Genomic DNA, 144,179 nt, shown 5'->3' with positions numbered 1-144,179 from the left:
CTGGCCATTCTCCTCTGACCTCTGACCTTAACAAGGCATTTGCGCCTACAGAATTGCAGCTCACGCGATATTTTCTCTTTTTCGAACCATTCTCTGTAAACCCTAGAGATGGTCGTGCATGAAAATCCCAGTAGATCAGCAGTTTCTGAAACACTCAGACAAGCCTGTCTGACACCAACAACCATGCCACATTCAAAGTCACTCAAATCATCTTTTTTTCCCCCATTTTGATGGTCAGTTTGAACTGCAGCAGATCATCTTGATCATGTCTAAATGCCTAAATGCATTGAGTTGCTGCCATGTGATTGGCTGATTAGAAATTTGCATTAACGAGCAGTGAGCCGGTGAGAGTATATTTAAAATGATGAAAAGCGGGATTTCGACTGTTGCCTGGGCTTTCCAAGGCTTTTACACCTTCTTTTCTTTATGCGTTCAATACTTTTCCCCTTTGTCCTATCAAATTATTACTCATAAATTAATTTATGAACTAATTAGTTTTGTTTTCTTTGTATCTACTGATTATTTTGTTGTTACTAACATCAGGTGAAAATTTCAAGTGAACTGTAGAAATTTTTTCTGAGAAAAATGGTGACGTGTTCAATACTTTTTTCTACCGGCTGTAAATACGATATTGTAAGTTTGTACCAACATTCATTCATTCATTCATTTTCTTTTTGGCTTAGTCCCTTTATTCATCAGGGGTTATGAATGAACCGCCAACTTATCCAGCATATGTCTTACACAGCTGATGCACTTTCAGCTGCAATGCAGTACTGGGAAACATCCATATACACTCATACACTACGTCCAATTTAGTTTATTCAATTCAACTGTACCGCATGTCTTCGGACTGTGAAGGAAACCGGAGCACCTGGAGGAAACCCAGGCAAACACTGGGAGAACATGCAATCTCCACACAGAAATGCCAACTGACCCAGCCGGGACTCGAACCAGCGACCTTCTTGTTGTGAGGCGACAGTGCTAACCACTTAGCCACTGTGTCACATTTGTACCAACCTTTTACTCTTTAATCAACATTTCCCTTTAAACAGATTATCTAAAGCCTGTGTTACTGTTTCCTTAAATAGGACTTAAAACGCTTTGATTTTCATATGTAGGTATGGAGATCAAAGCTGTGAGATATGCTGTGTATATCTAACAAGAGATAAGCCTATGTCACTAAGATGATTGAAAGTGTTGCTGGTTGCACGATTTTTTTTGCTAGAGATTGCTACTTACACATTTTGAGATGCAGACCTGAATGTCTTTTGCAAACAAGCTGAGTCTCTGGCGCATGAATACATCTTGTATTGCCTGCGAGCGTTCACTCTTTATTCCCATATTGATTTTTTTGCATCTCACATTGAGAGATGTGTGTCCATCAGCTAAGCCATTAGAACAATATTACTTCGAATCTCTGCAGTTTTGTGTTCTATGCTAATGAATAGCCATAATATGGAAAATTGTGTAAATTGCCTGTAAATATACATAAATTAGTGTTTTATGTTAAGTTATGCAGCTCTCTGAAAAGCGCAATAGAGGCAGTGAGATTTCTAATGAGTTTTGTGAAAGAATTAGTGATTTAGCGTATGATTGTGGAATCTAATAGCGAGATATATCAGGACACACACACACACAATGCTGTTATTAAAAACTACTGCCAGGCAATACTGAGTGTACTGTGTAAATCTGCATAAATAATATGTATATTATACAAATTAGCAGCACAGTGGCTCAGTGGTTAACACTGTCGCCTCACAGCAAGAAGGTCGCTAGTTCGAGTCCCGGCTGGATCAGTTGGCCTTTGTGCGTGTCTGTGTTTGAATGTGAAAGTGTATGGGTGTTTACCAGTACTGGGTTGTGATTGGAAGGGCATCCGCTGTGTAAAACATATGCTGGATTAGTTGGCGGTTCATTCCGCTGTGGCGACCTCTGAAATAGAGACTAAGCTGGAGGAAAATGAATGATACAAATTATATATAGTTTTGTTTCTATGCATGTGTATCTCAAACAAATTAATAAATATATAACACACACATATATTAAGTTAAAACAAACTTTTATTTTGGATGTAAATAATGAATGAATTAATTTTTGCCCAGCACTATTAACAAACACATTATGATTTAACACCAATTTATCAGTTTTTTCTTTGTTCACACATTATTGCATTATTGCTTCAACTTAAATGACAGAATCTTTTTTTTTTTTTGGCGTAATTCAGGGTTTTTTGCAAAGTGTTGACCTGCTATCCACAATTTAGGTTGTTTCAATTGAAATCATTATGAATACCCTGGATGTATTACCTATGGGCTTATCAGTAGGCCCACACAGAATCTGCGCACACAGAATTCTGCAGAATTCCACAGTTTCAGCCCATCATTGAGTCTTTATTTACTCATGTAAATGTGTGTATTTTATATTTATTCAGTTTTTAAATTAATTTCAGTAATATTATTGACTAATATAAAAATGTTCATTTGATTTATCTACAATACAGTTTGTGAAGTAATATTTTTTTCTTTCAGTAGATATATTATATGAGAGAGTTGCTTTGTTTACCAAATAAGTGGATCTAATTGGATTTGCATTGAAAACATTAAATAAAGGTAAAAAAATGTATTATTTTTTATTTCATATATACATTTTTTGTAATACTCCCAAAATTATTCCACATAAATCCACAAATATTTTTTACAAAATTCTCTGCAGGAATAGTAAAAATGTCTGCAGATTCTGTCTGGCCCTGGATATTAGCCATTCATTCATGAGCAGCTCATAGGATTCAGTTGATGTGTTTGTTGAAATTTAAACCATAGTTTAAATCCAAATCTTGAAAGCATAGATCCATCATGCATTTCATTACCTTTGAATCTCTGTGCAATTCCTGACCTGAGTATTATTGCTGATGCTCCATCCCTTGATGACCTCACTGAACCCGTCTTGTGTTTGCTACTTCCAGCACAATGATGCACCATGGCACAAACTCAAAAGTGCTCCATAATCACCAGATCTTAGTCCAAAAGAGCACCTTTGGGATGTGCTGGGAGATTCATATCATGGATCTGCAGCTGATAAATCTGCAGCTACTGCCTGATGCTATCATATCAGTGTGGTTGCCACGGGTCTTCTGGGTTCAGTCTGTATCGTTTTGTTTGTTTGTTTGTTTGGATGAGGCTGAGATCAAATCTCTGAGTGGAGCACTGGCTACTGTAAGACTTCTTGCATACAAACAATCTGTCTATCTAGCAGGTAAAATACTGTACATATTCAACACGGTACTATTATTCTCAGAAAACAGATTTCTAAAGATGCTGTAGACTCTTAATTTTTATTTCAGTTAGAACCAAAGTAACACATACTTACAAAAATAAAACAAAATTTTATTACTAATTACTTTGGAATAATCACTAATTACTTTCCCAGAGATGGGTTGCAGCGGGAAGGGCATCCGCTGCGTAAAAACGTGCTGGATAAATTGGCGGTTCATTCCGATGTGGCGACCCCTGATTGATGAAGATAAATCAAGCTGAAAATGAAGCTGAAAATAAAATAAATGAATGAATTACTAATTACTTTACCTATTACTTTATTAATTACTTATTTCTAATTACTTAAAAAAAATAGAAAATAACTACAGAGTTTATTAAAAAATTGCATTACACGTTTACTTGTGTTATCTTTGATTAATATTTACATTTGTTTGGTGATCTAAAACATTAAAGTGTGACAAATGCAAAAAAAAAGATATCAGTAAGGAGGCAAACACTTTTCACACCACTGTATGATGTTATGTAGCTATATATAATGTTCACTTGCGCCGTGGCTCTTCATTACTGTCTAACACACTAATGTATATGAGTGAAATGTAACAAATAGCCAGCATCTTTTGCTTATGGCGAGCAAACATCTCCCAGGGTGATAATGTTACCCCACAACTCGCACAGATGCGCCCTGTAGGTGCAGGTAAGCTTTTACTCTGCCTTGCGTTCTGCTGGTGATCTCATGCATGACAATACGATAATAACATAATATGCTGGGTTCCCTGGAAGGGAAATATGTTCACTCGCCAGTGTGTCTTTTAAATATCATAGCTGCAAGGATGTATCGCTGCCTCTAATGGGTCGGTTTCAGTGTTACGGTACACCAAGGACACGTTGCTTGAATTATGCACAGAGAGTCTTTTTGCCATTTCAGATGAGAACAGAGTTTTACATACACTATAAAAAATTCCTGGTTGCCTTAATTTTTTGAGCTGAATCAAATTAACTTTAACTTATATTATGTTAAACTGACTTAAAACAGCTTATAAAATTAAGTTAAAACAAGACTAACTTAGATTAATAAGTTACAATGGCCTAAAAACATATGCTGTCAGGACTAATTGATCTTTTTTTACAGTGTAGATTTTGCATCAGTAAAATCTGTTCACAGTCCTGCGCTGCAACTTTCTGAAGACTTATGTGTTGCTTGTGAAATACAGCTGACATTTCTAAATGCCATAGTCAGAATCGTCACACATAAATCCAACATAATCAAAGGCCACTTCTGTGTGAGGACTCATGATTTACATTTGCGCACTGGATTTTCTTGGTTTTCTGAGGATTATCTTCTGTGTTTGTCTTATGGCTGCTTGATCTAGCCTTGGATTATGTTATTAAAACCCGATACTGCTCAGTGTAGCACAAACTTGTGAAAAATCTAGTGTGAAATTTGGGCTTTTTTTTAACATGGAGTAGTAGTAATAACAATAATAATAATAATTCTGTACATTTATATAGCGCTTTTCTGGGCACTCAAAGTGCTTTACACATAGAGTGGAATCTCCTCATCCACCACCAGAGTGCAGCATCCACCTGGAGGACGCGACGGCAGCCATTTTGCAGCAGACCGCACACCACATACCAGCTGATTGGTGGAGAGGAGACAGAGTGATTAAGCCAATTATGATACGGGAGTGCTAGGAGGCCATGATGGACAGAGGCCAGTGGGCAGATTTGGCCAGGATGCTGGGGTTAAACCTCTACTCTTTTCCGAAGGACATCCTGGGATTTTTAATGACCCCAGCGAGTCAGTTTAACGTCTCATCCTGAGCAGTATAGAGTCTCCAACCCTATACTGGGGCATTAGGACCCACACAGACTGCAGGTTGGGTGCCCCCTGCTGGCCTCACTAACACCACTTCCGGCAGCAACCGAGCTTTCTCATGTGGTCTCCCATCCAGGTACTGATGGGAGACCACTAAAGCTATCCAGGTAGCTTTAGTGGGCGACCATGTGAGAGTTGCAGAGAGCTAGCTGCCGGCTAGTAGTAAGAGTAACCCGCAGTCCATTAGTGCTATAGCAGTCCACAGGTATATCTAGTTTTTTGTGTCCCTCTTTACATGCCAAAAGTTCTAACTGAACAAAAATCCTTATCTGCAGTGGGGCAGTTATTTCTGTTGATGTTTGGGTAACATTCAAATGCTCCAAGGGTGGTAAGATGGAGACAACTCTGCACCCTGTGAAAGCTCAGACTCTGCCAGTGCCTGAAGCGCTGTTGAGCAATCGCAGTGAATGCATTTGCCTGCACAAGCAGACTTGCTGAGGCAAAGCCTGACAGGGAAACCGATACTGTGATAGAGGAGCATGCTCTACAGTTGAATAATAGACTGGGTTAAAGGTTTCATAAAACACTTTCAGTAAAAAATGGGAAATATTTGCTGTAATGTGTTTTAACATTCCATATAACCTGACCACAATTGTACAATTTCTCATTCGTCAGTCTTTATAGTAGCTTTGCCATTTGCTGCTTAACAAAGCATAACCATAGCAGCTGTTATTCAGTGTAGAAACTCTGTAAGAGAGTCAAACCTCGAGTAGTTATCTTATCCTTCATTCATCCTTTGTCATACGCTCAAAAAAGGTAAAAGGATTGGTTTGAATCACTTTGGGTTCTCCATTAAACATTTAAGTGGACAATCCAGAACAGGCAACCTTTTTCCATTGCTCCAAGGTCCAGTTCAGATGCTTCCATTACCATCAGAAAACAGGGGTCATAACAGGCACTCTCATAAATCAAAAATTTTGTGCAACCTATAGTAAACCTTGTTGGTTTGGATCTGACAAGATGGCCATCTTTGACCTCATGCACTGATGAGCCTTTGGCAGCTAAAACCCTATTGTCGATGTGTGGTTCATTCTTGCTTGGGCCACTATTGGTAATTTCTTATCACTGTTTACCAGGAGAAAACTACAATTTTCACTGTTTCAGAGACTCATTGACTCAGTTGACTTGCAATGAAGTTGCTTAGATCTTTGTTCCTGTCCTTCTGCATATCTGATGTGTCTGGAATAGGTTTTTTTGAATGGGCAAGAATATTATGACTAATAATCCTACATGACTATGAAAGTAGATTGTTTTTTTAGTGGAAGACCATTTCCACAATAAGAAAGAGAAAAAAAAAATATAGATATAAATATATAAACCCAGGCCCGTTTACACGAATACATTTTAGTTTTAAAACACATACATTTTGCTATGGTTACGTAGCATGACCGATTTGAAAACGCTGAATAGGAAGTTTTCATTTAAAGGGATCAGGGATCAGTGTACTTTATAGCGTCATTCACATCACCCTGCTATGTTGTTTCACTATATTAACAATATAATAAAAACATGATATAAGGAACTGCTTATTTTCATTTTAATATTAGCAACTTAACAGACACCAAACAATGTTGAGGTGTCATGTAGCTACAGATTTATATCTGTCATCTTCACTGTATGCATTTATAACAGAACAGAGCCTAAAACATAACTTCCTCCTTTCATTTTCATTGAAAAATATGAAACATACGCTGTTTCTTTTGCTGAATGTCAGTTTTATTAATCAATAATAGACATTATAAAAGTACAACGTACAAAAAGTTTATATAATACAATACAATACAAAGGCAAGCAAGCAGTCAATGTGCAGAATCAGTGTATGTGGTTACATAAATTATTATATTAACTTATCTTCGCGCTCAAAACACATTACCTGAGAACAAGTAATAGATTAAAAAGATCGAAGAGTCGTTAGAGAGACAAGATGAATGAAATATCACGTTTAACAACTATAGTGAGATGAGATCCAGCTGTATATCCTTGATGAACTGTCTGACCTGTGCTGCTCTCACCTGGGTAGATGTGCTCAAAGCACCCGCTGACTGCCTGGAGCTCAGACATGTGCATACGCAGCTGCAGCACATGCCAGTGTGTGTTTGTGGTCATGTGATGTGTATTTTCAGTGGTATAGTGTGGACTGAGAGCTGTTCACGAACACTAGGTAAAACGCCAGTGTAGACATGGATCGATTTCGTTCTAAAATCTGTTTTAAAACTAAAACATATTATTGTAATCCAGGCCCCATTGTTTAGCATTTTCAACTTACAATTTTGACTACTTTTCCCAGAATTGTGAGATATAAATTAACAATACTTGGGAAAAAATAAAGTTTTCTCACAGTTCAGACTTCATAACTTGCAATTTTATGCCTATATAAACTCTTTGGGAAAAAAAAATATTTTGAGATACCTAGTTATGAGAAAAAGTGAAAAGAATCAATTACTTGTGCAAATTTTTTTTTATTGTGGATTGATTGCGCAAGGATATTTTTGAAAAGATGTTCATCTGTACACACGACTTTTCAAAAACAAAAAAAATACATGTTCACGTTTTCGAGTTATGTCATTACTGTGTAAATGTTCCTTTAGTTTGGGTTTAAGGTATGAGAACAATTTGAAATGCTTTGCAAATTTACTTTTGGTCAGTAGAATGCCAAAAGAAGTGCTATCTTTTTCTATCTTAAAGTGTAAAAATATGGATAGTAGATCATTCATGTGTTTCCACAATTGCAGGACTTCACATAGTACACTGTAAAAAATAAAAAGTTGAGTTAACTTAAAAATTTAAAGCAACCGGCTGCAAAGAAATGTTGAGTTTATTAAGCTTCAGTTGTTGAAGTTGTGCCAAATTATTTTTTAGGTTGACTGAAAAGGCTGGTTTAAGTCAAGTATAATTTACAGAATAATTTGGCACAACTTCAACCCCTGAAGCTTAATAAACTCAACATTTTTTTGCAGCCGGTTGCTTTAAATTTTTAAGTTAACTCAACTTTTCATTTATTACAGTGAATGTAGTAAATGTACAATACATCATAATAACAGATTCTTCTTGTGAAGAAAAAATGGCATGCTTTTAAATGAGTAATCTTTATATGGAATTCTGTACAATGAGATATTTTTTGCAATCATTGTGCATAAATGAGTACACACCAATGAACATATTAGAAGAAAATAAAAAATAATATTTTTATTTACAGGAATAATCAAATAATACATTTTTTTAGTTAGTTTATTTATATAGCACTTTTTTTTACAACACAACATTGCCCAAAGTGCTGAACAAAATCAATACTAATAAAATAACAAGTCCTACAGCACATACATAACAATTAAAACAAACCTCACAAAGTTTTAAAAAACAGATACAGTTAGAGCGTGTCTAATGTGGGGTAGAAGCTTGTTCCAGTATTTTGGGATGATGACAGCAAAAGCCTGATCGCCCACTTTGCTTACACTAAGACCTTGGTACAGAAAGAATAAACTGATCAGATGACCTTAGTGACCTATCAGGATTATGTACATCTACAATATTTTATAGATTTCTGTTGGTAATTTTCTTTTGCAACGCCTCAATTGAATTTATATGTTTTATTATTATTATTATGTTAAATTATATTATTATGTTATTGATATTACTATGTTAAACATGGCATAAATGCTTTATAAACTGTCCGTGTTCACTTATAATGTATTTATTTATGCTGGGCACTGTATTCAGAATATTTCCACCAAACTGTCATGAGCATCTTGCAAGGATCCAGCTTTCTCCTCCCTATAGATAATGCTGAATATTTACGTCGTGACCTTAGACCTGTGTGTATGTGTGTGTGAATGCGCTGGATGAGTGGGAGTGTAGTTCATGGCCGCTGCTTTCACCAAATGATACCTGTAACACTCTCCATGCTCCTTTATCTGTTTGTGTTACACAAAGTACTCTTTCTTTTAGCTTCCGTTGGTGTGAACATCTTGATTTCTTCATCAAAAAGGTCTTTGTTCCAAATGAGAACAACACAGCCTTATCTGAACGTTTTTTTTCTCACTCGGAATATCTGCAGCTGAACTGTGTTGTCAAAACAAGCAGAGCTCAAATCCTCAACAAAGCCTTCGTATTAGCACGTATTCCCTATGCAGGGACATACAGCGCTTTCATCAGGCTTAAAAGCAGGAGCGTTGCCATATTTTATGCATTAAGAATGGCTGAAGATGAACGCAGACTTTAAATGTCATAAAAAAAAAAGAAATAAGATATGGAGATCATCAGTCATTCAATTCAATGCTGACGGATACTAAGAAAGACAGAGGCTTATAGGTAGATAATCGCTATAATAAATTGCAAAACATGCATAAACCTCCACAACAGGATGCCATCATACATTTACAATGGACATTTGTGAAATCAAGTAAATGCTTGCGCTGGCTAAACCGGTTTTCAACGTAGCCAAGTAATCTAGTGCATTGCTGTTTATATTACAGTATGTTGAACATATCACTTTTTACCATACCTCAGCAGATCTCTCAAATACTTCGTTCTGATTCTCCTTGCTGTATTTTATGTTTCTTGTGGCACTCTGAAGTCATGTTTTAATTGTTAAAAATCTTTTGTTAGTTGATATCTATTTATTTAATAAGCAAACAGAGTGATCAAAAGAGCGCAGTAATGTACAGTATAGTAAGACTGTAATTTTTGATAAAATTAACCTTTATCGGGTGACAGAAAAGATCCTTCTGCTTCAAATGTTTGTGATCATTCTCTGCAGATTTTTTAATATATAACTACAGTAGGTGCATCATATTTACAGCATAATTTACAGTAGGTGGCATTTTATTTTGATGGTCTTCTTTATACGCTGTTGACTGTAAATATAGGTTTACAACTACATGTCAATAGTATTAATAGACTGTCTGCTTAATATAAGTACAACATTCATTCATTCTTTTCGGCTTAGTCCCTTTATTAATCAGGAGTCGCCAAAGCGGAATGAACCACCAACTTAGCCAGCATATATTTTACACAGCGGATGCCCTTCCAGCCGCAACCCAACACTGGGAAAAACCCATACACTCTTGCATTCACACATGTACACTATGGCCAATTTAGCTTATTCAATTCACCTGTACCGCATGTCTTTGGACTGTAGGGGAAACCGGAGCACCTGGAAGAAAACCTACGCAAACACTGGGAGAACATGATTGAACCAGCAACCTTCTTGCTGTGAGGCATTCGTGCTACCCACTGCGCCCCCGTGATGCCCCAAGTACAACATGTTTTACCTAAAAATTATATTCATTATATTTAACAGCTGCCAGTTGACATGCAGTTTGAAAGGTTATCATATTCAAAACAAACTAAAGAGGACAGTCAATGTAAAGTATAAACAAATAATTATATATATTTAGTTTTTCATTAACAAATTAGCGCAAAATATGACTTCTGAAGGCAGCACAGTCTTCTTAAAAGTATGTTGACTATTAAGAAGCTATTTGAGCTCAGTCTCCGATTCATCCTAAAAGGATTTAGGAAGTTCTTTGATTTCAGCCTTTATTTCTTTCAATCAGCCAAATTCAAAATAAATATTTAAACATCTTTATAAAATATTATTCATTTATCTTCATAGCTTCGTTCAACTCTTGAACAGATTTTGTGCCTTTCTCTGTTTTAGTTCTCTAAAATGACTTCCTGTAAGACAGCAAACCAGTGTACTGCTATTGTTTTTATCAGATTAGTTTGAATGTTATATTTTTAACTAATTTTAACGTTTATTTTTTTAGAAATGTATTTTTTTTGTCATATTTATATATTTTTATTAATATGTCTATGTAGTTTTGATTAATTCTTAATGTTTATTGTAGTTTTAGATTCATTTATTTTAGTTTAAACATAAATGTTTTAATATGGGTTTTGACATAAGTTTTTAATATATGCGACATATATAGAATTGGCCGTTTTCCTTTATTATGTACAGTACATATAATACAGGAAATAGCCAATTTTATATATGTCCTTTTTGACAAAGGGCAGCTTGCAGAATCTCTCCCAGTTCAGTGCTGGATTCGGCTGTGGATTGTGAACTACAACTTGTAAGTATTTTTACTATCTATGACATGCATAGTGTCTAGCGTTAACAAGGATGTAAACAATGGGAAATGCTGTTTGGCACCGTTAACAATTTAGCTACAAATTCATATTTATCAGTCAAAGTGCTGAAACACTCACAATCGTCTCCAGAGCTGCAGCGTCTCTCTATGCGGACACTTTCTCTGCATTCTACATCACAAATAACAAACTTGCAAAAGATATGTGAATGTTTCTTACATGCTTATAACCCGAATATATATAAAAGACACTTGTCAGATTTTATTTTAGAGAAGAGGCATGAAGTTCAGCTGTGTCCTTTTCATTTTCTGTCTGATTCAAGCTCACACTGACTGACAGTATTTACACAGCAGGCACAGCGCGTGCTAGTAGAGACATAACTGGACGTAACGCTTCATGGTGATTTGAAGCCAATCCACAAATCAAAGCACATTATGTTAGCTGACCAATCAGAGCCTCTTGAGGGCAGGCTTTCGGAGGAACTAGGAAGCGTTTTTATGTTAGCTGAGTAGCTGTATATAATCAAGTGAAGTTTCATAAACTAATTTCGAGAGGAGCACGTGATATGATTGAGCACGTCTGGCCACTCATCTGTAATCAGTAATAATCCAATCAGAGTGATCCTAGTTTACTATAAATGGATCATTTTCTCCCTACTGTTTCTATCTTCATTTGGAAGAATCCCCCCTTCCACCCCATCTCCTCCTTTTCCTCCCTTTCTAAAGGGGGAGCTCTCGAGACCTACCTATCTCGGATCTCCTGATATGCTTATCGACTGGGCGGGAGCCCTGGGCTCAAATATCTCCGAGCTCAGGGTTCTCTCCCGGGACAGCATGCCAAACCTGCTTTATGCACCAAGCATATCTAAGTGGGAACTCTTGAAAGTAAGATATGTGAAAAAATGACATGATTTTTTTTTACAAATAAAGCATGAGCACACATTACTTTGCATCTTATAAACACAATCAAGCCTTAAAAATACACTCTGGACCACCCCTTTAACCTACATTACATGATATGTTTTGTCAGCAACTAGCTGAAAAGAAAAAAAAGCTTGATTTATAGTAAACAGAGATGCTTTAAATGACAATATATTAACTTGGAAGTTTCTGAAGAAATAAAAATATTGTCATTTACAGCATTTTTGCTTGCAGAAAATCACAACTGGTGAAAAAAAACAAATGTTTTCTTTTGTTATGATTGAAAAATCAAGGTTATTTCACCTAATGTCGATTAGGAAATCTGAACTTTAAGCATACATATATATATATATATATATATTTTTTTTTTTAATACATATATATATATATATATATATATATATATATATATATATATATATATATATATATATATATATATATATTACAACATTTTGTTTAAATTTTTATTTGTTTTTTTATTATATTTAAGTAACAACAATTATTTATCTCATGAATTTAGTTAAAAAATAAACTATAATGATGTGTACATAATAGAAGCTCCTCAGTTTACTATATAAGCGCATCCTAGAAAGGTCATAATATTATTCTCCATTCAAAAAACGTGTTCCACTTATATTAAAAATACAGGTATACGATAATGTTTAAGAGAGAGACGGAGGCTGAGATGAAGAAGAAGAAGAAGAAGAGAGATGTGTTGTATGTCAGGCTCTGCAGGTCTGCTGAGAGGTTGATTGTATTTCCTGGTCGTGCTGAGTTGGGCCTGGTTCTGTCCCTTCTCTCCCCAACCACGCACCATCTGCCACTCCTGCTCCATATCCAAACACAAATCCCTCCTCCACCCTCATGACGATGATGATGTGACACAAGCAAATCTTTTCCCTAGCACTCTTTGTTCCCTGTTGGCCTGCTGCTCTTTTTTTACAACAGAACATGGTGGACAAAAACACGCCGTGCAGAAATGCCTTGAGTTTAAAAAAATTGCTGGGTTTGATGTGATGAAGTGAGTTAGTAATAACCAGACTTGTTTTCATAAGACTATACAAACAGTCATTTACGAAGTGTTGCTTTGCTGCTTATGTTTCAGTGACCCTGCAATGAGCAGGATGATGCATGTGTTTGAACAGCTCACAAATATGACTGATAAAATGAATGAGGATTAAATGGGCATTTTCTCCCAGTGTTACGCTAATGGGAGATTTGCATGCTAGAATTCACACTCAAAACTAGTAATTACAGCCCACTCATAGTACGCAGACGGTGGAAACACGTGTCTCAGAGTCCTTTTTTCTGAGGCAGCTTTTGTTTCTGCCTCATTTAATTTTCTACATCACTGGAATAAAATTTGTCAATGTTATTTTATCTGTTGATATAACCAAAAGTGGTTACTTATAATGTTTACTTAAATATGAATCAATTCTCTTACATACACTCTTAAAAATATACACTTCTTGAATTTTTTTAGAGCAAAGAAATCGTTAACAATCTGAGGCCATGTCTACACTTACATTGGTATCTTTATAAACAGCATTTTCCCTGCTTTCGTTTTGTAAAAAAAAAATCACAACACAAACAAAACGCACTGTGATGCATGTTAAGGGCATGCTAAACCAACAGACGGCAATAATGACACTTTCATGCTAGGTTTACACCATATGGGAAATTAAGTATCTTCACAAGTAAATACTCATACATTGCGTACAAGTCAATGCAAACATGAAAGTGGAATACCGCCCAGCAGTCGATCAATTCGGAATAGGCGTTACGTTTGCCACAAACGTGCAAAATTTGTGTCTTCCACATTTGGTGTGAAGCCAGCCATGTTGGCTAATGAAAAGGAAAAAACTGCGCAATCTGACATCATGCAGTGAAAACTCTGGTTGTTTTGTCCATTGTACCTATAAAATTTGGAACAATCTACCCTGGCTGGAGTTTGCAGAAAGTTTTGGTTTCAGCCACCTGATATTCTGTTTTCTTGTGGACAAACAGCGAAATCGTGTAGAAAAAAGTGTATTTTGAAAATGCTAAGGCTGGGCGATAAAATCGGTATCGGTTTTTATTGACCGAACACCATTGTCAATAACAATAAAAAAAGTTTGGTATGAAGCTTTTGTATGAAGGCTATAGTTTTATTAAAATGTGGCTGCTGAGTGCACACCTTGGAAGGTATGCCAATAAGCTTAGGATGTCAGTTTGTCATTTTCATTGTAGGGGCGCGACTTGCATGACACGCAAATGGGAATGCGCCGCATATGGTGTGCAAGTGGCATATTTTCCAGGTACATCTAGTTGAAAAACTTCTGAAGTTTTCAGAATGCCGTGAGCGCACCGCGATTCATGCAAGTAGAACTAACCAATTTGCTTCACACTTTGTATGGAATATACACATTTCAGTAACGACAGACTAATTACCTGAGACAAACATAGCACATCCAAACACTGCAGCGCCTTTTACTTTTCTCCTAAAACTTGCATCGGAGCTGCAGCAATGGTTTATTCATTTGTCATCGTCTGAGGAAACAGTTGATGTTCGCTTAGTTATGAGAGACAGCAGTGGAGCATATTGAAAATGGTGAAGGAAACCACACGCTCGCGCTTGTATCTTCAGTTCAGAATAACAACACATGTTAAAATGAGTGCTGTATAGCAGCAGTGAAGAGATTGTAAATATAAAAGGATGAAAGGATGTCACCAGAGTGGCTTTTTGGTTTCTTTTCTTGTGCATCCCAGCCACTAGCTCCCCATATGAAAGGTTTTTTAGCATAGGGGTAATGTGGTTTTTTAGCATAGTGGGTAATGTAGTCATTCATCATTATAATTTGTAATGTTGAATAACATGCATTTGAATAATGATGGATAGATTCTTTATTTGAAAGCTCATATTTGATTATCATCATTTATTTTGTTTAGAGAGTTTGAGGTTTACTGCATCATTATTATTGACATCTTACAGATATTGATCTACCTTTACCATTGCACACAATTTGCAACATTCTATTTATCAAGTTTAAGAGTCTCTTTTATTATAAAAAGATGAGATATTTTGTTTAAATATTTTTGTTTTTGACTATTAAAACTATTTGTCTTAGTAATGTTGGTAAATTAAAATAAAGTGGCTAAATAAAAAAATTCTAATATTCCTAAATATATTGTTAAAATATACAATAATTATCAATACCAAATGATATAAAATATGATACTGTGATTATTTTTTGCAATATGGCCCAGCCTTAAAAAAATACCCATGTTCGTGTGACAGGGCCTAAAGAACGTTTTGTGCATTGGAAAGATTCTTCTGATGTTAAAGTTTCTTTATGGAATCATCAGTTTCTTTAAGGAACATTTAGATTTAATACCAAACACTATACTGTTAAAAATTTTGTTCGCCAACTCTCCACTGAAGACCTCCATGTTATTCACCAACACTCCTAAAAAAATAAAGGTTATTTGTTGTTTGTTCCATGCAGAACTTTTTTGGCACTAAAACCACTGGAACTATCCATGGAGAAAAGCAATCATAGCTTAGCTATCATGCTGTATCCTCATGAATGATTTCCTGTTTGCTTACTGATAACAGGCATGCTACCAGAGTGGTAACAGTCTGATACTTAATGGCACTTGTGTTCCTTACTCAATGTCAGCCAGTTTAACAGCAGACCTTTAAATTGCTTCTTTTTTAGTTCTGGATGGATACTCTGCAACTCTTACCCCTACCGTGGAACTAGATATTTGAGCAAGATGTAGAGCATGGTAAAGATTGACCAAGTCCATGAGGAGAAGACAATTTAAAGACCTTGCCTGTTGAACTGTTTGACCTCGAACTGTTTCTTCCTCAGGCAAAAAAAAAAAAAAAAAAAAAAAAGTATTGGCACCAAAATCCAGGTTTATTCCTGATGTAAAAAGGAATTCAAGGCCAGTGACCAAGGGGGATGTCAAATATTGATGTTTCATAGCACACAATGTTAGAGCATAACTTTACCCATGCAAAGAGCAGATCCAGGTAAAATGTCCCACTGCTGACTGACCTTGATGGTTGGGTAGTAAAAAAGTCTGCCCTTGGCTGCTTGGCCAAGTTTCAGATGCCAACTTCAGTTTACCCCATAAAGATTTCCAAATTAAAGAAAAACTGGTGTCAACCTTGCTCTGCTAGTTATTGATTGATATAGTCGGTGTTAAAAGAATTGGTTGTCACTTATTTTTGCATGAAGAGCAATTAATGGCCTTTTTGGGTCTATTTGTTCCATTATCTCTATATATCTCTACTATAACAAGCTGAAGTTGTCTCCAAAAAGCTCTCTCTTCAGCCATGTCACACTCTACCTGTGTACCCATTTTAACCAGTTCATAAACAGATGTTAAAGTTCCTCTCAGGATTTTGGCAATCCCTGGGTTAAAATTGCGCAAAGCTTGTATTTCCTTTTCAGTCATATTAGGTTTCAGTAAAGCTCTATACACATAAACTCCGCTCTGTTTTCATTCACAAATCCTTCTTCTGCCTCAACTTCACAATCATTAGAGAAGAATGACTGAAGGAAAATGGTCTTAAACTGATTGTGTATTTATTTCAGCTTTAAAAGCTACTCATTAATCTTTAGTAGTATGAATTAAAACTGATTGCAGTGATGCTCAGTGATCCCTCACTCATCAGCCACACAGCTAGGCATTCCTCACACTTTTAAAATAATCAGTAGCATCTTCCCCTCCTTCCCCTTCCAAAATGCTCATGTGGGAAATAATGAAAGTATATACACTGTAAAAATATCTGTAAATTAATGGTTTTCTGTATTTTGTTATTTATGTTTTTCTTCACTTAATTAGGCTTTTGAATTGCATTATAGGACCTTGATCTTTATTCCAACAACTTTTAACCTTGAAAGGTTTGAAAAAGTGACTTTCATGAAAAGTTTTGATAGATTAAAGTGATGTATTGTCTGGGTTGGTGTTGTACACTGCCAAAACCTGGTAATAAGTTGCCAGTTCATATTCTTTTACACTCTCAAAAATAAAAGCATGCAAGCTGTCACTGGGGTGGTACCTTACATTTGTACTTGAAGGGTCCAAATTGGTACCTTAAAAGTATAAATTAGTACCTAAAATTTCAAGAGGAACACATTTTGCACTTTTTAGGTACTAATATGTACCCTTGAGGTATTAATATAGACCTTTTAGGAACAAATTTGTACCTTTTGAAAAGGTACCATCCCAGTGACAGCTCACGTACCTTAATTTCTGAGAGTGTATTGTACAATCTTAGTTCTCTATGTATTATTTTTTAAACAATATCTTGTCTCAAACTACTAAAATGTCAATAAAGGTCACTTTGTTAAACTGCAGAGTTGAATTTTCAACACCAAAATTCAGCAGAGCAAAAATCAATATCCCATAACGCACTTCACAACCGTAATTAGACAGAAAACACGAAATATGGTGTCATATGCTGTCTGGGCATCTGATGCCATTGGGTCTATGTGTGTCACTGGTGCGTATGTAGGCACATGAGGTCGACCTAATCAAGGATATCAACTTGGTATCTATTATTTTCAAACAATCCATTAATGCTTTACAGAATTACACTCTCTTTCAACAATCTCTGTTGACTTCTCATCTCTTTCAATCCCTTGTTGACCCTGCATTTGTTTAAGTCATCGTTATTTCTATTGCACTATTACAACGTAAATTGTGTCTGAGCAGTTTTATATAAATGAAGAATAAGAAGAAAAGACATTGAATATAAATGTCACTGTTGAAAGACGATCCACTGAAGACCTCCATGTTATTTAACTTAATTGGCTGTGGGGTTGGATGGCTCTCTGCACATCAGAGTCTGTTTCTTTAGCATGCTTTTTACTTAGTCCTTCTATAGTGTATATTCTAACCTCCAAACGATCTCCTAAATGACCTTTGAGGCTACTAAAGACTTTCTTCATTATCTACTGGAGGAAGAAGAGGAAGAGCTAACTCTTCCTCATTATCAAGAGCTTCAAACTCCATAAGAATACGCTATTGTAATGGCTCATATAGATTGATGAAAGAGCCAGCAGTAAAGTCTGGATCAACGCTTGGTGCAAACCTCATACCGTATGAAGCCATTTTGCATTATCCAATGGTGGAAACAACAATCAGTACTAACTATGATACAGTACATTGTACAGTATACAGTATAGAAAGAAGGAAAGCAAACCCTCTGTTCCATATGTAAACTTCATCCAAAATATTAACCTATTACCCATTCAAAATGGTAATAAAACCCCAAAAGTCTGCACAAAATCTAAGGGCCTAATAAATCATATAAACACTGTTTATAAGCACAAACTTGTGAAAGATTCAACCACCAACTACACAGTATTTACCCACTTTTAACTAACAAAACACTAACATAAATAGAAAGTTAATACCATCTTCACAATCGCAATTGCCTTTTAAAAAGTTTAAAAGATAAAAAGCAATCACACACAAACACAAAAGAGGTAGCTCAGTTAATATCCATAGTAAGTGTCCATACACAAGTTTCAATCCGAAACCACTATGCTAGAGTAGGAATAATCAGTCCAAATGAGGGTTTAGAGTAAAACTGGCTTTGCACTTTTCAGTTCTCATTGTTGACTGTTGGTACAACCCATACATCCACAATGGAAAGCCCTTGATATAAACAAACAAGATTAATTGACAATCAGACCAAACTAAGCATTTCTTATACAGATGTGTCCAACCCAACAAACGACTTACTTTGAGCTTAAAAAAAGGGTGCTTAAAGCTGTGAAAAACACATCTGAAGCTACAATGTAAATGATTGAACCTAAAATAATTGTGTTGATTAAAATAATTAAAAAATACTCAAAAACTGTGTAGTTTCAGCTCATTTTAAGTAAACTGTTCAAACAAACAACAAACTTTTTTTTTTTTGATGAGTTTTCTGGCCATGCGCATGGCAATATAGCATCATTTTTGTGACACTCTACAAAAATAATTACTGTGAGGGCTATTGTAGGCATTAATAAAACAATTTACTTGCTAATTCAATAATAATAATAATAATAATAAAAGCTTGTGGCGATGCGGTGGCGCAGTAGGTTGTGCTGTCGCCTTACAGCAAGAAGGTCACTGGTTCGAGTCTCGGCTGGGTCAGTTGGTATTTCTGTGTGGAGTTTGCATGTTCTCCTCGTTTTCGCGTGGGTTATCTCGGTGCTTCGGTTTCCCCCACAAGTCCAATGACATGCGGTATAGGTGAATTGGTTAAGCTAAATTGGCCATAGTGTATGTGTGTGAATGAGTGTGTATGGGTGTTTCCCAGTGATGGGTTGCAACTGGAAGGGCATCTGCTGTGTAAAAAATATGCTGGATAAGTTGGCGGTTCATTCTGCTGTGGCGACCCCGGACTAATAAAGGGACTAAGCCGAAAAGAAAATGAATAAAAACTTGGATCCCAACTGTATCCCCTCTAATAACAACACTCCTACTGTAGCTTTGTTTACAGTCTCTCTCATTTAACAATAATAATTCACAATAATTTTGAATAATTGAACCTACTTTGGTGGTAATATCGCATCAAACAAAAAAAAAAAGGGTAACTTAATTTTTCTAATTACTTTTGTAAGAATAAATCCTAAAAATAGCGGTAAAATAATGTTCCGCTGTTGAACTAAATTATATTTTAGTATGAGTCTTCTGTAAATCATGGTAAAGGTGTATGGTAGAAATATATCAAAATAAACCTGACACATTTTAATTCATTAAGTTTTGCTTTGGCTTAGTCCCTTTATTCATAAAGGGTCACCACAGCGGAATGAACTGCCAACTTATCCAGCGTATGTTTTACACAGCGGATGCCCTTTCAGCTGCAACCCAATACTGGGAAACACCCATACACCGTCACATTCACACTCATACATTACGAACAATTTAGCTTACCCAATTCACCTACAGTTAAAGTCAGACTTATTAGCCCCCCTGAGCTATTAGCCCCCCTGCTTAATTTTTTTCCCCAAATTTCTGTTTAATGGAGATTTTTTCTAAACATGATAGTTTTAATAACTTATTTCTAATAACTGATGTATTTTATCTTTGCCATGATGACAGTACATGATAGTTTACTAGATATTTTTCAAGACACTTCTATACAGCTTAAAGTGACATTTAAAGGCTTAACTAGGTTAATTAGGTTAACTAGGCAGGTTAGGGGAATTATGCAAGTTATTTTATAACGATGGTTTGTTCTGTAGACGATCGAAAAAAACATAGCTTAAAGGGGCTAATAATGCAGGGCTCGAACCAACAACCTTCTTTCTGTGAGGCGACAGTGCTAACCACTGAGCCACCATGTCGCCACACATTGTAATATACAGAAAAATAAATAGTTAATTGAATAAATAAATATTTTGTTGCTCAAATCCCGTTTCATCTTTTGACCATCATACTGTATGCTCAAATCAAATTTAAAATGTACAACCGGAAGACAGGATGAATTCACAGTTGCTTTGACGCAAGTATGCATAAGTGCTAAAAATAATTTCACATTAATTAAGTTAAATGCAACTTGGCATATGTATGTGTTATGCACCAAACTGACCCATTGAACTTTAGTATCCAAAATGTTCAGCCTTCAAATTTTGACAGGTCCTCCAGAAACAACAATGTATACGCACAGACTAGTCTGAAAAATACCTTATTTTTTGAGCCAACTTCACTCCACTTTTTCATGTACCTGCAAGCTAAAGTCACACATATTTAACAATATAAAGAGTTTCATCTATTTCCTGACAAAAAAGGCCTGTTGAAAGAAAATTGCTCTCATCTCAGGAAAGAAGATGGAATGGCAGCACACTTTTGAATAGAAGGCCCTACAAGTGATTTACTGTACTTGTCTTGCCAAAACTTTAATGCCTGTAAAAACACATCTATGTCACAGCCGGGCTTGCGCGGACACTTGAAACAGCTGAGCGATCGAAACAGCAGATAAGCCGAAAGATACATTTTTATGATTGCAAGTGCAGATGCAGTTTATCATGCCTATTATATTTTTTCTAGTCAGTTCTTTGTGTTCTTACACAATGCAGTCCAAAGCCAAACATGAAATAAAACATTCAGACATGTCTGGAGCTGGGAATTCTAGTTCAGGTTGAATCCAGATACCTGATTTATTAAATAATACAGGAGGATTATAGTCCTACCCGTCATGTGAACACAATAACCTTGATTTTCTCTGATTTGATGTTTATTATCTTACAGAAACAGACAGAACTTGCGATTAGCATTGCAAACTGACATGAGTGAGCTTAAACTCATCTCTGTCCTGATCCTCTCCTGCTGCCGCTGCTGTGATTTCTCTGTGAATTGTTATGCAGGCCGCGAGCAGTGCTCCTCATTCCAATGATGCAGTTAATGCATCCATGACAGGTCCAAATGCTATAAACATTCATAGCAACTGTGCAGTTCATTGGCCAGCATTTCAATTAGAGGATATTGAAAGATGTCTAATCCGAATAAGCCAGATGATTGACATTTTGAGGTAAAGGGTTTGTAGGTATAAGACTTTACGTATTAATCACTTTTTATAGCCAATGTGTGAACAATAGCAGAATAAAAACGATTCTTACTTGCAGTTCTGACCTTATAAAATGCAACTGTAAGTTTATATCACAAAATCTTGAGTAAAAAAAATTTCAGGAACAGGCTTCCATTTTGAACAGGTTGTGATGAAACGTAAACATTGAGTCCTTTCTTGACTTTTGAGATTGTTTGTGAAACTATGTAGACTTTTTAGATTTTAATATGAAGGACATTTTTGCTAAAGCCTTTCCTAGAGGAAAAATGTACTGGATGCAGTTCCCTAAATGGCCACAATTGTCGCTAAAAACTAGGATTTCTGAATTCTATAATCAGAAAGAGATTCAGAAAGAGCTTTACTGCCAGGTATTTTTACACATTATGAGTAGTTTGTTTTAGTGACAGACGTTTTCTCAGTGTAACAGAATGACAGTGACAAAACAAAAACACAGATAATAAAGGAACTAAAAAAAGAGAGTAAAATATAGAATAAAATTTAGAGAATAGAGAATAAAAATTTACAAACTGACAAATATGTTAATATAAATACATCCATTGTAAATATATTACATCATTATTTTATCTATAATATAAACAATATTATGTTCTTAAAGAATAAATAAAAATACAGTTCAAATAAAATCTTAAAAAACCTGATTCTTTGTTTTTCTCACAGCAATTCGGAACTTTTTGATTGAGTGGCCAATTTGTTTACATTTGTACGATCTCATTCTTACAATTTAGCAAAATTAGCTTATCTCCAAATGACGGTTCGGTTTAGGGGTGGGGTTGGGTGCCATGCCTCTTTTTAAAAATTTAAAATTTTTGTATGACTGAATAAAATTCGTACGAATTAGCCACTAAACCAGGGCTGCCCAAATATTTTCTTATAAAGAGCCAAAAAGCAAACTTGATTGAGGGGTGTGGGTGAAAGTTAAGTATACCAAATCGTGTTACATTAAATTTGCCATAATTTCAAATGTATTTGCAAATTATTTAAAAATAACTTGAAAACAGTGCTTTAAAATATATTAAATAATGATGCAGTATCATTTTTAATGTTTTATAATGAACCTGTTGTAGTAAAAACGTAAACAATCCAATTTATAACACAATGGAGTTCAATGCTAAAATACACTAGTCGAGCTGCTCCTGCTTTTGCCTTGATTTGCTATCCAATGACTTGTCAAGTCACAGTATTTACATTTTAAAAGCCCGATTCATTTACAACATTTAAATGAAAGATTTCATTTTTGTTGGCTTTTTTGTAGTTCCTCAATTAAACAAAGAAACAAAAGGTTATATCCAATACGAAATGATGATCTTTGTCAAAAGCATTTGCCCCAACCAAATCGCCATAATTTTCCCACTTTTTTCAGATTGGATGTTAAGCCAAACCAAAGGTTACCATGAGCCAACTTTCTCTGGCAGCCCCTACTGTGGCCACCTCTGCACTAAACTGACAAAACGGAAAACAGTTACGCTTCCTTGTGAGATGAGGCTGGTTGAACTGATCTGAAACATAATTGAAGTAACTATAACAAAACAAGTATTCTGCTGAATTAAATGTGAATAATGTGTCAAACTTGTTTCACAATGATGAAACCTGATGTTTATTATTTCACATTCAACAATCTTATTTGAATATAAAGCACTATGGTAAATAAGGTTAATAATGTGACTGTTATGTCTTTGTAATTCCAGATCATCTTCTTTCTTCAATGGAACATATAAAAAAACAAAACAAAATTGTGACAGTGGAAATAAAGCTACTAAAGTGACAAAAGCAAAATAAATTTCTTTGTTTGGATGATATGTAATCATGAAAATCATCTGGATATGTAATGACACGAGGATAAATGATAACATATTTTAATATTTAAACAAATTGTTCCTTTAATCGGGAGAACAAATCAGTGACTTGATATTTGAAGGACGAATGTGTTTCATTCATGTTTTATTTTATGGCAGCTTTCATCAGGTGTTTTCAGGTAGCAAACTAATGATGGAGAATCTGTCAGTGCTTTATAAAACTGTTAATCTGTTTCATTCTTTCAGCTTATTGTGCTTGTAACCACACCATTCTTGTTCTGAAGCCACCATAATGAAATCCACATAACAATCAATATTTTCATCTAGTTTTTAAAACCATATGACTTAAAAAAACACACTCACCTTGAGAAAAATCAACTGACAAGGCTTTAGGCTTACACACCTGATCTGTGAAATCACCTGAAGTCTGAGATCATTCTGCCCCCAGCCTGACATGAAATATAGTTATGGGCAAATTCTTAATGCGAGTGCTTAACAAACATTGGTGACAGGCTTTGATCTGGGTATGTTTATTATAAATAAAACAGCACTTGGCAAAATCTTTAAAACTGCAGGATTTGTTTTGACACTATGGGAATATAATTACTCCTGGCCTGGAGGAAAGAGATCATTGTTGTGCAGCCTTTGCTCTTAAAAACCCTTTCCAAAAGAAAGCCCCTACAAGGTTTACTTAAAGAAACAGTCAACTTAAAATTACAAACTTGTCATCATGAAAAACTGAACCACTAGATAATAAAAAGAATAAAACCACTCTGTGTGACCTTATGACTTCTAAGAACTTGACATATTAAGCTTAAAGTATATTGCAATTATAACAATCTAAATCTAAACAATGCAACCTCCAGTGTAAATCTAGTGTGTCTCCTTAGGTCTCTCACTTGTTGGCCTTCATTACACTCACCCTCATAAACCTCACCTCCTCATGGGTCACTGCCCCAGCATACCCCGTCTGGTTTTACTCACCCTGTTCCAAGCAGGACTGAAACCAATGTTTCTGGCATGGTAGACAGGCATGAAATCAAGAATGCTAAAGACCACTAGAGTTCTTCTTGAGGCCTGTGGAGAAAGATTTACCCACACAGCTCATACTGTCTGACTTCTGATGCCTTCACCCTTCTTAACCTCACTCCCATTTGGGTCATGGCACCCTTTTAACCCCTATGGTTGTACTCACCCTGATATGAGCAGGATATAAATCAGCATTTCCAGCATGGAGGATGGGCATGCCAACAAGAATACTACAGACCACAACCAGTTTTTTAATCCGGGTCACGGCACCAATGCAACCCCTCCTGTTTTAATCACTCTGCTCCATGTGGTTTATGGGTTGTGCATGCTAACATGAATCTTTAAGGGGCCGTTCACATATTATGTCTTTTGTGCAAGTTTGTTAATTTCCAATGGAGATACACGGTGTGGGCGCGCATATTGACAGCAACGCACACACGTTGTGCAAGCGGTGGACATGCTTGCGTATTCCAGCCGCACCTAGTGGAAAACATCTCAACTTTTCAGAATGCCACAAGCGCACTCCAAGTCACCTGACAAGCTGTGACCGATTAGCTTCATACTTTGTTTCAAACATACACACTTCGGTAGACTAATTACTTCAGACAAACACAGGACATCCAAACATTGCAGTGCTTTTTAATTTTTGTCAGCTTGTCATCTTCTGAGAAAACGACTGATAGTCACTTAGCAATGTCAGACAACAAAGTAGCGCGAGCACAAAGCGCATTGAAAATGATGAAGGGAGTGACACGCTTGCTCTTTCCAGACGCTTTTAGATGAGATATGTGAACGGCCCCAAACACTGCAATCTTAAGCATCAGTCGCTAGTGTGCCTCCTAAGGGCGGGGGAGTTGGGTTACTTGGACAACAATTATTAGCTGGCCTCCATTACACTCACCCACTAAATCTCACTCCAATCTAGGTCATGGCACTGATGTAACTCCTAAAATTGTATTCACTATTCTTCTGAATGGGGTTTAAAATGGTTGTGCTGGCATGGTGGGTTGGCACACTAACAATGACACTAACATCTGCAGTCTCTAGTGTCTAGCTCATGGGCCTCAAACTCGATTCCTGGAGAGCTGCAGCTCTGCACAGTTTTGCTCCAACCCTAATCAAACACAGCTGATGCAACTAATCAAGGTGTTCAAGACTACTAGAGACTATCAAGCAGGTGTGAGTTGGAGGTGGTTGGAGCTAAACTATGCAGAGCTGTGGCCCTCCAGGAATTGAGTTTGAGATCGTTGGTCTAGCTTTTCTAGCAGGATGTTACACTCTTACCCCTAAACCTTCCAATAAAGACCACAACCTCAAACATCAGTCAGTAGTACGCTTCAGAGCAGGTGTCCTGCAGAGTTTAGCTACAACCCTAATCAGACACACCTGAAAAAGCTAATCAAGGTTTTACTAGGCATAATTGAAACTTCCCGGCAGGTGTGTTGTGGAAAGTTGGAGCTTAACTCTGCAGGACATCAGCCCTCCAGGACTGAGGCTGGTGACCCCTGTCTTATAGTGATGATACAGAGGGCAACTTTTAGAGCACAGGTGTCAAATCCAGTTCCTGGAGGGCTGCAGCTCTGCACAGTTTTATTCCAATCCTGCTTCAACACACTTGACTGTATCTTTTAAACAGGCCTGAGGGACTCACTTAGTTTGATCAGGTGTGTATAATTATGGTTAAAGTTAAACTGTGCAGAGCTGCGGCCCTCGAGGAACTGAGTTTGTCATCTGTGTTTCAGAGCAATGTTGCAATCAACGGGCAATCAGATAAGACATATGACAACAATTTAGCACAACGGATATTAGGCAACAACTATTCAGAGAGGAGCAAACCTGTTGCATATTCTAATTATTTGCAAACATTCCTCAAGTAGTTAACTAATATAATTAATGCACGACAAGGAAGCACAAATCAAACTGAATCTTTAGACTGACACACAAGTACTATATACAAGGAAGCTAAATCACTAAATTGGACAGCTGTTGTCATTGTAAGCATTAAATTACATAAAAATCAGTTTTGTGTTGACAGATGACCACTTTCCGAAAAAATAAGCTACACTGTAAAAAATCATGGTTTCCACACAATTCATTCAACATAGGCTCATTCTGAAAATGTAGCCCTATATACGTTTCTGGAGAGCATGAATTATGTAGCCAAAAGTGTGTATGGCTGCATTTCATCTTTAAAATGAACGCTACAGTTTGTCCAGTTTGTCCAGTAGCTCACCGCATACATCGGTGGACTTGAGATGCAGAGAGGTGTTGACAGCTGAACGATGAGGTTCGAGTCCGACACAGAACGGTTGCAGAAAGCAGGTAAGACAAAAACAAAATCCAAGAAATAAAATAAACAAGTAAATAACAGGGTGAGAATGTGGTAATATCAAATCAGGGGGCTTTTCTTTTTCTGGATTTTTTTGGGAAACAGGTTTAGGGAAGTGGATGGATGGGTCAATTGGTGCTTTTGACAACACTATTGGTTGGGTTTAGGGAAGAAGGAGAGTGGGGCAGTCGATCACTCAGTCAGTCAGTCTGTCAGTCAGTCAGTCAGTCGACAGTGGCTTCTGGTGAATTTACGTGAGAAGAGCAGGCACAAATGGCACTCGCGAGAGAAATTTGAGATCTGAAAAAGCATACACAGTGGCCTCTGGTGGATTCATGAAAACAAAAACTGCTAATAAACTTAACTTCTGGGACGTATTCATTCATGTTGTCCCAACGAAAATCGACTAAGTTAACTTAATATAACTTAAGTGGATTGAACATAAAACAATTAAGTTGTCACTAAAGAATTGTGTTGTTTGGCTTCTTTTAAATAGGTAGTTTGAACAAGCAGCAAAAGTAATTTTTTGAGTGTATGAGTCCATGTTTTTTTCTCACTCCACTGCCGCTGATCAACTGTCATTTCTGTGATTGTTTATGTGATTCGCTGCTAGAATTCTGATAAGAGGATCTCAGAAAACAACTGATCTAATGGCTTCAGATCCAGTTTTGTTGGCCATTTCCAATGTGAAAATAGCAAAGCAACAACACTCAGCAACATTGCCATGCAACATCGCTCTAAAAGTTGGCCTTTGAAACATCACCTTTACTAACCTGCCTCCATTATATACATAAAAAAGCTGAATAAATGTTCTTTAAACATGGACCACTAACTGATCTCAGCCAGTCTGGCATGAACACTTTCACAGAAGTCCTCAGTACTGCGTCCATGTAAACATCATTGACGAGTCTCCTGATGGGTCTGACAGCCATGTGTTCTGTGAGTTCAGGATAATGTTTACAGGGCGCAGACAGCTGTGAATTTCTGTCATTCATCTGCTCTTTTACTTTGACGGACAAACCACTTGGTCTGTTTGAAAACCAGTAACTGTGAACATAGTCACATTAGCCATATTTATTCAGAACACTGCAAATATATCAGTAGGTTATTCCTGGGTATTTGTTTGCTGTGTGCTGTGTACATATAAAAACAATTGGATTCAGTTTCTTTTTTTGTTATTTTCTCAACTTAAAATGACAAGTATAGCCATGAATACAAGTCATATACATGTTGTTTCCTTTACTCTTAAATTCTAATGCGGGTTTCATCTTTAAGAAAGTGTTTTCACTGAGAACAAAGTGATTTTTATCTGTTGCCAAGTTCTGATGCTTGTACAGAGCATAATAGTTGGTGTATTAAAGGGTAACAATGACCCATCTTATTATCTTGAGTATAAAACACATGACATTATTATGGTGGCTTGAGAAGTTTATACTACATAAGCTTATTATTCTTCTGTCTTCTTCTTAGACTCTTAAGAACGCATCTCCTCCTAGACTGTTCATACTACAAACTCCAAACACCAAACCTTCAAACTATACTGAATTAAGTTGCTATATCTTTTCCAACTGATCCCACTTACGGTTTTCCAAAAACTGACCCAGAAAATTAGGAAAAGTCTTATTGACTTAACATTGGACCAAACTTTGTGACCTCATAACTTACACCAGACTGTCATACAGACTTAAGGTTGGGCTCATTTAACTCAGACTACCACTTTGCCAATCACTGATGACCTTTGAACTTATTATCCACACCCTAGCAACCACTTACTAACAACTGCCCCATAGACTTCCATTATAAAAAACTGCCATTGACTTTACATTGGACATACTAACAACATACCAATCTATACTGGAGACATGCTAATTCAAACTATAAACATACTAGCAACATGCTAATTTATGCTAAATTCATGCTAACAACATGCTAGTTTATACTAGAAACACGCTAGCAACATGCTAATTCATCATAGAAGCATGCTAATTTATGTTAGCAACTGCCTAGCAATGACTCAGCACCTTTGCAACGACCCAGTAACACCTTAGCAACTACCTAACAACACCTTAGCAACCACCTAGCAATGCCATAGCAACCACATAGCAACATCTTAGCAACCAACTAACAACCACTCAGAACACCCTAGCAACACCTTAGCAACACTTTAACAACCACCTAGCAATGCCTTAGCAACTACTTAGAACACCCTAGCAAACACCAAGCTACACATTAGCAACCGCAAAGAACCCCCCTAGCAACACCTTAGCAACAACCCAGAACACCCCATAAACTGCCTAGCAACATCTTAGCAACCATATAAAACACCCTAGCAACGCCTTAGCAACTACTCAGAACACCCTAGCAACCACATAGCAACACCTTAACAACTACCTGGAACACCCTAGCAACCGCCTAGCAACACCTTAGCAACCGCCTAGCAACCACTCAGAACACCTTAGCAAACGCCTAGAAACCACTCAGAACACCCTAGCAACCATTCAGAACACCCTAGCAACCACTTAGCAACCACTCAGAACCCCCTATCAGCAGCCTAGCAAGAAACATGCCAATCCATACTAGAAACATGCTAACTTATTTAGTTATAACGGTTTCAAACTTCTTAAAAACTACTTCAATTATTTAAACTTTAAAACCAAAACAACTTTCAGACTAGGATTACTCAAGCACCCATAAAGTTTGTCTATGAACTTTTATTTTCTAGTTGTTGTCTGTGATCTTTTTCACTTCATAAAAATAAAACCCTCATGTAACTTCATATGCATATTAACATTCATAACAATATCAGTTGATGTTTTGCATCAAAATTCTGTATTCATTTCAGTTTAAATATGTAAATGTAAAATTCTAACTTAAAGTAGTCCTAAATGTCATTTTAAACTTCCCTAAACACTATTATTGCCACACCGTTCCACTAATTCTCCATTGTACTCCATTCACTATTGTGCCTATGGGTTTATTTGCATATTACTTTGGGACTTTACAATAACACGCAACTGAGAATTCATTTTTAAAGATTTTGTAGATCTATTTTTACTCATTCATACACCATATCTAGAAAGAAAAAATGGCCATGATTTAAATATTCGCAGCTTGAGTGCACACACCAACTTAATTAAATTTTACAGAGTTTTAGAAGGTGAAGTTGCACAAGAACATGCATAATTTCATTCCTTCACAATCTACAGTTACATGGAAATCCAAGGCAAATTAGGTTATGAGTCAGAGACGCTCAGAATGAGGTGGGTCAGTGAATTACAGGAAAGCGAAAGAGAAGATGCATGTAAAACAGCTGCAGCCTATCCCATCATGTCTGTCAAATAAAAATGAGTCTGCTAAAGTTTGCTGAACACTTCAGTCTGAGGCTGTGCCAAGAAATGCCTTGTATCTTTTAGTTTGTAGTTCTTTGGATTAGGAGGTTTGGTTTCCTTCCTTGCACTTTTTCTAAGAGTTGATTGATCCGTTATCAAGATTTAGGGTGAAATCATGTCAGTGCACAAGATAGTGAAAGACATAACGTTACTAATTACTCGTGAAAATGGTTGCAATCTTCTGAATGTCCGTAGACATTTTTTGTAAGTGTATTTTTATTTAGTTTAAATATCACTTGTTCATGTTTTGTTTTTTAGTTTGTTGATTTTGAAGGTGTGGTAAATGGGACAGCCATATACCAGAAGATAAGTGGTCAAACACTTTTTTGTTGTTGGAAGATTCTTGTTTTTGGAACAAATTTAGTTGATATAAATATTATCTTAATTTTGGGCGGCATGGTGGCTCAGTGATTAGCCGTATCACCTCACAGAAAGGTCACTAGTTTGAGGGCCTACTCACACCATGCTATCCGAACCGTGTCCAGGCCTGTTTCCCGGGTCGTTTGAGAAGTGTGAGTGCTCTGAATGTTGGCCGGCCAACTGAACAGCGCCTGAGCCCGGTTCACTTAAGCTCAATAAATATTATTAATAAATTCATATAAAACAGTCCCTTAAAAGTCATGTGTCGTCTTTAGTTTCGGGCTATGGTGCCTGAGCCCGAAACTGAAGAAGACACAAGACTTTTAAGGGACTGTTTTATATGAATTTATTAATCCTTCTTACCGTTTAATGAATGCAAACTTTCGTAGATTATTAAAGATGCAAACCCCTCACTGCACCACAGCTGCACCTTTAGCAAACCTCCTAATTCCTGCAGCACGAGGACTTTGATTGTTTATGAGCGTCAGAAGTGGCTGATCTGTTCAGTGAAATATTTAACTGCGTGTCACTGCATCTCAAATGACTAAAACGATATAACGATATAAAGAAATCTCCACTGTGCTGAGCGAGAGCGCTTCTTAAACTGAACAGCACATCATCGATGATGTAAGTGTGCTTAGGCCCAAATGCAATGAGTGCAATGTGAGTTCGGGCCATCAAGGGAGACTAGAGGGGCGACAAGCGTGCTTCAGCCCGGTTTAAGGCAACTGTACATAGTGTAAGTACGCCCTGAGTCCTGGCTGGGCCTGTTGGCATTTCTGTGTGGAGTTTGCATGTTGCCCCCATGTTCACATGCACTATAACAGGGCCGTAGCCAGCTGGGTGAAAGGGGTGGGGGTTTTTCTCAAAAAGTGGACCTTTTTGCAGTTATTTGCCTCATTATCTATTCAATTATGATGTTTAAATACTGCATTTTAGAGACATTTTGCTGGATTAACTTGTTGGATGGCCATCATAACCACATGTTTTGATGTACCAAAAACATTTCCTAAAGAAACAATACTTTTTTTTTTAAATACAAATATATAACATCATATATCAATAGAAACAAATAGGAATCTGTTAAAGTTTTAAATGAAAAACTAACCTATTGTCATTAACAAACTGGCCAGCACATTCGACCTTCCTCAGTCAGAATTAGGGATGAATTTGTCACTTCAAAACGTTAAGACACAGCTAAGCAACAGCCGACACAGGATTCTGCTTGGTCTTAAAGCCTTTTTCGATTTGTGTTATTGTCATAGGTATTTTTAACAATTTATTATGGAATAGCAGTTAATATAGGGAAAATGAGCTCATGTATGGGACAAATTATGGACTTTTGTCAGTGAGGGGTGGGTTTCGAACCACCCTGGCTACTGGCCTTTATAAGTAAATTGGACTAAATTGGCCATAGCGTGTGTGTGGCTGTGAGAGTGTATGAGTGTTTCCCAGTAATTGATTGTAACTGGATAGGCATCTGCTGCAATAAGCATATGCTGAAATAGTCGGTGGTTCATTCCGCAGTGGCGACTTCTGATAAATAAAGCACTAATCTGAAGGAAAATGAATGAGGAAAAGAAAATATCTTAATTTTGATGCATTTTTTGGTTCATTATTTTTGTAATAAACAAGAGTATTGAAAGAATGTGAGTTGAATGAAGCCGCTACCATGCGTCCATAGCCAAAACGTCCATATATGCAAAAAAGCATTGTGAAACAGATACACACAGCTTTCTCTCGTGCCCTCAGGGTTGCACATTTTTCACTTCATCCTCAAAATGCACTTCGGCAAATTCCACCTGCTGCAGTGGCCCAGTGCCCACCGTCTGTTGAGTCTTATTTGTGGGCCATGCCTGCTCCATGTGCTCATCCTCTCTCACTCCATGGCAGGTCTTGGCACCAAGACTGGCTTCTGTTTACATCATCTCTAGTGGGTAGCTGGACCAAAAAGTGCCGTTGTACAGCAACGTACAGTTCTGAAGCCATTTTTAGGTGTTTAGCATAACGTGACTATGGAGAACTTCAGTTGGAGAAACTGCTATGTAAATGCTGATCACTTTGTGTCTCAACATGATACGCATTACAGTATAGGTAGTCTGAGTGTGAATGAGATCTCTGTTTACATAACAGTCAAACAAAGACAGCATGCTTCAGGCTATTAGGGGTAGTGCTAACGCTAATGATAGGTAAATGCTTTAAGGTATGCGCAGGAACAACTTTAGGTTTAATAATTGTGATTTAATCAGCCACTAGTTTTCTTAAGTGCAATATTTTTGTTAAACTTCTATAAGTAGAGTTTGCTGTACTGTAGGTACATGCGATGAGAGTAATATGAAACATAATGAGGTGTGTGTTTACTTTGGATGGGACTGTTCTAACTTTGTGTAAAACTTAGCTGTGCCTCACCTAAAGCTCAAAATAAATAAGACAGACAGACACACACACACACACACACAGAGAAAGGGTAAAAAACCTCCTCCAATCTGTGTGCCCGGCTGATGGGTGTTGGGCTGAGTTTAAGTTTAGTGGGAGGGGAGGGTTTCTGAGGGAGGGGCTGTGTCATCAGGATTGGGGAGGAGAAGATCAACCTGATTCCTCAGGGAATAAGGTGTCTCAACAGTCTTGCAGCTCTATTCTCAGGAACATGGCAAATTAGCCAGAACCACCAACCGTAGGATTTTAGTTTTTTTGCAGTCAGTATGGATGAAAAGCAGTTGGTTTTATTTCCGCATTGGAATACTGTCATACCAAAGGTGTGAGGACTTTGGGAAAAGTTTTATGTGTAGCTGGAGTCGAGGACCTCAGGTGAGTTTCTGAGAGGTCAGACATGTGCTTTCAGTTTGCTTAATGTCATTGCTGTATTGCTGCATTTGGTGGGTTTTAGCATTGCATGTGTGAATATCCAAAAGCATGTTTGTTGGGCTTTGTGGGATTGTAAACATTCCTGTGGGTTATGCTAGTATATTTATACTTTTAAAGTTAGATAAAAGTATATTTTTAAAATAAATTAATTAAACAATTCCTGCTTTTAAATATTGTGGGGTTACACTTTATTTTGATGGTGCTCTTTTACTGTTGAGTTTGCAAATACATGCCAACTAGCAGCCATAAAATTAAGACTGTTTGCTTAATATCTGCGAACACTTTATTTTTATGATCTCTAACAGACATTTAAGTCTACTCACATTTATTTTCATTGCTCTTTATACAGTGCAGATTGTGTCAAAGCAGCTTTAAAGAGATAAACAGGCAAACAAAGTAGTCAGACCAAGTTATCAAGTTTTCATGAAACAAATTTAGTACTGTTCCACCGAAGTGTAGTTTTTCATTTAAAAGATCAGTAAAATTGACTTCAGTAATTTTCTAATTACTAATGTGTAACAACTGTAGGTCAGCTAGACAATATAACAAGACAATACTTTAACAATACTTTAACTAGTCACTATTTTGTAAATGTCAGTGTGTTTTGCTAACCCAAACTCTAACCAAACTTATATAATCTATTGATACTATAATGTGAGTTACAACAATACTTACAGTGAACAAGTTGTCTAAAAGTGATAAAAATATAGTTTATTTTATAATCGACAAGCCAATATTCTCTTATCATTAGTTCAACTCTTTGACTTGCCTGTAATATGAACAGGATCTAATCTTTTGAACATAATACAACTGGGCCCAAAGTAATCTGGGTCAAAATGAAATACATTCATACAGATAATATATTAAAAATGAATACATTTTGAGGTACCACACTCGATTAGAAGGTGGTGAAACATGAAGTACACACCAAAAGGTGGTCACCTTTAATGTCCGGGGCAAAGTAAACTAAGATTAGGCTATTTGTCTAAACTGCCCATTCTCTGAAGCCCTTCTAGCAATTTAGATAATTGCCTCCCTGTGGCACTAGGTGTGTACGTGGGGGAATTTATGTGAGGTCCTCATGTCCATAGACAGATAGGGGACCTTCTGAATGCTCCTAAAATGCTGTCAAGATTTATATATATTTTTTTTACAAATAATGCATATTAGAAAGAAAATATAGAATATAAGAAAGAATTTAAGCTTCTACTATGTGTACATATGCCCTCGTTAGTTCACTTAGCTACTGCATTTGTCTTCATTAGTAGGTACATGTTCGAAAAAGAAAAAAACTTGGAAGGAAGTCTTATTCAACGTCATCCGTAATGCCTCTGCACAACTGAACTAGCTGTTCTGTTGAAAATGACGCATCTGTGGGCATGTTGATGCTTGGCTCTGGCCACAACTTTTGCAAACAATAAACCAACAGCAAGAGCTAGTGTAATCCTATAGTAACTAATGTACCACAAAGTATGAAACACGTGCTGGAGAAAGTCATAATTACTCTTGTACAGATAGTTAAAAAGGAAATGAAAAATTGCAGTACAGCAGTAGATACAAAAGGTGCAGTTTATTGGCTTACTTGTGGTTTACAAGATTTGTTTTAAACACATTCTATAGAGTTTGCTTTGATGTGACTTCTTGAATAGTTTTTTGTGACTAGACTATGACAAACTACACTTTGACTTACAATTCGATTTACACAGTATTATTACAAGAGTGCTAGCATGCTAAACTGTTCACAGTATCTTTAAATGTCATTAAATCTAGCAAAACTGGCAAAGTAAGAACTGATAGTGAAATATGATCTGAGTGTGTGCTGCCTGGCTGAGCGTGTGGCGGCAGGTAGCTGTGAGAGTGTAGGCTGGAGGGCAGCACACGGCACATCCTACTGCTAACAGACTCACCCTGAGGGATTTCACAACTTTTACCTGATGGATTTCAAGAGATTTCAAAAGGGTTAAAAAGTTGTTGCTGCTAAAACGGACTTACGTGGAAACTCTTTCAAGTTTTAGGTCAACCTTGTATAGCACAGATTAATTCTCTGTTCGTGCCTCTTTGCGTGGTTAACTTGCATTCCAGGAAATATTGCTCTACACCCCCCACCCCTATACAAAGAGATTTATGGCGGTTAGAACTGTTATCACACATGTACATAAATATAAATAGACTGACAAAGAATTATACTTTAAATATGCTTAGACTTGTTCAGCTTTTGGACGTCTCTTTTTTAAATTACTGCCCCACGCTAGTGTAGTTAGTTAAATTAGATATAAAATTCCCTGTTTTTAAGTAAAGTTCATTCACTCATTCATTCATTTTCTTTTCGGCTTAGTCCCTTTATTAAACAGGAGTCGCCACAGCGGAATGAACCAAGTTAGTCAGCATTTGGTATTACGCAGCGGCTGCCCTTCCAGCCACAACCCAGCACTGGGAAACACCCATACACTCTTGCATTCACACAAATACACTACAGCCAATTTAGTTTTTTCAGCTCACCTGTCTTTAGACTGTGGGGCAACCGGGGCACCCGAAGGAAACCTACGGGGCTCGAACCAGCGACCTTCTTGCTGTGAGGCGACCGATACCCACTGTCCCATCGTGTCCCCCTATTTTAAGTAAAGTAAACTTTTAAAATATCCTGAAATATCCTAAAATATAAGCTGAACACAAAATAATATATTTTTTAAACATTTTAATCATTGATATCAAGTAGGACAAATAGTATTGAAATGAATCATTATATGTTTCCAACATCTTTCAAAATAACTAATTTGGGTTCAACAGAAAAATGAAACTCAAGCAGGTTTGTGAAGGGTCAGTAAATGATGACAGAATTGTCAGTTTTGGGTGAACTAACCCTGTAAGTGAATGCTATTATTTATAGTAGCATCTGAAATAAAAACTTAGTACATCAGAAACTACCCAGCAGACACAAAGTGTCAAAAGACGTCAATAGTAGGTTAGGTTGAGGTCACCAGTGCCTAAGGACAATGCTATTTTGACGTCCAATAACAACATCAAATGATGTTGATAATTGTTTGATTTTAGGTTGTGTTGGAAAGTGACCAAAATCCAACATCGGGTCAACGTCTTAAACCAATATCATATTAACGTCAAATACTGATATTTATTCGGAAGGTATGGCAACTAAAATCCAACGTTTGATAGACGTCATATTGGTAACGTCTACATAATGTCAAACTGTAACATCATTAGACGTTGGTATTTGGTTGATTTTACGTTTAGGAAAGTAACCAAAATGCATTGTCTGTATAACATTGGACATTGATGTCAGCCAGATGTGGGGTTCTGACATCAAAAAAACATTTGCGCATAACTGATAAGGATAAAGTTTTTATTCAATAAGAAAAGATGCGCATAAACTGTGATGGAAACACTTTTACAGAACAAATTCCAGTATGCGCATTAAAAAAACGTTGTATGATTTTGTTATAAGAGATCTTGTGTTGATAAAAATGTGTGTGAATGGACAAACCAGCAGGCTGAGCACATTTCTAAAAAGCCTTAACCATTTCAGTATTATTGTTATTATATTATTAATGACCTCCAGAATCAAGAGTGTCTGTCCTCCGCGGCTCATGCCTTTAAACGCCACCATGTGTTCACTGCGTGTCAGGATTGCTTTCTTAGGAGCAGGTCTTAGGAGCAGGTCATTTGTTAAATGAAGAAAAGATTCACGCAGCTTCTCCTATCGCATCAAATTCAGTTTTTAATGTTGATATTTGGTGCCAGTTAATCAGGAAGTGACGATTTTGTTTGCTTTGACTCATTGGATGGAAACGCTGCTTTATTCGCACATATTTTTTGTGCGATTAATCCAGTTTTGCGCATAAAGTTAATTAGCATTTTTGGATGGAAACATAGCTAACGTCAATCTAACATCATATTGACGTCCTGTGCCCGCTGGGTAGGTTGGGGTTTTAATTTTGAAGAAAGAATGTATTTTAAATTTACTAGTAGACCTATATGAAATATCTGGGTGGATAGTGATGTGGTATATTGCTAAAAAATATGTTGTAGCTTGAGAAAATATGGATTGAGAGATCAGTAACATACATACCACAAATATATGATTTTTCAACCTTTCTTGGATAGTTTGTCAAGGCCCATTTTCATATGCAAATTGTAAATTACTTTTAGTTAAAGATGACTGCATGACAAAATCATCTGAAAATGAAAAATGTCTCACCTGGTTTAAAAAGTTTTAGTTCTGTTCTCACGGTTAAACAATGTCAAGTTTCATGTCAAGGCATGTCAAAACAGGACAAAAATACCCGACTATGATCTTTTACTAGGTGAAACAGACAATAAGATGAGTGTGCGTGCGTGTGTGTGTGTGTGTGTGTGTGTGTGTGTGTGTGTGTTTTGTCCTTTCATGTTTCAGTATGTGGTTATATTACTCTGACATATCAGCTCATTATAGGACCATGTCTTGACACTGTGTGGTCTCTTTGTCAGACAATAAAGGAGTTTAAACATTTGTTTCACTCTCCTCAGGTCTGCGGGTCCATGTTGAGACAGTGAGAATGTCTTTCACAGACACAGCCATAATTCTCACTGTCATAGCAGTCCTAGGAACACTAACCAGATGTCATGGGAGCCTGGTTAAGGACAGCTCTTTGCTGAGGTTCACCCATCATTTGTATAATGCCAGCATTTATGAGAACTCTGCCCCCAAGACCTATGTGGAGAGCTCAGTCCGGATGGGCATAATACTCACTGATCCCTTCTGGAACATCAAGTACAAGATTGTCTCTGGTGATGAGGATGGCCTTTTCCAGACAGAGAAGGAAGATGTAGGAGATTTCTCCTTTCTGAGAATCATAACCCGAAGCAGTAACTCAGCTGTGCTCAACCGAGAGGTCAGAGACATTTACACCCTCACTGTTGAGGCTACAGAAAGCACTTTTGACAACCGAGCTAGAACAAAGGTATTGATCCAAGTGCTTGACACAAATGATCTGAAACCGCTCTTCTACCCTGCCTCTTATCATGTGGTAATTAAGGAGGACACACCAATCAAGTCCAGCCTGGTGAGAGTGAGTGCAACGGATGCTGATATTGGCAGCAATGCTGAATTTTATTACTCATTCACCACTAGATCACACCCGTTTGCTGTTGATCCTTTCACGGGGACTGTTACACTTGTCAAGAGACTTGACGCCAGTCAGAGAGATAGGTATGACCTGACAGTGCTAGCAGAGGACAGGAAAAAGAAAATCTCTGGTGTGCAGAAATTTGGAAATGTAGCAACGGTTGTTGTGAAGATCCAAAAGGTAGAAAAGAATTTTACCATTATTGCACCAATCACTGCAGAGAGTCTGCTAACGAATGATGACAAAATAAGTGTAAACATTAAGATGGAACCGAAAGAGAAGGAAAAAACGGCATCTTTAAGTATAGTTAAAGGAGATCCACTGAATTGCTTTCAGATAATTCCCTCAACTTTTTATGATGGTGGCTTTCAGCTGGTCTCAACGAAATGGATTGACTGGTCACAGAACCCATTTGGACTAAACATTTCCCTTCAGGCCAAAGACAGAAGCAACCCTCCTTTGCTAACTCCAATAAAAACTGTGCACATTCCACCTCCTCTTCAATCAAAACCCTTGAGGTTCGAACAAGAGCTCTACTACGTAACCCTCAGTGAATTTTCTCCACCAAAAACTCATGTAGTTAGAGTTTCTGTTGGGTTGAGTTTAAAAAACACGACATTCAGCATCAAAGAAAACCCAGATAGCTATAAATTCAAAATCAGTGCCAAAACTGGTGTAATTGTGACTTCTCAGTCTCTTGACTTTGAAAAACAAAATCATTATGAGTTTGATGTCACAGCAAATGACGGGGAAGCAGTTACTCGTGTCATTGTGGATATAACTGATGAAAATGATAATGCCCCTAGTTTCACTTTACCCTCATACCAGGCTTCTCTGCCTGAAAATGTGCGAATCGGAACAAGTATCTTATCTGTCTCTGCTATTGATGTGGACAAAGATAACAATGGTTTTGTGACCTACGCTATAGCAAACACAGGTCCTGTCCCTTTCAGCATAGACCCACTGACTGGTGTGATTTCTACCTCTCAGGAGTTTGATTATGAGCTCATGAAAAGATGGTACCATCTACGTATCTGGGCCTCTGATAGTGGCAACCCTTTTAACAGGGTGAGCGAATGCACTGTAACTATCACCATGACCAATGTCAACGACAATGTTCCAGTGTTTGAGCGGGTGGCATGCAATGCCTCCATACCCCGAGACTTTGCTGTGGGGGAAAGCATTGCAGAAATATCAGCACTTGATTTGGATGAGCTGCAGCAGATCGTATACAGGATAGAATCTGGAAACGATGATGGACTGTTTGCAATTGACCCCGTTTCTGGCACCATCAAACTGGCTAAGACCATTCCATCAAACTACAAAGACACTGAACATTCTTTGTATACACTTAAAATAACAGCAACTGATGGCACATATAGTGCAGACCCCAACACTGTGACTGTGAGCATCACAGACAATGGCGAAGGTGCCACCACACATTGCGAGGAGACCGGAATTACTAGGCAGTTGACAGAGAAGCTTATTGAGTCATTTAGGCCATCTCTCAACATCAAAGAAGAGGAGTCCATCTCAGATGTTCATATAATTAACCAGCACTCACCGAAATTTGTCATTGGCACACCAGGCTCAATTGACATTAGGGAAGACTTTGCTCTCAATAGATCTGTGTTGCAGTTTAATGCAACTGATAATGACTCTGGCTTTAACGGAAAGCTTGTCTATTCAATTTCAAGTGGAAATGAGGACGGATGCTTTACTATTGATGTGAATGCAGGGGATCTGACGGTTATTTGTGCTTTGGACAGAGAGCAGAAAGAGTTTTACATTCTCAACATAACAGTCTATGACTTGGGATATCCGCAAACCTCTACGTGGAAACTTCTTGCTGTTAATATTCTTGATGCAAACGATAATCCTCCATTATTTTCTCAGTCAAGATATGTTGTAACCATCCCAGAAAACACAGAGGTTGACAAAAGCATCTTCAAAGTCAATGCAGTCGACTTTGACTTGGATAACAATGGAGCATTTAAATATTCGCTGTTTACCTTCACAGATTTGTTTCAGATAGATGAAGTCACAGGGGTGGTGAAAGTAATCGGGCCATTAGATAGGGAGACCTTCAGGAGATATGACCTAACAATTGAGGCCAGAGATCAAGCCAAACCGGACCCACAGCTTTTCTCATTTACCGATGTGGTTGTTGTTCTGGAGGACATCAATGACAATCCTCCAAAGTTTGTACCCACAGTCTACAAGATCAAAGTTCCTGAGGACGTTCCTCCAGGCACAGTGCTGCTATGGGTCGAAAGTTTTGATTTAGATCTGGAGAGCGGAGGTCTCATAAGCTACAACCTGAAAAACAGCGAATCAGGAACCTTTTTTCTTGATACTTCCACAGGTTGTTTGACTTTGGAGCGGGAATTAGACTTTGAAAAGCGGCAGTTTTATAATTTAACAGTTCGAGCTGTGGACCATGGAAAGCCCCGCTCTTTATCATCTTCGTGTTTTATTGAGATTGAAGTATTAGATGTCAACGAAAACCTGAACCGGCCTCTCTTTAGTGAACCGGTGCATACAGCAGCCGTTATGGAGGATGCTAAAACAGGAACCTCAGTCCTAACACTAACTGCTGTAGATAACGACCTGGGACGAGATGGAGTTGTCAGATACTACATCCATGATGGCTCAGGGCTCGGCGTCTTCACGGTTGATGAAGAAACAGGTATGCGAGTGATTACATTATTTAAAATACACTTTGCACTCTTTACTTGACAGGAAAATACATCATGGATATTATTGACCTTCTCTTTTACAGTTGCCTTTAGCATATTGGGTCAAGACTGCATGTTTAGACATTTCCAGAAAGTTTTTCACTAACATATGTAAAGACAAAGTGATATATGGCTTTTTCTCGAAAGATTGTAAGAATTTGAAAAGCTATTACCTCAACACCACCTGCCACATTACATGCAGTACTCTTCCCTAAGTACATAATTATTGGGTTGAGTTTCACAGTTCTTGTGGAAACTGGTTTAGGAGGCGATTTCAGATTGATGCCTGTTAACATTACTTTTATATAAATACAAGGACTCATTTAATGGTTAATGTTTCGGCCCATTATATTGCTACTGTTATCACACAGTAATTCTGGAAAATTACATTTTACAGGTGTTATTCAGACTGCAGGCCTTCTGGATCGTGAGGTTGTGCCACACTATTGGCTGACTGTTTATGCAAAAGATCTGGGCACTATACCATTAGTATCCTGGACTGAGGTCTACATTGAAGTTTGGGATATTAATGACAATCCCCCTGAGCTGTCCCAGCCTGTCTACTTTGGCTCAGTGCAAGAGAATTTGCCAAAAGATAAATCTGTGCTGAAAGTATCTGCCACAGACATGGACAAGTCCTCTGAAGGGAAGCTTGCTTTCCAGATCCTTGATTCTCAGCGTGTATATTTCACCATCGATTCAAAAACAGGTAAGTTTTATACTTCAAACGGTCCACCAGAAAGTATGTGAATCATGAAACAGCACAAGCTGGTGATTCATGTCATACTATAACGCAATCTTTGATGGATTGATTGAACATGTCTAGGCACACATTTTTTTTTATAAAGCAGCCAAGGGCACAATGAATAGGCCCTCTAATTATTGTGAATACTGTGATCAGTGTGTCATTTTGTGTCATGGGTGAGGATAGTTGTTTAGCAGGCCCACAAAGCAACACAAACACCTCTGACCCTTTTTTTGTAGCTGCTGAACCTAGCCTTTGAACAGTAGCTATGAAAATTAGAACCGCATTAACCAGCGTTGCAAGCTTGCACATGTCTTAACCATGTCTCGTCTCTTTGTTGTTTCAAACTACCCCACCCTGAACTAATATACAAGGATTACAAAGACGTCAAAGCCTTGGTTTGCATTATATGAAGGATCTATCGCTGAAAAATGATGTTTTAGACGGGTCCAAAAAAATTAGATGTGCTTTCACTTAGATGTGTTTAAAATGATAAAGGATTTGATTGGATGCTTGAGGCAAAAATTAACTAGTGTGAACCCAGCTCTCTATTAATACTGTGTGCGAATACTGTATAGTCCACGAGGATCAAGGAGAATGCTAAATGATTATGAAAGTGTAATACAATCAATGCCGCATCTCAAGAGCCAAATCAGCTGCAGAGACAGCAACAAATCTCACTTCAATGCGGCATAACCTTCTTCCCTTAAGGCTAAAGGGACTAAAGTTCTCTGGAGTTTTTTTTTTGGCGCTCCATGTCAGGACAGGACAGCCTGAGATGACTAATCACAAGCATGAACACTGTGACTAAGCTAACAGCCTTAACAGCTTAGCACCACAAAACCATAGCATTTATGGGATATGATCAATTTTTTTTACAGTGAGTGAGTAGGTAAGACAAATAATTCTTGGGTGCGTAGGGAACAGAGTTTACAATATCAAAAGCCAATGTGCAAGGGGGATTAAGACATGAGAAAAGAGACAAAAAGGTAATATTTTGAATGCTTAAAGCACTAAAGACGTGTTTAAATCCACGCGTTTACCCATTGTCCCATGCACGATAGGGCAGTCTTTCTACAGGTGGCTATTAATGCCAAAACCATGTATTTAGGATCGCCTGCCTAAATGCAGGCCATCATAAAAGCCCAGCAGGGTTTGTTTTGAGTGCTACACAGGTTGATAGACACCGTGGATCCCTGCCAGCCCTCTTTTGCTGAAATGACACTTAAGTGTTTATTGCAGTGGCGGTAAACCGCTGTCACTTGTGCATTTTGTTCGCTCTGAGCCTAAAATCAGCTGTTGAGTCATAGAGCACACTTAACCAAGCCTCTAACACTCACTTGTAAAAAGGTGTCAGAGAACCTCTATACTAATTCACAACATTGCCGTTTACACGTCTTGACTGCAGTGGCTCTTAAGCCTTGGCTCATTTTCTGCCAGTTTCTTGGCAACTGGGAACTTTGGTCTTGTAGTACACATCAAATCCTCACTGATGCGGACTTGAATAATAACCGTTGTTCCCACGGATTGTATACCACAGGGTGACCTAGTATAAACAGTGGAACAAAACAAATAAAAGTTGAAAAACAAACTTGTGGGAAGAGAAAGTAAAATGAGCAGCCTGGGGTGAATGAACAGGTGTGTCATCCATCTGAGGCAGGTGGCATTGATCAGTCTGTCTGCTCTTCCTCTGTATGTTTGTTTAGGTGTGATCAGCACTCTCTCCTCTCTGGACCGGGAACAAAAAGCCGAGCATATCATTGAGGTTGGTTCATTTGCTCCCTTCTGTTTACTAGATCATGAACTCCAGTGTTGAGAGTGTGTTGTTACTTTATTTGTCCCGGTGTTTTGAAGTGTATTACACTTGTTTTTACTCTCTTTGATGTTGTACAAACAAAAAAAAAATGCATACCAGATGCAAAATATGGCCTAAATGTTGTATATACATTTTTTTCAAGCTAACCATGCAACAGTTTACAGTGGTTCATAATTACAAAAATCATGTATTGCAATTTAATATTGTAACAATAATTGTATTTTTAACATGTAGTTGATCAGTAAATTACATGTTTCTTGTAAAAAATTTTTTTACAATTTTTTCCAAATGATGTTTAACAGAGCAAAGAAATTTTCACAGTATGTCTGATAATATTTTTTCTTCTGGAGAAAGTCTTATTTGTTTTATTTTGGCTAGAAAAAAAGCGTTTTTAAAAAAAAAAAATCATTTTAAAGGTCAAAATTATTAGCCTCTTTAAGCTATTTTTTTTTCGAGAGTCTACAGAACAAACCATCGTTATACAGTAACTTGCCTAATTACCTTATCCTGCCTAGTTAACCTAATTAACCTAGTTAAGCCTTTAAGTGTCACTTTAAGCTGTATAGAAGTGTCCTGAAAAATATCTAGTCAAATATTATTTACTGTCATCATGGTAAAGATAAAATAAATCAGTTATTAGAGATGATTTATTAAAACTATTATGATTATAAATGTGTTGGATAAAATCTTCTAGGAAAAAATAAACATGGGGGCTAATAAATCTGACTTCAACTGTGTGTGTGTGTGTGTGTATGTATATATATATATATATATATATATATATATATATATATATATATATATATATATATATATATATATATATATATATATATAAATTACTAATAATTACTAAAATGTCAATAAAAGTCACTCTGTTAAACGGCAGAGTTGAATTTTTAACATTAAAAGTAGACAGAGCTGAGATCAAGGTCCCATAATACAATTCATGAGCATAAATTAATGAAAAAATATCCCTGAATCACTCTCTCACACATGCAGAAACTATTAATGCCCAGATGATATTTACAGTGAGGATTTGAGTCATGATTCATTTGACGATGGCATCATTTTTGTATGGAAAATGTGTTCATGAGGACACTTTAAAATTTGGGACACCATTCAAAATTGTTTTAAATTGGCAAACGTTTTAAATGTTTTGAAACATTTTTTCATTTAAAATATTTATAAAGTGCTCTTTAAATGTGTTGCCTATAAGCAAAATAAAGGGAAAGTAAAATGAATGTGGTGCGGTAATGGATACAGTGAATTCTGACACTATATTCCCTGAACTACAATATAAAGGCTTTGCCATTTGAAAATATAAATGTTTTTACCATTTAAAATTTTCATGGGTTTTTTTATTACACTTGAAGAACTAAAAGTACCTTTCATATTTGAAAGGAGCATTAAAACTTGATGAAACATTTTTCACATCTCATAATACATGCAGCAAATATTTAAAAGCTCTGCAAAAGAAATATTTTGGTGCACAAGATATTCATGATGCTTCCCTCACCTGCCGTTGTTTAGGTCATGGTATCAGATAAAGGGGAACCTCCGTTAAGCTCCACTGCCACCGTGGTCATTGAAGTCCTGGACGAGAATGATAACAGCCCTCTGTTCAGTCACAAGCTTTTCCAAATAAAACTCCCTGAACGGCAGAGCACGGCTGAGCCTCAGGACATTTACAGGATGGTGGCCCGTGATGATGATGTGGGGCCCAATGGCATGATCACGTACAGTCTAGAAGACAACAATGAAGGCCGGTTTGATATCCATCCAGACACTGGGGTGGTGACAGCTAGAGGACAGTTTGTTCGGGGGAACTACAGTATTCTGACGGTAAGCATACACATTAGGACTGTAAACTTTTAGAATGAGAGTGAATCAGAATATTGGATTTTGATTTAGACACTTAAGTCAGTTGGTAACACTTTACCATAAGATTGAATTTGTTAACATCACACCATAAAAAATACATAGTATGTTAATTACAGTTGTCTATAGTACATGATTTTCAAATTTACTCCACAGATTAACAGTATTTGGAAACAATCTATTGATAAGAATAATATAATCTGTAAAATGACAGAAAAAAGACTGGTAGCTCATTATTTTTTGCAGTGTAATTCACATGATTAAAAGGGAATGACATCCGACAGTTTGTTATTGTCTTAGAAATAGGTTTTACTGATTACATATTATATATATTATTTACATAATGCTTTCAGCGTATTATAACAACTTGTCACCCAGTGATAAGTACAGTGATTCTGCAAAATTAACTTTAAAGTGAGCGGTGTTCGTCTGACTGGTCCATTTGCGATAGCACTCTCCCAATGGATATTGGATAAGACAAAATGTCCAAGCATCCAGCCCCAAATATACAACTATCTCATTGAAGCTCCAAGTGTTTTTACAAGAGAGAAGTTAAAGGCCAATACATCTTTAGATGCCAACAATTTTGTTCGGTGTGGTCATGTGCAAGAAATAATGTTCCATGATTACCAGATTCAACACTATGTAGTGCTAAAAACCAAGGATCTGCTTAGCCAAAGATAAGGAAAAAAAAGACGGAGCTATACAAGGCCTGGGTAATCATCACAAACAACAACTGAACAACTGCATTCTGACAGCAATCTAGACCTACACCTGTGTGGCAGGGTATGTGAACTTATAGAGGTAAAGTTGGTTTTATATTCGCACATTCTGACTTTTTTCTTAATAATATAATTTCATAAAAGTATTATTTGCAAACTCTAAATAGCGAAATCATATTAACAGCCAATGACTATCAAAGTACAACATTGTTCACAGTCAAATAAACAGTGTTAATGTTGTTTTCAAGTCATACTTGCAGGTTATTTCAGACCGAATATTCAAAGTGCCGTTTTAAAGTGCACAGTTTAATAAACAATATGTAACTGTTTTTGCGAAATCATTGCTGCATTTAAAAAATCCAGCACTTTTAATTAGGTCGTCATTCAGCTCCCTTTTAACCAAAGACGTCTGCAGTTGGCATTAAAGCAGTGTGGTGTATGGTAAAAGTTAAGTTTTCTGTTTTTCGAATTTGGCATCCTACTGCACAACACGACATGTTTGCTATTCCAACTGGTCTCTTTTTGCAACCCAGAACCTGTGTGACGTCATGTGTGACATAGGTTGGTAATTCGTCTATATATTATACAATATATACCAGACAAAAATAATACGTCAAGAAAGAAACTTTGTTAAACTTTTTAACGTCAAAAGTCAAATGTCATAGAGTACCCAATTACAGTAGATGTCACATTTTTTATCTGCACAATCAAATTCAAAACCAGCCCAATCTGGCAACAGTGGTTGCTTCTGCGTGTTGTTGTGTTGCTCTGCAATAACACATCCGAAACGCTAGCTAGCAGTAGGTTTGCATGTTCCTCTGTGTGAAGTTTCTTCGCGGGTGTTTTTTTTTTTCTGAACGCTACAAGTGCCTCAAAACATGGCTCAAACTCGCTTATTCAGAGTAGGGAACCGGCGGACGTTCAACGACTTTGATAGTAAAGTAAATACAAAACAAAAGTTTCCATCAGGAGCTCATTCACGCGACTTGACACTTGTAAACAATCGCTCCATCAGGATTGCGGCTCTCAGCACCGCCCACGCTCGACACCACTACCAAGATGACCAATCTCAGGGCTTGCGCTACGCGTTGTTGCGTTACATTTTTTTTGAGAGTTGCGCGTCGGCGTCAGCTACGGCGAGGGCTATGCGAACGCGCTAAGGCTGCAGGTGCAGGAGCATACACGTGCGCTTGAAGCAGAAGTATATATCAGCTTTAATTGACTACCAATTAAATACTTACACTGTAAAAATTTAGGGCTCCACAACCACACAGTTCATGTAGGTTGTCCCAACAGAAAATGATTAAGTTAACTTATCAAATTTCAGTGGATTGAACAGAAAATAATGAAACTATCAATCAAAATCTGAGTTGGGTTGTTTAAGCTCATTTTACATAAGCAGTTTAAACAAACAAAATGTAAGCAAATTTTTTTTTAGCGTAGTATTATATTCACTAAGAAGAATTTATGAGTCGAATGGCCAGGATTTACTTTTGTTTATTTACTTATCCTATCATTTACTTGTACCTACACATCACTAAAAGCAAAAGCTGTATCTGTGTATTATGTAATGGATGTGAGCAGACTTTAATGAAGAATTAAAACTTGTATTTGTATTAACTATTGTAAACAAACAAACAAAAAAATGCATTGTTAAACTTAAGTAGCTATAAGCATTCATCAGCACTTTATTTGATTAGTATTATGTTACATGTACTTAGCATAGTAATTATGTACTTAGTAACAGTAAATTGTGCATACGTACATGCTATAATCCTAAACCAAACCCCAACACTGTAATAACTGCATGCTGCTAATTAATATTGCTCAGAGTAAAATTAATGTTTACTCATTGTTAACTCACAATCACCTTTTGACTTGCTTAAAATAGGGATAATACATAATGACAGAATGTGTAAACGCAATTTACGCCAACAAACACTGTATGATATATCCAATAAATGGAGTAATCAATGACAAAAAAAGTTAAAAAGTTCACAATGTTGTCCTGTTTTCTGTTTTATTTTCATAGATTCAAGCAACAGACCAAGGGAATCCTCCCAGAATGTCCAAGGCACGTCTGCATGTTGAATGGCTGCCTCAGCCTGAGCCCAGCTCGGACGTCCTGGCATTTGATGAGCCACCCTTCAACTATGTGGTGATGGAGACTGATCCTGTCACTGACATGGTGGGAATAATCCGTACAGAAATCCCCAAAAACCTACTTTTGTTCGACATTATCGGTAAGAGAGGCTCTTTTATTTACTATTGCTCTTTATAGTAAATTTGAAAGAATACATGCAATAAGTTTTATTGAGGTTAGTTGACCCCAAAATGATAAATAGGTCACGTTTATTCAGTGTTATGTTGTTCCAAAAGCATACAACATATGTTACATTTCAGTCTACCTTTTTTATTTTGTAATTTGAGAGATTGGTTGCATTTTTTGTTAGGTGGCCTTAACTAATATGTGCTAACACTGAAATTAACCATTTGTTAGAATGTACCTGTCTAAATACATGTTTTTACCCCGTACTTATGATTAATTAAATATCTGCTTTATTAAATATCTGCTAATTACACCTGTAATTAATTTCTGCAGTTACATTTGTAATTACACTGTTGACCATCCCTTGACCCGTCCTTAAACCTTCAAATACCACCAAACCTGTCCCTAACCCTACCCATATCCCACGTCAAGAGCAACAGAGGTGTTCTGCAGTACATTATGATCACATGCATTTATTTTTAATGCAAGTACATAGCAGTTAAACCAACCAAATATAAAGGGATTTGAACAGTTGAAGAGACATTGAATAGCTAAGTTCTAGCCTTCCGAAGAGATATGTTAGCTGTATAAAACTAATAAATTTATTCATTCATTCATTTTCTTTTCGGCTTAGTCCCTTTATCAATCTGGGGTCGCCACAGTGGAATGAACTGCCAACTTATGCAGCATATGTTTTATGCAGTGGATGCCTATCCAGCTGTAACCCATCACTGGGAAACACCCATACACTCTCATTCACACACATACACTATGGACAGTTTAGCCTTCCCAATTCACCTGTAGCGCATGTCTTTTGACTTGGGGGAAACCAAAGCACTTGAAGGACACCCACGCGAACACGGCGAGAATATGCAAACTCCACACAGAAATGCCAACTGGTCCAGCCGGGACTCAAACCAGTGACCTTCTTGCTGTGAGGCGATTGTGCTACCCACTGCGCCACTGTGACATCCCTAATATATATATATATATTTAATATAATTGAATTACCTTTCATCAAGGACGACACGACTCAGTGGTTAGCACTGTTAGCGCCTCACAGCAAGAAGGTCACTGGTTTGAGTGCTCTGGTTTCCCCCACAGTCCAAAGACATGCGCTATAGGTGAATTGGATAAGCTAAATTGGCCGTAGTGTATGTGTGTGAATGAGTAAGTGTGTATGGCTGTTTCCCAGTACTGGGTTGCAGCTGGAAGGGCATCTGCCGTGTAAAACATATGCTAGATAAGTTAGCGGTTCATTCCGCTGTGGCAACCCCTGATTAATAAAGGGACTAAGCCTAAGGAATATTTTTTTTCACATATGAACATTGATCGGTGAGCAATGTTTACAGCATTTACATTTGGATGGTCATTGAAGCTTGTCTTGTTGATGAGTGAGAACCAATGAGGTTCATTCTTGGGTGTCACGTGGCACCGAAAGAGCCAACGAGTTAGTATTAATGCATCATGCTAATGTTTAAAATTCACTGATCATTTATACATTATGTGAACAAAAGTCTACATTTAATCTGTTTGTCTCTTAAGAAAGTATACTATTAAGTGGCTTAATTCATATAGATTATTTTGGTTCTCTTTATTGAAAAATCCGAGTTTGAATTTATGAATTTGAGTATAATATCATTTGCTGGATTTGTGCTTGTCAGATGAATCTAAGAATACAAAAAACACAAGTAACATTATTATTTAGAGTTTTTTGTTTTTATCATTGCTTTGTCTCCTGCTTACACTCTTCTCTGCCAACTCTCTCAGTAAAAATCCTGGCTGATAAAATATGTTTTGATTATTTGACATTTTACTTCCTGGTTGTTCAGACACTAATATTTTCTTTATAAAAATCAGAAATTTTGGTTCAAACAAGGTGTGTACACATGGTACAGTAGAGTATGTAGGGGGGGGGGGGGGGGTGTTTCTGTTGTCACTTTGATGCTATAGCTTTCCTCTCTGTGATAAAATCAGTGCCAGGAGGCAGATCTTAGCAGTGACACATTTCTTCAGATGACAAGCCAGGGCACCAGAGGAGCTGCCATCAGTCTCTTTCTGTGTCCGTGCAAGCAGCACGCATTCGCCCGCAGTTAAAGGCTGAACCTGACCTTCACTCTGATCCCCACATTCTTACCTTCAGCCCTGCAGACTCACTGCGAGAGAAATGAGCTTCAGTGCAAATAAATCACAAGCATTTGTAGGGAGTGAAAGTGAATCACGTGGATGAGAGTTCACCTGTTGACTGCAGAGCTTGTGTTATCTCTGTGTGATTCTACCGAACATGATTTGTTAGATGCAAGCACATTATATTTTAATCAGAAGACTGTGGTCAGTCCGATGAAAAAGATTCTTTGATATGGGATTCTGTGTCATAAATTTCAGATAGGCTGCATGTTACTGGAATTTGTCATGCATAATTTATGTTAGGTCGTAAATGCATTTTAATGTCCTTCACTTGCTTTAATGTATTATTCCATATATACTTTTGGAGAGATTTCTATCTAATGAAGACTATCTTATTTCTAATGAAGACAGGCGACTAGAAATTATATGAAAAAAAATTCACTACTAAAAATTCAGAATTAAACTACACATATTTTTATTTGCCAAACTAACAAACAAACAAACAAACAAACAAATACACAAAAATTTTATAATCCATAAATTTGTCATGTTCACCAGCGATCGAGGACTGCAGAGATCGCTGGTGAACTACAATTCAGTCATGAACTACAAATCCCTTCATTCCACTACACATACACCAGGTCTCACTTCCACTGATCACTCACACAGCTGAATCCTGTCACTATTGATTATTTGGACTATTTATACACCCTGCACCCATTTGTGTTTGTGTGGTATGTTGCTCATGTGTTATGGTCCCTTAGCTTATCTTAGTTGTTTGTTTGTTTGTTTGTTTGTTTGTTTGTTTGTTTGTTTGTTTGTTTGTTTGTTTGTTTGTTTGTTTGTTTGTTTGTTTGTTTGTTTGTTAGTTAGTTGGTTATTGGTCTTTTGGTTATACCATTCTATTTCTGTTATCTGCATGATTATTTCTTTATTAAATGCACTTGGATTGTTCACTTGTTCATTGAAACATTAAATATATTACATAATCAGCAGAGCCAAAATAGGGAATAATATTCTTATATAATCATCATATAATATGCTTCATAATCCTCATGTAGTGTTCATTAGAAATTCAAATATTTCTTTAAATCATTTCTAAGTTGGTTTAGCTTTAACCATAACCCCAATTTTACATAATTAAAATACTTCTTTCAATGCAGCTACTTTTTCAGCACTTGTGAAGCCAATTATGTAGTCATTAAAAGATCTCCTGACTGTTTTTTTTTTTTCTCAGAATGCATCTCAAGGCCTACATCAAGGCCAGTACTTGTTGATCTTCGAAAAAGAAGATGATAAACTCGTTTGCTTTGTAAAGTTTGGACACAAACATAATGAAGAGTCACTTGAGAATATAGCTACATTAAAATGGGACCAGAAAGCCTTGAATAGGTGGAATTCTTAATAAACACCATCTGTTAAAACAGGCATGAATTTGCCCCCACTGAGTAAGACGTCTGGTCTTTTATAAGTGTGCCAAATGTTTTCCCTTAAACAATAGTGCTGATTTATGAACAGCATGGCAGGAGTGCCCTTGTAATGTGGTCTTGTTTTCTGTCATTATTGTACCTGGCTGGGCATCGCAAAAAAGACTCATGTGGGTGTTAGAAATGTGAAGTTTTCGATATAGTGGTGCATTTCATTAAGGCTTTTGTGTGTGTGTGCGTGTTGCTTGTCTACTTATTCTGCGGAAGGATTGTAGAGGATTGTACATGGAGTTCTGAATCTTACTGTCATAACACTTCACGTTACTCACTCAGCTCTGTATTAATGCATACGGGTTCACTGTCAAAGCTTCATCCTGAATTGTTGATGGTAAAATTTGGGAGGTGTGTTAGGTTATTCTTGCCCATTGGTTTTTGTTTTATATACATATTGCACAGCAAATGTTTCATTGAATCAAAAATAAAAAAATAAAAAACAATTTAATGTTTTAATCTTAGTAATATTATATTAAAATACTAATTAATATTGATCTAAGCAATCAGAAATGCACAATATGATTTAGATCATGTTTTTTAATCTTAATGAAGTGCTTCAGAATCTACGAGATTACATAAATTACTAATTAAAAGCACTTGTCTGTATACACCTATTTAATTTGAGGTCAAAACACGAAAAAAAAAACAGCAAAGCAAGCATTTTAATAAGCTATTATTGTTATAGATTATTGTAATTATGTAATTTTGAAATGCATGACTTAATATAATATAATATTAAATGACAAAAAAAAAACATGAATCATGTTTAATTGACCAGCTAACAAAATGACAAATGACTATGCGTCAAAATACCATGAACATAATTTTAATGCATGTCCATTAATGAGAACTATAGAGACTAACTACGCTACAACTAAATATATGAGCAATACCACATGAGTAGCAGTGTGATAAGGCTGTATATCAGCACTGGTAGGACTGCTACTCATGTGATATTGTGTTTTTTACAACAGTTCGAAAAAAAAGAAGAAAATCAAACATGGACAGTCTCAAAAAAAACTTTTGTACGAGGAACTACTTTCTTCCGCCACTCATTCACATCTGCAGCTGATGTCAGAACAGCAGAAACCGTTGCCAGTTCACAAACGTCACTTTAGAGCTAGTATTTGATTGAATCTCTAGCAAAATATCTGTGATTCAAAAACTGTCGATTTTGCTGACATTTTATGATTATAAGGCTGATCAGCGTGAAATGCCATCAGTCTGCAGAAATTTACCAGTATTTCTCTGATGCAATCGGGGTTTCACAATAATTAACCTGAAAAAGCCAAAGCAAAGCAAACACTGCCAGTTTCTGTGGTATACATACAGCACTGCAGCATACAAAAGAGAGAGATCAACTCAGAATTTCACTTACCTCATTTATAATCATTTGTTCTGCTGTAGTTTGAAATTTACACTGAGAAAATGCAGTTTTTTCACCTCTAAGGAGTTATTATGCACCATCTTGTGGCGGAACGTCAACTGTCACTTTTCTTGGTTTGCTCAGACAGGCTGATGGTTGCCGATACACTGCATCTGATGCTCAGAAATTATAAATATTTAAAAATAGGCACTATTCTTATAAAAAAGCCTCTTTAAAAATACATTATGTTGTCCGACAGCAGCAATATTTGTTAAACTGTAGAGTGTCCTCTGCTTGTCTAACCAACAGCTGATATTGTATTTTAGGTGGTGATGAAGAGCAGGACTTCTACATTGAAAAGAACACCGGCAGCATTGTGAAAGCTAGACGTCTGAATGCAGGCAGAAAATCTCATTACAACTTAACAGTCAGAGTCACAGATGGATTTCAGACCATAACCACTCAGGTATGAGCACACATGCCAAATCCGTCACACATTGATCACAGAGTCAATAAATTCATTGCAATGCACCTCTGCAACTTAATGCGAGATGAAAGATTTACCATTGTTACCAGGTCAGCATTTTAATATGTCCTACTTAAAGGCAATGAACAGCTGAAAGAGAAGTGGTTTGTCTTTTTTACTAGGCCTACATTCAAGTCGTGGATATAAATGAGCATCGGCCCATGTTCCTGAAGAGCCTCTATGAGGTTAGAGTGCCAGAGGACACATCCCCGTGGAAGGAGATCCTTCACATCAGTGCCAATGATGCAGATGCTAGTAGTGGACTCTTTTACAGCATCCACAACAGCCTCAATCCGGAAAGCCTCAAGTACTTTCACCTGGACCAAAGGAGTGGCGTGCTTGTCTTGAAAGAGGAGCTTGACTACGAGACCATCTCCACTCATACTCTGATTGTGATGGTAAAGTGACACTTGACTTGACTCAACTGGACTCTCATCCCAAGGTCTTATGTAAATTGTAACAACAGCCAGTGCAATCTGTTGTAATTGCATGCAAGTCACAAAATGTGATTCTTTGATTAATTGGGCGTGAAAATGCGTAGTCATTAGTCCTACTGGAATGTGATTATTTAACTTGACTCCCTCACATAATGGGATAGAAGGGGTCAGAGCACAAGACCATAAATCGACATTCCTGAAAAGTCCTGACCTCAATAACATTTCTAAAAGGGCAAAAGAAAACATTTGTGTTCAGATGTTATCTCATATACCACACAGGTTGACCCATGTACTTTATCTTTCCAGGTACGAGATGATAAGATCCCAATAAAAAAGAACTTTGCGAAGGTTGTCGTTCATGTGGAGGACTGTAATGACCACATTCCATCATTTCTGGATACTCATTATGAGGGCACCATAAGTAATCTAGCACTCACTGGCACTGAAGTGCTAAGAGTTAAAGCCTTGGATAAGGATACAGGGAGCAATGCAGATATTGTTTATTCGTTTCACTCTGGTAAGTCTTTTGCCTGGAGCACTGTTACCTTTGCATTTTAACTAATCTTTAGCGTATATGGAAAGCACAGATGTAAATGAAGAAAGGCTTGCCTTAAAACTTAATTTCAATGCGGCATTTGTAAATACTCTTGGGTGGCAATTAAAAAATGATAATCACATTTAATCCATTTTTGACATTTAACACAAAATTCTCTTTGAGTAAACAATCTCTCTTTTTTTGTCCAGGTGGGAATGTGGATGGTGCTTTTAAAATCGACCAAGGGACAGGAAGCATTCGTGTATCTGATGCATTAGACAGACTTCCGCAGGAGCAGTATCACCTCACCGTAAAAGCCACAGATCAGGGCTTTCCCCAGCGTAGTGCCCTTTGCCCTGTTACGATCACTATAAAGCTGTCTGAATTCACACCACCCAGGTTCTCCTCCAAAGAATACATCACTGAGATAAGTGAGGCCATGCCTCCTGGCTCGCCTGTGCTATCTGTCTCTGCCAGATGCCCATCCTCAGTGCTGTACAGAATCAATGAAGGCGACCCCAATGGGACATTCTACATCAACATCAACTCCGGACTGCTGTCAGTCCAAAATGCACTCGATTTTGAGCAGCACAGCACCTACCATCTGCAAATAAGTGCTACAAATACAGCAGGAGTCTCATCTGATGCTGTAGTGTATGTTTATGTGATAGATGCAAACGACAATGCTCCTGTTTTTCATCAGGATGTGTACTATGGGCAGATTAGTGAGTCTGCGCCTGTGAACAGCATGGTGACTGGGGAGAACAACACGCCTTTAGTTATCAAGGCATCAGATGCGGACAAAGACACAAATGCTCTTCTGGCCTATCAGATCCTTGAGCCTGCAGCTCATGAAGTGTTTAAAATAGATCCGAGCATGGGAACCATCTCCTTAAAGTCTTTGATTGACTTTGAGGCAACGCCTGAATTTTTCTTCAGTGTTCAGGTGTGGGATTCTGGTGAGCCATCGTTGAGTGCTTCCAAGCCTTGCAAAGTAATCATTCGTGTTTTGGACTTTAATGATTGTCCTCCCAAATTTGTTTTACCTGTATATGAAATTGCCCTCACTCTGCCAGTTTATAAAGACATGAAAGTAATCCAAGTGACAGCTAATGATGCCGATTCAGCAGTGACCTACATGATTTTGGAGAGCAGTACTAAAAATGCATTTAAAATAGTTCAGTCAACTGGAATAATTTTAGTGAATGATTCATCTGAATTACAGTCTCATAATGAGCTAAAGATCACTGCATTCGATGGGTTATATAAAGACACTACCCTAGTGAAACTGAATATCACCAATGCAACAAAATCTAGTCTGAAATTTGAGAACAGAGCACATGTAGCAACTGTTCTGGAGAACTCTACATCTGTGAAAATTTTAGCCGTCCTTAGAGCAACAGGTACTTACCTGAATGAGCCCTTGCAGTACACCGTCTTGAACCCACATGGGAAATTTGCAGTGATTCCATCATCTGGAGTCCTTCACACCACCGGTGTTCCGTTTGACCGCGAAGAGCAGGATGTGTATGATGTCGCTGTGGAGGTCCGAGACTTTAGGAGTCCACCACGTGTTGATGTCACTCATGTTAAAGTCTATATAGATGATGTAAACGACAATGTACCGGAAATATTAAATTTGCCCAAAACGCTGATGATATCGGATGAAACTGAACCAGGGGATGTACTCTTTCAAGTGCTAGCAACCGACAATGATTTTGGTGAGAATGGATCTATAATCTTTTCCCTAGAGGATGATTTTAGCCTCTTTAGAATCGACCTTTATCTTGGGGATGTATCACTACAAAGACCCTTAGACTTTGAGTCTATGAATAAATATGTTCTCACTGTACTGGTATCAGATGATGGTCAGCCGAGTCTGTCAGCCGTTGGGACAATATACATCCAAGTGCAAAATCGTTCTCATCCAATATTTCAAAGCATGTACTACCCGTTGAAATTACCTGAGAATATTACTCCTTTTACAACAATCCTGCATGTGCAGGCAAGAAATCCAGAAGGATACCGCCTTATCTACAATCTAGAGGAAGACAATGCCTCGAGGTTATTTAACATCGATTTCAAAACTGGGGTCTTAAGTGTCACTGATTTCCTAGACTTTGAGAGTGAAACAAAGCATATTTTGACTGTTCGTGCCACAGATTCCGTGACTGGTACATTTGCTGAAGCCAAAGTAGAGATTGACGTGGAAGATATAAACGACAATTCCCCAGTCTTCCAGAGTCTTTCTTATGTTGCAGATGTGTTTGAGGGCCTTCCAATAGGCACATCTGTTTTACAAGTCTCAGCTGTTGATAGAGATGCAGACAAGAATGCAGAGGCAACTTACCAACTGATTGACAAAGAGACAAATTTTTTCGAAATTGACCCTCTAAGCGGCATTTTGGTGACTACACAAGTATTGGACTATGAAAGTACACAGCAGTTTACTCTAAAAGTGAAAGCCACAGATAAAGGGGTACCACCACTGAGTGGTGAGGCTCACATTATTGTGAACGTCATAGATGTTAATGACAACCCTCCAGATTTTAGTGAGCCATCTTATCGGGCATCTCTTGATGAAATGGCCACTTGCGGAAACATTGTTATCAAAGTTCAAGCATCAGACCCCGATAGTAAGGATGACCTTCAATATAAGATCCTGTCAGGCAATGAAGGCCGATATTTCTCTATTAATGAATCATCTGGACTCATCTCATTCTCTAATGTGTGCAAGAGAAACTTGGATCCATTTTATAACCTCACAGTTGCAGTTTCAGACGGTGTGTTTCAGAAGACTGCCCCCGTTAACATTGACATGACAAACGGCAACAAATACAGCCCCTATTTTACCCAGAACATTTACGAGGCAGATCTGGCAGAGAATGCAGAAGTAGGAACTCGTGTGATCCGACTGGCCGCTATTGACCCAGACGATGGGCCATACGGTAGTGTCGACTACACCATCATTAACAAGCTTGCCGATGAGAAGTTTGCCATCAATGAAGATGGACAAATTGTGACTTCTCAACCTCTAGACAGAGAAAATCCATCACAGAGAGTAATTGCTATTAAGGTCATGGCTAAGGATGGAGGAGGAAGAGTGGGGTTTTGCACAGTGAAGATTATTCTAACAGATGAGAATGATAATGTTCCTCAGTTTAAAGCCTCTGAGTATGATATTTCCATTCAGTCCACAGTGAACAAAGGCTCACCAGTGATTCAAATAATGGCTTATGATGCAGATGAAGGTAAAAATGCTGATGTCACTTATACGGTAGAAGAAGCAGACGAGGTTACTGAAGATATTATCGAAGTCAACCCATTTACTGGAGTAGTCAGTGTCAAAGAGAGTCTGGTTGGTTTGGAGAATAAAATTTTCAACTTCAAAGTCAAGGCTCGAGATGGAGGCGTTCCTTTTTACAACTCCTCTGTGCCAGTGCAGGTCAAGGTGGTCCCACCGGAGATCACACTGCCCCGGTTTACAGAGCCATTGTACTCATTCTCAGCATCAGAGGACCTCCCTATAGGATATGAGATAGGCACGGTTAAAGCAGACGCTGACATGCCGCTGATCTACAGCTTGGTCAATGGGAACACTTTAGACAGTAACAAAGAACTTTCTTTTGCTATTGACAAAGATGGCGGCACAGTTGTTTTGCAGAACAATATTGACCATGAGAAAACCAAAATGTACAAGATTGATGTAATCGCTCAAGGAAATCACAATGGCACCAATGTAGCATCTCTTGTGTCGGTTCACATAGAGGTTCAAGATGTTAATGACAATAAGCCTATGTTTGAAGCTGACACCTATAAGGCCTTCCTGGCTGAGAATTTGCCCTCTGGTACTACAGTCATTCAAGTTACTGCAAATGATGCAGACACAAACATCAATGGAGAAGTTTCATATACACTTGAGCCAGAGTCAGATGACATTGGTGACATGTTTGCCATTGATTCGCAAACTGGCTGGATTACTACTCTAAAGGAGGCTGATTCAGAGATCAAACAGCTTCACAGATTTTTCGTGGTGGCCACTGATCATGGTGACACACTCAAACAGTCAGCTTCGGTCCTAGTTGAGGTGACTCTTACAGATGAAAATGACAACCCACCACAGTTTACAGAAGAGCTTTACCAAGGGTCCATCCTAGAGAACAGCAGGCCTGGAGAGAACATCGTCATTCTGACAACTGCTGATAAAGACGTGTCTGCAGAAAATAGACAGATTGTATGTTACATAACAGGTACGTACAAATATTGTACTTCAATTTATGCCCAATGGCCATTAATTAGGGGTGTCAAAATTAATTGTTTCTGCAGTGCACCACGATGCAGACACGGACAATTTGGTATCAGTTCAATAATAGATCCTAACCGGTTATTACGTACTGATGTCATTTATCTCAAATGCGCTATATTGGGGTAACTTACTATGGTGAGGGAGGCGAATGCGAGTGAGCTGCTGGGTGAGGTATATTCTCCTCTCCTCTCGGCTGTTACAGCGATACTTGTTGATCCAGACACAAATGCGTGTCTGCAGTGCAAGTTTTCTCCTCTGCGTCTATCATGGATCAGCTGTGATAGCCTCTGCTATTTATCAGTGTTTATCATCGGTGAACAGCACCAGATCGTTAGAGCCAATCATAGCCCTTTCTTTTGTGTGCGTGATGAATCATAGGGGTGTAAGAATTCACTCGACAAGGTTCAGAAAGCGAGTGGGATATTTACATTTGTTTATCTGCTATAAATACTCATGTTGTTCTGTGCATGTACTTGAGTTTTTAAAGTTCTGACTGTTTGTATTAAAGGACAATTTTTTTTACAAATAATATATGAATATAAATATATTTATACATTTTAATACAAGAATTGTTGTGCTGTGAAGTAAAATTTAAAAATTGTGTATGGAAAGCATCGTCAGTGCACTTTGAAGCACCGAGATATCGAATTGAAACGAATCGATGGCATGATAATTGTAACTAAACCGAACCGTGAGACCAGTGTAGGTTCACTCCTCTACCATTAATACAGTTTTATTGTTAAAGGTCCCGTGAGTGCTTTGATATATGCATTTTTATTCAATGATTGACATAATCTCAACTGAAACATGAAGAGAGGGCGGGACAACGTGTAGCACCTCCTCTTTTTAAAAAACAGTCAAAAGTGTTTTGTTTTTGTCACTACTCTGCAATTGTTGTGGGTGAGCTCAAGTGCATCAAATCAAATGAGAAGCGTCTTGAAGGGGGCGGGGCATGTCAGATTCAAGAGAGCATTTGATTGGTTATGATTTGATGAGAAACTGTAGTATGAGGTGACGTGAAAATAATGTTGATCCATTTAGTGACAAACTACACGCTTTACATATATATATCAGTTATATCTTCTAAATGCAAATTTTGTCACTGTTTTGTAGCACACTAGCTTATAGATATTCTAACATCTAACAATACTAACATCTAAAAAACTTTATTTTAATTTCATAGGACCTTTAAAGAAACTGACATATGATATTCTTCTGTGCAGTCTGGTTTTATAGTTCAGCTTTAAGATTTTATTTCTTCTTTGACTGTTGTATAAACAATTTTGCACTGGTTAAGTTGTGTATTTTGGTTTTAAACAAATACTTTTGGTGTTTCAATCTCTAAAGATGGGGACCCGCTGGGCCAGTTTTCAGTCACAGCTGCAGGAGAGGAGTGGACAGTGATTTCCAAAAGTCCCCTTGATAGAGAGGAGAAAGACAAATACACTCTAAAAATAATAGCCACAGATGGAAGGTTTCAAACCTCTGCCAATGTGGAGGTCCATGTTCTTGACCTCAATGACAACAGTCCTTTGTGTGAGCAAGTAAGTATGCACTTATTCACTAGGGGCCTCTGCACAGACATGAATGAAAACAAACAAACATACAAATAAATGTAAGAAAAACTAAATGAGGACATAGTATCAAGGACTGTTTGGGGAAAAAAAGAAAGAAATGCATTTTTAAAATTCATTTACTGAACATATTCGAATCATTCATGCTAGAACATGCTTGGAATTGTAAAAGTGTTTTGCTTGTTCAGAAAATACAACAGAAAGTTGATTTTAATGTTGATTGGTGGCAAACTATTAGATTAGTAAATTAGACCCACGCGGTAAATATTTATTTTGTAACTTTTACCCTTTTTCCACAGTTGCTGTACACTGAAGCAGTCATGGAGAATTCTCCATCAGGCATGTTCATCCTGAAGATCTCTGCTTCTGATCCGGACATTGGAACAAATGGTCAGGTGTCATTCACTCTTCATGGGCCTAATGCAGACAAGTTCCATCTTGACCCTAAAACAGGTAACTTTAAAACATTTCTAGTAGCCTTCCTTGTTTAAAACTTCAACAAAGAAGATAAGAGACAACTTTCTTTCTCAGAACTTCTGGAATTCCTGCTAAACAATGAGAGTGTGATTTATGATATGCAATGTGCTCTATTCCAGGGCATCCTATCTAAGTGTCACATCTTTTAAGACAGTTATATTGGGTTACAAGAAACATTATGCATGAAATGCTTTGGGCAAAGTTGGAAAAACAAAGGATTGTGTCCAGCTCAGTCGTTCAGAAGTTCCTGAAACAGCAACTTTCTTTGTTTTTGCAGCCATTTTGACGAAATTAAGCCACTACCTCTGAGACAACAATCCGTCGCACTCAGTTATCAAACAAATAACTAGTCAAGGCTCGTCTCAGATACCGTACATGTTACAACACACTGTCTAATCCTCCCCTGTTATTGTCATTTTTAATAATGCCTTGTATTTTTTTCCCTTCCTCTCTTTTAGGAGAGCTATTCACCCTCGCAGTGTTGGACCGGGAGCGAGAAACAGAGTATGACCTAGTTGTTAAAGTGACTGATGGAGGTGGCCGCTCCTGCCAGGCCGACGTCACACTTATGGTGCAAGATATGAATGACAACCCGCCACAGTTTTCCACAAGCCATTATGAAGTCACAGTGTTTGACAACACAACCATTAGGACGCCTATTGCTGTCATCTATGCCAAAGACCCAGACACAGGTATGGCAATGTTTCTCTTCACGAATGTCTGAGCTAAAGCCAAAAAAAAAAGGCAAAGGCTATTTATGGCTTATCCACTTAGAAAACACTGAAAGCCCCCCAGATTTTTTACTTGACCTGTAACATGAAGGTTGTAAATCTAAAGGTATGCAGCATTGAATGAGGGATTGAATCTGTGACAGAGAAACATGATTAGGGAGGGACAGACCACACCTGAAAATGTGTATGAACATGCAGTTGCCATTACAGGGATTCATGTGAATTTGAGCTACTTTGACCTTTATTTAATGTCTTCAACGAGTGATTTAGTGATATTGTTGTCTCAAAGCATATTGTGCAAATGTGCAAGGAACACAATGTTTTTTTTTAAATCTCATAATGTGAAAATTAAATGGTTTACAAGTCATTAGTGTATTTAAATATTCAAAAATTATTTTTTACGACTTAATATTGCTATCGAGGCTCAAGACTGTAACCACGTCTTGAAAACAGTGCCACAGCAAACCTTCTCTTTGGGTAAAAATCTACTCTCAGGATTTACGAAGCACTGATGGTGGGAGGAGAGTGTTTACAGTACATGACTATGATTACTAAGGTTTGCAATAGTCAGTGTACCAGTATTTGCCACATTTTCTAACACCCAAATAAACATGCCTATGTCCGCTTTTTGCACCTGTCTGTTAGTTATCATGATCAGCTCTGTGTCTTTGGACCTAATTTTCACTGGTTTATGCTTTGTGTTAGACATTTTGAAAATTAATTTCATTTAAGTCACACATTGTCAATAAATTACTTGCAGAATTTTTCATTTTAGGATTGCACTCTCATGCTAATGTGCCTTGTTTAATATTAAACCTGGTCCTTAAATTGATTTACTGTATTTAAATGCATTAAGAAAATTGAGAAAAAAAAGATTTCTATGGTGGCCGAGAGAGCTTAATGTACAGCAGTTAAAAAAAAAAACAAATGAAATTACAAAATACGCCAGCAAATTAAGAAAAGATCTTCATCCCTTTGACAGCACACATGCTGCAAATCCTCACAACGCAAACACATTTTTAAAAAACGTGCTGCATTATTCTCACAACACAAACAAATTAATAAAACGCACTGCCTTCTCACAACACTTTCAAATAGCACGGAACACAACAGAAATGTTTCAAAAGCACCCTAAAATGTGGGGTGTACATATTACAATGTTTACCTCACATTACAGTACACTATTTAGGTTATGGTTATTTAGGTTAATAAATAGTAAAGACACAGGAATCGTAATTATTCAAATAAACAAATAAAAAACTCACTTTTCAAAGATCACCTACTACTTCACTGAATAATAGTCACTGCACAGCAGTGTCTGTCACGTTTTTGGGTCCACTTGAAACATTCCCGTTGTGTTCTGATGTTTTTGCAAGTGTAGTGAGAAAATGCAGGGTGTTTTCGTCAAATGTCTGTGCTGTGACAAAATGCAGCCTGTTTCCATAAATTGTTTGTGTTGTGAGGAAAGGCATTGTATTTTATCAATTTGTTTGCGTTTTGTGAAAATGTAGCGTGTTTTCATAAATTGTTTGCATTGTGAAAAAAGGAAGTGCGTTTTATTAATTTGTTTGCGTTGTGAGAAAATGCAGCATGTTTTCATGAATTGTTTGCGCTGTGAAAAAATGCAGCATGTTTTCATAAATTGTTTGCGCTGTGAAAAAATGCAGCATGTTTTCATAAATTGTTTGCGCTGTGAAAAAATGCAGCATATTTTTATAAATTGTTTGTGTTGTGAAATAAATGCTGCATGTTTTCATAAATTGTGTTGTGAAATAAATGCAGCATGTTTTCATAAATTGTTTGCGCTGTGAGAAAATACAGCATGTTTTCATAAATTGTTTGCGCTGTGAAAAAATGCAGCATGTTTTCATAAATTGTTTGCGCTGTGAAAAAATGCAGCATGTTTTCATAAATTGTTTGTGCTGTGAAAAAATGCAGCATGTTTTCATAAATTGTTTGCGCTGTGAAAAAATGCAGCATGTTTTCATAAATTGTTTGCGCTGTGAGAAAATACAGCATGTTTTCATAAATTGTTTGCGCTGTGAAAAAATGCAGCATGTTTTCATAAATTGTTTGCGCTGTGAGAAAATACAGCATGTTTTCATAAATTGTTTGCGCTGTGAAAAAATGCAGCATGTTTTCATAAATTGTTTGCGCTGTGAGAAAATACAGCATGTTTTCATAAATTGTTTGCGCTGTGAAAAAATGCAGCATGTTGTCATAAATTGTTTGCGCTGTGAAAAAATGCAGCATGTTTTCATAAATTGTTTGTGCTGTGAAAAAATGCAGCATGTTTTCATAAATTGTTTGCGCTGTGAAAAAATGCTGTATGTTTTCATAAATTGTTTGCGTTGTTTGAAAATGCAGCATGTTTTCATAAATTGTTTGTGCTGTGAAAAAATGCAGCATGTTTTCATAAATTGTTTGCGTTGTTTGAAAATGCAGCATGTTTTCATAAATTGTTTGTGCTGTGAAAAAATGCAGCATGTTTTCATAAATTGTTTGCGTTGTGAAAAAATGCAGCATGTTTTCATAAATTGTTTGCGTTGTGAAAAAATGCAGCATGTTTTCATAAATTGTTTGCGTTGTTTGAAAATGCAGCATGTTTTCATAAATTGTTTGTGCTGTGAAAAAATGCAGCATGTTTTCATAAATTGTTTGCGTTGTGAAAAAATGCAGCATGTTTTCATAAATTGTTTGCGTTGTGAAAAAATGCAGCATGTTTTCATAAATTGTTTGCGCTGTGTAAAAATGCAGCATGTTTTCATAAATTGTTTGCGCTGTGAAAAAATGCAGCATGTTTTCATAAATTGTTTGCGTTGTTTGAAAATGCAGCATGTTTTCATAAATTGTTTGCGCTGTGAGAAAATACAGCATGTTTTCATAAATTGTTTGCGCTGTGAAAAAATGCAGCATGTTTTCATAAATTGTTTGCGCTGTGAGAAAATACAGCATGTTTTCATAAATTGTTTGCGCTGTGAAAAAATGCAGCATGTTTTCATAAATTGTTTGCGCTGTGAGAAAATACAGCATGTTTTCATAAATTGTTTGCGCTGTGAAAAAATGCAGCATGTTGTCATAAATTGTTTGCGCTGTGAAAAAATGCAGCATGTTTTCATAAATTGTTTGTGCTGTGAAAAAATGCAGCATGTTTTCATAAATTGTTTGCGCTGTGAAAAAATGCTGTATGTTTTCATAAATTGTTTGCGTTGTTTGAAAATGCAGCATGTTTTCATAAATTGTTTGTGCTGTGAAAAAATGCAGCATGTTTTCATAAATTGTTTGCGTTGTTTGAAAATGCAGCATGTTTTCATAAATTGTTTGTGCTGTGAAAAAATGCAGCATGTTTTCATAAATTGTTTGCGTTGTGAAAAAATGCAGCATGTTTTCATAAATTGTTTGCGTTGTGAAAAAATGCAGCATGTTTTCATAAATTGTTTGCGTTGTTTGAAAATGCAGCATGTTTTCATAAATTGTTTGTGCTGTGAAAAAATGCAGCATGTTTTCATAAATTGTTTGCGTTGTGAAAAAATGCAGCATGTTTTCATAAATTGTTTGCGTTGTGAAAAAATGCAGCATGTTTTCATAAATTGTTTGCGCTGTGTAAAAATGCAGCATGTTTTCATAAATTGTTTGCGCTGTGAAAAAATGCAGCATGTTTTCATAAATTGTTTGCGTTGTTTGAAAATGCAGCATGTTTTCATAAATTGTTTGCGTTGTTTGAAAATGCAGCATGTTTTCATAAATTGTTTGTGTTGTGAAAAAATGCTGCATGTTTTCATAAATTGTTTGCGTTGTTTGAAAATGCAAAGTGTTTTCATAAATTGTTTGCACTGTGAAAAAATGCAGCATGTTTTCATAAATTGTTTGTGTTGTGGGGAAAGGCAACGCGTTTTTTGATATGTATGCGTTGTGAGGATTTGCAGCATCTGTGCTGTCAAATGGATGAAGATCTTTTCTAAATTTGCTGGCATCTTTTTTGTCATTGCAGGTGTTTTCTTAAAGTGCACCATGTTAAGCTCTCTTGGTCACCGTAGATCTGTTTACAAATAAATCGACTTTATTTCTCACGATTTTACAATTTCTCAAATGAACCCTAAATAGGCAACAGCTTATGTCTTGCATACATTAAAACTGTGAGATATGAAATCTAAAATCTGAGGAAAAAGTAGGAATTGGGAGATGTATGCCTTTATATCCAATAACTTATAACCTGAAATTTCATCACATAAACACACAATTGGGAGAAGAAAAGTCAGAATTTTGAGATGTAGACTTGCAATTGTGTAAAGACCATTATAAGTTTAGGATAAACATCTTTTTTTTTTTAACTCTGGGACCAAGCTTCCATAAGTTGATGAAAGCACAAAATGGGATACTCTTTCTTGTCTTGTCATATTCAGTTGTGTCTGTTCAGTTTGTTATCTGTGAAGTTCCACCTTCTTTGATTTGATCGCAGTCATTTTGAGAATGTAATTGTTTAAACATTCTTTTAAAAAAGTTCTCATCCTATAGATGATTAGATTTTTTGAGACTCCAGATCGCATTTTAGACATCTGTTGATCTGCTGTTCTGTCATTCTTGCACTGAAATACTGAGAATATTGTCTTATATAACTTTTCCAGGTATAAACTCAGAGGTGCGGTACTCTCTTCAAGGTGCCGACAGCGGCTTCTTCTCTCTAGATGAAATCTCCGGCGTTCTGAGATTGGAGCGATCTCTAGCCGATGAGACCAAGTCCACTTATGAGATGAAAGTAAAAGCCACTGACCGAGGCCTCCCTCGCCATCTCTTCTCCTTTGCCGTGATTACAGTACATGTGGTGATTCTGAGTGATTACCAGCCATTGTTCCTTAGCTCCGAGTATTCAGTACAGATAGCAGAATCATCCCAGGTCGGCTCAGAGGTGATCAGTGTGTCTGCCCTCACCAAAGACCCCACTGAAAACGAGCCTGTGAGATACTCCATCATATCTGGCAACGAAGATGGCAGATTCATGATAAACCCTGTAACTGGTAAGAGTTGTTTTAAAATAAATCTATTTTAGTAGATGTGTGAATTGTTTAGCATTATGTATGGTGGGATTTACTGAAAGAGAGAACATTTTACATGTTTATATAGAGAAATGCTTTGATTTCAGAGTTAGATTTTTCAGGTGGTTTGTCACAGGAGGTACTACAAGTGTAATCAACAGGAAAATAAAAATAAAAAACAGGAAACTTTTATTAGAAAGCATTTTATAATATAATTTGATAGATCATTTGTTTTCTTTTTTTTATTTAAGTTTTTTGTTTTTTTCTGGTTCATGACAAAATAATACAAACACATATTACAAATGATCACTGGTAGTAGACCTACTAAATGTAAAGCCAGGATGTATAAAGTGGTTACTATAGACAAAAGTACAATATTATAAAGAAAACCTGGTAAATAATTTTAAATTGTGTTACAAGACATCGTCACATAAGACCATAAGGATTGTTTTCTTTTTTAATGACAGCTTAGTTAGTTTCAAATGGATTTCTGGAAATGTATAAAAATGTAAAAAAAAGGCTAACTTGTAAAAATATAAAAAGGATAACTTATTTTTATTTCCCCTAGTTGCCAAAGAAATTTTTTCAAACATTTCAAAAATAAAACTTCAAAGAAAATGAATGAATGACTGAATAAATGAATACATATACACTGTAAAAAATGCAGGGTTCCACACAATTCATTCATGTTGTCCCAACACAAATTGATTAAGTTAACTTAACACTTTTAACAAATTTATGTGGATTGAACATAAAAAAATTAAGTTGTCCCAATGAAATCTCAAGAATCGGGTTGTTTCAGCTCATTTTGAAAAAGTATTTTAAACGAGCAAAAAATATCTGTGAACAAACAAATAAGTGAAGCTTCACAAACTAATTTCAAGAGGAGCTTGTGATATGATTGATCGCGGCTGGTCTCTCATCTGTAATCATTAGTAAGCCAATCAGATTAATCCAAACTCACTAAAAGTAGCTGGTTTAAAACTACTGCCTTAACTTCGTTTTCCGAAAAGAAAAAAAAACCCATCCACCCCATCTTCCCCCTTTTCCTCTTTTACCATGGGTAGCTCTCGATAACTACCTGTTTTTTAACTCCGTTACATGCACATTGACCAGGCGGGAGCCCTGGGCTTAATTTTCTCCAAGCTCATTGTTCTCTCTCAGGACAGCATGCCAAACCTGCTATTATTATCAAGCAATATCGAAGCGTGAACTCTTGAAATACATAAACGTCAAAATCAAATAAAAGCTAACTAAAAAACGAAACGAATACATTATAAAACAAACTGGTAATAAAAACTAGTTACTCAGTGATAGTTCAATAACGCTTCTTGGCTTTTCTTTAAAAAAGTGTAAAATTATAATACCGTTTTAACATCTAACTTTTTTTCAGTATTTTTTAACTTGACAAACTATATATCACATAAATATGCCAAATATCATTTTGAAGTATGAACTCAAACAGTCGAGTGACAGTTCAAGAGTTCACACTTAGCTGATGATTCATCAAAAGCTTGTTTGGCATGCTGTCCCGGGAGAGAGCCCCGAGCTCAAGGGATCCTCAAGCCCGGGGCTTCCTCCCGTTTGCAGAGCGAGAGGGGAAACCTGAGCTTGGTGGATCTCAGAACTCCCCATCTGCAGTAGCTAAGAGAACACGTGAGGAAAAAAGGGGGCTAGACAAATGCTTGATTGTTATGAATGATGTATATATTTGGATGGTGGGAGGAAACCGGAGATCCCGGGGAAAACCCACGCGGACACGGGGAGAATATACAAACTCCTCACAGAAACACCTACCGACCTGGCAGAACCAGGGCTGGCAGTGTTCTTGCTGTGGGGCTAACAGTGCTAACCACTGGGCCTCCATGCCGCCCGATCTATAGTGAAGAAGGAGAATGGGGAGGAAGGGGGGTTTCTTCCAAACGAAGATAAAGTGGACTGAAAAACTGTGGTTATTTATAGTAGCTTATGGCTCATATGATTGGATGATACTGATTAGCTTAATACGAGACCGGCTGTGATAAATCATAAGCACGTGATCCTCTCGAAATTTGTTTATAAATAAACCTCACTTAAAAAAAAGTTCAGATACATTGTCTTATGTAAAACTTTAAAGTCGGTGTCACTAAAGATCATACGAGATGTGTAAAAAAAGTTTTATTTACATGAACATTCATATTTGCACTCTGCTATTGATCCTCCATGACTTATTCCTGTTGTGGGATGCTGGAATCTTCTTCAGCCTGAGTAAATGTTGAACTGAAGAACCTGCGCTGACATGTTTTGAATCCACACAGGCACTTGTCAGCTTGTTTATTCCCATCTGTTCATGCCTCTTACCTCCCTCTCCCTCTCTCTCTCTCTCTCTCTCTCTCTCTCTCTCTCTCTCTCTCTCTCTCTCTCTCACTCTCTCTCTCACTCTCTCTCTCTCTCTCTCTCTCTCACTCTTGTCATCTTATCGCGAATCCTCAGAGTCTTCATGCTGCAGGACTTCTGTGCAGGATTGAGCCAAACTCTTTATTAGTTGTCAAACAATGCACTACTGTGAGTTCTGGCTCCCTGCAGAAAGCAACTGGCTATTAAGAGGTTATTTCATTCAAGAAGTGCACTGTGTATGTAGTTTGTAACACGTTCATACACAATAATAGTACTACTTATAAATGATTATTATATTATTATTATTATATAGTTCTTACTTTTTAATTTTTTTAGAATGATTCATTTTAAGATGCACTTTATTGACAAAATGTGGTAAAAATGTAATAAAAATTTATGCTTTAGAAAGATTTTTTTCTCTTTAGTTGAAGTTTGCTTGTTTGACCACATATTATATAAATACCCCTGTATTTTAGTAGTAATACCGTAATATAATATAATATAATATAATATAATATAATATAATATAATATAATATAATATAATATAATATAATATAATATAATATAATATAATATAATATAATATAATATAATATAATACATCAATATAATATAATATACTATAATATAATATACTATAATATAATATAATATAATATAATATAATATAATATAATATAATATAATATAATATAATATAATATAATATAATATAATATAATATAATATAATATAATATATTATATTATATTATATTATATTATATTATATTATATTATATTATATTATATTATATTACATTATATTATATTATATTATATTATATTATATTATATTATATTATATTATATTATAGTATATTATATTATATTGATGTATTATATTATATTATATTATATTATATTATATTATATTATATTATATTATATTATATTATATTATATTATATTATATTATATTATATTACATTATATTATATTATATAAAAATCAAGCGCAATGAAATGCAATTGCAAGACTATTCTTTGTGTATGTCATGAAATAGTTGAGCAACTACAATGGTCTTTCATTATTATTATAATTTTATTTTTTGATTGTCAAAGTGAAACTCATCAATCGCGCATTAAACAGCTTGCAGTATATTACATTGACTTTTTCCCATTTCATGCAAGGTCAGACTGAATCATTTTAGGATTAAAATAAAAAAATGTAATTCACTGTTGGCTGTTGTTCCTAATTAAATGTAATGAGAACCAGTAACACTGATGGATTCATGAGTAATATGATTTTCATGACGCAGCTATGTTTTACAAAAATAAAAAAGATGAATATTAGACAGTCTACTTTGGTGAAAAAAAAAACGTAATTTAATTAACAGCAGAAACACTCTTGACGTTTCAAAGGAACGCTTAAATCAAGGAGGGTTTAATGAAATGTCACAAAATACAAGTGTATGAACAGTTGACTAACGGTTAGTATATACTGTAAGATCATCTAAAAGTTTATAAAAAAAAGTTACCTCACAAATATTCAAATAGACTGAAAATAAGAATATTGCTGCATACAGTAGCTTAACTTGATGGATGAACTGCATGTTTGCACATGTTCATTAAATTTGATAGGTTAATTTTTCACAAGTGACTCATTTTGCAGGTTACTGTAGGCTAATTAACTTCATTACTTTCTCCCACCATATAAACCCTTGTCGAGGTAGATGGCATGTTCAATTTTGTGAATGACTATAAGGCTGTGAGGGGTAAAAGTACAGGTAACGCTTTATTTACAGCCCCGTTCAATGTGTAGGTACACTCTCAGAAATAAAGGTACAGGAGCTGTCACTGGGGTACTACCTTTTTAAAAGATACATATTTGTACCCAAAAAGTCCACAGTGGTAGCTAAAATGTGCTTATTAATACCCAGATGTACCTAAAAAGTATCTTTGAGGTACCATTATGGACCCTTCAGGTACAAATATGTACCTTTTGAAAAGGTACTGCCCCAGTGACAGCTCCTGTACCTTTATTTCTGAGAGTGTACTCTATATTATAATAGTTACGATAACTTTTACTGTAATTATATTATAATAGTTACGATAACTAATATATAGTTACATTAACTAATATAACGATAACTATTAAAATAGTTATGATGAACCCTGTATTTTCCTTGTTTTTTTGAGGCAAGTACTGAACATGTAGGTGCAAATAGTGTAAAAGTAAGAGCAACAAAGTACAGTTTGCTCAATAAGATGCAGTTTTTGTGTATATGGGTGTTGCTCATCAGTCAAGTAAGCCATGCATTCTCATGGCAATTATGAAAATAGGCGAAGCTTCATGACAGGTGATTTGTCATTATGAGCCGAAGGGAAGTAATCCTAGATCATTGTCAATAAAATATTCATATGTGCGACATCAACATTCGACTACAAGATGAGCTATTATGAATATAACATAACCGTTTTAGACATCTTGTTTCGTCTTTTCAGAAACACATGAATCATCCAAACCCTAATAATTTTTCCAGTTTTTGCATCTTCCAGTAGATGTCACAGTTTTACATCTTATTACTCTCAGTTCAGCGTCCCATTGACAAGATCTGTTTGCTGTGATCTTGTTCTGAAGTTATTTCTGTCGTTCGAAGTGGATTCAAAAACTAAAAACAAGGCACATCTCACACTGAAGGTGATTGGATTGTTATTTTTATGAATACCCAGCCATTTCTTCAGCACACACCACTCTGTTTTACAATAAAATGATCTACAAATGCACAGTTCATGGTGAAATGCAGGGAACACTGATGCACATTCAAGTGCTTACTGTTGCTGCCCGCTCTCGTATCGAACACAAGCTCTGTGTTCAAGTAAGAGCACAAACACACCTATATTGACAGAACATGTGCCAAGGACAAACACAGTGCTGTTAGTAATAATACGCTGGTGGATCTCTAGGAAAGCCATTAAGTGACACAACATAGCCTCTGATCTTTAAAATCAATAAAAAGAGACATTACGGCGAGCAATTTTGCACTTGTTGAAAAGTGGAATTTTGAGCTAAGCAAAAATTGCAATGTTTTTGTTGTTCTGCGACTTCTAATAATGTTGGTAGACGTGCATGCTTGTAAGAGAAGTATAGGACTCAGTCAGTGGGATGATTCACAAATACTTGGTGTGTAAAAGTACAGTTGACTTTATAAAAGATTACCCTAGTAAACAGTTTAAGTGGTCATTGTCATCTTACAGTTGTAGAAGCACACAGTTCATTGATTTGTATGCACTTTTAAAAGTACTAAATGATGCATGCGTATTCATTTAGGAAGAAAGAAGTTTAATCACCAACACTTTTACACTGATAACTTCTGCTGACAATGAAGGATAATTGAAGTGTGAAAAACAAATAAAAATAATAATATACACCTTACTGCCTTGTATATAAAAATGAGTAAAACTAAATGTAAATGTAAATATTCAATAATAAAAGACATCACTTGAGGCAACATATTTTGAGAAGAAAACTATGCAAATATTAGCTTTATTTGTAATGTATTATACAGTAGTGAGAAAGATGCATGTGCAAAAAATATATATTATTTACATTTTATCTTTAGTTCATCAACTGGAGATTTGCTCTGACAGGCCCAATTGAATCTGTAGTTAACTGAAGATTCACTCTGAATGGATCATTTGTATCAGTGAGTCTTTAACTGGAGATTCGATCTGACAGGATCTTTTTGTAATTTGTTTACTGGATCTGACTGAATCTGTCAATTGTTAACTGGAGACTTGCTCTGACCAGATCATTTGTATCATTAAACCGTTAACTGGAGATTCAATCTGACAGACTAATTTGAGTCACTGAATTGTTAACTGGAGATTCACTCTGATCAGATTATTTGCATCATTGAATCTTTAACTTGGGATTCAGTCTAACATAATTATTTGAATTACTGAATTGTCAACTGGAGACTCGCTCTGACGAGATCATTTGCATTACTGAATCGTTAACTGGAGTTTCAAGCTGACAGGATCATTTGAATGAGTGAACTGTTAACTGGATCTGACTGAATCATTTGTATCATTGAATTCTTAACTGGGGATTCAGTCTAACAAAATAGTTTGAATCACTGAATTGTTAACTGGAGACTCACTGTGATCAGATCATTTGAATCATTGAGTCGTTAACTGGAGATTCAACCTGACAGGATCTGGAGATTCAATCTGACAGGATCATTTGAATCAGTAAATTGATAACTGGATTTGACTGTATCATTTGCATCACTGAATATAACTGGGGATTCAGTCTAACAAAATAATTTGAATCACTGAATTGTTAACTTAAGATTCATTTAACATTGTGAAATTCATGGAGTTTTCCGTAAGACAGAACAAAACGGGAGATGGGTCTGAAATACGGGAGACACCAGAAAAAAACAGGAGTGTTGGCAGGTATGAATCTGACATGATAATTTGAATCAGTGAATTGTTAAATGGAGAGTTGCTCTGACTAGATCATTTGCATCATTGAATCGTTAATTGGAGATTCAACCTGACAGGATCATTTGAATCAGTAATTTGTTAACTGGACCCTATTGAATCATTTGTATCATTGAATCATTTGAATCTGTCAGTTGTTAACTGGAGACTTGCTCTGACCAGATCATTTTCATCATTGAATCGTTAACTGGGGATTCAGTCTAATAAAATAATTTGAATCACTGAATTGTTAATTGAAGACTCGCTCTGACCAGATCATTTGCATTAGTGAATCGTTAACTTGAGGTTCAATCTGACAGAATCATTTGAATGACTAAATTGTTAACTGGAGACATGCTTTGACTGGATCCATTTGAATCAGCAAATTGTTAACTGGCTCTGACTGGATCCTTTAAATCAGCGAGTTGCTGACTAAAGAACAGCTGATTCATAAATGAATCATTTATGAGCCTATTTTTACATCAACTGACAAGAATGAACAGGAGATTTCTCCAGTTCAAAACAATGTTTATATGTCATGCAGTGGAGCAAAAGTTCAATATACAGTGAAGTAAAAGTAAAAGTTTTTAAAAATAGAAATACTCTGTTAAAGAGCAGATACATGACAAAATGTGCTTAAATAGTTGCAAAATAAAAATACTTTGTGCAACTGTCCACCCCTGCCTATACTAAACTTTCTTTTCAGGAGAATCAGGCCTAAAATAGCAGCATCTACCCATAGTGCACAGAGCAAATCCCATCGGCTTTCCGTACACTTTAGATGAATCAGCCTCTTGTAGGACTCAACCACTTTGCAAAAACAGAAAAGGCAACATTGCAGAAAAGATATCAGCATTCAGTCCGACTTCTCTGGCAAGTAGGCCTGCATGAGAGTTATTAGTCACGTTTGAATACAAGTTTACTGTGTGGTCAGCTGATTCAGCAATGAAGCAATATCTGACAGTATTAAATAGTGCTTCCCTGAATCAGATTTTCAGTCAGCACTAAACATGTGTTAGCCACACACAGTGCAGCAGCATTAGTTTGGAAAGAAATCTAAATGCAGATGAGCTCAAACAGTGAACAAATCTTTCATTATTACACCTCACACTAGAAACAAGAATTGTGCTCCTCTAAACTCCCAGACCAGCTGGTAATGCCTTGCTCTCACTGGGGAAATTGAATCTAATTTGCCAGTATTGTTCACGCTTTTATAAAGCAATATCCAGCAGTATTTGGACATTTTTTTGGATATGTCTTGCCAAAATGATGCCAGTTTTTCTTTTTTAATTACTGACTGGTCAGTGTATCTTGGAAAACTAATCGAGAGATGTATTTTGGATGTTTTCTGCAAATAACTCTGAATGCTAGACAGGACTTGATGTGATTTCTGTTGCTGTGTGTCACAGGTCTGCTGTCGGTGAAGGCTGCGCTGGATTTTGAGCTCTGTCGCGAGTATTACCTGTCAGTGGAGGGGGCAAGGGGCAAACCACTGCTCAGTGACATCGCCATGGTTATCATCAATATCACAGACGTCAACGACAACCCGCCAGTCTTCAACCGCAGCAGCTACAGCACAGTGATACCAGAGGACATTTCACCTGGAGACATGGCTCTGCAGGTATCGCACTTCCCCTTACCTGTCACTGAATCATCCAGCGATAAAGCGCATCAGAATTAGGCTGACTGTGTTTTTCTGGAAGATGCACTGTTAGGCTGCGCTCAAAAACTTGTTGTCCAATCAGGGGATGGCTTTAGAGGCAGTGTTTGTGCATGAACGCTACGCATGAAACCAGGGGCGTAGCAGACATTTTAAAAGTGTCGGGGGGGGGGGGGGGGGGGGGGGGTGGTTGGCAGCTGTATGAGATCATACATTCATATAATTATTAAACACCTGTTTCTAATTGGTCTGTCTCTAAAAGTGAGGGGGACGTATTTTCTGAAATTATACATTTAAAAAAAATTTAAAACATGAATTCACCAAAAATAACAAAAGATTTGCTACCAAGCTAAGAAAAGTTTGATATATTTCTTATATTTTAAATACTTTATGAAAATAAGTAGTGTATATTGATGCAAACTCAAACATGAATAAAAAATTATTTATTCAATACTAAAATGAATACATTTTAATATTAATTATATGCTATTAAATTATTAATTAATATTCTATAAGGTTTTATATTTAGAAATTTAATAATATTAATACATTTTATTTATAACGTGCTTTTCTAAGACCCAAATTTCTTTCAAATCAGTAAAAAACAACAAAGCACAATAAAACAATAAGGAATACAGTAAAAAACACAGTGAGAATAAAAATATATCACAAATTAAAAACAGTCCTAAAAAGAAAGAAGCTTTTAAGTAGCTTTTAAGTAGCTTCTTAAAACAGTCCAAGGAACCAGCATTCCTAATGTTTGTGGGAAGAGCATTCCAAAGTTTGGGTACACGGTAAGAGAATGCCCTACCTCCCATGGTGCTGAGTCTCTTTGGCTCTCGGCGAAGGTGGTCGCACTTTTTCCCTCTCCGTCCCATATCTCTCCTCGCTAGCTCCTCTTGTCTTTGTCTTATTCTATCTCTGAGGCTCTCTGTGCCCTGCTATCCAAACGAATACTTTCATTTCGTTGCCTTGTACTTGTACATGTGTAATGACAATAAAGTTGAATCTAATCTAATCTAATCTTACAATGAGGCTAAAGGGACCCAAGGCAGAGCGTAAACGGTAAGAGGGAGAAATAATAGATATCAAATCACAAATGTATCGGGAGCAGAACCGTGAATTTTAGTTTGTTAATTTCAATTAGAATTTAAAATTAAACTTTGTGATTTTTGTTTTGTATTTTTGTTCAGTTTTCCTTTCTGTACTCAAACGTGTTTGAGTTTTTTCTTCTGTTTACAAAGTGTGGTTTATTTATAAACTAATTTCGTCAGTAGAGCTTGCTTATGAATGAACACTGCTGGTCCCCGTTCAGCATTAGCTAATAACACTATCCACCGATCAGTCAAGTCCTAACTCACCATAAATAACCAGCGTTTCTTACCTCAGTATCTTCAGATTTGAAGAATCCCACTTCCACTGCTACTGCTCCTTTCTTTCTAGACAGGGCGGCACAATAGTTAGCAATGATGCCTCACAGCAAGAACATCACTGGTACAAGTCCTTACCTGTCCAGCCGACATTTCTGTGCGGAGTTTACATGATCTCCCTGTGCTCACGTGGGTTTTCCCCGGGTTCCTCGGTTTCCTCCCACAGACCAAAGACACACGAAATAGGTGAATTGAACAAACCAAATTGGCACTATAGACGAGCTCTAGCCAGGAGTATGTTTCCACAGTAATTTATAATTTGTCACTTATAGCATGGGAGTTCTCCAGATCCACCCGAGCTCAAACTCCCCTCTCACCCTCCAAATAGGAGGGAGCCCCGAGCTTGAGGATCTTTTGAGCTCAGGTCTCTCTCCCAGAAGAGCATGACAAATATACTTCATTATCAATCATCAGCTAATGGTGAACTCTTGAAAGAAAATATTGTATTTTAACATCAAAATATATCTCAGTTGGCATTTCTGTGTGGAGTTCGCATGTTCTCCTCGTATTCGCGTGGGTTTCCTCCTGGGTGCTTCGGTTTCCCCCACAAGTCCAAAGACATGCACTATAGGTAAATTGGGTGAGCTAAATTGTCTGAAGTGTATGTGTGTGTGAATGAGTTTGTATGGATGTTTCCCAGTGATGGGCTGCAGCTGGAAGGACATCTGCTGTGTAAAACATATGCTGGATAAGTCGGCAGTTCATTCTGCTGTGGCGACCCCAGATTAATAAAGGGACTAAGCCGAAAATAAAATGAATTAATTAATCTATCTATAATATCTAACCAGTAGCCTTTGACTTTTGTAGAATAGTATTTATTTTTCTTATTTTGTTCTCGGATTGTCTTTGATATGACATGACTGTAATGTGTCTCAGACTTTCTCTACAATGCTATCTATGAAGCAAAGTAAAGCCAACTGTTGTCAATATGGCGATGGGATCGAGACAAGCTATTGTGGCAGCTGTTGAGTGAATGATTTACCGCATCTGTCAGTTAAGCAATCAGAAAAACATTTTGAACGGAGCAATCAGCTAATGGTGATGGTATATGAGCACTCACGGTCTGCTCGGTTAATCGTCGTGGCATTAGCCGTGTCTGGTGCAGATCGCTGGATTAGAAGAATCTGCAATAATCCAGAGCTTTAAAGCTTTGCTTAATACCACTCAGGTGTGCTCATCTTCCTTTTATTCACTGCTCATCTGTCTCAGGTAAGAGCCATCGACCTTGATGGGCCCCCAAATAACTTCATTATCTACTCCATTGTGAGCGGTGATCCAAAACGGCAGTTCAGCATCGACCCTCGCACTGGCTTCATAACACTGCGCTCCATGCTGGACCGAGAAGAGGTGAGCTTCAGTTTCCTTCCCGAATCACCGCCCAGAACACGTATCCACTTGTTTTATCAGGGATTTTTAGTTGAATCCTCTGATCACAGACGAACATTTTAATCACTCCTGTGCATATTTGACTACAGATATTGAACATCCGTGCCATCATGTTCATATCTTTATAATCCCACTGACACTGCTCTCGCCTTTCAGATAACGCACTACTCATTAACTGTGCAAGCTGCCGATGAAGGCGATCCTCCTTTATCCTCCGCCGTCCAGGTGACAGTGACCGTATCTGACGTCAACGACAACCCACCCATGTTTTCCAAGATCAATCACAGCCTCATTCTTCAGGTGAAAAAAAACACTTTGTCCAAAAACTTTTTTGCTTGTGGACCAGTTAGTCACTTACTTTGAAAGTGTTTCAGACAACACTGTGTAATATCATGCCTAATGATCTAGAACAAATTCACATTAGCTTTAGAAATAAAGCTTCAGATATAACATGAAAACTTTTTTAAAATAGACAATTGCTTTTTACGCTACATCAGACACCAATTTTCAACCATACAATGAGCTTGTTTACATGTTCATCAAATTTACTGATAAGTCACAAACTCTGCTTTTTGAAATAAGCACTTATTTGCAAACCAAACCCAGAAATGAAAGTAAACTGTGTTTATAAAAAAAATCTATAATATATATGTTTTTTCCAACAGTGAGATCAACGCCAGCAGGCACATAATGTCATAAGGCATTAATATTAAGTTAGATTTAGGTTGTGACATCAGGTGACCAAAATTCAATGTCTAGCCAGCATCCAAGGATAACGTTATTTTGACGTCCAGTATCGATGTCAAATGACGTTGATATATGTTTGATTTTAGGTTGTGTTGGAAAGTGTCTAAAATTCAACATTAAATTAAACATAATTAAACCAACGCCATGTTGACGTCAAATACTAACATTAATTTATCAGGTATGGCAACCAAAACTGAACATCTGATAGACTTTATAGTGGTAACCTCCACATAACTCCAAGCTGTAAAATTATTAGATGTTGATATTTGGTTGATTTTAGGTTGGATGTTGGACATTGGGTTCTGACGTCTTCACAATTTTAATTTCCAAACACAATGCAACGTCCCAACAATGTTGGGGTACAACATCAATTTGATGTCATGCTGACATCCTGTGCCTGCTGGGACAATTTAAGTTTAAAGTAGCTTTGCACTCTTAACCCAATTGACTTTACGACACTGTAAAACCCAAAAAGTTTGAGTGACTGCAACAAGCCATTTAAGTTAAAAACTAATCCTAATGAGTACTGTGAACTTAATCCATTTGAGTAAATGAAGCAATTTGAGCACAGTAAAACCCAGTAAATGAAAATAACTCAAACTAACTGAGTACTGTAAACCCCAAGTTAAGGCAACTCAAACCGTTTGAGGAAACCGATTGCTACAAACCATTTGAGTTCAAAAACTAATCTATATGAGTACTGTGAACTTGCTCCATTTAAGCTAAAGTAATAAGATATTTAACTAGCTCATTACCTTTTACACTGAGTTCAAAACTCTTTTCAAATGAGTTAACTGCACTCATGTCATTTGATAGAGTTGACTGTTGGGTTTTACAGTGTAGAAAATAGCATGGAAACCCATTGCATTAAACCACTCAAATGGTAGATATCAATCAGCTCCCTTGTTCTGAGGTCAGTGCACTGATCACATCGCCAAACATTTTAAGTGCTATCCCAGATGCAAAGTTCTTCCAGTGCATTGAAACATTAGCACAGAATATGAATCATGTGACCCAAATCATCAAACCTAATGACAACCCCCCCCCCCCCCCCAAAAAAAAAAAAAGAATCCATTATTATTATATTTATTTATGTTTAACATGAAAGAACATAGCTGGATATGTTAGGAAATTTCTAACAAACATTTATAATTGTTTAATTGTTGAAATGTTTCTGTTATATAAAACAATCTAATTATTTTGCTATAATGTACTGTTAAATACTTAGTAAAATGAATATATGTAAATTATTGGCTGTTGTATATAAACTCCAGTTTTGATGTTGTGCAATGAGGAGTTCATGTTAATTCAACTAGGGCTATGTAGTTTCACCTTGTGTAAAAACATAAGTGTTCTAAGGGAGCAGGTTTCCACGAAATTTTAGTAAAGTCAGCTGTTTAGTTTAGGAGTAGTATGCATTATATCTGACCAGATCAATTCGATCTGTTAGTTGTTAACTAAAGACACACTTGGACCAGATAATTTATTGAATCTTTAGATGGAGATTCAATCTGACAGATCATTTGAATCAGTAAATTGCTAACTGGAGACTCACTCTGACTATATCATCTAAATCAGTGAGTTGCTGACTTAAGAACTGATGCAATTGGATCAGACAAATTCAGGAATCAATCAGAGGCATTTGTGAACTAATGTCTATACATTAACTTAAAAGAATGGACTTTTCGTGTATCTGAGAGACCAGAGATCTCAGAGCAGATGATGATTTTAGTCCAGTTCAAAACAAGGAACAACATGTTTTATATAAAATGCAACAGAGCAAGAAGTCAAATATGTAGTAATGTAAAAGTGCTATAGAAATAAAGATAACTATTGCGTACAGGTTTTCTTTGGCAAAGCATTTGATCTATTTGGTTGTGCTTAAGAATGCACAGTAAGGATGCATTCCTGTCGTACAGTAGTCCTCAACTTTTTTATCACCACGGACCAGTCAACGCTTGACATTTTTGCAGTGAAAGAGGGAGGGGGGTTGGGGGGAATTGTTGTTTGGTTGATGGCTAGGCAACCATCAATCGTGTTCTCAGATGAAGACAAGCTGACAAAACATTGCTGTCACTCCGAAGTTTTGTTTATGGAAAAAAATTACTGGGTGTTCTGTGTTTGTCTGAGATAATTAGTCTTACCAAAATGTGTATATTCCAAACAAGCTAAAGCTGATTGGTCAGTCCTTTCCACGTGACTCGCAGTGCACTCGCGGGATTCATTTAACATCTGGAAGGCGCGAGTGCGTTACGCCGCTTGTGCGCACAACCCATGCACCTCCATTGGAAACAACGAACTTCTGCGAACTCTAGAAAAGACACAATATGCAAACGGCCCTAAAAGACCGCCATCATTTGGGATCTCCATCAGTTGATCTTCTTGCACAGCCATGGTGGATTCACCTGATTTGTTGACAAGTGGGTTGCGGATCCATTCCTTGGCAGTTCGTGGTTCCTTCACTGGGTCCTTTCCCCTTAGCAAAGAAACTTTCCAAAGATGTCTGTTTCTTACTCATTTTGCTGCTAGTGGGTTAAATTTGCTCAAGTGACTGAGATGTAATCAAGATAATACGGTCATTTTTCAAAATAAAATACTTTTCAAAATAAAAGATCGAAATAATATATATATTTTTTTTGCGGCCCAGTATCAATCCATCTGGTCCACGGCCATGTGGTTGAGGACCACTGCTGTACAGTATATGCAGGTTACTGACAGAATGCAGGTTAATGTGTTTAAATGCTGGGCAAAATTGTTACATGAGGCGAAAATTTAACTTTGATAATCATAGGCCGTTGATGACCTACCATCATAAAGGAAAATTGGTTAACACATTTGCCAGAACTTGTGTCAGCTTGTTAAACATAAGTTGGTTAAAAACCTGCATGTAAAAGCATGCAGAGATTCACAAGAATAGGATTGAGCACAGATGCCTTCATATATGTTTTTATGAAGACACAGTCGTCATTTCTGCCTGCAGCTCCACACAGGCACACAAAAAGTCAAGAGTTCAGGCTAAAGAGCCAATCAGCCATGTATAATCTAGCCATTTTATGCGTCACTGTTTGAACCATCGTTTTACCCCTTTAGAGTCAGCCGGATCTATTGCTTCTAATTATAGGCCCGACTCTGCTGACTTGGAAATATTTTTCACACCTCATTTATTTCCACCCAAGGTGTCTATGTCTTTAGAGTGCAGTGGCGATTTGGCACCATGTAGGTGGTCAGTAACAATTAGACTCATCTCTGCCAGCCGAGCACTCCATTTCAATTACCTGTTCCAGTTGTGCCAGCCTGAAGGGAGACGACGAGCACATGTCGTCCCAATCCGTAGCACTTTGTTGACAAATGCAGACAGAGTGATAAAAATCACCATCTGTTCTTTCAGTGTTTTTATTTGGACAGAATTGGGGCTGTTTCTTCAAGCCTGCATTTGCTGCTTTTTTTTCTCCGCTTGCTTGTTTGCACAGAGAAATCTGGCATTGAAAACGAGTCCCGTGACAGAAAATGCTATTGATTTTCAACAGTAAGAAGCAGATAAACATCGGGACAGATTGATCATGGTTATTCTTTTCCAACACTTCTGATGATTTGCCTCTGACACATTTTAGAGCCAAGAATGGTCCTGATAAAACGCAACAAATAGGTTTATGTTATTTGTTTATCTTGTTTGAAGAACGGACAACTACTGTACAACTTTTGTAAAAGTCAGATGGTATTTTCCAAACATGTGCGGCTGATTAATGGTGTTGTTCTGGATGCAGGAAGGGGAGGCTGTGGGCAGTGGGATTTTGCAGCTGCTGGTAACAGACAGAGATACGCCTCAGAACGGCCCTCCCTTCTCCTTCCATATTGTCTCTGGAAACGAGGACAGGAGTTTTCACATTGACCAAGGAGGACTGCTGTCCGTATCCTCCCAGCTGAGGAGGAGAGGCAAGCCACAGCATCTGCTAAAAATCCAGGTGAAGCGTTACTTCCGTTAACTTTAGCTACAAGTACAGCATGTTTCCAACACATGCTTAGGCATAGTTGACCCACAATGAAAGACCGTCATCATTTACTCATCATTATGCTCTAAATGCTCAGTCGTATTAGCATTCAGTTTTATGCAATAAGATTTTTATTGGCTATTGTTTATGGCTTAGTGATTTATAAAGCGAAGCTCACACTGAACAAATCCCCAATCCATGCAGCATTCGGCTGGCCAGCTTGTTAAATTTAAGTAAATAATGAATGTGAATAATGATGCTTTTCAAAAAACATCAAAAAACATACCAGGGATGTGCAACATGATTATTATAATTAATGTTTAAATGGAAATTTTGCAATCAATTTTTTGCTAATCCCCAGATGTCAAAAAAGTGATTCATTTAAAATAGCATTACAAAATCTATGAATCAAACATTCTGCTTAACAATGTTATCCAATATGCATGTGGTGCATCTGCCTTGTTTAATAACCTTTGTACATTCATCTTGAGCATTTAAGGATTCGCTGTTAACTATTTTGGACATAGTTAAAGAGCATCGATGGATTTGCTCTTCAGTGTTTGGACTTTCAGCAGTGAAAATTAAACCACACTGAACTAAACTGAACTTAAACTCTGAAAACTCTGAAAACTTACTATAATCTTCTATGTGAAGATGCTTTGACACAATCTACATTGTAAAAGCGTTATAGAAATAAAGATGAATTGAATTGAATTGAATTGGATAGTTCACCCAAAAAAGAAAATGTATTCATTAGTTACTCACCCTCAAGTGGTTACAAACCTTTATCAGTTTCTTTATTCTGCTGAACACAAAAGAAGATAGTAAACACTGATTTCATGGTAGTAAAAACAGATTGTCAGTGGTTACAGGTTTTCAGATTTTTTCTAAATAACTTCATTTGTGTTCAACAGAAGAAAGAAAGGTTTGGAACCACAAGAGAGTGAGTCATTTTTTCATTGTAAGCCCACATTCAATAATATTAACGTCAAAATGTAAAAATGAGAGTGTATGGTCTTAAAAATGGAAAATAACAAGAAAAAACATACAAAAGTTGTAAATAAATAACAAGAATCTTGTTAATTTAAGAGAGTTCTTTTATGTATTCCCAAAGCGGAGACCAAATTGACCAAAATCTGTCAGATTTTTTTTATGTTTGTCATTGATAAGTTTGTCTAATAGTAGCCATGTAGCAATTTGTTATGTCCAATTTTTTAAAGATAGAGCCTGTGATGCAGATCAAAGTTGCAAAATACATTTTTAAGCTAAATATACCAGGATAATAAATAACTGTAATCTTTTTCAAACAGATTGTTTGCATTAAGATTCAATGAATACATATCAAAATTTAGCTTGAGAATATTTTCCAGTATCTTATGTGTTTTCTTACAAAATGGCAAAATTTTGTCACAGTCCCAAAAACAATGAATGAATGTACCTTTATCTTTTAAAGATAACATTTGAAACACAAGTCTGTGGCATTGGCAAACATTTTCTTAATACATACTGGTGTAGGATATATCCTATTAGAAAAATAAAAAATTTAGCTCATGGATCCCAAGAGAGGTACATTTCGGGTATATATTATCACATACAAGGTCCTAGTCATTCTTTTCAATAGTTACATTTTCAGTTTTAGTGAATTATCCCTTTAACTGTGGAATCAATCGGCAGTATATGACCAATAAGTACAAACTGAATATTATAATCAATATTTTCTCTTTGTCCAGGTTTGAAAATTAATATTGTACATGAAAAGTACACATGACAGCAGGCAAAATTGAATGAAATGCTGTGTATTGATAATGTTTATGGGTAATAAAAATATATAAATAAATAATATATATACAAATTCGGGCAGCGTGGTGGCGCAGTGGGTTGCACAATCGCCTCACAGCAAGAAGGTTGCCGGTTCGAGCCCCGGCTGGGTCAGCTGGCATTTCTGTGTGGAGTTTGCATGTACTCCTCTTGTTTGCTTGGGTTTCCTTCGGGTGCTCTGGTTTCCCCCACAAGTCCAAAAACATGCGGTGTAGGTGAATTGGGTAGGCTAAATCAGCGTTTCCCAACCATGTTCCTGGAGACACACCAACAGTACATATTTTAGATGTCTCCCTTTTCTGACCCATTAACTTCAGGTTTTGGAGTCTCTTCTGATGTTATGATAAGATGATTAAGGTGTGTTTGATTAGGGAGAGGTTGAAAATGTGAACTGTTGGTGTGCCTTCAGAAACAGGGTTGGGAAACACTGGGCTAAATTGTCCGAGTTGTATGAGTGTGAGTGAGTGTGTGTGGATTTTTCCCTGTGATGGTTTGCAGCTGGAAGGTCATCCGCTGCGTAAAACATATGCTGGATAAGTTGGCGGTTCATTCCGCTGTGGCGACCCCTGATTAATAAAGGGACTAAGCCGAAAAGAAAATTAAGTGAATGTATACAAAATTTACTTCACAAACTTTAAAGAATTTTCATTCATTCCAACTGTGCTATTAATATTAAACACTATTCTAACTATTCTATTAACTGAAATTGGAACTACCTCAGTTAGATTTCAGTAACCACATTAAACAGTTTTAGCTACAGTATATTCTAAAAGGTTCATTGTTCTCATTACCGTTGTTCAAAATGTCTGCTTCAATCAGTCTTCAACAGAAGAAGAAACACACACGTCATACAGGTTTGGAACAATATGAAAGTGAATAAATGATGACAGAGTCTTTCATTTCTAAATGAATCACACCTTCAAACAGAATAGAACTGGTATAGTACAATACAACCTGTAGCCTTGTAGCCTTGTACCTGTAAGCCTTTGGTATTAAACTTGATTGTTATCTGTGAACCAGTGATTTTACCACACCATCTTCAATTATTTAAAGAGATACCTCAAAGGTCAGTGCACTGTTCACATGTCGCAATACTTTTTTTCACACTTCACATAAATATCATCTCCACAGGTCACTGACAGCGGCCACCCTCCGTTGTCCTCTATCTGCGTGGTGAAGATCAACATCACTGAGCAGAGCCGGTATCCACCTACTGTGAATCCGCTTGAGGTTTTCATCACCACTGCTGGTGGCCCCTTCTCGAAGAGCGTCATCAGCAAGCTGCACGCTACTGATCAAGATCCCCAAGATGTACTGTCCTACAAGCTGGTCTCCGATGGCCAGGAGGGAGGCCTGTTTTCAGTGGACACAGTGGATGGAAAGATTGTAGTAGAGAAAAACCTGGATCCAGGCCTGTATCACTTGAACGTTAGCGTGACCGATGGGAAATTTAGCATCTGGGCTGGAGTGAAGGTCCATGTTTGGGCTGCCACTCAACAAAATCTGGATCAGGGCTTCACACTGCAGTTGGCTGGAATTTCTGCAGAAGAATTTGTCTCTGACCATTGGAGAGGCCTCCAACGCAGCCTGGCCATAGAGTTAAACATACCCAGACAAGAGTTGCACATCGCCAGCTTGCAACAGCAGCCAAACTCTGTCAACACGGAGGTTTTGCTGGTCCGTCGTGGTCAGGATGGTTCCATTAAGTCCGTGCCTGTTCAACGTCTGACTGGGGTTCTTTCCACTGTAGAAGATACGCTGGGTTTGAATGTTTTGAGGCTGAAGCATGATGGGTGTGTGGGGGCTGGTTGCCCACCCAGGGGTTGCAGGAACACGGTGGTGATGAGGCAGGGGAGGATGAGTAACTACGCCACAGCACGGACCAACTTCATAACCCCACAACACAGCTGGGAAAGCATGTGCTCCTGCAACGGTAGGCAACAAAGATCACCAGTATCGTAATCTGCATTCAAGTCATGTCAAGTCAAGTCAAGTTGGCTTTATTGTCATTTCAACAATATTCAGTGCAGTACACAGTGAAACAAAATAATGTTCCTCCAGGACCAAGATGCTACATCAAACAGCATAAATTGACAACATATGCTATACACATGCACTACTATAAAAATTTAGAAGAATGAAATAAAATAAGATAAGATAAACTAAAATAAAAATAGGAATAAGAGAGCAAAATTCCACTCGGGACATAGACAAACCCAGAGACCTTGATTATTATCTTTATATATATATATATATATAATCTTACATTATCTTTATTTTGACTACACTGAGTTTGCTTTAAAGTATGTTGCCATCCTGAGATGTATAACAAAACATATAGCGACAAGAGGATTTGAAGCTCCATAAAGGATGAAAGTTTTCTATGAATTCACTCACCCTTAGGTCAACCAAGGTTTAGGGCACCTTTTCTTTTTTTACTTTAGTTGAACATTAGGAAAAAAACTAAAAAGTTTTTAGTCTTTTGAAAATCTGTAAGAGAGACTGACACTTTGGCAGACAATAAAAACATAAACAGGTTAAATTAAGTTTTGGTAATATTAATAATAAACTAAGCATTGTCATTGCATTTATATACTGTTACTCTCTGATGATTTAAGTGATTCTTTTATCGTCACTTGTAAGTTGCTTTGGAATAAAGTGTCTGCTAAATTAGTAAATATCAAATGTATTTGTAAGTTACTGTCTTACCTGTATTATTACCTGTATTATGAGTCCTGATAATAGATTGAGGCCTTATGAAGCACAATGATTGGTCTATACAAGAAACTGAACATTGTTTGCAACATTATTATCTTTAATCAGGGGAACACATTGACAACAATCTAGACTGCGACCTTCAAAAAAAGCAAACAGTGGATGTTTTTATTATTATTATTCTCAAAGTGTTTTTATTATTATTATTATTATTCTCAAAGTGCCCTTGCATTTTTGAATCACCAAAGGTCTTGGTTTCAGATAAAAATATTCTTTAATGGTGTACTGTAGAAAAAAAAAACACACACATTACATCTAAATTGAAAGCAATTGTTTTTGTGGTGACGTCAGTATTACCTTTCAATAGGCAAAAAGCAGTTTTCTATTTTTATTTTGTGTAATAAACAGTGATCTTATGAATATTAAAGTACAGTTTAAAATAACTTATTTACAGCTTAAAATAATAAAAAAAAATTAATTACTTGCTTATTTATTTCTCTGCTGAATGAAAACTTGAATTCTCTTTAAAAAACAGTTGATCTGTTAATTAACTGTTCCTTTAAAAAGATGTAAAGATGCTTTACATTGATTTATTTATAGTGAGCACTCACTATAGTGAGTCCTGTTTAACATGATGCCAGTTATTAGTTTCTACAGGAAGTTGACAGCTAAGACACATTTGCCAGATGAATTTACTATTTTTTTGCTTCCGATGTTGCAGAATCTGCTGTGAGATTTGACGGCAAGGGTTATCTGAAATACCTCTATCACATGGAGGAGGCCAAAGAGAACTTCCATCTGTCTCTTCGACTGAAGACGTCTGCAGCAGATGGCACAGTGATGGCCACCAATGCCTCAGACTGGGCAACATTAGAGGTATCATATTTTTTTTTCTTTTTTTATGGTTCATGATTTTTATTTTCTACATCTGGCTAAACAATACATCTCGTCTAGAAACATCAGATATTTACTTCACCTTGACTCATAAGCACACATTCTATGTTGCATATCCTGCCAGATGTGCAATATATTTATAAATACATGTTTTTTTACTTACTTGTTTACACCAGGTGTTAAAGGGATAGTTCACTCACAAACATACTTTTGTAAATTTTGTGTTGCCATTGACGTTCATAATAAATGAATTGGAAATTCAATGGATCCCAGTAACCAACATTTTCACAGAAGAAAGGAATGCATAAAGATTTAAACCCACACGAGAGGGAAGAAATGAGCCATTTTCATTTTTGGGTGAACTATCCCTTTAAATAACAAAATAAAAGGGGTGCAAATGTACAAAAGAGACTGCTAAAAACACAAAATGTAAACAGGAATGTGTTCTTCTTCTACTTGTGATCTGATAAACCAAAATGCATCTTAACTTTTTCTTTTGTCTGCCAAAAAAGCATACTTTGAGTGAATTGGTGTGTGTTTAATCAATGCAAAATGCGAATAAAACCATTCAGATCACGATAGAACGATCACAGGAAGCTTCATGACAAGTATGACGTCCAAATGTTTGATGCTTGTTTATTCTCATGAACGACTAAGTGCGCATTAGACGCGTTAATATTCAAGAGCACATTCTGGAAGGGAATGAAAGCACTTGCGATGTGGATTTCATCCCACCCTTTGAGCACATCAGTGATAAATCACCCTGTATTTCTGAAATGAGTGTTATGATGAATTCATGGCTGACTGCTCTCCTCCTTTGACTCAGAGGTGCAGCGAGGACTCCTTGAGTATTTGTTTATTTAAACAGCCTAATGCAGCCAAAGCTTGAGCTCCAGGACGTCTTTAATGTGTTACACAAAATAAAAATGAAAAAAAGAATGCAGCAAGCATGATTGAAAGACCGACCTCAAAATCGTATGACATCGCTCCCGGAGGACGCTTCATTTATGCACCATAATTGAATATTCAATTTAAGTGGCTCGCAACATCAAAAGTGCACCCTCCTTTTTTTTTTCAAAGCTTTACCTCTGGGTTTTGAAACTTGGCAAGCCGGACCATTTCATTGTTGTAGATGGGCTTCAAAAGGAATTGTTAAACATGGTCATTCAAGAAATCTTGAGGGCATAATTCACACGCTCCGTAGCTCTACATGCCTTAATTTATGTGTCTCTCCGGAGAATTAACATTCTGGTGCACCTCAGCAAACTCCTATCAATTCACATCTTATCAAGCTTTAATTTAAGGCCAGCGACAGCTCATGCCTTGGAAACTTGTAAAATTTGAATCAACTGTCTTAACTCAGAAGTTAACTCGTTTTTTTTTCAGCTTTCGTACTTTTTAAGTAATTACTTTCAAATGGAAATTGAGCCTATTTGAGGAAAGCCACCTCTGACAAGAGAAAGGGAAGAAAAGGTGACTTGTCAGTTAAGCAGCTGTAGCATTTATGAACACTGACAGCTGCGATCTAACATTATTAAGAGAAACAAGATCTGTGGCAGGATAGATGCGGTGGAACTGATACCCTTTAATGCCGTGAGGAGTCCAAGCATGGGGGCATTGATCGCAATAATTAGGTTTTTCTTCGAACTGGACTCACATCAGGAGGTCTGTTGCGAAACCCACCTAGACAACATTGTAAGGCTTCACAGACACGTATCTGATGCCAAGACTCTCGCAAACAGTTGGCAGCAAAATCATACTTTTAAGATCTATAATTTAGGCCAAATTCTAAGGCAGCATAAGCTGCGGGTTTAATTAAACTGTTATGAGTTTAAAGCAGGATGGCAGACTTATTAATTAATACTTTCTTTTTCTACATGCTTTCTTACAAGTACACTGTAAAAAAATCCTTATTTGACGTTTTTTTTTTCCAGCAGCAGGGGTGCCGGGGGGAAAAAACGTAAAATAACGGATGTTAAATTACAGACATTTCCCTAAATTTAAGTTTCCGGTAAATTTCTGTAATTTAATGCCAGTTATTTTACAGTAAATTTCTGTAATTTAACATAAATTAATTTTATTACAGTGTATCTAAAAAACAATAACAAATCTGAAAGTTTTTGCAATACTGGGTTGCAGCTGTAAGGGCATTCGCTGTGTAAAAAATAGGCCGGAGAAGTTGGTGGTTCATTCATTGATAAATCAGAGACAAAGCTGATTAAATGAATATCGGAAAAAATACATATTTTGATTATTCTATATTCTATTCATCAGAGAATCTCAAAAAGTATTATGCTTTCTATGATGATGTTAATCAGCACAACTGAAAAAAAAAATCTTGAGCTTCTAATATAAAATAATTTCTGAAGGATCATGTGACTCTGAATAAAAGAATGACTGCTAAAAATGTCAAAATACAGCATTTTAAAATGAATCCAAATAGTCAGCTGGTATTTAAAATAGTAAATTTTTACTGTATTTTGATCAAATAAATGCAAGCTTTGAGATCATAAAAGACTGTACTGCATACTGTATAAAATATGTTGTTTTCTTAATGTTTGTTAAGAAATTAATTCATTTATTGTATTCAGTAGTTCATTAAATAGATTAATTGTGACATTAAAAACATAAAATGTTACAAAACATTATTTTAAAAAATGCTAGAAAATATTAATAAATAACTAATTATATTTTCACTGTAATAACTCTATTGACTTTGTTTATTTTAATGACATGACACATGCCATGAATAGTATTATATTTTATGCATGCTTATGATAACTGTAATTACGTGTCGTTCACTCAGCTATTTTATTTAAAATGCAAAGATGACATTTTTTTGAGATGTCCTTGTTATGACAACTTGAAATAAACAAATACATCACAACCTGTCTTTGTCAGTCATGACAACAATCAAGACAACATAACGTGTCATAAATCTGTCATAAACATTATAATCACAAGGCCATTCTAATTTTACCATGAATTTCATGACAGTGTCATTAATATTTTTCTTGACTTCAACTATATAGGTACAAATTGAATTAGTCATTAAAATGTAAATAAATGTCATTAAATAATCATGATGATGTTATAAGATTATTTGACAGAGTATTGATACTTTTAGTGACAAATCAATTTTATTCCACTGAAAAACTGATTTCAATTCAATGAAATTCAATTCAATTCATATTTATTTCTATAGCGCTTTTGCAGTGTACATTGTGTCATAGCAGCTTACATAGAAGTTTTAGTCAATTAAAATTGAACTGTGTCAGTCCAGTTTTCAGAGTTGAAGTTCAGTTTAGTTCAGTTCAGTGTGGTTTAATTTTCACTGCTGAAAGTCCAAATACTGAAGAGAAAATCTATTGATGCGCAGCTCCACAATTCCCAAACCAAGCAAGCCAGTGGTGACGATGGCGAGGAACAAAACTTCACCAATTGACGAAAGTGAAGGAAAAAAAACCTCGAGAAAAACCAGGCTCAGCTGTGCACAACCATTTCTTCTCTGACCATTCCACTGGAAAGATTCCACTGATCAAACAATATATGGCACAATTCTAACTCAACTACATTGTTTGTCTGGCTTATTACATAAATGTTTGCCAAGTAAATCCATTAATGACATCCAATATTGATTTGAGTTAAATTATGTTATTTGACCATAGTAACACCCCAAGTGACCAGCAGTCTGGATCCAGAAGTTGCTCAGACTTTTGTTTCAGTATGTTGATGTAATTCCAACTGAAATGGAATATTGGGTAGGGGGCAGGGCTTTTTTTGCACATCATTCTCTCATAGTAAACTAATAGTACAAGGGACGTGGTTAAGAATGTCCAAAGCCATCAAACTGACATCAACAGAGAAGCACCACCACTCCAAAATCGGAAACAAATGGACTTCAAGATTAAAGATTACCAAAACAATTTTTTTAGTGGATTATCTTGCATGAATTAATTGCTCACTTAAAGAATACCAATGTGCGCTAGATTTGATTTTCACTCTGTAATGTGATGGGACGCTGACAAGGAGGTGCGGATCCAAATGCAGGGTTTATTAGGAGAATGGTCAGGCAAGCATTCCTGATTCATCCAGAGTCATGTTCAATAAACAGGCGGATGGTCGAAAGGCAGGCAGCAAACAGGAATAAAGTGTTAATGTGTGTGTGCTGTTTATAAAGTCTATCTAATCAGTTCATGAGCAGCTCCCTGCCGTGTATGTGTGTAATCTACCGAATGAGGAACAGGTGCGTGTGAGTGGTGCATGACAAGATATGTAGTTCAGATGGCAGATTTGTAGTTCTTCAGCGATCTGCACAGGCTGGATCGCTGGTGACCATGACAGACACAAATCTTTAAAAAATAAAATCTTTACAAATATTTTCTCATTGAGGACCGGGTCACTTCCATTGATTGCTTAACCTAAATTTTTAGTAAGTGATTATTTAAGATCATGTGCTATAAGTGTGCTATATGTTTTTTTTAATGTTGAGCCTGGTGGATTAGTAACCTTCTTACCTGTCAAACTCGAGCATTGCCCTCAAGAAAGCAACCTCAGATCGAACATTCACCCTCGACGAGTCCTCCCGGGAGAAAATCTTCTTCTTTTTTTTGCGTTCAACTCACCAGCACCACCAGCGCTGCACACTCAGCTCAGCACAGTGAAATCAAACAGCAGCTCCCTCCAATGAAAGCAAATGAGCAAAACCCATGGGCTGACTGCTATCAGATCAGAGCAAACGGCGCTGTGCTCGCCTCTCACATCGCAAAACTCTCTGAAGATCCTGCCGCAGCAATTAAGAGGAGATGATGCTTAATAATGCATACTCTTAGCATCACTGTAATCCTTTCAAATGTGAAGTGCGAGCACACACACACACACACACATGCAGAGACAAGCAATGTTTTTTTAATGCACAGAACAGGAAACTAATACATGCATATGTGAGTGATCCATTATTTGGGGGTGGATCGCTGAGGAGGCATAAGCTCAGCATGCATTCAAATGCTCCTGATTGGGCTGCATCACAAAGTTCCCGCTGCAGTAGAAACAGAAACTAAGTGTAATCTCCTGCGAGCAAACTTCAGCATTCAAAGGGCTTCTTATCTCCCGAAGAGAGCACACACTTCCAACTGTGCGAAAAACACAACCCATGTAACCTGCCTCCGCGAGAGTCTGGCTCAGGCTCTTCAGCAGCTCAGGTTTAGTAGCTTTATTCAATCCACAGACATCAGGCTAAAGCTAATATGTGTGAAGGTACTTTTTTGAAGTGAAATTATTTTCTTGCATACCAGACTGGAAGGTTGATGACGTTTTTTTTGCTTTGATCTGTTGAAACATCATTCAAAATGCAACTCATACATACATTTACTTGAACTCATGTCTTCTGTGATCAACATGTTTTATCCTTCTGAATGTTGAACTTCAGAAGAAAATGAAACACTCGCTGTACTTACAGACTTTATTTCTTTGGTCTAATGAAGGGCCTGGAGTTTACTGAAGTGTTGCTTTTTTGAGATATAAAGTCAAAACTGTGTTAGTAGTTGAAAGTTTTGCCAAAAATGTTTTTTTTTTTAAATATATATCTGCAGTTTTTTAAGAATTGACATTTTGTTGCCTATTAAATTCAAACACTTATAAATATCATGATGACACATTATTTAAAGGACACCTATGATGAAAATCATCTTTTGGAAGCTGTTTGGACAGAACTGTGTGTTTGGATAGTGTGTCCACGGTCATGTTGGGGTGATAGAAACATATTAAGTCTTTTTTTAACTTCCAGATGTTAAAATAGGGTCCAAATCCCTCCCGTTTTGAGACCCACCGCAACATGATGTAGGAGTGTGGTTTTCCCGCACACCAAATTGATTGACAGACGCGTATTAACATGTACACGCGTATAATCATATCAACAAGATAGGATTTGCACAAAGTGACTGGGATTAAAAGATCTGTTCAGCACTCTGTGATCATCAGTCATCATCAAATGTAATAATGAATGAGTTTTACAGGTTTAAAATGTTTTAAAACAGTGCATGTTTGTAATGAATTACAGCGATTTTACCGTCTTTATCACCACAGCTGCATGTCAGTACTGTTGTAAAAGAAGACGTTTCAATCCCAGTTTGTGGATGTTAAATCAGCAGTAGATATTGAAGTGTATCCTATCACATTTGCTTGCAAAAATAGTGCAAAACTAAACGTGCGCGCTGTGTGTGACGAGATTGTGACTCATCGTTGCAACTCCACAACAAATACATCAAATAATCATTGGTAAATTTTTTACTGTTGTAATTCTCACAAACGTTACGTGAGATCCGCTTCCTTCATGTCTGTCACTGTGCTGTTTATCTACGCAGCCGAGGCATAGATTGAGGCACACTCTGACAGCCACGTGGGAACGGTGGGCGGGGAGAACTAGCATTAAAGGCACAGGCAACAAAAACAGCTACATTGTGTTCTAAGCAGAAAATTCTAAACTTCTGAAAGGTATAATAAATAATCTGATGAGTGCTTTGAGCTGAAACTTTATAGACACTCTCTGTAAATACAAAAAAGGGTAAAATAGGTGCCCTTTAATAGAAATAAATAAGCCCTGAAGCAACTTTGTAAAGATTTTAGTCATTAAAATGCAAAAAATACTCTACAGTTGGTCAAGCTGCTTTTTATTGTAATGCATGAAATGTCTGCAAAAAGTCTTAGAGTTTTTGTCTCTTTTGTTCTAATCAAGAAGCCTTTTCTAGACAAGTAAAAATATGGTTGTCATAGAAATGGAAATAAAAAAAGATATAAGTCGTCTTAAGTTGGTAATTATTTTACTTGCCTCATTGTCAGATCATTTAGCTTACTTTAAGGACAAACTCACTTCACTTATTTCTGAAAACAAAACAAAGAAAATGCTTTTTGATTTAAGAACTGTTAGATATTTGCACTAAAAACGAGGGGGAAAACGCTTAAACACACTTTTGCTCAGCAATTACATTTGAACTTAAAATGCATCTAAACATACTGTAAGCGAATTCAACGTTTTTGTTAAAATATGAAAATATAAAATCGTCATATCAGATGTTTTGATAACACGTAACAATAACAGTAAATGAATTACTTTATTGTAAACTAATGATGAGTTAATGCATGTGCTAATCATGAACTAACTTAAACTACAACATGAGTCACAATAGTTCATGTGTGAATAACGGCTACCTTAATTACTTGTTAGAACATGATTGTTTGTTAATTAATGTATAATTTACCACATTAGTTTATGCTTAATTTAACCATCATGAACTCATGACATGTTAATGTATATTTATATCATGACTTTACTTGGAGGGGTACGTTATCATTAACCCATTCTTAACTACTCATGAACTCCTTATGCACGTCTGTCTGGTGTGTTTACACTGATTAACAATAGAAAAGTGTTCTGTCAACATCAACAGTGTAAACACAGGAGTTAATGAGTAGTTAAGGATGAGTTAATGATGATGTGCCTCTCCAAGTAAAGTCATGACATAGTTATACATTAACAGCTCATGAGTTCATGTTGGTTACATTTCGCTTAAACCTCAATGTTAATTAATACATTAATTAACAATCATGTACTAACAAGTAATTAAGGTAGCCGTTATTCACACTTGAACCCTTGTGACTCATGTTGTAGTTAAAGTTTGTTCATGATTAGCGCATGCATTAACTCATCATTAGTCCATAATCGAGTAATGTTTAGTTTACATATTAATCCATCATTATTCATGTACTGTTATTGTAAAGTGTTGCCGATGTTACATTTGAAAGCTTTTCCCCATTTTCTTTATTTGTCATTGACTCTTTTGTCTTTGCTCTTCTAGCTGGTGGACAAAGAGCTGTGGCTCAGATATAGATGTGGCAACATGCTCTCTGCCAGTATGCAGGTGGCCAACTACCCCGTGGCTGATGGCCGCTGGCATCACGTCTCTCTGGAGGTCAACGGCACAACCCTTCGACTCACCATTGATTCCAGTCACACCAATTCAGTGGTCCTGCCTCAGCCCTGCAGACTCAGTCACCCCGGCGGGGCCTTGGTGCTGGCCAGCTCTAATCCCAACACAGATGCAGAGCGCCTGGGCTTCACAGGCTGTTTGGAGAGCGTACACTTCAATGGAGAGGCGCTGAGACGACAGGAGGGGATGACAGGAGCTGGAGCGCAGGCTGGCAAACTCTTCGGGATCTACCAGTGCTGCTCTGATGTGGAGATCTGTGCCAGTAATCCTTGTGAGAATGGAGGCATTTGTGCTGAGAATTCCACTGGAGGTGAGAAAACACTGTTACTCTTAAGGGCAAATATTTGCATTCATGTGTTTTTATGCACATTTTGGGATAGCACATGATAAACTATGCCTAATGGAAACACCTAGTGCCCATAAAAACCTAAGATGTGCATATTAAATGTATGCACTCAATTGACATGAACATTCAGAATAACTATGATGAAAATAAGAAGAACACCATCACAAATGTACATTTTAAGGCAAAATGTTTAGCCCTCCTGTAAAATTTGTATTATTTTCCAAAACATTTTTCAAACTCTGTTTAAAGGAGAGATTTTTTTCAACACATTTTATTAAACATGATAGTTTTAAAAACAAATTTCTACACTTTAAAAAAAAATCCTGGTTGCCCTACATTTTTAAGCTGAATCAAATGAACCTTATGGGCCCTATCATACACCAGGCGCAATGTGGCGCAAGGCGCGACGCAATCATTGTTTGCTAGTTTCAGATTAGCGCAAGAGTCGTTTTGACGTTTTGCGCCACGCTGTTTAAATAGCAAATGCATTTGCGCTCATACGTGCGCCCATAGGCGTTCTGATCTAAAAAAAAAAAAGGAGGCGTGTTGAGGCGCATTGCTGGCGCATTGCTATTTTGAGAAACTTTAATAGACTGTGCTATAGACCAGAACAAAGCCGGCCTATTGTCCAGCGCAGAGCGCGTTAGTTATGCGCCTCGCCTACACATTGCTTAATACAAACAGGATGTACAGCAATACGCAAATATCTTTACAAATGAAAACGAATTTGAATATTAAGGATATATATAGGATATAATAAGGATATAAATAGGATATACATATAAAGGATTAAAATATTACAAAACATATTATTTTCTAGCCTACATAAATATAAAAAACATACTTTCATGCCTTCTTCATCTCGGGGGGCTTTTTCAGTTTGTAACACTTTGCTTTTGTATAATGTTATCATTATTTGCAGTATTATTCATTATATGCATATTTATATTTGTTTTATTAAAAACAAGCTTAGATTTTCCCACCTGTCAGGTTTTAGACCATATGGAGCACAGCATGTGTATTAGGATATAACTCAGTTTTTTTAACACACTTCGTTATTATTGTTTATTTATTTGTTTGCTGGAAATTAGAACTGAATTTAGAAATAGTTTTGAAACAAATATTCACGCTTAACAAACTAAATTAATTATTTATAGGCTAATGGATGTCTGTGCATACAAGAAGTTTCCCTATCCACGAGAGTGAAAGCAAAAGTAAACAATGAGGAGGCTCATCTCTCATTCTCACGCTCTATTTAAGATGTTCTGTTTAACTGTTTTCTCTCTAGTGAAGGGTTCAGTTTTTACACTTACAAAGTCCGTCATGTAAATAGCAAATGCGCTATGGCGCGACGCAACTGAGTCTTAAAGGGAATGGGAGATGTGACTCTGATTGGTTTATTCTCAAAACACACCTATAACTCATTAAGAAAATAAGCTCAACCCTTTTAGACCATGCGCCACGGCGCAAAGTGGATTTTTCTGTCCTTATATTAGCAAAAGTGGATTCTGACACGACCTTAATGCGTTTGCGCCCTGCGCTTTGCACTTTGTGCATGGATCGTCAAAATAAAGCCCTATGAGTCCATTGAACTTATTTTATGTTGAACTGACTTAAAACAGCTCGCGTAACTAATAAAATTAAGTTGGAACATAATTAACTTGGATTAATAAGTTACAATGAACTAAAAACATATGCTGTCATGACTAATTGATCATATTTTTTACAGTGTAATAACTACCTAATTATGTCTCAGTCTTTATGACAGTACAAATTATCTTACCAGTTATTTTGCAAGATACTAGTATTACTAGTATATCAGCTTAAAGTGGTACTTCAAAGGCATAACTAGGTAAAGCAGGTTATTACAACAGTGGTTTCTTAAGTAGCCAATTGAAAATAACAATTTCTTACGATGGATAATAATTCATTCATTCATTTAACTTCGTCTTAGTCTCTTTATTTTGTCAGGGGTCACCACAGCGGAATGAACTGAAATTTATCCAGCATATATTTTATGCAGCGGATGCCCTTCCAACCACAACCCAGTACTGGGAAACACCCATTCACACTCATTCAAACATATACACTACTGACAATTTAGCTTTTTAAATTCACCTATAGCGCATGTCCATGGGAAACCGGATCATCTGGAGGGAACCCACCCGAACATGGGGAGAACATGCAAACTCAACACAGAAATGCCAACTGGCCCAGCAGGGACTCAAACCAACGACCTGCTTGCCATGAGGCGACAATGCTAACCACTTAGCCACTGTGTCACCCTGTGGCTAATTATATTGACCCTAAACATCTATATCAGGCAAATATCAGGCATTCACACCAACACAAGATAACATGACAGCATTTGTATCTTAATATGTTGTAAAAAGAAAAGAAAAGAAAAGAAAAGAGAAAAAATATATAGCTACAGCGGTTTCCTGTGGCTGCAGTAACTACAGTTCCCAGGAAGTGACAATTTTGTTGTCTTAAACACATGGAATCGAAGCATTGGTTTATTCGAAAGTTATTAATTCAGTATTTTGGGTTTTAATACAATAAGATGTGCAACTCTGAATGGAAACAAATAACTATTTACATTCAATTACAAATTTCAATCTTGCATTACAAAAGGTTTTTAGCTGAATTTAAAGTCTGATCTCATGAGGAAACGTAACTATCTTATGTTTTGTCAGTTTAGTGGCTAATTCGTACGAGTTCGTATGAGTTCAGTTGTACAAAAATGTCTGATTTTAAAGGAAGTATGGCACCCAACCCCACCCCTAAACCCAACAGTCATTGGGGATAGGCAAATCATACTAATCTGTATAAATGTGATTGTACAAATTTATACGAAATAGCCACTAAATCAAAAAGTTACATATTTCCGTGAGATCGTGTTGAGAATTTGTGGTCCATTGTGATTCATAAAATGCATCAATAGTTACCTGCATTCAAAAAAATAAATAAAAATATGCTTTCATTAATGTTGTTTTGCCTGTATTTTACTCTATGATTGGTGGAAAAGAATGACTTGCATTTTATGAATCGGCATTTATTACAAAAAAAAAAAACAACAACTTGATTTTCTACTGAATTAAAAATTTGCTGTTATATACTGTATATTCAACCTCATGCCATCTAAAACGTTTTTTTTTTTTTTTTTTTTTTTTTTTTTTTGGGTAATTTATCCATTCATCAAATTGGTTAGGGTCAACAAGCAGGACGTTTTAGGAGTATTCAAGCAACAGTACACAGAAACATAAATGACTCTATAGGAAGATAATAATCTCTCCAGTATCTCCATTCACGAGGTCTCCCAATGCCCCAGTGTCAGTCTACACTTTGATCTCAGCACAGAGAAGCTATGAAAGACTCATTATTATCTTGACCATTACTCTGTCAGAAGGAAAAGATCATTTTTTTTTTACATCTATTCCCCAGGGTTTCACTGCAGCTGTCCGTCAATGTACTATGGACCTCACTGTCAGTTCATCCACCTGCCGGACGATCCTTGCTCATCCAAGCCATGTGCCGATGGTTTATGTATGCCAAATAATCAAGGGTACATCTGCAACTGCTCCACACAAATAGCTGGAAACAGGTGAGGCTCACACAGCGGGGCTCTTGAAACCACACATGCGTATTATGTCCTTGGTGAAGGCATTGGGAAGTCTGGCTAATTTGCATGAGAATTAATACTTGTTTATTCAGTCTCTTCATCTCTTTTATGAACCCCTGCCCACACTGGTGATATGTAGTATGTGCCACTCGCCTCTGTGTGCCTTTGAGTTAACAATTTAAAACATCATTGATTGTCCTTAGTGGCATATAACGTCACAGCTTGAGCATTAGTCATGGAGTGAGAATTTCAGTTAACGGACGTCCTTCTGTGTGTGTCATTGTGTGCGTTAAAGCATATTATGATACTGGTTACTGACATCAATGTGTATGTAGAACACTTTAATAAGGAAATAATGTTAAAAATGCAATGATTCATACTGGAATTGTTAACTTATAGGATTAGTTCAGCTTAAAATGAAAAATCTGTCATCAGTAGCCATGTTTCCATCCAATGATGCAAATTAAACTTATGGCAAAACAGGAATGTCTTGAAAACATTTGCGAATAAATCACCATTTCCATCCAATGAGTCAAGGAGAACAAAATCATCACTTCCTGATGGCATCAAATATCAAAAAGAGAAATGGAATTTGCTGCAGTAGGAGAGGTCACTGTAGTCCTTTTGTTTTAATATAATAATAATAATAATAATAATAATAATAATAATAATAATAATAAGATATAATAATAATAATATTAAAAAGAAGAAGAAGAAGACAAAGAAGAAGAAGAATACAATAAATTACATGCACATCAGAAAATGAAGACGAAACTCAATGAACACAGTTATAACTGGATTTTGGAGGCACGAGACCACTCTTTGAGAGCCCAGCCACTCTTGAAAATTCTCGAAAATTGTCATTGCTTCTTTCTCATATGCTGCATTTGAAAATGTTGCGACCTTTTCATACACTGAAATATACCTGCTATTTTCCTCCATTTTTGTTATCACATGATCTGCTAAAATCAAATCACACATTTTTTTGATGTGCATGCTGGATTTTTTTCAGTAATTGTGCACATTTTTTTACCTGATAAAAAGTTTATCCAACTCAGCTGTTGTTAAGCTAAGTTAAACTCAGCTAAGTTTTTTATGCACATATTCATAATCAACTTGAGGTTTCCTTTAAAGGAGGACACCTATGACGAAAATTAGTTTGAACAGAACTGTGTGTATGTACAGTCTGTCCACTGTCATGTTGGAGTGATATAAACACAAGTCTCTTTTTAAAATTTCCTAATGTTAAAATGTGTCCCAAATCCCAGTGATTTTGAGGCCCACTGCAACGTGACGTAGGAGTGCAGTTTTCCTCACCCACTGAATTGATTGACAGGTGCCATGCCTCTATAATAACATGTATTCACATGTCCACAGAACATTTTTTGCCAAATAAATTAGGATTAAAAAATTTGCTTCAACTCTCAGTGACTTTTTTATAAGTTTAAAATGTTTTTAAAACAGAGCATGTTTATAATAATGAAAGTAAAATCACTAATTCTTAACTGCTATAATTACCACGGCTGCATGGTGTCAGTAAACGCTAATATATGTTTGTGTGTGTGTACTATAAACAGCATTTGCGTGAAACTCCACCATAAATACATCAAATAAACTTACCTGGTATTTGTGACTAATGAGCTGTATTTCAACTTTATCAGTGTTTATCCCTATCACTGACTGCTGTTTATCTGATGTAATGCAGGAGAAGGAAACAAGCATGTGGGAATGGTGGGCCAGGGGAAGCAACTTATTTGCATTTAAAGCCACAGGCTACAAAAACAGCTACACTGTACTTAGACACCAAAATGGGCAGATTCTGCAGGCTATAATAAATTATCTCATGGGTATTCTGAGCTGAAACTTTACAGACACCTTCTGGAGACACCAAAGACATATCTTACATTTTGTAAAAGGGGTACAATCGGTGCCCTTTAAGCATTTTTATGCATGAAATAGGTTGATGGAAACATAGCTAATTACTTATCCTCGTGTTGTCCCAGACCTAAAAGAAATGTGTTCTTTAGATAAGATATGAATGCATTTTTAGTTTATTTTTTATTTCTGTTTCTCCTTTGAAAGTCTATTCACTCAAAAAAACATTGCCCATGAAGGCAAAAATACCCATAAAGAACTCAAATAAAAATGGATGGGTCCATATGAAGGCCAATTCTCTTTCACCTGCACTGGCTCCCTGTTTACTATCATATACAATACAAAATCCTCCTCCTAACATACAAAGGTCTTCATAACTTGGCACCTCACTATCTTTCTGATCTTCTTTTTTTGTACACTTATTTGGCAGGGCATTTAGTTGTACAGCACCCAGGTGGACTCTATTTCCAATGTTAATCTCAGATAAAAAACTTTTTTGTTTAGCATACTGTAGCTTTTAATGAATTCCTGGTTTAATATCACGTCTATTGCATTTTAATGCTTGTATTTTTATGATATGCTTGCGATAGATGTAAAGTGTCCTTGAGTGCTTTAAAAGGCACCTATAAATAAAAGGTATTATTGTTATTATTATTATTATTATTATTATCATTATTATTATATGAATGAAGCCGTTTAATTTATGTCTGAAGAGGAACGCTTGTTTTATATAAGGAGCAAGATTAATTTAGATTTGACATTGACTACTTTGTTCAGTGATCAATGGCTACATCATTTAAACTTGGTCATACAAGCTCAGTCATGCTTCAGAAGACTAAACATGCTCAGAAGACATGCTTTAAAATAAAAATGTAGTTTGGTGGAAAGACCCAGATGATGGTTTAATAACCATTTTCATACCTTAAGAAATATCCAAAAAGAATCTGATGCACTGGACAATTGGAATGGGAAATTGTTTTTCACCAATTATGATAACCCATAATTGCCATACTTGATGGCATGCTCCATTTCAACTGAAAGCTAGTTCACCTGTGCTATATGTGTTTGAGCTTAGAGAGATTAAACTAAATCTTTGTGTCTAAATCTGTCATGTGTTTTCAGTCTTTTCAGGTGCCAGACTTCATGCGCTCCAAACTCATGTCAGGATGGTTTCACCTGTTCAATGGTAGCCAACTCAGTTCACTGTGAGCGCACCACCTACCGCTCGACCTCTATTCCTTATGTGGAAATTGCTGAAATCTGCGCAGGTGTTGTTGGACTTGTCCTCCTCGTCATAGCCTTTGTGTGTTTCCGAAAACACTATGTCAGCAAAAAGAAGCACAAATCCGGCTGTGTGCAGGACTCCAATGGTTACTTCCCAACTTTACCCAAGACCATGACGAAAGAAGCAGAGATCAGCTCTCCAATGGATGGCATGCTGATAGGCTCCGTTGGTGATCTGGAAAGCAGTCCTTTCCGTTCACTCAAACTTCGGGAACAGCGGGAGCTTGGCCCTCAGGTGGGCCCTCGCCCTCAGAGGCCTCAGGGTCCTGTGATCTGCAGCGTGGCCCCAAATCTTCCTCCTCCACCCTCCACCAGCTCTGACAATGATTCCATTATGAAAAACAACTGGGAGCACGATTACGAAGGTGAGAATGGTTTTCTTTGTCATTTTTCCCAGATTCTTCAGGCTCATCAGATTCTTCACACTCTTTTCTAGCCTTTGATTAGATTTTATGGATATTTGTAGGTGTTTTACAGTAAAGGAAGCTCTAGCGCATGTCCTGTATAAGTTATTGGACTTCATCTAGGTTGAAATACAAAGATGATCCATGTACTTTTGATAAGATTGTATATAAAAAGTGTAGATCAGATGATTCAGATCGCATGTACAGGAAGGCATTAAAAGACTGTGATCACTTATGTTTTGACCATTGTGAATGTCATCTGGATGGAGAAGTCAATGAGAGGGATCCCTTTACAGACTTACAAACTGTTAGTTGTGTCTGTGACAGACTGATAACCCTTCAGATATATATTCTCTTGAAAATGCACAGTTTCTTTGTAAGAATTTTGTATTTTTCATTAGACATATCTTCATTTAACTGGGGATAAAACATTAAAACATGATGATATTTTAAAATGCTTTTTTTTTTTTAAAGGTAGAGGCTTGGTACTTTCTTTTGACATGTAATATGCTCATATATTCATTGCAGAGAGCTGTCAAATTTAGTTGAAAAATCATAAAAAAAAATGCTGGTGGTGGCTGCCAACCTTTACGTTTTAAAAAACTGATGAAGAAAGAGTTAATTTGGAATTCAGGCCCTGTTTATACTAACACGTTATCTGACATTTCACTATGTAACAATAATAAATCTGATATTTACAGTTTTTAGCTGAAGCTTTTAAGGAGTGAAACAAATAAAAAATTAAAACAGGCACAAGCACAATCTCTCATGTTTTACACTTCTCCCATCTTTTATGATGTGACTATGATGTGACTAGGTGTGTGGTCACGTGATGTGCATTTTCACCATTTTAATGTAGACAGAGAGTTGTTCAGAAACTCTAGGTGAAACGCTAGTGTGGACGCAGATTGTTTTCATTCTAAAACACCGTTTTAAAACTAAAACGTGTTAGTGTAAACGGGGCCTTAGTCACATCATAAAAGATGGGAGAAGTGTAAAACACGACAGATTGTGCTTGTGTCTGTAGAGGTCAGTGGAAATTCATGTTTAATTTAATCTCTTTGCTGAAGAACTGAGTTTTTTAATTGTTTATTTGTTTCACTCCTTAAAAGCTTTGGCTAAAAACTGTAAATATCAGATTTATAATTGTTACATAGTCAAATGTCAGATAAGACTAAAGATTAAGGCATTTTAAAATGATTAAAAAATGAACTATCAATAATTTGACTAAAATTAAGAAGTGTTGACATTGATAACCTCATACAAGATGTTTCTGGCACTTCTGACACTGTGTTGATGTGAAAGTGTGATAGTGGATCATTGTAAACTGTAATAACTGTCATAAACAGTGCATTAAACTGTCACGTCCCACTCACTTATAGTGGAAAGCTGAGGGTGAAAATGTATTAGTTTCACATAACATTGGATGTGTTTGGTTTCATAAGTAAAGTCATATAGCAGTGAGAGGAATTCACAATATATCTGTACCACAGGTAACTGGTTGAGATTTTTGATTTATCCGTCAATACTGGATATACTGTACATTGATTGCATCTATGACATTTTCATGTGTGCATTGTTCAAAGATTTGGGGTCAATGTCTTTTCTTTATTAAAAAAAGAAAATATGGTAACACGTTATAATAACTATGAACAATTCACACTATGAACCATTTAATAAGCGTTAGCGAATAGGGAACTCACTATCTGTTAAGAATTACTCTACATTAATACACGGTAGTAAGCAGTTTATAAGTGCAGCTACAAATGCTGTATTCTTCACTTATAGGTACATTTATAATGTGTTTAATAATTGTGTTTTCATACTTTAAGAATTCATTTTTCATTACAAAATTAAGTTTATTTACAAACCAGTTATTTAAGAATAGTTGGTGTTTTTTAAGATCATTCAGAATGTGTAAATAAAGGATCAATAAACTATTGAAATCAACATTTCTACATCTTATTATTCAGATATATAGTAATGGTAACTATGTAAGTACATAATCCGATATTTAATTTAGTCATGGAAAATCAATCAGTCACAAATTATGAAAGCACAATTATTAAGCACATAATAAATGTGCTTATTAGTGAGGAATACAGCATTTGTAGCTGCAGTTATAAACTGCTTACAAGCGTCTTTTAATGTAGAGTCAATGCTTAACAAATAATGAATTAACTATTTGCTAATGCTTCATAAATAATTAATAGTGTGTAGTTGTTAAACCATTTTAGTTAGATTTTTACACATCTCCTTTCTCCAACGTTAGGCCAAATTTGAGTAAAGTATAGACAAACTCAGCCATTGGATTAAAAATTATCAGTTAAATCATTATAATAATCTAATTATTATTTAAGAAAACAAAACATTTATAGTTAGTTTTGTCCATAAATTTGGGTTAAAAATCCATTTTATTACTGATATTATTACTTTTTTTTATAGCACAATGGTATGTATTTTTACAGACTTTCTTAGGGTGCTTTCACACCTAGACTTTTGTTACGCAACCTGTCTTGTTTCCCAGTTAGCGCGGTTTGTTTGGCATATGTGAAAGCAGCAATTGCGCTTGGATCAAATCAATCAATTCAATCTGTCCGAGATCGCCTGAATGAGGTGGTCTCAGCTCAATTGATATGAACTCTGGAGCGGATCGATTGTAGTGAGAAAGCAAAACGATCCGAGCCCGGCTATATCACAGTGTATTAGGGATATGTAATAGGCATATATGCAGCTATATGAAGAAAGAATTATGAGTAGGGCGAGATGTCATTCCTACCAGTAAATGTGCGTTTCATGTCAAATACGACAGTGAAAGCATGCTAAACTATTAACGAGAGCCGTTTATCCGTTAAGAAAACTGACCGAACTGCAGTCTTGGTTTATCTGTTATTTCTCTCTATAATGTAAAGGCTATAATGCATAATTCTATCCAAGGGCTATGTATAAGAAAGTCTTACCTCTGATTTATATTTGGTGACGACGTCTGTGGGTGTCACCATTCAAAATTAAAGCGCAGCTTTCCGCTTATGTCTTGTTGCTCATCGTCATAAATTAAAATAAGGACGCGGGACTCTGCAAAATAAACCATGAAACTCTGACCAATGTGAGGAGAGTTAACTCGCACGTGACTTGTTTTAGCTATTTTGCTCTGTTTAGAAACTTCGCCATTTGAAAGCGAACCGCACCAAGTATAAAGTGCAACATTGTAACAATTTTAATGTCTGTTTCGGAACAAAACAGGTGTGAAAGCACCCTTAGATTGCAGATATGAATTACATACTAATATTAATATAAAATGAGTAATATTAGTATTTCAAAATACTAAGTTTATAATACTAATACAGTTTTTAGAGTGTATTTTGATTAAATATCTGTAGCCTTAGTGAGCCTTTCTAAAAAAAAAAATAACTTTACAAAATACTGTTGACAGGGCATTTGCTGCGTAAAGCATATGCTGGAATAGTTGATGGTTTATTCCGCTGTGGTGACCTCTGAAATAGAGTCCAAGCTGGAGTAAAATGAATGAATGAATGAATACTACTGACCCCAAACCTTTTGAATAACATAAAACATATTGAAACTGCACTAACTAAAAATATGTACAGAACAAATGTTGTCCGACAAGCCTCATCTACTATAGCCAAACTAATGAGCCCTTACTTAAAAAGAACTAATCATTTTTCAACATTTCTCATTCACAGTGTATCCAGCTGACCCTGACTACTATGGACGACCAGCCGTTCAAGAGTTCCCTCAATTTGACATTGTGGAAAGCACCTACTCCAATACTTCCACCGAGTCGCGCAGAAACTCACGCTTCGGAGGTTTTCCATTCCCCCTGGACCGCACCGACCGCCGAGCTCCATTACCCCCATGTTACAGCAATCAAAATCTCGATGACTTCTTAGGGCCTGACGGGCTGCCGCTGCCTCGCTCTCAGTGCCCTAATGAGTACACTGCCATAAGCTACTACCCTACCCAGCACGCTCGAAGCCTGGACAATGTCTCCAGCGGCTATAAGAGACTCAGTGTCCGTCTGAGCGTAGCACAGCCTTCCTATGCGGACAGCACACGGTCTGGATCCACTAGAAGGACGTCTCGCAGTTATGCTGGCTCAGATATGGTGGAGAGCGACTACGGCAGCTGCGAGGAGGTCATGTTTTAGCCAGACGAAAGAGGATCAAAGGTCCCATATGAGAGGGGTTACGAAAGGGAAGGTCATCGTACTTATAGTATATGAAGCTCAATGGCTGAAAGCCGCAGAAGCACTATCAGTATTATTAGTCACTTTCAGGGAAAAAGTAGATATGGCTGTGTGGAATGCAAGTTTCCTTGCTGTTTCTCGCCTTTATGAGCCTGTAGAATTAATGCATGGCGGTAAAAAAAAAAGTCTACAGTGTGGTTGTAAATGACGTTGTTTTTGTGTAGAGATCATGCGTCCATGTTTGGTGTTGCGCGGTTGCGCTAACATTTTTGGCGAGAAAAATAGCTGAATAAGAATAATCTTGAATAAGGATGAGTTAAAGGGTTTGTTTAACACAAAAAAATAAGATTATGTTGTCATTTAGTCACTTACAGTATGTTTTAAATCAATAATGCCTTTGCTCATTTATCTGGAACACTTTTGTATCTATAAAAACAGATATTTCTATTTAGGGTAACCAGATGCTACATTTCCCCCCTCAGCGACAGTTCTGTATTTTAAATGCGGTTATTTCCTAACTAATTTCGAGAGGGGCACGTGCCTATGATTGATCATGGCTGGTCCCGCATCAGCTTCACATATTGCGCCAATCAGATGAATACTAACTCACTATAAATAGAGATTTTTTCAACTACAGTAATCTTTGTCTTGAAGAATCCCCCCTTTCACCCATACTCCTTCCCCCTTTCCTGATAGGGCGGCTCATTGATTAGCACTGTTGCCTCACAGCAAGAACGCCATTGGTTTGAGCCCTAACCTGCTCGCAAGGGTTTTCCTGGTTTCCTCCCACCGTCCAAAGACACAAAATATAAGTAAATAGACTAATCCAAAGTGGCATCATAGACAAACTCTTAGCCAGTTATATCTCTTAGCTATTCCTAACACGTTTACAAGCAAGGGAGTTTTCGAGACCTACTCGAGCTCAAACTCCCCTCTCGATCTTCAAACGGAAGGGAGCCCCGGGCTCGAGGATATTCTCTCCCGGGACAGCATGCCAAACACGCTTTATTATCAGTCATCAGCTAAGTGAGAACTATTGCTTTTTTCTTTAGTGATCTGACAAATTATGAAAAAATAATAATGTTTGTTTCACATATGTGACTCTAGACCACAAAATCAGTCTGATGTTGCATATATATTTTTGTTATAACGACAAATATGGTGTAAATATTTTTTTTTTTGCCCAAAATCATTAGAATATTAACTAAAGATCATCTTCCATGAAGATATTTTGTACATTTTCAACTGTAAATATATAAAAACTATTTTTTGTTCAGCAATATGCATTCCTAAACACTTCAATTAGACAACTTTAAAGGCAATTCTCACTATTTAGATTTTTTGTCAACCTCAGATTCCAGATTTTCAAATACTTGTAGCTCAACTAAATATTGTCATATCCTATCCTAAGTATAAATCATTAAAACGTTTATTTATTGCCAAAATATGACACTTGTGGATGGTTTTGAGGTCCATGGTCACATTTACATTTTTGTCATGCAAAAAATAACCCATTCAGTGGTAGCCAGCAATCATGGTCACACTATTTCTGTTTTTCCCCTTCACCCAAAACTCTAATTTAGATATTTATAAAGAGATCAAAACATAAATCCATATCATATTCACATAGTTATATACAGTATATGATGTACAGGTTTAATTGAGGCTTTTATTCTCATATAAACATTTATTTTTGATCTCTTTATTAACATTTTGAAGTGCAGGAGTTTTGTCTGAAGAGACAAAAATCTCTAAAAATTGACAAAAAAATACCTTAATTTGTGTTCATGAAGATGATGAAAGTCTTACAGGTTTGAAGCAACATCATAGCGATTAAATGATGACAACATTTCTTTTTTTTTTTTGGATGAACTAACCCAATAATTACATTAGTTAACATCAACCACTTAATAAATTCTGCAGGAAACACAATGTTAAACAAAGCAGTCACAACTTATTTTCTTGTGTTACCCTAAAAACTATATGTTATTATTAGCACAAATGCTAAGTGACTGATTGTATTGCTGCATGTTAAAATCGCCAGCTGTGGGATGGATGGAAATTGCTGTAAACATAGCTGAGGTGTTGTTCTTCCATCATATATGTATGCTCACCGAAACTAATGTGCTATGAAATTTGAATGGTTGTCAAAAGTGCCATATGGTGTATCATATTTAGCGATGCAGGATATCTAGAAACACATTTCACTCCAACCAAACAGCAGTATAGAGAGCTTACATTGATCTGTACAGTTGACTGAAGCAGAGGCTGGTTCCCTGCTGGATCAAATTTAAGCACACAATGTGAAATCTAAAATATATGTTTATGAAATATCACACATAGGTCACCCGCAAGTCTGACGTGTCATTGGTTGTTGGGTACATTTGCATACTTTTGTACTGTTCTGTTAAGATGTGAACGAATCGCTGTGCTTGGTGAATTTTAAATGTGTCATTTTAAATGTGAACTTGTGCTGGCTTTAGCTTTTACTGCAGATGTTATGCAGTTTTAGATGTATTCAGTGATCAAAGGCGATCAAAATCAAGCCGTAAGAAATCCCTGTGCAGTTTTTACAGATCAATTATGCTTCTTGACAAACTGTCATAATGCTTACTAATCACGAAAAAGATCAAAAATGCTGCCCAAGTATGACAGAAATTGGACTGATTGAAGAATATTATATGTGTGTGTGAGTGTGTGTGTGTGTGTGTGTGTGTGTGTGTGTACATCATAAACAACAGCTGCATTTTATATTCTTAAAGCGCTTCTGTCTTTGATCTGTATTCATAGCAGTGAGGTGACACTTTTATTTTATTATTATACATATAAATATATATTTTAGAATTTATGAATAGGGATTTCCACAATCTTATTTGATGCAAAGTTGAGCTGAATGCGAGTGAGTTTGGAGATTTGTTTAGCAGATTGATGCATGTGTCATCAGATTATATTGCATGTGCTCGATGAAAACTGAAACGCCCGTCCTTCATAGACTTCTACTTTATTGTAGTGTTTAGTCTGTAGTGTTTCGAATGCCGTGATACAGTGTTGATGTACATATTAATGGCAGCTGTTGCAAGTTTTGGTTTCGATCTGCCGGTTGTTTGTTTAGTGGGTGTGGTTAGTACGAATGTCAATTTTTTTTTTGTATTATGAAATTTCAATGTAGGATTCCTCTGTGAGTGAATCTTTGTTGTCTTTGTCATTTCCCTGTAGAAAATACTATGAAATAAATACTATTAAATAAAATTATGTTTAATATATATAATGTGTTGCATTTGGGTTGATCAAATGTTTGATTATGGATTCAAAATTATTACATTTGGGGTCAGAATTTATTATAATTTTGAAAGAAATGATTATCCTTTATTCAGTGTGATCAAATGTTATATTGACAGCATTTAAAAAGTTCTAACCTATGAAACATATAACCTATAAAAACTAAAAATCTTTCTAATCATGTGATGCTTCAGATCATATCTCTCATATATCTACTGAAAGACATAAAATATTATTACTGTTGTTGTGATTGCCAGCAGGGTTTTCTCTATTGGAGATTACTGCTGAATGAACTACAACGCCCAGAACTCCCTGCCATCAACTCCTACAGCAGCTGACAATAATCTGGACACTCGCACACAGCTGCTGCTCATCTACATTGATTACAAGGACAATAAATACACCTCACCTTCCTTCACACATTGCAGAGTCTTGTTTCACTACTGAACATTACAAAGCGGTTTCCCAGGTTTGTTTTTGATCCTAGCCTTGTTCCTCGTTCTGATTCACTGCTGCCTAGTCTGACCTCTTGCCTGCATACTGACCATATCTTTTGGATTTTCCTTGTGATACCGTTTTGTTCCTGTTTTTGGTCCTGTACGACCTTGATTCTAATAAACTGCATTTGCGTCCGCAAGTCTTTTCTCAGCGTCTGCTGCAATACAACTTTATTGTAAAATCATACTAACAGTTTCATATTACTATTATTATGTCACAATAATACACGTGAAATCATTTTTTTCACTCAATAACTATAAATTTACACACATTTACCCAAGTAAATAAATAGACTCAATGATGGGCTAAAAAGCTGCAGATTTCTGCGTGCGCAGATGTCATGTGGGCCTAGCTATGATCACCATAATAGTGTTATGGTCACCAGTGTTGCCCTTGCAGGCTACTGGAGAACCCTCCAACCCAGGCTCAATAATGATACGTACACCTATATTAATTTTTGGAGATGACAAAGTACATCCCAGAAGGGAACTTTTTTTTGCAGTTTTTGTTTTCGAGGCTCTTTCAGATCTCAAGTTTCTTTCTCCATTTGCACTTGCTAATTGACTGACTAACTGATCCCAAAAGCAAAGATTGACCTGATCACCCTCTTCCCTAAACCCAACCAACAGTGTTTTCAAAAGCAATCCAGAAAAAGAAAAGTCATAGCCTGATTTTTACCATGTTTTCAGATTTTACCTCATTCTCACCCTGTTATTTACTTGTTTATTTTAATTTTTGTCTTTTGTTTTATTTTTACCCCCTTTCTGGAACTATTCTTTGCAGCAATTGAACCCCTTCATTGTGGTCATCTCCTCTCTGTGTCTCAATTCTGCCGACGTACATGGTGAACTACTGAGCAAACTGGTAACAGCGGAAAAGCTGTTCACATGGAGGTAAGTGGTCAGCTGGTAGTGCAAAAAGAAACAGAAACCGTCTGTGGCGTCATACCGCCCCATAGTGGTCATTTTAAAGACGAAATGCAGCCAATGAGCCTGTGTTCAACACTTTCTGTCATTCTACCGAACTACAACTCCAATTCTGCCCTTCAGTCACACACCTGTTTCAAATCATGATTTCAGTTTGAGTACACACACAGATACAGCTGAAGCTGAGCAGGACTGATTACTTGGACTATATACACACCACTCACACAGACATCCATGCTGAGTGTTGTTTCCCTGTAGTAAGCATTTCTAAGTGTTTCCTGGATTCCTGGTTCCCACGACATTTTGCATGTTTCCTGTTTATTATTCTTGTAGATTATCATTTTGCATGTTTCCTGTTTATTACTCTTGTGGATTGTCTTCATGTAACCGTCTGTCTTTCTTTTGAACTTTGCCTGCCTGATGATTCTTATAAAAGTTGTATTTGGATCCAACCCTTGTCGCCACCGCAAGTTATAACAGCACCAAATCAATTTAAATGCTTTCTGAACCATGATGTAAACCAGAAGACTGGAAGAACGAATGAAGAATTAAATTACTTATTTAATAAGTATATTAAAACAGAAAACAGGTGCAGCTTGGTGGTGCAGTGAGTAGCACAATCACCTCACAGCAAGAAGGCTGCTGGTCCGAGCCCCGGCTGAGTAAGTTGGCATTTCTGTGTGGGGTTTGTATGTTCTCCCCGTGTTTGCGTGAGTTTCCTCCAGGTGCTCCGGTTTCCCCAACTCCAAAAAACATGTGCTTTAGGTGAATTGGGTAAGCTAAATTGCCCGTAGTGTATGTGTGTGAATGAGTGCGTATGGATGTTTCCCAATGATGGGTTGCAGCTGGAAGAGAATCCGCACCATAAAACATATACTGGATAAGTTGGTGATTCATTCCGCTGTGGTGAGCCCAGATTAATAAAGGGACTAAGCCGAAAAGAAAATGAATGAACGAATGAATGAAAATAGTAAACAGTAACATTTTAAAATTCTTTATTTTACAATATTACTCATTTAAATATGCATGATTGTGCAGATAATGTGCAAGGATCAATATTTTAGGAGTAATGGTTTCTGTCACACACTACTGTATGTAATATACTTCAAAAAGCTGCATATTTAGCTATGCTCTTTTGTTGCTATTCAATAATTAAGTTTAATCTGGGTTTTAACCTCACTCTTTTCTGGGTCACGGCACCAGGTCAACCCTTTTGGTTCTACTCACCCCTACAAGTGGAATTAAACCCAGCATTTCTGGCATATGATGCAATCTTGATGTCAGGATATGTACGTTTATTTGCACAGCTGCTATTAGTAGCCAGCCCCTGTTATACTGTCTTCTGATCGTATAAAAATGTATCCACCTCAAATGGGTGCTTAATTTTTTTATGCACGTTTTATGCGTATCCTGGCATTTCCATTTAGGGATTTTTATGTGACATCCCTAAATGCACATAAAAATGCATAGATGAAAATATAATTGCGTCAGTTTCGCTTCAGCACATGTGAATGGATGGCCTAAGGCAGTTTTTCATTGGGTGAACAATTCCTTTACTATTTTCAAGAGGGCTTTACTATTTTCAGTTAGTCAACACAGTTTGACATTGCAATTTGTGTCTAAACAGTAACTTCCTACATGAAACATTTCCTGTGTTCATGTTCATGATGAGTTATGGCTCTCAGTGATTACTGTGTATTAGTTGACACATATTTCCAAAACAGCCAGAGGTCATCAGCTGTGAGGTTACTTGAGAATCCTTCGCCTTGAGACATGAGATGTGTACATGGGACTGCTCCACTTTCGGTTGTGCATAAATCTTGGCAAATTGCTGAGTTAGAGTAATTGTGGTAAAGCCCCTGGCGGGCTGAGTCAGAGCGCTGATTCACAACCTTCCTCCATTGTTCTAATTGTTTTTATTTTTTGTCTGAAAGCTAACGAGTATCCCATATAGTTTTCTAAATTCATTCCAAGATTTCTGGAACGGCTTTTACTAGAGGAAAATAAATGCAAAATATTTATACAATGCATCATTGAAGTACTCTTTGCATTCTTTGGTAAAAACAAAGGTTCAGACATAATAAAGATACAATTTTAATGAACTTCCATTCAGAAGTCACTTATGCTCACCAAGGCTGCATTAATTATATAAAGAAATACAGTAATAACAGTAATATTGTAAAATAACATATAAAATCTATTGCAATATACACTGTAAAAAGCGATTAATTGACTTTTCTATAAGAAAATGAAGAAAACATAGTATTAAAATGAAGTTAACTCATTATATGCAGGGTGACATGGTGGCACAGTAGGTAGCTCTGTCGCCTCACAGCAAGAAGGTTGCTGATTCGAGCCCCGGCTGGGTCAGTTGGCATTTCTATGTAGAGTTTGCATGTTCTCCCCATGTTGGCGTGGGTTTCTTCCGGGAGCTCCAGTTTATCCCACAGTCAAAAGACATGCGCTATAGGTGAATTGAATAAGCTGAATTGGCCAGTGTATGCTTGGGTGTGAAGAATGCAAGAGTGTATGGGTGTTTCCCAGTGCTGGGTTGCAGCTGGAAGGGCATCCGCTGTGTAAAACATATGCTGGATAAGCCGGTGTTTCATTCCACTGTGGTGACCCCTGATTAATAAAGGGACTAAGCCGAAAAGAAAGAGAATGAATTATATGCATATTTATAAAAACAAATAATTATGCCAACTCAACAGTTTAGAGTTCCAATGGATTTACTCACTTTTAAAAAAAAAAAGTCAACTTGTCTCTTTTAAGGCAATAGTTTTTTCTCACTTTTAAAAAAAGTAACTGCTTTTTAGAGTGTAAGAAATTAGTGATTCATTTACTTAAAATAAGCAGTGAACCTGTTGCCTTAAAAGTGACAAGTTAACTTTACTTAAAAATAGAGTAAACCCATTGGAACTTAAAATGGTTAAGTTGACTTTATTTTATTCTTCATAATTGTGCACCTAGTTCATTTACTTAATAATTTTAAGAAAATGGGTTTGCTTTTAAAAGTAATTAGTTTACTCACTATTTAGTATACTGTAATTTTGTGTGAAGTAGCCATGTGATAAATAGAACAATGAATATCTAGTCATAACCTCTCTCAGGTTTCATTCTGCAATAACCAGTTCATCCTTACCCCTTGCCTCATAACTTCATTTTAAGTAAAGGGACATTTCTATCACTGATCATTTCAGTTCACAAGAGCTTAGTTGACCTTAATATTGATTGTGTTGATTTTATCTGCATTTTTTGACACAAAGTGATGACACTACTTTATTAATCACAAAGGACTAAGGATTCAGTTTAGGTCCTGTTTACCTCTGATATTAAGATGAGTTTTAATCAATTTGATTTCACACTGCACACATCTTTTAATCTGTCACTAGCCACTTACGACTGATTTCATTGAGAAGCAGGTAAAAGGAGGCACCTTCATTTGAATATTTTGAAATAAGGTTGCAACTGCGCCAAATGCTGTGGGTTTGTGCTAAAATTAGAATTGGTAGAAGAGGACTATGCTTTTGATATTTTGAGTTGATTTTTGTACCGAGTAATAGTAATTAACAACATGAATGTGGTTAGGGTTAGAATGAGGTTTAGAAGTTTTAGGGTTAGTACATTGTTAGTACATAGTTCATGTACATGTAGTTATAATTAATTGTAATTATTATAGAAACGTGTAACAGCACCTTAAAATAAGCGTGTTTTTTTTTCACTTTTAAAACAAACTTACAGTACGATGTTGGATAACAAACGTTCAAATCCTTTCTGGTGTTTCAACAACATGTCTTGTAATGATCAGGAGTATATACTGTACACTGTCACTTTATTAGGTACACCTGTCCAACTGCTTGTTAACGCCCGTTCTAATTACCCAATCACATAGCAGCAACTCAATGCATTTAGGCATGTAGACATGATCAAGACAATCCGCTGCAGTTCAACCTAAGCATCAGAATGGGGAAAAAAGGTGATTTAAGTGACTTTGAGCATGGCATGGTTGTTGGTGCCAGACGTGCTGGTCTGAATATTTCAGAAATTGCTGATCTACTGGGATTTTAAGGCACAACCATCTCTAGGGTTTAAAGTGAATAGTTTGAAAAAAAGAAAATATCCAGTGAGTGCCAGTTCTGTGGGCTCAAATGCCTTGTTGATGTCAGAGGAGAATGGCCAGACTGGTTCGAGCTGATAGAAAAACAACAGTAACTCATATAACCACTCGTTACAATCGAGGTATGCAGAAGAGCATCTCTGAACACACAACATGTCAAACCTTGAGGCAGATGGGCTACAGCAGAAGACCACACTGGGTACCACTCTTGTCAGCTAAGAACAGGAAACTGAGGCTACAATTCACACAGGCTCACCAAAATTGGACAATAGAAGATTGAAAAAAAGTTGCCTGGTTGTATGAATCTTGATTTCTGCTGCAACAATCGGACGGTAGGGTCAGCATTTGGCATCAACAACATGAAAGCATTGATCCATCCTGCCTTGTATCAACAGTCCAGGCTGGTGGTGGTGGTGTAATGGTGTGGGGGATATTTTCTTAGCACACTTGGGCCTATTAGTACCAATTGAACATGGTGTCAACATCTCAGCCTGCCTGAGTATTGTTGCTCACCATGTCCATCTCTTTATGACCACAGTATACCCATTTTCTGATGGCTACTTCCAGCAGGATATCGCGCCATGTCATAAAGAATCATCTCAGGCTGGTTTCTTGAACATGAGTCCACTGTACTCAAATGGCCTCCACAGTCACCCGAGCTCAATCCAATAGAGCACCTTTGGGATGTTCACCAGCCATCGTATGAATTAGAACAGTTCAGTCGTACGAAAATGTACGATTTTAAAAAGGAGGCGTGCCACCTAACCCCACCCCTAACCCCAACCGTCATTGGGTGATGAGCAAATCGTACTAAATTGTATGAGTTAGATCGTTCATACGAATTAGCCACTCAATCAAAAAGTTACAAATTGCCGTGAGATTGCGTTGGAGATTCGCATCATGGATGTGCAGCCGACAAATCTGCAGCAACTGCTTGATGCTATCATGTCAATATGGACCAAAATCTCTGAGGAATATTTCCAGTACCTTGTTGAATCTATCTATTTACTTTGGATGCAGTTAATCACAATTAATTTTTGCCCATCACTGTTTTTTTTTTTAACTAGTGTCCATGATCAGAAGTCCCGAAAACATTATCAGCAACTGTGCAGCTGTTGGCACACAGTACAAAACTGAGCAAGAGACTGTGTATGATTTGGCCAGGCTCATCGACATGAAAGGGTCACCTCATACAATCATTTGTTGTTGTTTTTTTATTTATTTTGTATTGCACTCGGCTCTGGCCCAAACCTCTATAATCAGCACTGCCACTGAGCATTATTCAGATGCCAGTAAAGATCCATTAAAAATAAACACCATTCCTAACGCGCATACTGTTAGGAAGCAGCACGAGTTGTAATTTTAAGGGCTACAAGTGAATCTGCCTGCGACACTCTTGCATAGCATGATAAACAGTCTTGCGGGTGCATTCGCTCACATCTGGATTGTTAAAGCGCATCACACACTGCTTTGCATTCATCATCATACTTTGCAAACAAAAAGGTCTGGTTATTAATGTGACCCCCAGTCATTTCTGGGTCAACAGATGGAGGGCAGCAGTGCTTTGTGTTCTCAGATTAGTGCTTTTATAGTGTTTTTTTGAAAAGAGAGGAGATGAGAAGCCATCGACTGTTGAAGAAAAATACAGTGAACATCCTACGCCCACAGCTCACGTGCAAATACAAATGTAGAAAAAAAAAACAAGGTTGTCAATGATGAAACTGTTTCTTATATGAAAATCATCCAGATTTCTTGTTGTTGACAAATTAGTTTGTTTGGAAACTGATCAATGATCATACTTTTATGATGGGGCATGCATTACAGCTGAATCAATAAAATGTTTTCTATGTATATATATATAGTAGTAATTGAGTGTATGTGTACTAATAAATGCCTTGATGCTGATATTCTGTCATATACTTTTCAATAAACCAGTCGAGAATGACAAGATAAAGGATAAAATATTTATGGACCTGGCAGGCTGACAGATGATGAGGCAGTGGAATAAATCTGGAGAAAATGTACCATTTCTGACAGCATATTGCGAGCCATTAAACCTATGCCTGATGTCCAATCCTTCTTACACTGGTTAAGATTAAAAGTCATCTAAAAATATGTAAAACAGCCCTACAAACATTTTTATACTGTTCCAAAGTTTTTTTGCAAATCATGTAAGGTGTGCACAGAAGGCATGATGGATGATGTGAAATGTGAATGAGACAAGCATATATGAATGAGGATTAAAATAAATGCAGAGGTTTCGCTTTTGTTTTGATGAATGAAATGAGGTTATAGGTTTTCAATGCGTCGTTCAAAACAAAAAGCTGTGTAGTGAAACTTTTTTAATGTTTTGAAAAGTATATGAATTAAAACAAGCAACTTTTACTGAAATTGGATGCTATTTCTTTGTATATCTGTATAGGGTTAGAGTTATACTTATATTTAATAATAATAAAAAACATTCTCAGGGGCGATGCAGTGGCGCAGTAGGTAGTGCTGTCGCCTCACAGCAAGAAGGTCGCTGGTTCGAGCCTCGGCTGGGTCAGTTGGTGTTTCTGTGTGAAGTTTGCATGTTCTCCTTGCGTTTGCATGGGTTTCCTCTGGGTGCTTCTGTTTCCCCCACAGTCCAAAGACATGTGGTACAGGTGAATTGGGAAGGCTAAAGTATGTATGCATAAGTGTGTATGTGCTTCCCTAACACAATCTCACGGCAATTCGTAACTTTTTGATTTAGTAGCTAATTCGTATGAATTCGTACGATCTAATTCGTACATTTTCGTACGATTTGCTCATCCCCCAATGACGGTTGGGTTTAGGGGTGGGGTTAGGTGCCACGCCTCCTTTTTAAAATTCTATAGTTTTTTTACGAATGAACTCGTAGGAATTCGTCCGAATTAGCCACTAAACTGACAAAACGTAAAATACTTACGTTTTCTCGTGAGATCAGGCTGGCTTCCCAGTGATAGGTTGCAGCTGGAAGGGCATCCGCTGTATAAAACAAATGCTGGATAAGTTGGCGGTTCATTCCGTTGTGAATTCCCAGATTAATAAAGGGACTAAGCCTAAAATAAATGAATGAAAAACATTCTCTTGTAAGTAATCCGATTTAAAAAGTAATATTTAGATTTTAACCAAGAATTCACAACCTTTAATTTTTTTTTTACATGTAAAGGTGACTTTTATTCACTGCAAGCAAAATAGATTGAAAAAGATTTACTTTTTAATATAAAAATATTAGCAAAATAAAAATGCTACAGATCAAACACCAGTTAGGTTAACCATATGTTGTCATCTAGATATAGTGGATCTAGTCTTGTTGGTGAAGGTTAGTTAAAGGGTAAATTGTTCGCAGAGTCGCAGAGTCTCAAACAGTATTAGAAGTTGATTAATCAATTTAGAAAAATGTAAGGCCCTTGAAAGTTATTAAAAAATCTTAAATGTTATTTTACATGATATTAAATTGTGTATCATTTTTGATTATACAGTGTATAGTTATATGCTAAAGTTTGTCTGTGAATATTGGGATGCTGTCGTTTATGAAACCGATAAAAACCTGCAAGATTTGACATCACGCTGCTTTGTTTACTTTAGTAACCAAGGCAACACCATTATTCCTGCTGGTCTATTGGCACCCCCTTTCAGGAGTAGCATTTTTATTCGTTATATGAATAATGTTTCCTCACAATCAGTATTCAGTAAATATACTGCAAGTTATTATGTACAGTTGAAACCTAAATTGGCGATGAGGTCTTAAAATGTGTTGAAATCCTAAAATTGGTTATTGAATTTCACTTTCTGATTCCTATATACCCTGTTATTGTGTTTGGTGATTTAGGATAACTTAAAAATGAGTGGATAAGAAAAAAAAACAACAACTAAAAAAGCTTTTATGCATGGCAGACCAGTAGTTGCCAAGCACTCACAGATGGCACTCACAGAAGACAAACACATAAGTTTTATTGACTGTACTTATATTTAGATGTACTGGTCTGACACTATTGTTGGCGGTTACCCAAACGACTTCAGATCATTCTCACAGTGAAATTTCACTGGCTAAAAGTTAACACTTGTAGTCAGGAGATATGGCTCTAAAAAAGCATGGCTGGGATTCAGTGATTAGCACAAGACTGCAGGCCTTTAGATCCTTTTACAAAATCTAAATGCATACATTACAATATTATGAAAATTGCGAGCAAATCAAAAATAATTAAAAAAAAACCATCTTCAACTACTTGAAGGGTTAGTTCACCAAAAAATGAATCATTTGAAAAATGTTATGTACTCACCCTCATGTTGTTCCAAGCTCCCAAGACTTTGGTTCATCTTCAGAATACAAATGAAAATATTTTAGAAGAAATCTGAGAGCTCTCTGATCCAGAGATAAAGAGAAGAGCCAAGTAGCTTCAAGAACACTTGTTTTGACAATGTTTTTGTTTTCTTTGCTGAACTTTGAAAGTCTATTGCTGTCTGTAGAGGATGACGGAGCTCTCATCTAAAATATCTTAATTTGTGTTAAAATGATGAACGAATGACTTAGGGGGTTAAAAACATGTCATGCATATTAGATAATAGACTTTTCATTTTGGGGTGAACCAACCCTTTAAAACTTGCACTTGAATTTGACTTGATATGTCGCCTCACAGCAAGAAGGTCGCTGGTTCGAGCCTCGGCTGGGTCAGTTGGCGTTTCTGTGTGGAGTTCGCATGTTATCCCTGCGTTCGCGTGGGTTTCCTCTGGGTTCTCCAGTTTCCCCCACAGTCCAAAGACATGCGGTACAGGTGAATTGGGTAGGCTAAATTGTCCATAGTGTATGAGTGTGAGTGAGTGTGTGTGGATGTTCCCAGAGTTGGGTTGCGGCTGGAAGGGCATCCGCTGCATAAAACAAATGCTGGATAAGTTGGCGGTTCATTCTGCTGTGGCGACCCCAGATTAATAAAGGGACTAAGCCGACAAGAAAATGAATGAATGAATGAATGTCAAATAGGATATTATGACTTTTATTATAACCATTATTTAGTTTAAACATTCTCATTTTATCCAGCTTTAAGTGCTTGTCTGAAGAGTAATAATGTCACTCTGGCTGTAGCGCATGACAAACTGCTATGACTTTTATTCTGATCTAATTTTTATCTAAATGTCAGCTATTTAGATTTGAATCTAGCTTATTCTTGATGTCAGGAATAGATTTTATGTTGTTTTTTACTAGCAAAAAAGGCTATTGTTTTTTTTTTCCAACAGTAAAAATGTGCATTATCAATATCAATAATGATGTCACCGTTTGTTGAAATGTATTTATTAGCATAAAAATTATAATTTGGATTTTTCCAACTTATTCAAAACATGATTTTTATATTTGCACTATCACTGGTTATATATATTCTCATTATTTTTTAACACATCTACAGTTATGTGATGGCTCAGAGTTAGACCTCTTTCTTGTCTTCACACAGAAATAGCAACGCGTGCGGCATGACATCACTTGTTGTAGAGACGCTATTGGTTAAACGCCAGCAAAGTAGAACACAGAAGCAGCTTGAAGCGGAAATCGCGAGTATGTCTGCGGTCTGGAGGTATTATAAAGTTGATGATAACAACATTGCCATAGCAAACTGTGAGGTGTGTAAACTTGGGATTGCCTGCTGTGTATTTTAAGCTGAAGTGCTGTTTTTTATATTAGGTTTTATTTATATTTACTGTTGCACTAAAGTCCAAAAATGAAGAATTTATCTATTGTTTATTACTTGTTCAAGCTACCTCAGAGAAGTGCTCTGTTTGCTGTTTGTTAACAGAGTTGGTGAATGTTAAAATAAGGTGAACTAAATAAAAAACAAGGAACATCCTGGATCTGTTTCTTCGATCCTCTTTAATCTTTTGTATTATAGAAGTATCGGATTGGGTTTCAGTATTGGTAGATACTCAAAATCAATTGACTCGAACTTGAACTCGAGGGCAAAAAACAAACAAACAAACAAACAAACAAACAAACCCTGATTGGGACATCCCTAATATATATATATATATATATATATATATATATATATATATATATATATATATATATATATATATATATATATATATATATATATATATACTATATTTTCTATATACCATATACCATACCCCTGAATTCAGATAACACACATATTAACTACTGGCTTATTACTTGCCTTAAGATATTGGCTGTTTATTAATATAAAGTATAATCTTATTTTGCATCAGTAATACCCAAGACCTATACCCTCTTAATAGACCTATAACTATTAATAAGCAGCAAATTAGTAGCTTATAGACTTTAGTAATGATTTATTAATAGCAATTACTCTACTTTAAAATAAAGTGTGAATGAAATTCATTATCTGATATCAAGAATTATCACTTCATTTTTCATATCACAGGTCATGCAAATTATTAAAAGATCAACTTATAGAAAATACGTTAAATATTTAATTGAGAAATATTTGTAAACAAAACACTTGCAGGCATCAAGACTTACAGTTTTAACTAACTGCGTATAAAAATGAAGACAGTATTGTTGGTCAAGATTTCCACTTTTTAAGTAGTGACAATTCCCATTTCCAGTATCCAAAAATCACATCCTGGCACGGAGTAGAAGTCAGAACAGAGCAGCGCGATCTTGTGTGCAGCTGCTAATTGGGACATGACAGTTAGCTTCAACTGCGCGTGCCAGCCTGGAGGCATCAGGTGCCCTCACATGATCAGCACGAACATCCTCAGCATCAGCATCCAGCATCACACAGAGGCAACACATGCGGATATAAAGAAGACAGCTCCGTGGATCTCCCGCCGCGTTTCACAGTGGTAACCTACTGAGAGAACTTTTTAACTTTGGGAAGCGTTTATCCAGCCTTTATCCGCCGGCGACTTCTTGGAGTGAATGAAGGACGCTAGGCAAAGAAGTGAATGAATGGACATGACTTTTATATTTCCTGTGCATATGAATCAGCTGTGTGAATGGGCGTCTTGTCAAGCACAGCGCGCTTCATAAGTTCTCAAGATCGCAGGATTACAAACGTCCCTCCGGTTATCAAGCAGGATTTTATGTCAGCAAATGAACTTGAATCGCAGCAGTTTTATTTAACACGCTACTCTTTCTCTTGCATTTATGATAAAAAAAAACTGCTTTGATTTTTATATATCCAATTCCTCAAATGGCAGCTGTAAGAGCGCACGGCTGAACTGGAGCTCTACCCGCCGCTGCTCGGTGTCTGGATGCGCCCCTTGCGCGGTAGATGCGCGTGGCACGGAGGACCGGACCCCTCGCCGCTGTCCTATGATGATGAATTGAGGATGGTGGAGGGAACAGACGCCCCATTGAAGAACATTTCGACAGGAAATCGCGATATCAAGTACCTCTCCTTCCCCTGGGTGGTGACTTTACTCTCCAGCGTTCTGATCACTACCATTGTAGTAGATGTTCTGGGCAACCTGTTGGTCATTGTGTCGGTCTTCAGAAACAGAAAGCTCAGGAAGGCAGGTAAATGTCTTCATCTCTTTAATGCATCTTGCTGACAGTCATTTAGTCGGGATTTATTTGTCCAGGACTTCTGAAGAGCATCACGTTATTAGAGAAATACCATCTCTGAATGAGCCACAACAGAGCATCTTGATTTTATTTGTGTTTTATTGACAGAGCAGTGGCTGAATAATTAGTTTGCAACAATTATATTCATTAAGAACATTTATTTCTAGTAGTATTTGGCTTGGTAACCTTGAGATAAATTGAAAAATATGCAAATCCAAAACCAAAAGTGTCTAAAATTAATAAAAAATCTGACCAGTCTGACAAATACCACGACATTAGTTTAGGCTGGTTCAATTTTTCTTCTTCAATACAGTATGTTCAACATTTATATTTGTCTTTTTATTCTTTTTCTTTTGACTTTATATAATGAAATGTATAAAAACCCATGATGATAAAAAGCAATACATTTTTGCAGGCTTATTATTATTATTATTAATAATCAATTGAATCTTAATATTATTACTACTACTATTAATAAAACAGTCAAACTACCTTAATATTAATCATTTATAGTAAATGTATTATTAATAATCATAATTTTAATATTAATATTACAACTAGCAACATCAATAATACAAAATAACAAAAACCAATACAGATAACATGCATTCACTATAGTTTTGCAAATGAAATAGCCACAGATTTTCCTTCTTTGAAAAATAAATAATTCAAATACAATAAACCTAATTTTGAATAAAGTCTGAAATGATGATTAATTGTGCCGGTAATGCTTTTGCACAACGAATCATTCCGTTCATGTGATCGCAATTGTTTGAATACACAGTGTTGCATTTATTATTCATAGATCCATTATTAGAGCACCAATAACTGATTATCTGCCTGTCTCTGCTCATTATTTAAGATTCAGACGCAGCGTAATTGACTCATCAACTGTTTCCAGACCATCAGCTGCATGATCACATGAGGTGTCAAACTGAAAAAGACAAGACCAAAAGCATGCAGGTGTGCAGCTGCTGTATGAAAGCTTCTGCATGCTGTCCTGTTAGCGTTGTCAGTTTTTCGGTGGCGTGAGCTGCAACATCTCAATCTACCTGAGGCCACTGCTCTTATCTCATGAACACAGCACAGACTGACCTTTTCCTTTTGGAGATTGACGCTTTAAGTGCTTCTCAGATGCAGTCATTTTTTTCTGACCAACTAATGATTGACCTTTAAATGATTCAAGAACTGAAAAACAACGAAGACAAATGTGATACTTGTCCTAATGAGCTCAGCCTCAGATCCTTTTTTAAATAGAAATAAGTTTCTAAAGGAGTTTGAAACTGAGACACTTTACATGTGCTGCTGACAAATACAGGCCATCTAAAACACCATTCTGCCTTTGAGATAGTCGACTAAGTTGTTCTTTTTTCATTCTGTTGATCTTAATGTTATATAGAAGTAGTAAAGGGATTGTGGTTTGTATTGTCAGTGGTTTGTCTGGAAATGGAGCCATTAAGGGCATTTTAATGCAGGAGCTGTGAATGTGCTGGCAGTGAAGCAGGTTCATGAACTCCTGACACACCTCCAGTAATTAGAGCTCCAGTGTTTTGCTGTGATGTGATGTGAGTGCATGTTTTAGAGGTACTATCATAATATTTACACAACATATGATAATCTTTTTGACAGCACTTTGAATTGACAGTTTACTTTGCTCAATTTTCTTTTCAAAGTTTTCTGGATATAAACAATATAAACAAGATTTTACTTATGAATTACAGATCATATGATTATTATCCTAAGGTGTTCTTTATCCTGTTGCAAAAATGTTAACACTAAATGTTCTTAGATTTATACTTTAATTTAGGATGTAATTTAATTTACCTTCAGGCCATAAACAATATTTTTCCTCAGTAAAGCATTAAAGATGAATAACTGAAACTGTTGTCCTTGGTGGGACATGAAATCAATACTTTGAGTAAAAAAATAATAATAAATTACAATGAATAAAAAATGTAAAAACATATACAAACACAATAAAATGAATACCTCTCGCTCCTGAAGATGTATTGACATTTTATGAAGTGAAATGATTAGTCTGTGCAAGATACTGAATATTTTATCATAACCTTAAATCAACAGCCTTTGCAAACAGTCCCAAGTGCGTTCACACATGCACACACACACACACATATAATTAAAGACTATATAGTTTCAGGCCTAAGGGTGAATAAATTAGTAATTTTTGCCCTTAGGTTTATTGAGAAGTCTAAAACATTCCATTAGTTAACTAGCAATTGAGCAATGCATTTGTTACTTATTTAATAATATTTCGTAACATAGTTATAAAAAATGTCAAATTTTAATTGTTAGAATTTGACGACATATGCATAAACGATATATGGATAAATCATGGGTCTGTGGTGTGTCATGTGATACACTTGTGGCCCATTTCCACTGAGTACGGTACAGTTTGGTACGCTTTTATGGCTGTGTCCACTGTCAAAAGGTTCCAAAAAGCGAACCTGACTGTACCACCTTTTAGGTACCCTACTTTGTAAAGGGTACCTAGCACGACAAAAATCGAAAGTCGGAGCTAGACGCTCAGTGAAATGCTCTCGGTTTACAGAGAAACGTCACTAGCTCATACACAAGCAGAAGAATGAAAACAAAGTAATACTATGTACATATAATAACAAGCTATGGTTGACTCAAGCTCAAACAAACCTTGTTGTTGTCTTGATGAACAGCCACAAAGCCAAGAAGAACAAAATCTGCTGTGTCGTGGTTTTGTTTTACTAGGTCGTCTAAAAGTGTGAGCGGTTTCACTTTGTCCAGGGAGCTCGTGATCGCTCGCGTGTCTATATTTGAATAACTTTTTGCTGATGGTAATAACGTGCGTGCGATTATTGAAGTGCTTCTGACATCCAATCCATGACATTCAATCAGTACATCAGTGCTTCTGACAAACAAGAGAATGAAGCGTGAAAAAACTAAGGAGCAAATGATTCTTTCAGCAACCTAAAACATGAACAATCTGCCATGTTTCTGTCGTACACCACGCCCACTATTGGTACCCTTTTGGCAGTGGAAACATAAGCCTGATAAAGGTGACCCGTACCGACCCGTACCGTACTATACCGGTCAGTGGAAACAGGCCATTGATGCATTGTTTTGGAAACTATAAAGCAATGTGTTTTAAATAATGGTAACTTTAAAAGACCACGCTAGGGGCCAGGAGTATTTAAATCTTATGTGTAAAGAGGGTAATTATATAGTAAATGTTGAAATTACTATCAACTTACATATATATTAGAAGGATTCTCATTGTTATAAAGAACATGGTTTGCAAATGTTAACAAATCAAATCTAAGATGTTACCAAAATTGATTTATAGATAAGAGATATATAGTGGCAGTTGTGAGGGCTTCACTGAATGTGTTGTGTCTGGGATTGCATGTCTGAGACTGCATGTCTCAGCTTGCATATGCAAGTCTGCAGTAAGATATGACTGCACAGGCGATAGCCTTCTATAAAGGCACCATTTACATACTAAAATCTAATCTTTATGCGTGCTTTCATCGTAAAAACATATAGTTAAAGGTTACTCATCAGATGAGGGCTACCAAAACAGAAATATTCAATTAAATACAGTGAATTTGGATCAAATCAGTTTTAAATGTGATGATTTATTCTTGCATATCAGATTGGGTAATGTACAAAATTTGATTAAAGTTCTATTTCTGTCATATAGTTTTCATCAATAGCCAAAACATTCATTTATGTATCGGTATTCTATTTTTTGACACTGAAGTAATATCAACTTTATAAATTGATGCATGTCATGACATCATATCTCATGAGGTCTGTGAAAAATATATAATTTTTAAATAAAAGTTTGTATCTAAAAATGTATGTTTCTGCACAAGAATGTTTGGGCTGTGAAAGTTGCAGAAATGTCAAAGTATTGTCTAGCTATTTACCACGAACCATCTTTTACTTGTGAATTGAAAAACCTTTAGTGAGAGAGTTGAACTGTGCTGCAGATTAGGACATAGAGAAACCCTAACACACTGAGAAAACATCATCCATTTAACAAAACACGTGCACACAAGTTTTTACATGTGCAAATAAAGAAATGTGCACAAATAAAATGTATTGAGGAACTCTAAAATGTGACAAACCCAATTGTTTCTTGATAAAAGTCAGCTGTCTTGTTGAATATCCCAGAAGTGATTTTTTTGACATATTTCCATTGTGGTCTGTGATATTTGCATTGCATTTCTGTATTAGCACATGTTGTATTAACTGTATAGAGTTTTTAGCTTGCAACACAAGCTCATTGTGGATATGTACCCCTGTCTATATTTCTGGAGAGCACAAATTATGTAGCCAGAGGTACAGTGTGTCTGGCTGCATTTCATCTTTAAAATTAACGCCATGGGGCGGTGTGACGCTGCCAATGGCTTCTATTCCTTTTCGCACTACCGATGACCGCTTACCTCCGTGTGGAAGACTTTTCTGGAGTTACAAGTTTGCCCAGTAGCTCGCCACATACGCTGAAGGACTTGGGATGCGAAGCTGAGCTGACTGCGACGACGGCGTTAGAGTCTGACAAAGAATATTTCTAGAAACCAGGTAAAACAAAAGGAAAAAAATAATAATAATAATAACAGGCTGAAAACCTGATCAAATCAGTGGCCGCTAGATTGTTTTTGAAAACACAATCGGTTGAGTTTATGGAAGGGGTGGGTGGGTTAGTCGGTCAGTCATTCAGTCGACAGCAAGCTGGCCTGGTCAGCTGAAGTGTATATTGCGCCCTCTGGTGGATTTATGCGAGAAGAGAATTTTGACATCATCAAAAAAGCGTAAACAGCAGCCTCTGTAGGATTTGCAAAAACAAAAACTGCAAACAGACGTACCTCCAGTTACGTATTTAACTGTCACTAAAAATGTAGACCTAGTTAAATATCCATAATGAGCGTGGGTTGGTTTTTCTATATACTTATATCTTAATTATTTTGACCACAGTAAAAAAAAAAACATTATAAAAACCTGTAAAAAAGTCAATCAAATATGAAACAAATTAATTTCAGTTTAAAGCTTTTTAAAAGTTTTTAAAGCATTATTTGGCTCAGGTTAGTTCACTGTTGATTCAGTTCAGTTCATATGTACATTTTGATGTATTTGACTTAACCATCATTAGCTGGCTTGCCAATGTTTTAGATTGCTCTATCACATAAAATAAATATAAGCTGACCAGATTTCTCTCAGTAGAACAGTTTACTGAACACAATGCAGTACGGTTCTTCATCAGTGATGTTAACTCATTATTCTTCAAGGATATTAACCAAAAGATCTGTATGTACAGCCTGATCTCACAAAAAAAAACTATTTTATGTTTTGTCCGTATAGTGGCAAATTCGTACGAATTTGTGTGAGTTCAGTCGTATGAAAAAGTACAATTTTGAAAAAGAAGACGTAGCACCCACCCCACCACTAAACCCAACCAACATAAGCAAATCATACTAAATTGTACAAATGAGATTGTATGAATTGATACGAATTAGCCACTAAATCAAAAAGTTACAAATTGCCATGAGATTGGGTTGGTATGTAGAACAATACTTTATACTAGTTACAACAAATAATATGACCCAAATGGAACTTACTGGGGAACACATTTCTTTTGGTTGGATCACACCTACGAGTTTCTGTAGGCCATTTGGTTTACACCTTTTCAGATGCAGATACATGTTTGCATATGAAAGAAAACACCCAATCTATCAACTAAATCAGGTGACAGAAATGGCGAAAACACTGACACGCTATACACCTCCATGAAAGCAGAGTTCATCTGAAGAACAACCCAGTCCATCAAAATTCACACGTCCGTCACTAAAAAGTCTACTTTGATCACCCTACTGAACTCCCACAACAACACCGCGAGCTTGTTTCAAAATGTTAGCCTGTAGGCATGGATTTACATGTGTCCTGTCATCCCAAATATCTGTCGAGTGAAACCAGGTGATCTGTGAATAATTGTGCAGTGATGCCTGTGCATTTAAAAAAACAACAACATTAAAACGTACCTGAATTACTATTTTAAAGATTCATATCTTTTTTTCTGAGATCTCTTACAATATGTGTACAAACACACAAAGTCAAAATCCAGTTTGTTCAAGGATCAGGGGTCCGTTCTTCGTACCTTGCTTAAATGATCTAAGATGATTTGGCAGATCCTGGATATTTTAAGCTTGTTAACTGATCTCTGGCTAATTTGGTTCTTCAAACAAGTTTGCAAATCAGATTAAAATATCTGGATGAACTGATCTGAGATCGCTGCGCGTGTTGTGAGAGGCAAATCTATCGATCCTCGAAACCATGATCAGCAATGCAATGATTGGCTGACGGCACAGCAGCGTAATGACATCATCTGATTAATATTCAATTATCCATGTGAGCAAAATTACATACAATTCATAGGAAACGGTTTGTTAAATATGATACGCAATAACTCTCCACCTTTGTTGTGGGCTGCAGCCTTCACACTTTCGTGTGTCAAGCGTATTTAGCAATTTATTTAGTTTTACACTTAGAGCGGATTTTCTTTATTATAGTAGCCATAGTAGTATTATAGTAGCAGGTTTCTTAATCGGTGTAAAGAATAACTGGATGTTTAAATTAATTTAGCATCACAAAAGCATTTTTTGTTGATAAAGATGCCTGCAACTTTTGTGAAACATCAAATCACCGTCTTATTAGCTGTCAAAACATGTCCATGACTGCATAAATGTATTATTCCTTAAAAAAAAGTTGATTATTATTGTGGAAATTATCATACACAAATTGTACTAAAACGATTGCACGTGTTTGTATCTAAAAAGTCCATATCAATAAATTTTCCCTTTGAACCACCAGGTGACAGTCTTTGTACTTTTATTTCGGAGTGCAGATTGCATACGTTTTATTGATATATATATATATATATATATATATATATATATATATATATATATATATATATATATATATATATATATTTTTTTTTTTTACTTTATATATAGTTTAAAAAATATATTTCCAATTTTCACAAGTGTATATAACTACTACTGTAAGAAAATTTCAGAATTCGGTACATACTTTCAGTATTATGTTCGCTTGAACTGACCCGATCTAATCCTGTTTATATGAAATAAGCCTGCTTCCGAGCAGGTTTGAGCTAGCAGAACTGTTGCTATGACAACAAGTCTCAGATGATTTTTGAAGAACGAAACAATCCTGGATCATGTCAAATCGTCAATAACCAAATCCTGATAACTGAGTAATCCACGTACGAAGAACGGACCCCTGGTCTCTATAAACGTTGCTATTCTGAGAACTCTGTTTTAATTGGTCAGACAGTCAAGTCTATTGTGATTGGCCTACACTTACCACACAAAGCACATTTCAGAAACCAAATAAATATGAAAATATATAAAATTCTGCTCCACAAGCTTCCCTGATACACAGTGACACAAACAACATAGTTTTTTAAACATGTAATCAATGCAAAACAAACTCTTCCAGGCCTGTTATAACAAGTAAAAGTTGTTTGTGTGCTGCAAACGAACACCACAGGCTGGTGTTATGCAAACTAGTGACAAATTTGCTTCAAACTTCCATACATTTTTTTATAGAAAGTAACACTGGAATTACATCTTATTTCAGGCAGCTCAGAATTGCTTCTTTCTTTTGGGTGACTGCAACTCCATTTGTTGAGCACTTTGCAGACCTTTTACACTCCCCAACAGCTACATTACACTCTACATGACAGGTAATATCCGAAAAAGCATAATAGGGGCACTTTAACAATCTCTTTTTCATCTCATTTGTCACCTTTGCAACAGAGATAAAGTTGTGCGTCTTGATCTACAGACATTTTCACACACCACTGAATCTGAATAGCAGATCATCCATAGTCAATCAGCCCAACCTGGCCCTAATTTCTGCAGCGTGACTACTGTGAAGAGAAGCACCATCATCATGTCCTCTACTTCATCCAAACAGACAGTTTTCAACAAGTGTTTTTTTCTTCCTCCATTTTTCTAATAAAATCACAATAAAGAACACTTTCAAATGACAACATATAAACAAAAAGACATGCAGTAGGTACCTGATACAATCTTTATTAAATCTCTTTATATTTGATCAGAATCTGCAATACAAAGTTATGTTAAGGGTTACAAACTACTCACACAAATCCTTCATCTTCTCACGACACAAATCGATTGAGTGGATTGAACATAAAACAATTAAGTTGTCCCAATAAACCTTAAGAATTGAGTTTAGCATTGTTTTTTAGAAAAACAAGTATGCTCACTTAGCATATTTCTTAAATATCTGCAACCATAATATGGTGTTTTTATGCTTTAGAAGAGTAAAAAAACTTACAAACAGCACCTTTAAAGAAATGGTCAGTACTTCTACACCATACACCTCAATTACAATATCATGCCATTCACATGGCGACCTCCTTGAGCCATTTCTTTGTAATGGTCTTTTTTATATTGGTTGTTACTAGTGTATCAAGGAGAAATATATCATTTTTTGGGGGATTTTTAAAGAACAAATATCCATGTACATAGTTTTAAAGTTCCAATCCAGATTCCATCTCATCATTGCATTTTTCTCTTTATACATATTTCAACAGTAGGTGTGAATAACAATACAGTCCCAAGCGTTTCCATATTTTCTCCAAAAAATGAAAATGTAACTTTAGGTGTTATGAAAAATCTTATTACATTTTTACAAAGAAATTCAAAGGGCAGCACGGTGGCGCAGTAGGTAGCACAATCGCCTCACAGCAAGGTCGCTGGTTTGAGCCCAGTTGGCGTTTCTGTGTGGAGTTTGCATGTTCTCCACGTGCTTGCGTGGGTGTCCTCCGGGTGCTCCGGTTTCCCCCACAAGTCCAAAGACATGCGTTATAGGTGAATTGGGTAAGCTAAATTGTCCGTAGTGTCTGTGTGTGAATGGGTGTGTATGGATGTTTCCTAGTGATGGGTTGCAGCTGGAAGGGCATCTGCTGCGTAAAACATATGCTGGATAAGTTGGCAGTTCATTCCGCTGTGGTCACCCCAGAATAATAAAGGGACTAAACCGAATAGAAAATGAATGAATGAATAAAAATAAATTCAATGAATCTGAATTAAGTTTAGTCGTTTCGATGAGTCTTTAAGCTCATATGACATAAAGCACAAATGAAGTAACAGCGGTTACATTTATTTGTTTATTTGCTGTCTATTGATTGAGCTGGCAAGCAGAATACTGGTCAGAAAACCCCAACAAGTGAATTAAAAAAAGACTGAAAATGTGATGAGTCCAGTCTCCCACACCCCCAGTACCACCGCTAGAGGAGGGTGAAATTTATTCGCAATAAATGTGTTGCTCACGTACAAGCCAGGCCGACACGTGAGGGATTAACTCAGCTGGATGGAGACTCATGTGCTCAGTAATTCAAAGAATTCATTTCATTGCCTCCAGTCAAAGACATGGACGCAGAAGTCAATGCAGCACTTGTTTAATGAACCATCTTGTACCTGGAGTGTTGAAAAATGCAATTTTAAATAGATATTGAATCTCGAGATAAAACAATTCCAATAGGGGGATGACTTGAATATGAAATTTATTTATGAACATCAGCCCGCTTAGGTAGGTACAACACTAGCATTCATGTTCAAAGAGCTACAGGAAACAGACGTGATTTAATTGTTTCGTTAGATTTTATAAGCCCATTATTGTTGTTATGCACAAACTAGCAAATCCTTTCATTAAAGAGTAAAGACCAATCAATCGTCTTCTAATGTGTACAATCTTTAGCTACATAAGGTACAACAGTGAGCATTGGAACAGAGAATGAACACATTGCTCAAATATTACAAGATCCAATTATACCGTGTAGGTCATTGCTTTGAACTCTCTGGATTTCTCTGGAGAGAGTTTGATATTGATATTTACAGCACATGAGGTTTATTTGTGGCTCATATCAAGCATGTCTGTTTGTTTTGGGTTTATCACACAGATTGGGTTTTGTCTCTGGCATTTAAGCAAAACTAAAGAAACATAATCCACACATGGGCTAGCAACACGGCTGTTAATTTCACTTGCACCGCAGAGGCCAATAAAAGTCTTAACTATCCAAGTGTAAGACTGTTAACTGCTAATTGAGGTGATTTGTATGATTACAAGCTGTTTTCGGGTCAGTTTCTCTATTAGTTTGGTCTGAAAATGTTCATCATGCAAATTGCAAATTTACATTTTGGATGATGGATTTAATGTCTCAGTCTATTATAAACTTAAAGGTGCAGTAGGTGATTGTATTCAGAAACATTTTTTGTTGTGCTGGTTGAAAGTCTCTTCACATTCGAATACTAATAATTAAAGTAAATGATCTAAATGTATTTATATGTATTTTTATATTTTGGGTGAGGCGTAAGACCTAAAATGTTCATCCAATTAAAATTTGTCAGACTGATAATTCTCATAATTCTGATAAGTAGCCCAAACTGTCTGTCAGCAAAAGTAGATTTGTACATCTGAGCACCCGTTCACGCAGATCTGCTGTTTGCATGTGCACGTGAGAGAGAGAGAGAGAGAGAGAGAGAGAGAGAGAGAGAGAGAAAGAGAGAGAGGTAAAAACAAATTCTGAATCAAAACGTTTTAAAATCCCGAATCAATATTGAAGTCACTTTTGCTGGAGAAAGTATGAGACCATGGCCCAGGTATTTCTGTTAGACAGGTAATGTTATGTTTTAAAACTCGTTTTGTCACACAAAGCTTATGTAGATTTTGTTGTTATGAATGGGTTATATGCACGGAAGTGTTGTTCAGCCACTGAAATCTCCCAGCGAAAGATTGATGCGACTATTTTCAGTTGGACCTTTTACACCATTGATAATGAACATTTTTATTTAGTTTAACAACAAAACAAATAGCACTATTCCACCTAGCCTGCTTTACTGAGCTGAAGTTGGTTTTATATTTACATTGGTTCATTTTTGAACATTGACAATCTGTGACGCGCTCCCTATATTGTTTACCATGCTACTTTGACTATTCGGTCTGAAACAGCATGCAAGTATGTCTTATTAAAAAGTTTAATTCCTGCACCCCGCCAGCCAACCACTAAGCATACAGTAAGACATTAAGACAAAGCGTGTGTGAGAGTGAGACCAGCAATCCTTGCATGCATGAAATATTGCACATTATGACAAGTTTCACTTGTTACACAACTGAAAATGTTCTAAATATAATAGTTTTTCATTCAGAATTGTAGTATTATAAAGTACTAAAAGTTTTCTAACTGGCGAATGACATGATCTATTCTAGAGGGTTGTCTACTGTCATCTTTACAGTGCGCATTCGTGATTTTGGGAGGCATGGCTTTTGACAGCAGTGGAGGGACTGTGTTCAAAGATATTATGCGATCAGATAGCATTTTGACAAATCACCTACTGCACCTTTAATCTGTAATACCTGGAAAAAGTTGGATAGAATTATATATATATATCATCAACAGAAGGACTATCACTCCAAAGGTGGAAGCAAATGATCAAACTTTGATTGAAGATTACAAAAAGCTTTTTTTTGTTGTTGATTAACTTGTATGGATTAACAATGTGAGCTAGCAACAAAAACTGTAATGGATTTTATATGGATAAAATGTTTTGGGGGGGGTCAACCAAAATATATGCCATTCTTTTAAGCTGTGGCCAACTCGACCATGCAAACATGACATTAAAACGATCATGTACATGTTCACCTATAACAATATGAGTTATTTTACATTTTACATGGAATTTAAAGTTTTTGGGGGCAATCAAAATATGTAATTCTTTTATGCTATCTCTTTAGAAAACTTTTTTTTAACAGTATAGAAGGATTTCTGAGTCCTGAAAGTAAAAGTTTCTACATTTACAAGCTGAGGCCAACCTGAACATGCTAACACGACATTAAAACGACAAGCCTGGCACCAATCCCAACTCCAGTAGCACACTACATGTGCACTTTATAAATTGACAATGGCTGCTGTGTGTATGTGAACCTTAAAGTCCTAACATTCCTTTAGTGATGCCTCCTTTGCAGCCACTATGTGCCCTCAACAGTACAGTCAAAGTGGCATTACATCACTAAAAGTGCAAATTCATAGGAAGGCCGCATAGATTTAAGGTCCCATTTGGGATTGGGATTACATTCTGAAGGGCTTATCCCTATGCCCTAATCCCTTCAAAAGGTGACACCATCAAAAGGATGTGTAGGGGACCAAAGATAAAACTATTCCTTTAACCGTGTCCTAACAACACATGACTTGATTCTAGAGACAAACAATTTGGCTGTCCATACAAGACTCTATGCAACAGGAACAGGAACCATTTAGAAGCACAGGATGGTGCATGGCACTTCAGATGAAATCAACAGGATTATAATGTGATTAATGAATTTGGAACTCCCATTAACAGTATTAAAATACATGATGAGTGACTGATATTGTTGGTTTGCACTGTTCAGGATTCTAACGTTCATGTTTAAACTACATGATTGTAATAGTATATTCAAGATCTTAAGTAACTTACAAATAAAAAAAAACAACAACAACAATACAAAACAAACTATAGCTGTGATTTAACAAGTATAGAAATATAAAGAAACCAACAGTGTTTCCAACAATTATTTTAGAACTATGTACAGTATCTTATACTGTTTCTTAAATTAGATGTTCAGTGTGTCATCGTCATGGATGGTCAGGACAAAAACTCTGACTAACAATATGGGAAAGATACCTTTTATCATTAGTTGCAGTGTTGCGTGTTGTTAGGACACGGTGTTACAACGTATTTATGTTTCATCTTGCATCACTTGCCTCACAAATTAAATGTGCGCAAACAAAACCAATGGGAGTGAAAATCTAAATCTTTATTGCCAAAGTGCCCTTTGTGAAGTGGCCCTTTGCCATGAATGTTTTTACTCCAAAGTCCTATTCAGGGCTGGATTTATGTACTGTAATTTTGAAAAGAGCTCCTATTTTTAGACAATATATATTTTTAATGCACGTCCATTCATTGCCTGAATTGATATAAATCACTTTAAGTAGTTTTTTCCCATTTTGTATTCTATTTGTATGATCTGCATATGCCCCACTAAAGCTAATATTCATAGACTTTCATGTAAGAAAAGTTTTCAGTAACACTTTAGTATAGGGACCAATTTTCACTATTAACTAGTAGCTTATTACCGGCCTATTATTAAGATACTGACATTTTATTACTTAAAACATATTCTGCATGATTCTATTCTACATCTCTTATCCTACCCAATACCTAAACCTAAGAGCTACTACCTTAACAGCTATTATTAAGCAGTTAATATTAAGATAAAAGTCATAGTTAATAGCGAGAGTACCGTAAAATAAAGTGTGACCAAGTTTTCACATTAATCATGTGATTTTAGTTCAACTTTCTCATGGGATTGGATCAGTTTTTTGCATAACTGCAAATGAGATTTTGACAGGTTAAAAGGTAATTTCACCACAAAATGATATTTCTGTCATCATTTATTCAGTGTCTGAATGCTCCAAATCCATAAAACATTTGTTCCTCTTCATAGCACAAATTATGATATTTTTGAGATTTCTGTGCTTTTAATTATATGCTCTTCAGCAAAAACACCAACATGTAAATATATTAAAGAAGAAATATATTTATGAAATTAGGGCGTCATGGTGGCGCAGTGGGTAGAACGATTGCCTCATAGCAAGAAGGTCACTAGTTCGAGGCCCGGCTGGTCATTTGGCATTTCTGGGTGGAGTTTACATGTTCTCTCCATATTCGCCAGGGTTTCCTCCAGGTGCTCTGGTTTCTCTCACAGTGCAAAGACATGTGCTATAGGTGAATTGAATTATCTAAATTGGTCGTAGTGTATGTGTGTGAATGCAAGAGTGTTTCCCAGTGATGGGTTGCAGCTGGAAGGACATCCGCTGCGTAAAACATATGCTGGATAAGTTGGCGGTTCATTCCATTGTGGCGACCCCTGATGAATAAAGAGACTAAGCTGAAAATGAATGAATGAATGAAAATTTATGAATTAAGTGGCTTTATCTGCTGTAAGATTTATATGACAATTTTTTTAGGATTTCATTTGCATTCAAACTTTAATCAGCGAACAATGTTTACTTCAATCAAATTTGGTCATAAGATTAATCATGCTTTCTTGACGAGCAAGAATCAATGAGATTCATTTAGGTCAGGTTTAGTTGATCTTCTGTTATTATATATTTGGAAAAAATAGGCCAAATGAAATTTATCACGCATTCATTCATTCATTTTCAACCGCTTTTCCAGGGCCGGGTTATGAGGTCAGTAGTCTTAGGTAAGAACCACAGACTTCCCTCTCCCCAGACACTTCCTGAGCCACCTCAGCTGACTTCTCTTGATATGGAGGAGCAGCAGCTCTACTCCGAGCTCCTCACAGTATCTATAATGGCTCGTTTCAACTGACTGGTACAGTACGGTACGGTTCGGGGCGGTACAGGTCACCTTAATCAGGTTTGCGTTTCCACTTGCGTTCCCTTTTGGTGTGGTATGACAAAAAAGTTTCAGTCGATGTTATTTTCGATCGAGAAAATGTCTACAGTAAAGCTGTATGAGTCGCTTACATATCATATGAGAAGCTCTTCTCACAAAACAGATGCTTTACACACATAAATACTTGTGTATAAATGTTTATTACTAACTTTTCTATGAACATGAGTTGATTATAACTTCAGACCAATGACAGTGTGAAATAGCCTACTGTAACGTCTGCAATTCTATAAAATAAATATATAAATGCAACATATATGAACACATACAGACCCTTACAGTCTCCGATATGATACCAATCACAGAAGAACTACACACAGCAGACATTTAGTGCTTATTTAGGTTCAAAAACAACAAGAAATATAGCCCACAGACAGAGCAGACCTCTCATCTGTGTCTGCAATCTACAGCAGCACATGTAGCCTCTGTTAGAGAGCAATTCCATCATTCTGAGTTCATAATAGTCATAAAAGCTGATAATAATAGTTAAACATGGCAGTTTGTTCATGTTTGCTGAAAAAAATTATTTGCTCCTTTGTTTTTTCTGGCTTTTCCTTTTTTGCGCGTCACTCTCGCGTTAAAGGACCGGGTTTCAAAAGCACGTCAATAATCAAGCGCAGGTTATTATCATCAGCTCAAGAAGCTCGTTATTTCAAATATAGACATGCGGCGAGCACAAGCAAGGAAGCGAAACCGCTCGCGCTTCAGACTGGCTTGTAAAAAACTATGGGACACAGGGTAAAATCTCCTTTTCTTTTTGGCTTTGTGGCTGTTTATTATGATGACAACAAGGTTTGTTTGAGCCCGGGTCGACCATGGCTCATTTTTATATGTATATATAATTTCGCTGTAATCTCTCAGCTATTTTAAACATGTGGGTTTTTTGTTTTCATTCTGGCTTGTTGCGTAAGCAAATGACGTATCTCTGTAAACCAATAGATTTCAGCTGCACGTCTAGCTCCGCCCTTTTGTTACCCTTTCTCATGTTTGGTACCCTTTCGAAAGGGTGCCGAAAAAGTGGTACGGTACGGTTTGGTTTGGTACGCCTTGTGACAGTGGAAACAGCCATAAAAGCATACCAAACCATACCACTCAGTGGAAATGGGCCATTATGGCCATTAGGGTGGGTCATGACCCAAAGCTCATAATCATAGGTGAGAGTAGGAACATAGATTGACTGGTAAATTGAGAGCTTTGCCTTTTGGTTCAGCTCCTTCTTTACCACAACGGACCGGTACATCGACTGCATTACTGCTGCCGCTGCACCAATCCGCCTGTCAATTCCACATTCCATCCTTCCCTCACTTGTAAACAAAACCCCAGGATACTTGAACTACTCCACCTGGTGTAAGGACTTTCCTCCAACCTGGAGATGGCAAACCAAATGAAATGCATTTATAATATAAAGCATTCACATACATTCATTAGACTTGGATCAAATCACTTGATTCATAGAGATTTATTTTTTTATCTTGTTTGGGTAAAGCAGGGGTCACCAATCTCGGTCCTGGAGGGCCGGTGTCCCTGCAGGGTTTAGCTCCAACTTGCCTCAACACACCTGGCTGGGTGTTTCAAGTATACCTAATAAGACCATGATTAGCTCATTCAGGTGTGTTTGATTAGGGTTGGAGCTAAAATCTGCAGGACACCGGCCCTCCAGGAACAAGTTTGGTGACCCCTGGGGTAAAGGAACCTTAGAAGGACAGAAGTCACTCACAAATCCTTAAATATGTATTAACTTGTGATCCAAACATGAACAGGACTTTTTTGTTGTTTTTAATGACATGAAGGTGAGTAAATGGGAAAACAAGCTCAGTAAATAACCCTAAAAAACATCAACGTTGCTAATGTTGACATACATTTGAATGCACATTTGAGCATACATTTTGAGCACATTTACAATATTGTGTCTAAACACTTCTTTCCACACTTGTAATATGTTTGAGTGCCTATTTTGATACTGAGAATGCCATTTTATATCGCCGCTCCACACAAAACACATTAACTTTTTCTCTCTCATCTTTACAGGCAATGCCTTTGTGGTGAGTTTGGCTATAGCAGATCTGTTAGTGGCCATCTACCCCTACCCGCTTGTCCTGACCGCCATCTTCCACGACCGCTGGATCGCTGGTGATATTCACTGCCAGATCAGTGGCTTCCTGATGGGGCTCAGTGTGATCGGCTCTATTTTCAACATCACAGGCATCGCCATCAACCGCTACTGTTACATCTGCCACAGCCTTAAGTACGACAAGCTCTTCTCCAACAAGAACACAGTATGCTACGTGATCCTGGTCTGGGCGCTGACTGTATTGGCAATCGTCCCGAACTGGTTTGTGGAGTCTCTACAGTACGACCCACGTGTTTTCTCATGCACTTTCGCCCAGTCGGTGAGTTCGCTCTATACCATCATGGTGGTGGTGGTGCATTTTATTGTGCCCATAAGCATTGTCACCTACTGCTACCTGCGCATTTGGATCCTCGTCATTCAGGTCCGCAGACGCGTCAAGCCTGACAGTCGGCCTAAAATCAAACCGCATGACTTCAGGAATTTTCTGACTATGTTTGTGGTGTTCGTATTGTTCGCTGTTTGCTGGGCTCCATTGAACTTGATAGGCCTGGCAGTGGCCATCCACCCTAGACTGGGTCAATCCATACCCGAGTGGCTCTTCACCGCCAGCTACTTCATGGCGTATTTCAACAGCTGTCTTAATGGCGTTATATATGGAGTGCTAAACCACAACTTTCGAAAAGAATATAAAAGGATTGTACTCGCTATTTTCAAGTTTAATTGTTGAGTTTTCACTATGAGACGAGCACTGTGTCTTTCCTGAAACCTGTGTCATTCAAAAGAGTTATACTTATGAGCGTAATGAGGCATCTTGCAATGCAATTTTTTTCATTGTATTGTTTGAATATTTCTTATACCAAATTCTAGCAGATTCTGAGTCATTGTATGTACATGCTTAAATTTGCACAGAATGATGTTTAGGTTTATGGTTTACATTACATATATTACATTATTTACATAATACACTACCTGACAAAAATCTTGTCGACTATCCAGGTTTAAGGAACAACAAATAATAAATTGACTTCTAGTTGATCATTTGGTATCAAAAGTGGCTTACATGAAAGGCAAGACCTCTAGATTACACATATTTTACCAAAATAAAACATGATCATGGCTTGAAAGAATTAATTTTGTGTATGACTCTTGTGAGCTTGAACAACTGCATCCATACATCTCTGCAATGACTCAAATAACTTATTAATAACATCATCTGGAATGGTAAAGCATTCTTGCAGGACTCCCAGATTTCATCAAGATTCTTTGGATTCATCTTCATTGCATCCACAATAATTTTACCCCTAACATGCTCAATAATGTTTGAGTCTGGTGACTGGGCTGGCCAATCCTGCAGCACCTTGACCTTCTTTGCTTTCAGGAACTTTGAATTGGAGGCTGAAGTATGAGATGGAGCGCTATCCTGCTGAAGAATTTGCCCTCTTTTGTGGTTTGTAGCATAATGGGCAGCACAAATGGGCAGTGTTGATACCTCATGCTGTTGATGTTGCCATCCACTCTGCAAGTCTTTCGCACGCCCCCAAAGTAACCCCAAACCATTATTTTTTTTTCTCCAAATTTGACTGATTTCTGTGAGAATCTTGGGTCCATGTGGGTTCCAATAGGTCTTCTGCTGTATTTGTGATGATTTGGATGCAGTTCAACAGATGATTCATCTGACAAATCTACCAATTTTCCAAATGATCAACTTGAAGTCAAGTTATTATTTTTTATTATTAAATTATCTTACAACTGGAATAGAAGACCTTTGTCAGGTAGTGTTTTTTTTTTTTTTAATCCAATTACCATCTAAATGTAAAAGATGGTATCACACTGTGCAAACCTTTGATAATGTCCATTTGAAAAAAAAAAAGATATTTCTACATTTTATTGCATTTACTGTATGTCACTGTACTGTACTTGTTTTTTTTTTTGTGTTAAAAAACAAAAAATCCAATTTAATGCCTAAAATGTAGTCTAAAAATCTAAAATATATTTTCTTAGTATAAAATTATACTTTTAAAGATAGATAGATATATAAAACATATAAAATAAAACATATATTATTTTCTCAAATGCAATTCCATTAAAGGGATACGTCACCCAAAATCGAAAATTTACTGACTATTTACTCACCCTGAAGTGATTCCAAACCTTTAATAATTAATTTCTTCTGTTGATCACAGAAATCTGAAGAAATCTAAAGAGCCTAAAACCATTGTCTTTCAGATTCAGAAAAACAAACAATAAAGAAGTCAAGGGTTACAGGTTTTCAGCTTGTTTTAAATGTCTTCTTTTTGTGAAAAAGTCAATTTAAAGGGATATTTCACCTAAAAATTTAAATGAAGTAATGTGGATATAATTTGTATTGTCCTCCTCAAGGTGTTTAATTTACATGTTAAATATTTGATTCTACTGGAGAAGGATCTACCAGAACAATTAGTGAATATTTGAAGTACTAATGGAGCTTATCGTTTCATTATTGTTATTAGGAGACCGTAAGAGAATTTTCAGGTTATAATTAGTATTATGATTAAACCTAAATCTACATATCATTTCATTTCAATTTAATTAACTTAATCAATTAAA

At 36.7% G+C, this 144,179-nt stretch overlaps 2 protein-coding genes across 3 annotated transcripts; both read left to right on the top strand.

The window, feature by feature from the left end:
* Positions 1-33,248: 33,248 nt before the first annotated feature.
* Positions 33,249-111,869, top strand: fat2 (FAT atypical cadherin 2). Of its 2 annotated transcripts, none has more exons than XM_056471894.1 (24): positions 33,249-33,452; positions 38,031-41,318; positions 41,765-42,076; positions 43,819-43,877; positions 45,462-45,773; positions 48,564-48,774; positions 54,101-54,240; positions 54,423-54,698; positions 55,044-55,254; positions 55,482-59,522; positions 60,926-61,122; positions 61,452-61,605; positions 62,088-62,321; positions 66,986-67,375; positions 75,649-75,860; positions 78,539-78,676; positions 78,872-79,015; positions 83,227-83,424; positions 86,401-87,202; positions 88,706-88,860; positions 96,732-97,173; positions 100,654-100,813; positions 103,838-104,355; positions 108,099-111,869. In XM_056471894.1, exons 2-24 carry the CDS (start codon positions 38,060-38,062, stop codon positions 108,560-108,562), a joined length of 13,029 nt encoding a protein of 4,342 aa, XP_056327869.1. In that variant the 5' UTR covers positions 33,249-33,452; positions 38,031-38,059; the 3' UTR covers positions 108,563-111,869. The 2 variants fall into 2 exon arrangements, with proteins under 2 accessions (XP_056327869.1, XP_056327868.1); XM_056471893.1 differs by having other exon boundaries at positions 103,829-104,355.
* A 12,734-nt stretch (positions 111,870-124,603) lies between these two features.
* mtnr1al (melatonin receptor type 1A like) lies at positions 124,604-142,345 on the top strand. The gene is made up of 2 exons (XM_056472347.1): positions 124,604-124,919; positions 141,551-142,345. The coding sequence occupies exons 1-2, from the start codon at positions 124,655-124,657 to the stop codon at positions 142,318-142,320; spliced, it is 1,035 nt and encodes a 344-aa protein (XP_056328322.1). The 5' UTR covers positions 124,604-124,654; the 3' UTR covers positions 142,321-142,345.
* Positions 142,346-144,179: the final 1,834 nt, after the last annotated feature.

This window comes from Danio aesculapii, chromosome 14, assembly GCF_903798145.1.
Source record: "Danio aesculapii chromosome 14, fDanAes4.1, whole genome shotgun sequence".
Taxonomy (NCBI): domain Eukaryota; kingdom Metazoa; phylum Chordata; class Actinopteri; order Cypriniformes; family Danionidae; genus Danio; species Danio aesculapii.
The sequence above is the reverse complement of the archived record's forward strand: the minus strand, read 5'-3'. Positions and strand labels throughout refer to the sequence as shown.

Excerpts from the sequence above, each read along its gene's own strand:
- mtnr1al (XM_056472347.1), top strand. The coding sequence starts at position 124,655 with ATGCGCCCCTTGCGCGGTAGATGCGCGTGGCACGGAGGACCGGACCCC. Across the intron at positions 124,920-141,550 it reads CAGAAAGCTCAGGAAGGCAG|GCAATGCCTTTGTGGTGAGT; the intron begins GTAAATGTCTTC and ends TCATCTTTACAG.
- fat2 (XM_056471893.1), top strand. The coding sequence starts at position 38,060 with ATGTCTTTCACAGACACAGCCATAATTCTCACTGTCATAGCAGTCCTA. Across the intron at positions 55,255-55,481 it reads TGTTTATTCGTTTCACTCTG|GTGGGAATGTGGATGGTGCT; the intron begins GTAAGTCTTTTG and ends TTTTTTGTCCAG. Across the intron at positions 61,123-61,451 it reads ACAGTCCTTTGTGTGAGCAA|TTGCTGTACACTGAAGCAGT; the intron begins GTAAGTATGCAC and ends CTTTTTCCACAG.